This window comes from Malaclemys terrapin, chromosome 3 (assembly GCF_027887155.1).
Source record: "Malaclemys terrapin pileata isolate rMalTer1 chromosome 3, rMalTer1.hap1, whole genome shotgun sequence".
In the NCBI taxonomy this organism is placed as follows: domain Eukaryota; kingdom Metazoa; phylum Chordata; order Testudines; family Emydidae; genus Malaclemys; species Malaclemys terrapin.
Genome location: NC_071507.1, coordinates 16,040,258 through 16,184,436, shown reverse-complemented (window position 1 = coordinate 16,184,436; position 144,179 = coordinate 16,040,258). Strand labels below are relative to the sequence as shown.

Below are 144,179 nucleotides of genomic sequence, written 5' to 3'. Positions count from 1 at the left end.
CAGGAATATCTGCTACTGTGCAACACCTGAATTCAATGTGGTTCTGCCCACACCCCTTTTGCTTTCCACTAACCCCATAATGATCGAGCTGATTGGCAGGAACATTCACAGAAGCAACAAATTGTCAGCAAATGTTAGTGACTATTACTGGAAAGCTGCGTTGATCTCGCCAATATGACTCTTTGCACCAGGAACCTCATCCTAAGAGTTACATTCAACCCTTCAAAGACCAGAAACAATCCTCAGGGTAGAAGGGGCTGCAAGGGTCATCTAGTCTAACCCCCTGCCAAGATGCAGGATTTGTTGTGCCTAGCCTTCTTTTGAAAGCCTTCAGTGAAGAAGTCTCCACAACCTCCCGAGGCGTCTGTTCCATTGTCCTGCTGTTCTTACAGTTAGGAAGTTTTCCCTGAGATTTAATCTAAATCTGCTGTGCTGTAGTTTGAACCCATGGCCTCTTGTTCTGCCCTCTGTGGCAAGAGAGAACAACTTTTCCCCATCTTTTTTATGGCAGCCTTTCAAGTATCTGAAGACCGCTATCATATCCCCCACCCTTATTCTCCTCTTTTCCAAACTAAACATACCCAGTTCCTTCAGCCTTTGCTCAGATGACTTGCATTCCATCCCTCTGGTCATCTTTGTCGCTTGCCTCTGGATCCTTTCCAGTTTCTCCACATTCTTTCTATACATTGGTGACCAAAATTGGACACAGTACTCCAGCTGAGGCCTAACCAGCGCCGAACAGAGCGGTACTATTGCCTCCCGTAACTTGTGTGCTATGCCTCTGTTAATGCAACCTCACATTGCATTTGTCTTTTTTGCAACAGCACCCCATTACTGACTCATGTTGAGGGTGTGATCCATCACAACCCCCAGATTCTGTGCAGCAGTGCTGCTGCCAAGCCATTCCCCCTTCCCCCCCCCCAGTCTGTGTTTGTGCATTTGTTTTTTTTCCCCCTAAGTGTAGCACCTTACATTTGTCTTTGTTGCATTTCGTGTTGCGGGCTATAGCCCAGTTCTCCACTGCCATGGGACTGCTCCAAAGTAACCAGCAGCCCTCAAACTACGGCTACTGAATAGCCCCAAGTTACCAGCTTGTGGACACTGAAGAGGCCAAGAATTATTTGCAGAAATTAACATGATTATTCAAATGACTATTTGACTGAGTGGATGGTGCCTGGGCTTGTGGGTGCTACTGGGACGTAAACAATACCTAATGACAACTAACACCTTTATGAATATTGCAAACGGCTGCTGGACAGAGCAAGAGGGGAAATCTGTCTAGTGAACCATTTGCTATGAATTATTCAACCAGCTCCAATGGTACACCCCAGGGGCAGGCACACAGGGCCTCGCTACTTCCCAGATGGGTTAAGTGACCACTGGGCGGGAGGGCAGGGGCTGTGCTTAGCATTTGGAAGTGGGACCAAGGCTGGGCTCTAGGATGCAGCAAGCCCCACCTGGCTCACCTGCCAAAACTCCTATTCCTCCCCATTCCCCCTGCTGCCTCCCAGCCACCCCCTCAGGGCAGGAATTGGTGTCAGGGGACCAGCGGAAAAGAACCAGGATGGAACCCAGAGCCGCTCCATGCAGGATGGTGGCAACCTGGAGCCAATGGCCCCCTGGAGGGTGGGTGGAACTAATTGGTGCGTGCAGGGAAGAGAGAGGGGTGGGAACAGGAGCTGTGGAGGTGATGAACCTTTGGGTTGGGGTGATGAAATAGGCGCACAAAGGCGGAAGACAGGGTTACCACAGCACAGACTTAGGGCTGAGACTGGGAGATGCTGAGCGCTCTGCTCTCAATTGCTGGAAGTGGTGGATGCCTAGCAGGGCTGGCTTAAGGAAGTGCGGGCCCGATTTGAACAGTTTCGATGGGGCCCCGACAAGGATGACTAACAAAAACACATGGGACTTGTACTCACCGGGCCGTGCTCCTAGTCTTTGGCGGCTGGTCCTTCACTCGCTCCAGGTCTTCAGCAGCACTGAAGGACCCCCCGCCAAAGACCCAGAACGAGTGAAGGACCTGCTGCCAAAATGCTGCCAAAGACCCGGAGCGCCGTCGGGTGAGTAAAAATTAAAAAGGTGCCTCTAGCCAGGGAAGGGATTCTCTGCCACTTGCTCCCCACTCTGGGCGGCCCTGCCACTGGGCGCGGGGCCCTCTTGGGCACGGGGCCTGATTTGGGGGAATTGGTGGAATTGGCCTAAAGCCGGCCCTGATGCCTAGCCCCAGGCAGTAAGTACTGAGTCGCTCCCGCTCCCAGGATCAGGACGATGGAAAAGGTGCTGACAATCACCAGCCCACAGTGTAGTTAATCTTTAATCACCCCCAGGCCAGGCTGCAATACAAATGGGGTCAGAAGAGAGTAACCTTTCCATTGGGGTGCTGCATACACACAGCGCAGGCTTGAGTCCTACCCCTAGTTGTGTGACTCAGGCCCCTGCTCCTGAGGTAAATGACTGCAGTGCACACGGGCTTGTAGCACTCCCGCTGTGGCTGCGGCTTGCCTTGCCCCACCCATTAACTTCACAAATCCCAGCATGGAGCAGATGCACTTTGACTGGGTAGCAGCACAGCGCAGCCACCCCTCCACGCACCCTAACATGTGCGCTGAGACAAAGCCCGTCATTAAGTCTGTGCTCTAGCTGCGTGTTTCAGGGTAGAGTTCCACTCTGCCTGGCTGGTCATTTTCTAACAGGAGGGGGAAACAAGCCTGGTGAAGTCATTGTCTCAAACTTGCTGGGCTGCTTTCAGGGCTGAGTCTCTTCCTCTGGGTCGCATCGACAAGATTTCAACCCCCAGGAACCCGGCTCTTTGCTAGGTTTACTCTCACCCATGTACAACTTGCTGCCTGTACCAGGCAAGCAAAACACAACCAGGAATGCATCCGAAGAAGTGGGCTGTAGTCCACGAAAGCTTATGCTCTAATAAATGTTAGTCTCTAAGGTGCCACAAGTACTCCTGTTCTTTTTACAACCAGGAAAGACTGTGAACAGTTTTTGTCAATTTCGTCTTCTCAGTTAATACCAGCTTTACCCCAGGGTGACTATCAGCTGTAAGTGAAAAGAGAATTTGGCCCTTTGGTTTCAGAAATGTTCCCACATTGTTACGACCATTTCTATGCTAGAGACACGCGGGCTGTTGACAAATGTGTCAAACAACATATTATAATGAACATGCTTTTTAAACGTGCTTAAGCAGCCAGTGTAGGCAGGGACAAGTCATGCTGTAAAATGTGGTAGTTGGACGTGGTTAACTTTCTGGGTGGGACTGTCAACTAATAACCATGGAAAGCTAACACCTCGCCATGCCCAGCTAACAGGTGTTTAAACCCAACTAGCCTTGTCCACACTAAGGGGACGGATCAAGTTTAACATCATGTCAGTTAACACATTTTCTAACATGACGCCATTCCCGCCTGTGGACAAAGCCCAAGGCTTACCATGTACCCCCTCGCCATAATGCAGAAGTTGGATATCACCCAGCAAAATAGTTGGCACATAACTCCAGAAGAGGATGCCTGAAATGTATCTTCTACAGGAATGGATGTTGCCTCTGTGTTAACATAGGGGACAAATAACAGGCACCTATTGATATCATGAACGCTCTCACAGAACCCCAAGAGGCACCACATTAACAATGTACCACCATATAAATATGGCGGCAGGAGCAGCTGCAACATCTGCGTTGTCACTGGGCTGCTCTGAAGTTTGTATGTGAATATAGTGCTGGGTTTTTATACAGAGATAGACATATGTATATAATAAAATCACTTAAACAGAGGCACTGGCTAAGCCTGATGAAATACAGGCTTTTCTAGCACGATTGCCTTGGTCACTGCAAGAGTGTCTTGAACACACACAAAGAGAAAACAAGCTGAAAACCACTAAGCTCTTCTTGGCTTGGCAGGAGAGTCTTATTAAGCCTCTGCATTGTGTAGCCACAGATCTGGGACCTTGTAAAAATGAAATTAGCCTTACTTCTTATTAGCAAGGCGAGAAAGAACCAGGCGATTAAGATACAGTAACTTCTATTGTGAGTCAATTTTTCAGTAGGTTTCAGTTTTTTTCATGTAACCCAACAATTAGTGAGGAGTCTTACTACTCTCATAAGGAGAATATTATTTTTAATCTCCAGGATGCAGTTTTCTGAATTCCCGTGGACTCACTGCCATACCGCAGTGGGATTTCATCTCCGAGTCCGCTTTTAAATGATTGCTCAGCTGTCATTTACTTCACACTGCATAGCTGCAGTGCTGTATTTACCTATGGACCAGGTAGGTCAAGTCCCAGGACAGCTGTAAACAAGGAGAGACATACAGGGGGCAAAAGACACAGAGAAAGAAGAGAGACACAGGCACTTCCAGAAAGTTTTTCCCCTGTAGTGTTGATTTGACTCCATCATTTGTTTCAGTACAGACAGCTTGATGATTCTCTGATCTGTTGGAGCAACATACTGGGTTTTTACTTCCTGCTGCTAGATGGACTGGGCCAGAGGACAATATAGTCTTGGCTCAGGACAACAGCAAGGATCTAGCACTGTGGTTGCTCCATATCTCAGTCCAAGATATATTTGCTCCACAAACCAGAGGCAGAATGTATTTTTCAAAATGCTGTCTCTAATTTGATGGCACCACTACATTGAAAAGTGCACGCAACATAGTGAGACCTAGGGTTGCCAAGTGTCTGGTTTTGGACCGGAATACCCGGTTGAAAAGGGACCTTGGCGGCGCTGGTCAGTACCCCTGAGCGAGCCGTTAAAAGCCAGATTGGTGGTGCAGCGGGGCTGAGGCAGGCTCCCTGCCTGCCTTGGTTCTGCATGGCTCTGGGAAGCAGCATCATGTCTCCCCTCTGGCTCCTAGGTGTAGGGGCAAGCAGGAAGCTCCACGCGCTGCCCCCGCCCCAAGCGCCTGCTCCGCAGCTCCCATTGGCCGGGAACCGCAGCCAATGGGAGCTGTGGAGCCTGCGGATGGGGCAGTGTGCAGAGACGCCTGGCCGCACCTCTGCATAGGAGCCAGAGGGGGGACATGACACTGCTTCCAGGAGCTGTCTGAGGTAAGCGCTGTCTGGAACCTGCACCCCTAACCCCCTCCCACACCCCAACTCCCTGAGCCAGTTGGGTGAAAATGAGCAAGTGAGTGATGGTGAGGAAAGGGAGTGAGCGGGGGGTGGGCCTTAGAGGAGGGGTAAGGCAGGGGGCAGAGCAAGTGTGATCAGTTTTGTGTGAGTAGAAAGTTGGCAACCCAAGCAGGACTGCACAATCCAGGGCCTCCAGAGACCTTGCTAAGGTCCCCCAGGAAAATGGGAAGGCGGCAAGGACCAGATATTTAAGGACCCCACACCCCTCCCACCCTTAGTCTTTTAAAACAGTGACCAGCCAGCTTTGTACTGCACAAGAAAGGGAAGCGACAATTTATAGGGGGAGGAGAAGTTACTTTACAGTTCACCCTCAAATGACTTTTCAAAGATGGATTTATTTATTTATTGACTCTGCAGTCAAGGAGCATTAGTTCCATGTCCCTGAGCTGGCAGGTTGAGGGGGATGGCTCATGGCTCCCACAGATCGCAGGACTGCCCTTAGGGAGGGTAAAACAATCAGCTACTGAATAACAGCATGTGTGCCGACCGCTTTCTTAGGCTGGTACCCCATACAGACAATAGCACAGACCAGATGCAGAGGGAACCATATCAAATCTTCAGCCTGAGGCAGGTAATGTTTGAGTGGAAATAAAGTAGGAAGATAGAAGAAACAGGCCAGGGATTTCCTAAATCTCAATACACTGCTATGAAAGCTGAGTCTTCGGAGGCCAACCTCTGAAGCAACGTACAGTGGCCCCGGGGGATTTCCAGCCATTCACTTAACAACAGAGGATAGATTCATTTGAACACCACTAACGAATATTTATTTTACATGTATATAGCACCTTTAATCCCAAAGCACTTTACAAGCATCATCATGAAATGCAGCCACCCCTGGGGTGAAGGGCAGCAGGGAGGGGTATATTGGCACACACAGCAAGCTTTACAACAGTTAGGCAGAAGGGAATGTCGGCCAAGGACGTCAGGGCAAACCTTCCTTTCCTTTCTAATCAGAACAGACAGGACCTCGGTTTCTATGGTCTCGCCCACACAGTAAACAGCATGGCACTCAAACGCTCTACCTCTAAGGGAAGAAAGGATATGTCCAGATTTGGCTCCATGCTTCCAAGCAATCCAGCTTTTACCCATCCCTGTGCAGTGTGCCCAGCCCCAAATGCTCAGAAATGATGAGGCCCCCCAGAATCATCAGGTTGGCTGAAAATGCCCTGAGATTTTTACAAAATAATGATCGCTGGGTTCTTTTCCTGGTGCCTTCGGGGTGCTCTTGGGGCACTTTCTCTGCAACCGTGAGGGCTAGAAGCTTTTTTTTCAAAATGAAAGCTGAGATTCTTATGCAGTGGCAGGAGTCCAAGCTGCTGGGGTTTTAAGAAAAATCACAAGAGCTGGCACCACTAGGCCGTGCTTAGCCCACGAAGCCTTCCCTTCTGGCTAGGGGCTAGCGGCTGGAGACATTTTGCTGACACTTGGGGAGACTGTATCCCCTGCCGCGCAGGCAGTGAGGACACAGGCAATGGAGCGCAGCGCTGGCCCGCACAAGGGAGGCTCGGGACGTCCAAAGCTACTGTATGGAGAGCTCTGGGTTTTCATCCTTGGGACGCAGACTGAACACAGGGCTCTATTGTGAGAGATTGGAGCCAGGGAAACTCGGCTACCAGTTCTGTCCCCCAGCCAAATCCAATCTCTCCCCCTGCTCCTGCGTCTCTTCTAAGCCTCCCCTCACCTAGCCCTCCCTCTGAGAGAAACAGAAGACCCACCCCCAGCAGCTGGACAGCCTCACACTCCCTCCTCAGATCGCTTGTGCGGCAACCCTTGCTCCCTTCAAGTGGCTGGACCTGTGCCAGCTCTTCTCCACCCTTGGCCTCTACTGCTGCTAGCGTGCGCTGCCGCCCTCGCACTCTCTGCTTCCTGGCCTGAGGGAAGTGGGCAGGGCAGGACGCAGCAGGAGTGGGAGCAGGGCATGCCAAGAATGCAGGACAGACAGGCAGGCGAGCTAGGAAGGAGCCCAGCTGGCAGGGGTGGGTGGGGCTGGACCAGGCTCCTCCCAGAGATGCATGGCTTCTCTGCCCCAGCACCTCCCAGGGGTAATCCCAGGAACCCGGCTGTGGAGCTGCCAGTCAGGTCTTTAGAGATACAGTTTCAAAACCAAGTTCAGAGCACCAACCTCTCTCTGGGATGGGGGAAATCTGAGCACAGTGCACGTGGGGGAAGTTCAGAGGCAGGTATTAAACCCTTGGATTTGGAGAAGGTGTTTTATGCAGGAGTTCATATCACACTACCCAGCGCTGACAGCCCCATACTTTCAGGCTCCCCAAATAATGAGATTGCTGTAAAACACACTCGGTTTTAAAAAATGAATACAGTTTGGGATTCTTACTATCTGCATCTGACTTCTGAACCTTGAGGGATTCACATTTTCAAACTTTTTTCTGCAAACCACAGGGGCCAGAAATTTGCTTTTCTTAAAAAAATGAAAGCTGATATTCTCCTGTAATCACAGGACTCCTGGAGCTGGGGCTTCAAGCAAAACACCAGATCTGAGGAAAGTCACAGTAAAATGATGCATGCTGGCACCACTGCCATTACCATAGTGCCTGAAGATTTTTGAGGGGTTTGGTTAGGCCGATTACAGAGATACGAGATTCAAATCTAGGATTTCGGCCAGGCTTCCCTCTGATTCCTAATCCAGAAAGCGGAAATAATCAGGCCCCATGTATTCAGCCATTCCAGGCTGAAGGATGGGTGTGGGGTTGTATTTTCAATGTTAGAAAGCAATCCAGTTCTAGGGTGACCAGATGTCCTGATTTTATAGGGACAGTCCCGATTTTTGGGTGTTTTTCTTCTATAGGCTCCTATTACACCCCCACCCCGTCCCAATTTTTCACATTTGCTGTCTGGTCACCCTATCCAGCTCCCAGGACAGCTCAGCGCTCACAGTGGAGCATAACCTGGCCCAGTACTTAGTGTTCCTCTTGGAGTTGTGCCTGGCCCCTATACCAGGGCTATGAGCCTTTGCTGGCTGTGTTGCTTCAGCCGAGGAAAAGGGCAGCGGGTCCCTACCAAGGCAGCAGGGGAGAGTATTTATGTGAGCTCTCCACGCTGGAGCAGCTCCACAGCTCCTGTCAACTGAGCTTTGATGCTCCCTTCAGAGCCTTCAGCAAGCTAACCTCTCCCCCGGAAAGACCGAGCCACTACAGAGCCAGCATGTGCCGCCTTCCAGGACTGGCTGAGCCTAGAAGGCTGCGGATATTTTTGGATGGATCAGGCCATAGGTTTCCTATTCCTCCGGACATAACACCCGCTGCACACCAAAGGGTGAATCCTATAAGAAACTATGTAGGGCGGTGATGGTATTTGTTTTTGCTTCTCTGTAGAGGAATAAGAGTCTAGTTGGTTCACAGGTGCACAAAACCCTCTTTGCATCTCAAAGAGAGGCAAAGCCCATGCTGGCCAATCTCACACATGTTACTCAAGCCCTAAGGAGGACAATCAGATGACACTCTCGGCGGCTTTTTGTTAACTCTGGGAGCCGATACAAATGGGCTTCTTATACCCCCACCGCGCACTCTTGACTGGACAAAAATATTTATTGTTTTGACTATGACAATACAAGGCAGTTCTCAGGAGCAAATGCCCTAGATATGAAAAAGGGCAGTCTGGAATGCCTGTCAGAAGTGGAGATGATTAAATACGCAGCTATCCTGACACCAGGTTAGGTGTTTTACTACTGAAACCACTTGGGCACTTCTCAGCCACCTTTTGAGGTGTGGGGAGAGAATTAGGAGGAGCACCCCTCATCACGTGTGAAGAGTTCACTTGTTGGATTAGACCCTTTTATCTCCACTGTGAAGTTTGGTTCAACTCTCCTGGGGGGCGAGGGGGGGGGGGGGAGAATGGCTATGAATTGTGCTGCTGGTGTTACAATACCAGCAATTCTTCCCCCAGGAGCAGAGACTTTTTCTTCCTCTATGCTGGTTAGCGTGTGGTGTTTTTGTGCCTCCCTGCTTTCTAGGCACTTGCTGGTTTCATAGGAAAGGAATGATGCCAGCTTTTTATCAATTATGGTGAGTATCCAGCAGCACCAGGCCGCAGCTCCGCTTCTATCAGAAGAGGGAAGCAGAGCTAACTGAAAGCCTGAAACTAGAGCCCAGCTCCCCTCTGTTCCTAGCACCGCTCCCTTGTCTGCCTCAACCTGTTTTGCTTGCTGCAAAGAAACGGGAGTCTATTATCAGGCCTCTTTTTTTTTTGGTCAAGTGTTTCTTGGATGTAAATTCAACCATGATCCAATGCGCTGGTGGCAGCAAACAACAGAGGGGGAGCAAACACACAAACCACAGAGTGACCTGGAGAGATTAGAGCGGCAGGGGCTGCAGGCAAATAGCAGAGATTGGGTACAAATAAAAGTCAAGTCTTGCACTCAGAAGATATAAGCAGGCAGCACAGATAGAAAACAGCGGGACAGCCCAGCGACCAAGCAGCCACTCCCGCTGCATTAAATCAAGTTTAGTTTTGTCTGGATTCCTTTGCACTGCCCTAATATTACTATTACTATTTCAGGGGCACTAGACATACTCCTGGGCTGGGGCCAAGAGAATCTCTCTTAAGTGCACTCTACTGAACATTTTCACCATGTTTTACCAATGTCACACTGCAGAACTAACCCAGCCCTGGGGGAGCAGAATGGGTTATTGTCTAACTCTTGCAGAATTGTTAACAGGAGACCCCCCCACACAGATCCTTGCTACTGGAATAGCTCTGCAACCTCAGGGTCTGCAAATAATTTTTCTCTCAATTACAATTACCAGTGCATGAAAGCACTAGGGTTTCACAGCTGGAATGAAAGGCATTATTATTATTTATTTGTATTATGGTAGCACCTCGAGGCCTCATCAGTCAGGCTGCGGGGGGCCCATTACGCTAGGCGCTGTAGCCACAGAGTAAGAGAGAGTCACTGCCCGGAAGAGTAGTGACTGCACAGGAGCCAACTTTAAAACCGAACTGAGAATAGATGGCGTATGTTTTAATTAGGGAAACATTACATCGCTGACACCTTGGTATGGCGTTAGGCTAATGTATTTAGTAGTTCAATTATTTTTTCACCATTCTTAATGCTGTTTGTTACAGTAGTGCCGAGGGACAAATCTATTGTGCCAGGTGCTGTACAAACACAGAGAAGCAGATGGCCCCTGCCCCGAAGCGTTTACCATGTAAATGGGCAAGACAGACAGGGTGAGGGATGGGGTAAAACACGGACTGTCCTACCTGACGACAGCAATTCTCAGGTTAGTTCCATACTTTTTGGGGGGGTGGGGGGGAGGGGAAGAGGAAGGGGGCTGAAGCAAACGCCAATCGGCACAGGATAGAGGAAGGTCTCTGAATGTCCAGAGCTCCCTGCTCTGGCTGCTTCTGCCCCTACTGGCTGGAGTCTCTGCCATTACTTTCATTTCTATGTGCTGCTGCTGCTGCTGCTATCAGTAACGACGCCTAATCTTCAGGCAGGTTCCTCGGGTCCCAAAAGTCGGCACTGGTGTGGGAGGCCACTTCCCAATAGCAGCAGTCCAAGTCCAACAGATGGTAGAAGAGCATTCATCCCCTGAACCACTTAAAAAGAAATACAGCAGCTGAAAAGAAGCATCTTTTTCAGTAACCCACCTTTCTGCTGCTAAGTAGAAGGCTTGCTGCAAAGCAGGTAACATTCCTGTACTTCAGGTCTTCGTCATGGCTGTGGGCATTAGCTATATTGATTGAGGAGGAACATTTCCAACTGTTAGACCTCCAGTACTCAGGCTGAAATCCCCACTTCCCCCTGTAATGCAATCATCAGGCATTCTTCCTGTATCACCTGTACACCAACACAGACCTATTCACACTTAAAAGGCAAGAAACTATTCTGAGGCCTGCCAATCAAATCCTGCAGGGCAAGAGCTCAATGAAGGATGTGGAATTCTGTACACAAGACATGTTATTTACTAATGAGATTTCAACTGTAATACTCCCCACCCATAGCTTTCAAGATGCGTCTCTGCCACTTTAAACACAAATGTTTAGGGAAACAGACCTCTCCAACATAGCTCTGTGGGGCCATGCCTGGAGCAACAGTCCTGAACTAAGGCCTGGTCTATACTGGGGGGGAAGGGAGGGAATCAATCTAAGAATAGCGTAGCTATTCTAATAGCTAAGAGAATAGCGTAGCTGAAGTCGACGTATCCTAGATCGAATTAAAATCACTCACTTCACCTCCTCGTGGCGCTGGACCGATGGCCACGGCTCCCCCGTCGACTTTGCTTCCGCCTCTTGCCAAGCTGGAGTTCAGCAGTCAACCGGAGAGCGATCGGGGATCGATTTATCCGTCTACACTACACGTGATAAATCGATCCCCGATAGAGTGATCGCTACCCGCCAATCCGGCGGGTAATGTAGACGTACCCTAAGTATCAGAGGGGTAGCCGTGTTAGTCCTGAACTAAAGCCCAACTCCTGAGTTTAGACAGATGATGAAAATCCACTGCTCTCATGGACTTCCATTGGGGCTGTGGGTGCTCGGCCCTTCTGAAAAATCAGGCCCCTATTACCCTACTTCAGTATTGGAGGGAAGGGTGACGTTCTCCTTTATCCTTTTAGATTTGGGTATTGCTCTGTAAGTGGGATCATTACTCTGGTATGTCTGGTTTCAGAGTAGCAGCCGTGTTAGTCTGTATCCACAAAAAGAACAGGAGTACTTGTGGCACCTTAGAGACTAACAAATTTGTTAGTCTCTAAGGTGCCACAAGTACTCCTGTTCTTTTTTCTGGTATGTCTGTTCAGCTAACGTATTGCACTGTACTAGCATTTATAAATACCAATCATTCACACTATCTGGAGCCCACACGAGGAGCAGAGAAAACTGTAGGATTAAAATCTGACTATGCAAAGCCAGATTCTGCTCTTCGTTCCATCAGTGCAAATCTATTGGGCCCGATCCTCAGCTGGGGTAAATCAGCTGATGACGCCAGCTAAGGATCTGGCCCAGTTTGGCTTGAGTAGAACCACTCTATAGTTACACAGGCTTAAAAGAGCAGAATTTGGCCCTTCTAAGCTGGAGATCGAATCAAGATCTCAGACACATTCTCAGCAGAGTGGCTTTAATACACAAAGGGAATTTAACATGCAGACTGCAAAACTTCAGTAGTGTGCAGAGAAATAATAGCACCGGAGCTCTCCGTAAGTGTCAGCACAGTCCTTCACTGTACAGCTCAAGTCTGTATCATCCCATAATGGAAACATGAGAAGCCTGTGCCAGCCTGATGGTCCGTGTTGGAAGAGGCTGAACTCTCTACCCTGTCGGCCCTGGGCTGGGGAAGAACTGGGCTCTTGCAGTCTCCCTGCATGAAAGAACAGCCTTCCTAACTATGAACTCGCACTGCCAGCTCGCTAAGGAGCGTCATTGATTTGGAGCCTAAAGGAACAGCTGTTTGGTCCTCCCTCTCCACCCCTTTCCCTCCTCCCCAGCCAAGGGAGGAGGAAGGTTGCCAGAGCAGACTCCAGATGGGTGGAGACAGAGAAAACCAGGGAAAAGGAGGGAAAGCTGAACACTTAAGTGCAGGAAAGCGACTATGCAACTGCTCACTTTGCCACCGTCAGAGCCAGTCACAAGGAAAGTTTATTAACTTACAATATTTCTGACAGCTGCCTGATGCCACTGGCAGTTAGACCACCAGCTTTGTGAGGATTTTTGACTTACTTCAGGGTTAACTGAGCAACAGGAGAATTTAGTGCTCAATAAATTTCACATACTCAAATATTAGAGCCTCACAAACTATTTGGTAATAGAATTGTCTTGCACAAACAGAGACAAGTCATCTCAGTCCCTTGGATATGGACAAAAAGTCTGAAATAAGATTTTTCCGGGTGAGTTTCAAGAAAAGAAACTCTTGTGTTTGTCAGTTTCCATTCTGGTTCTAAACCAGCCACATGTTGGTGTTTGTACTTAGACTCAATGCTGCCTAAGAGCCAAACTGCGTCCAATGATTGCCTTGGAAATACACAGACCAACCCCCAACAGCTTCCCACCTCTAAACGCTTGTCAACCATGATCAGAGGGCTGGGCCGAGGGTGTGGGGAGTCTCTGGGAGAGGATTCTTTGTGGCTAACCACACCGACTCACTTTATATTAAAGAGAAAGGATGTGTTAGGAGTATAATCTCCTGGGTGTAAGGAGTATAACCTCCGTGCCGGCCCCAGCCTTCTCCTATGAAAGCAGCAGAGTTCAGCCGCTTGTGTCCATTACACAGTTGCCAGGATTTACAAGGGACGATTCCTGAACTAAGATTGGGCCATTACAGGGTGCAGGAACATTCTGGCGAATTTTAGAGCTTTACAAGCCTTCATCACAGCACCATGTCTCAGGGGGACACTCAGGCAGAAGGTTAAGGGGTTCAGCTGAAAGCCAGGGAGAGTCAGCGGCAGTGCTACAGTTATAATGCATGAGGCCCCTGGCTTTCAGTCCCGTTATTATTTGTATTACCGAAGTATCCAGGGCCGGCTCCAGGCACCAGCGGAGCAAGCTGGTGCTTGGGGCGGCCCATGGAAGGGGGCGGCACGTCCGGGAGTCTTTGGCGGTAAGTCCCTCAGTCCCTCTCAGAGGGAAGGACCGGCCGCCGAATTGCTGCCGAAGAATGAAGCGGCTCGGTAGAGCAGCCGCCGAAGTGCCGCCGATTGCGGCTTTTTTTTCTTCCTCTTTGCCGCTTGGGGCGCCAAAAAAGCTGGAGCCGGCCCTGGAAGTACCTAGGAGCCCCGGTCACGGACCAGGACAGTAGGCACTGTACAAACCCAGAACAAAGACAGCCCGCACCAGACTGCTACTTATTCCATTGAGCAAGCCACCCACTGCAGAGAAGTCAATTGGGTGGGAGCTTTGTGACAACCGTAGTGTTGTGAGCAGCCATGGCCAGAAATGAGTCTGCTGTCGCTAAGGCCAAGGGCCCTGTGGCCATGGTCTCCGTGGTGCTGAGGCCGGCCCTGGGCGGTAGTGGTGGGCACTGCGAATAACTCATGATCTTTAGGCGGGGAGAAAGAAAATGGAGGTCCCTAAAAGCAGGAAGTACTGACAAGTACAGGCTTCACCAGCCAGATAGGGGGCAAAGCAGTCTCCAGCCCTTTCGTGTTCCTGACCTCCTAGATCAGGACGGATTGTTTATTAGGCCAAGAGAACATTTGTTGGCTATGTCTTCTGCAGACAGCGGTGCCGGCAGTGGCACAGAAAAGGGGTTGCCTTGCTTAAGAAAAATCCAGCATTCATTGCAGACTCCGTTTCACTTGGGTTTGTGCCACAATGACGAGCGCTCAACATTATTGCACTAAAGCATTTGGGTGGCTGATGCATTGTGAAATTTTTGTCTACGTGTGGGACGTAAATACAACACTACTCTTCCCAGGTACCAGCCACCTGAGCAACTCGAGCTCAGTTATAAAGAGTCAGGTGCAATCAAATGAGCCTGCTTTTCACCAATTGTGTAATACCTTCCAATTACTAGTCTAAAGAGCTTAAGGCTCAGGGGAGTTTCAGCATTGGCTGCTTACATCCTGCCAGTTAGAAGATTAAAGCTGCCTTGAAAGCCACACCTGGCCTTGGTAGCAGGGCTGGCTGCAGCTCTCACTGTCTGAGAGAAGCAAACACCGAGCCAGCATTTTGTCCCTTAGCGATTTAAGAGTGAATTGGTCACATTTCACTGGACAAGCTGAGACAAAGGCACAAACAACAAGCCATTCAGCATAGCTGCTAAACTGCACTGAAATCATCCCTTCCACACCGTATTCCCACGCCTCCTCCAGGCTTTAAAAATCCTAGCACTTTGAGAACGTTCAGACTACAATTACAGCCATGGTAGAGAACCCACTTTCATCAAGGGTGCTATAATATGGTTTGGTTTTGCTTGCAAGGACCAGACCAAACCATGTTATAACCATAAGGGCGATAGCATGATTCCCTTAGCATGGTTAAAAGACACAGGCAAATCCAAACTATGTTATAGCATGGTTAGAACACATCCATGTCATAAATGTGTTCCTTACCATGGTTGTAACTGAGCAGACAAGGCTAATGTGGTTTGTACATCTATTCTCCTTATTCAATAATGCTGGTGATGAAGGTGCAGGGTTGTGGGAAGAATCAGAAGAGAGAGCTCCGGATCATATCAACTGTGAAAGCTAATTGACAGTGAAATTTTGATTCCTCGGTTTTGCTTTGTAAAGCGAGTTAGAATTCATTTGAAACCACAGGATCATATAAACTATATTACATGCCAAAAACTACACTGAAAAAAACAAAGGCAAGCACTCAAGTTAGGAAATGCCAGAAACAAGGTTGCCTGTACAACCTTAATTCAGCCCCCTTATGTGTATGCATGATGATACAGTTTAATTATATGATCACATAGTTATTCTGTATATTTTTAATCTTCCACATTCAATATGTGGCCCTAGACCTTATTTAATGCATGCCGTGCAAACCCTGCACTGCTTACAGAATTATTTCCTCCCACGCATTTCTAAGGTGATATCACCAGACTGTCTTAGAGCTTCATAAACATGAATTAACTCATCTTCACAATATCATCTTACCTCATACGGATGTTGGCCTCCATTTTGCAGCTGGAGAACCTAGGTGCGAGATTAAGGCCGAAAGCGGCCACTAATTTTGGGTGCCCAACTTCTGATTTTCAAGAGAACTTTGCAGTCCATAAACACAGCTCCCAACAAGTCCACAAGCGCTCAGCACTTCTACAAGTCTGTCCCAGGTGTTTCATGCTGGGCACTCAACAAAGGAACACACAGACAGCAGCCACCTGTTACAAATTTTGGTTGAAGTGACTGGCCCAGCATCACAAAGGATGTGGTAGAGGCAGGGATAGAAATCAATTTTCCAGGGCAGCATTCAACTGCCTTAACCAGGAGACCATCCTTTCTCTTCCTGCCAAATTCCCCCCCTCCCCCATTCACTACACACCTTCCAACACTTCTGCAAGTAACAGAGCAGGTGTGCTACAGTCTCCTTCGCAACACAACCCTGAATCATTCCCAAAGCACAGTCCATCCTGTGCACTGAATGAGACAGGAGACCTGTAGGAAAAAACAACAGTACATGATCATGTAATTAAAAACTGTATTAGACTGCATTTGCACACGGGGATCAAAGTAACATGGCACAGGCAATCTTAATTCTGGCATTTCCAACTTCGGATTGCTTGACTTCCAAACTTCACATTAAAAAACATTAAAAGAATGTTCTTTTCAAATTAAAGAAACAAGAATAAAAAGATTCTATCATGTGCAACCTTATTAACCCCCAGCTTGGATCATCAGTGAAGTTCTGTCCTTCTTAGATTCACAGCTCAGACAGCTGCTACTTCAGCCAGTGGAGTAACTGGTAGCCCTATTAAGCTCTATATGGTTATCATCTGTGTGGACTCCTTTGCCAGTGGGTTTTAGATCTCTTTACTGACAGGAGAGGAGGACTACTGGGCTCTGGAGGGGAATGTGCTTTAGTGGTTCTAGCCCTTCTGCCTGTGTCTCAAGCCTATCAGCATGCCCTTCTGCTCCCATCCTGTCCCCCACCCTCATTTCCCCCTTCTCTGCTCCTATGTGGACCCATCCCACCACCTGCCCCACATTTCCTGGCTCCCACCCACACTACTTATACTTCTCGTTTCCTCTGCTCCCCACCCCCCTTTAGCTCCCGCAGCCCTCAGTCCCTCCATTTGCCTCTTGTTCCTCCCTCCCATTTCACTCCTCTGTATTCAAAGCAGGCGGTTTTCTCCTCCTTGACCCTGCCTGAGCCCAGCAAGGGGGGCACAGAGCTCAGGAGAAAGTCTCTCTGCTCTCAGATCCTGCTGCCAGTATCAAAGCAGCCAGGAGCAGCAATTGCAGGGAAAGTCCTCCTCAGCCCCAGTCGGGCGCATGCTAAGACTCTTCAGAGAATTTAGCTGACAAACGCTAACGCGTCTACTGAGCATGAGCAGAGAGATGTTTCAAACACGTATAACTTGGGCAAATGTGGTGGCTTTCTATTGAGATGACAAAAAGGCACATCCCTGACTCCAGGGTGACCCCACCCAGACAAATGTCAAGTCATGCTTTGAAGCAGAGGAGGCACTAGAGCATCTCAGTGACATGCTCTCAGAACCCCCTCACACAACATCACTTTAAAGTTTGGAGTGTTTTAAAAACATGTTAAAGAGTCACATCACACAGGTCAGAGCTGTACATGGATTAAAACTGTTCTTCCTTCCTCTACTCCCCACTAGTGGGAAGGAGGTTCACTTATTTCTGAGGCACATCAAACTCCTGGGCAAGGGACTTTGCCGTTTGAGCATAGCTGTAAAGCACAGAAGGGTAATGAGAGTCTGCAGAGAAATCTTATTCTTTGAACAGGCTTGGTCTTGCCATTGATGTTTGTGAAAGAAAGCTCCAGTGTTTTTTTTTTTTTTGACACTATAGGTTGTTCCCTCCACCTCCCCAAGATGAAATGAAGCCTTTATGCATAGGAGGTCCATATTTTTGTCCTAAGATGTTTATAGCTGACGACAGGTGTTGGGAATCTTAGTTGAAGACTACTCATTTCTTACAGCAGGGGGTCTCAACTTTTTTCTTCCTGAGCCCACCTGCCCCCAACATGTTATACAAACTCCATGGTCCACCACTGCCACAACTGTTTTTCTGCATATGAAAGCCAGGGCCGGCGGAAGGGAGTAACAAGCAAGGTAGTTGCCGGGGCCCCACAAAGCTAAGTTGCTCAGGCTTTGGCTTCAGCGCCAGGTGACAGGGCTCAAGGCCCCAGACTTCAGCCCCATATTCTGGGGTTTTAGCTTTCTGCCCTGGGCCCCAGCAAGTCTAACCATGGCCCCCTGGTTGAGAACCACTGTCTTACAGAACATACATCCCCCCGGTCAGCAGGTGTCTGTTGAAATGATCCTATCACAACCCAGGACGATCTACGCTAGTGCTCCAACCACTAGAGTTGGACTGGTGGAAAATTTCAGGGGGAAAAGCCAAGACAAGTCCTTAGAATTTCACACAGAAGGACATAACAGTGTGTCTAATTTTGACTAAAAAAGGGGAGTAGGAAAAGACCATAATCTTACAGAAAAGATGTTAGATGGCTGAATGGAACAAGTGTATAGTTTTACTTATACTGGCAATTGTAAATGCAGAGGGGTTTATGGACAGTAGCGGTCAGTGAAGAGACCAGTACTCACATTTTAACTGTGTTGCAGAAGGAATAACTGCTGGTGCTCCATAGCTTTACTGACATCTGCCAGAGACGCAGCCAGCCCTAGCTGATAAAGAAATTTGTTTTTGGCTTTGTTTGTTCTGTAAACTTGAATATCGAGAATATTTGGCAGGCTTTACAGAATTTCCAAGTAAACAGACAAAACTCCCCTTGTGAAAGGTTTTAGATTGCTGATTATTAGTAACCAGGAATTAGACTTGCTGATCATTAGTAACCAGGAAAGCTAAGACACCAATATTAATAAACACACTGGGACAGATCTGCATTGAATTTATACCAATGTAAGCTGCAAGTAACTCCATTCGCTTCAGCAAGGGGCTGTGATAGAATTGAGATCAGAATCCGACACTGACAAAATCTGATATACTGGATTATCAAGCAGTTGAGAAGTATTTTCACATACAAGACCTGCAGCTCCTGAAAGGAAGAGGACAAATAAGCTACAAAATAGAACTTCAGCCCTTTAAAAAAAGGTAGTAGTCAGCTTTGCATAAAGGAAATGCTCCCCCAGCAATTAGTGAAACCAGAGAAACATCTCTGCTTCTCTAGGCGAGACACCCTCAGAGCTCCACCCAATTGTCACTGTGCAGTATGTATCTGGAAGTTGTGTGAGATTTACGTGAGGTGAATTGTTTTTTGCAATTATCTGGTACCTTGACAGTATTCTGCAATGTAAATAAAGAAGAACCTCCAAAGTCACGAAGGGACAGAATCGGGCAAAAGGGTTTCTGGTGAAGACAACTGAGCAAGTGGACCAACATCTGACATGTGGCTTGGCTTGATCTGCTTTACACTTGCCCGCCCACCCACCCCCAATAACATCCTTTGCACCACTTGAAACTCCCTAAAATCCTAAACATGAGTTGCTGCATAATTAAATAAGGTGTCCATAGAGTCACTTGGAGGTATTTGTGAACTTTTTTAGTGAACTCAAAGCTAATTGAGGTAAGTTATAATTGATTTTTCGATGAAACCTCAGGTGTTGTGGGAAGTCTGGTGTCAGGAATGCAGCAGGTGGCACTGTTCCCTATGAATCAGTACTGAACGACAATGTGCTACGGGGGCCTGTTGTCCTCTTGTGTCTTATCCAAATGGAAGTCCAGCTCTTTTGGTAGCATTGAAGAGCCTGGGGCACTCTTAGCAGTTGGTTTGTTAGATTCAGGTTCATGGCCGAACTCCAACTCAGACAATGGGTTTCCGACAAAAACATCCGTTGCCGTTTCAGTTGGGTATGCACACAAGCACTTCAACTATTAAAGCCAAGCAGGCTCTCGAGTAAACGTGGTCCACATTTACACGCCCCTGTAAAATGAGCTAACAATGTTTTTGAGAAGATATAAGTGGCCACCATCCAACTGAAATTACAGGCAAGATTTCAATTAGATAGAATATGCTGTTCATTTCAGTAGGCCCTATAGGGGTAAACAGCTGTTTGTGTGCAGGTCTTAATGAAAGTTGCTACATAAAACATAAGGCAATCTTCTGAGAAAAATCTATAGACCGCTAGAGGGAAGACTATCTGTCCACTCTACTAGCCAGAGGCAAAATAATTGCAAAGAAAGAAAGAAAGAAAGGATTAATATGAAGGGGAAATGTGGTTTTGTTTGTATTTTTTTTGGCTTGTTTTTAAAGCAAGCCACAAACATCTCAGATACTGAGCATTTAAATGGATACATTTAGACAGGCATTTTATACATTTCAGCAATGTAAACGTTTTGTGCAAAAACCAACTAGCAACCAGGTTTTACACGAAGTCCAGGATTAAAGCATCAGTTACAACAGACATTCCCCTCCCCCACGGTCTCCCTCCCCCTCTTTCTGCTGGGGCCACCAGTCCTGCACTTTGAGCTTGGAAGACAAAACGGGCAGCTGCCACTAGAGGCAATTGTGAGAAGACTGAAGATCAACTTGCAGCTGGCACTCCCACCCCCACCTCTAACAGTTTAGGCCACTAGCCCTCAGCCTGGGATCATGAGTCAGCTCCCAAACACATTCTCCTCAGACAATAGCTATAGCTCTCTACTCCAACTGTATATCACTAGTCTGGCTCTAATGGACACATCTGTAGTTATGAAAACAAAAACACTGATTTTAACTACAGCAGTCCAGTGTTAGAACTGAATGTTATATTAAGTTAATGCTGCAAAAACAACTTTAAAAAAACCCTCAGAATGACTCAAAAGCTAGTACTGAGATGAAGTGTATAGTAGAAAACAATGCTGCAATGAAGATTATCTGGAAGAAACAATTTGAAGAGGTTTTTCAGGCAATAAAGCAGATGGCTTTTACATCAATCCTTTCAGCTATGTGGGGATGTCACTTTACATGATGACATTGTGCACTGGAGCACTAGTCAGAGCAGAGGAGCCAGTTTAGGTTTTGCAAACTTACTTTATTGCAGCTGTGAGGCTAATAATTAAACCTTGAGTGGCCATCAAACTAACTGGAACTTCAACATTACAAGAGGTAGAACTCAGGTGAATTTCTTTGGAACACTTTACAAAATAGGAACATTTAGATCAGCGATTCTCAAACTTTATTGCACCATGACCCCTGTCTGACAACAAAAGTTACTACAGGACCCCAGGAGGGTCGCGGGGCGCCAAAGCCCGAGCCCCGGTGGGGCAAAGCCAAAGGGCTTCAGCCCTGGTCATGGGGCAGGCAAACTTTTTGGCCTGAGGGCCACATTGGGTTTCCGAAATTGTATGGAGGGCCGGTTAGGGGAAGCTGTGCCTCCCCAAACAGCCAGGCATGGCCCGACCCCCTATCCGACCCCCCCTACTTCTCACCCCCTGACGGCCCCATCCAACCCTCCCCATCCCCTGACAGCCCTCCTGGACCCCTGGCCCCGATTGCCCCCCGCCACCCCATCCAACCCCTCTCATTCCTGACTGCCCCCTGGGGACCCGTGCCCTTCTCCCTGACCGCCCCTGGAAACCCTGCCCCGACTGTCCCCCTCTCCTTCCTGACTGCCCCCTGGGGACCCAACCCCTATCCACACTCCCACCCCCGACCACCACCCCAAACTCCCCTGCCCTCTGTTCAACCCCCCTCCCCCCTTACCGCGCTGCCTGGAGCGGCGGTGGCTGGCGGCGCTACAGCTGTGCTGCCCGGCAGGAGCCAGCCATGCCACCACGCAGCACAGAGCACCGGGTCAGGCCGAGGCTCTGCTGCTGCGGTGCCTGGCTCGGCAAGAGCTCGCAGCCCCGCTGCCCAGAGCATTGCGCCGGCAGTGCAGTGAGCTGAGGCTGCGGGGGGGAGGGAAGGGGCAGGGGCTAGCCTCCCAGGCCAGGAGCTCAGGTGGCCAGGCAGGAAGGTCCCACGGGCCAGATGTGGCCCGCGGGCCGTAGTTTGCCCACCTCTGGCATGGGGGCATGTAACTTGAGTCCTGCCGCCCAAGGCTGAAGCCCTCAGGTGTCAGCTTAAGCCCTGGGCCCCAGGAAGTCTAACGCCAGCCGTGGCAGCCCCATTAAAACATGGTTGTGATCCACTTTGGGGTCCCTAACCACAGTTTGAGAACCACGGATTTAGAGTTAAAAGGCTGAATTTTGTGAAGATGTATTCCAGGACTTGGCTACTGGCCAATGACATCAGAATGAATTTACATGGTTATGACCAAAATTTTGGACAGTTGGACAACGAGGCCCAGGAAGAAGAGGCACGTTTGTTGGAGATTTCTCAGAACTGAATATTAGCTGATGAATTGGTGGTTAATACTGGTACTATAAATAGCTAAGTGAAGAACTGAGATTACATGTTAGATGTGGACAGTTTATATCCCTGGTGCATCTCTTAACTGAAGGATGCGCTAGCTCACTGAGCCCTATCCGACTCCATTGAAATCGGTGGGGGCTGGAACAACCTCCCTCCTCTCACCCCTCCACCAAAGATATTCTTCTTGAAAGAGCTACAACAGGACAATGATATTCAACATTTACACGTCAAAGAAATTAAGGAAATACGACACTAGCATTTTTAATTATTGTTCGGAAGTTGGCTGGTATAGTTGGCTTCCCCTACCTGTTCAGCATTGCCAATATACTGTGAAGACGTCATGTTGTAATCAGACTCACTAACTTGTTTCCTGCCACAGTGCCCTAACAGAGAGCAAGTCTGTCAGAAGAGAAAAGCTCACTCAATCCAGAGGCTGGACACAATTAAACCATGCTTCGCTTTTCCTTGTGTAGGTCCCAAGAAAGTGTGTTATGGGCCCGGTGCAGCCCCGAAGCCAAAGAGAAGTTTTATTGTATGCTCTCCTAGTACAGCATATCAAATTGTCCCTTAGCATTATAAAAAACGAGTAAGCATATGTGAAACCCTGCATAAAAAGATATCAGACTATACACATCTTTTAAATTATTTTATTTTGTGTAAGCTAAAAGGAAATTTACACACTTAAATTTCAAAAGACCTTGGGCATGCACATTAACCTTGTTAGAGGTTCTTCTACATAGCTTTATTTTTCCATAGGAATTTCCCCAAACATTTACAACCCATAGTTTTTACTGTATATACAGCCTAAACCATAGCAATCTATGATTATGTCATTTTACACTGTGCAAAATCAAACATAGGAATAGTGGTACAACAGAACAAAAACTGTAACAGGTAAATCTCATTGTAAGACATTCATAGTTTTGGTCCTTCTTTTCCAAATCAAATTGATTAAATGTAGACAGAGTGTTTAGACAGTGATCCAGAACTTAACACAAAAAGGTACTGACAATATACCTTTCAAAAGGCTATATAGTGTATAAGCCATATTGTTAAAGTTTGAAGAGATAAAAACAAATAAAAAAAATTTAGGTTGATCAAACAGAAGGAACTGCCTGTTTTAAAGAAACAGCTGAACCCCCCCCCCCCACAAAAAAAACCCCCAAAAATCCAAACTAAAACCCATGTGACCTTTTAGGCTTTTTCAGTTAAAATGAAATATTTTAATATATGCAGAAAAGAAATTAAGACACTTGATACAATCTGAAAACACTGAAAGGGGATTTCACAGCGAGTGAAGATTGGAATTTTTTTTAATTTTTTTTTTTTTAAGTTTTGTAAGAAGGACACCAGTGTATTTCACAAAGACAGAAATGTATACATCCCAGCACAACAAAAAGAATAAATCTTCAAAAAGATTCACCCCCAATTATTTACACTTTTTTCTAATATAAATTTAGATTCCGGTATGTAAATAAATATACATTACTATGTATACCTTTCTAGTGCTGCTTACCAACAAATCATCTGAACTTGAAGTTTTTAATTAAAGCAAGATTGCTTTTTATGACCCAGAGGGGAAAAAATAAAAATCAATAGAAAGTGTCCAATTCACATCACTTAGTCTACCTTTTCTTGGCAGCGTGTTGAAGGTGTTAATGTGGCTGGGAACATCAACACCTTGGCATGCATGAAAGTTAAGTCAGGAAGGCTAGAAATCACCTTGGCAGCCTCTTCACTAAGATGTTCTTCCTTTTTAGGCTTCCTGTTAAGAAGAGAAAGAGTGCATTAATCCATTACTTGACATTCCTGGAGAAAGAGCCACTGATTGAGGTAAGACCACTTCTGTAAAGTGATACAAATGATATCCTGCCTAATTGTAACGTTACCTCACATGCAAGTTTGGCACAGAGTTTCAAACGTTATTGCAATGAAGGAAATTGGTTTCCTACTCAAACGTTACATTTTTGCAAGTTCCGATGCACCATCATGGGATTGTTCACTTTATGTGAAAAATAATTGTAACTTTAGCCTTTGGGTAAGATAGCAGGAGTACTATCATTAACATACAGAGAAATCTTTTCATCCAAAAGAGGAACATCTGAAAGGAGGCTTGGAGGCCTGCTAGATGCAATCCAGCTACATAATTAGTGGCTGCCTCCAATAATAACCCATAATATTTTACCAAGTCCTTTTTCTGTAGGAGAGCAGGTACTATTAAGATGCTTCTACTGTTGAATATAATTTAAGCAATCACCTTTACATTTTGTATTATGTTCTCAACTCTCTTCCTCCTGCATTGTTCACAAGAGTTATTAAATACAAATTAATAAAGGCAACATGCCCCATGTCCCTTCACTCCTTTGTCACTGGCCATTTGGCATAACCCAGTGAGAGTTTTCCTTCAAACACCTAATTTACTCTTTAAATAGAATGAGACCTTGACTAATAGTTACAAAACATCCCTTACAGAGCCATATTTGATCTTATGGAATGCTGACCATTGATAGAAGAACTGAATGTTACTATGAGCACTATAGGAGATGTCCCCTGTCAAGACACTGGAACTGCTTTCTCAGTGAATATTTTACACGTCTACTACAAGCAAGTTCTACTTCAGGGGTGGCCAACCTGTGGCTCCGGAGCCACATGCGGCTCTTCAGAAGTTAATATGCGGCTCCTTGTATAGGCACCGACTCCAGGGCTGGAGCTACAGGCACTGACTTTCCAATGTGCCGGGGGGTGCTCACTGCTCAACCCCTGGCTCTGCCACAGGCCCTGCTCCCACTCCACTCCTTCCCGACCCCTCCCCTGAGCCTGCCGTGCCCTTGCTCCTTCCCCCCCACCCCGAGCCTCCTGCACACCACGAAACAGCTGATTGGGAGGAAGGGGGAGGCGCATATTGGCGGGACTGCCGGTAGGTGGAAGCCGCTGGGAGCGGGACGGGGGGAGCGGATGGGGGGCTGCTGATGTATTACTGTGGCTCTTTGGCAATGTACATTGGTAAATTCTGGCTCCTTCTCAGGCTCAGGTTGGCCACCCCTGGTTTACTTTCAAACTTCTCTGAGAACAGAAAAGGCAAAGGCCTGAAATCAGACAGATTAACTAGAACATATTAGAGATTTCCTTTAACTCGTTTGTCCTTTTCCAGGCTCAATTTTAGAGCCCATATCTACAGCGTTAATTCTTCCAATGAGATGGGCTAGATTTAGCTCTTTTCAGCACCTGTCAGTACCACTCCTTCAGAGGATCGTGAGAAAGCAAGGGTTTTAGTGTGTTGCCTCAGCAGTTTCCCCAGGGCTTCTTAAACAAGAGAGAGGCCCAAAACTCTGGATTCAAACTCATCCTCAACATACCTAGCCACTGTGTTGACGCTGAGCTGTCATTTTGGTTTGCCACCTGAAAGCACCATTTAAGATCTCTACATGAGGCAGCCTGGATGCTAACCTTGAGCTTCCTTCACTAGAATAGTGAGATTTCTGTTCTCTGCTGCAGTGGAATTTCATGAGCCACTGACTAGGCAGATTACCAAATTCTGGAGGATAAACAAAGCTGTGCACTAGATTTAGTGAAGAAAAGAGTAGAAAAACCAATATGTGCTTGCTTCCTTTCCTATTTTACACTCAGAGCTCTACTTGGCCTTGGAGGGCACCTTATCTCTGAGCTGTTGAAATGTGGTCATCAACCAGTATATTATCAGTATTTGGCAAATACAATAGGCTGCTAGACCACAATCTAGTGATGAATTACCACAGCCCTCTCAAGGTGCAAACTCCTGTGCTACAGTGGTGATAGCAGATTGGCAGTTGTATCCGACAGGGGACAGTTTGAAAGAGGAAGTAAGTGGGGAGAGGGTTGATTCAAAGATCACAATTACAGAAACTGCTATTGATGCTGGTCTGGCATACAGAGAGTTCCCAAACTTCTTGCTATTTATCCGCTTCATTCTCTGCTCAACAGATTCTACTATATAAGAAATTCATAGAAATATGATTGGTGTTGCATCTACAGGTGCTCAGTCTCTGACAAGTACAAACTATGCTAGGCAAAAGGGCATTGCCACCACCTAGAGCTTTAATGCCTAGTGCCTGCAACATCGGCCCCAAAATGCCAGAGTCTGAAGTACACACATTTACCTGAATGCAACAATCTGCTTTCCTTCCAATTTGCAAGCACTTACATACTTACGCTTTGTCTATACTAGCACCTTTGTCGGTTGGGGTGTGAAAGAACCACCCCTTTGACTGACATAAGTTTCACCCACACAAGCGCTGGTATGGACGGGAGACACTCTCCTGCCGACACAGCTACTGCCACTTGTTGAGGGTGGTTTAATTATGCCGGCAGGAAAGCTCTCTCCCACTGGCACAGAGCGGCTACACAGGAGATCTTACAGCAGCACAGCACAGGTGTGCTGATGTAAGGTCCGTAGTGTAGACACAGCCTTGGCGTGCTCTGCAACTTAGCCTGTCCTCCCAGTTAACCAATACAGTTCTACAGCAAAACTGCTTTAACCCAGTCCAGGTTACAGTTCTGGCTACAACCACCACCATCACCATTGTTTGAGCTTCAATGCTACTAAATTTTGTATGGCCTTGGTTTCTGAATGCAACAAGCACTGTAGGCAGATAAAACCACTGGAACTGCCCAGCAGGGTTTTATATTCCACAACTCCTAAACTTAAATATCTGAAGTAGTAATAATGCAAACTGTTTTTATCACTCTCAAGACACATTAAATTGCCTAACAGTTGTAGGGTTGACGAGGCCAGCACTGATGGAAGTCGTACAAAGAGCCATGACAGTTGCATTAATCCTAGCCAGTAACTTTTCTAATGATGCTGAATCCCACAATAGCATTTGTCAACTTTAATAAATTCCAAAGCCAGAAGCGACCACTGTGATCATGTAGTCTGACTTCTTGTATAACACAGGCAACAGAACCTCCCCAAAATAACTCCGAGAGCTTATCTTTTAGAGAAACATCCAATCTTGATTTAAGATACTGTCAGTGATGGAGAATCCACCACAAGTTTGGGTAAGTTGTTCCAATGGTTAATTATTCTTACTGTTAAAAATGTATGCTTTATTTTCTGTCTTAATTTGTCTAGCTTCAACTTCCAAGCATCATGCCTTTCTCTGCTACACTGACAAGCCCATTATTAAATATTTGTTCCCCATGTAAGTACTTAAAGACTAATCAAATCACTCCTTAACCTTCTCTTTGTTCAGCTAAAAAAGTTGACTCTCTTGAATCTATCACATAAGGCATGTTTTCTATTCCTTTAATAACTCTCATGGCTCTTCTCTGAACCCTCACCAATTTATCAACATCCTTCTTGAGCTGTTGACACCAAAACTGGACACACTATTTTCAGCAGTGGTCAAACAGCGGTAAAATAACGTATTCAAGATTCCCCTCTTTATGCATCCATTAGCTCTTTTGGCCACATTGCACTGGAAGCTCATGTTCAGTTAATTATCCACCATTACCCCCAAATCTTTGTCAGAGTCACTGCTTCCCAGGATAGAGTACCCCATTGTGTAAGTACAGCCTACACGCAAGTACAGGTCTGTCGCATCTTAGGTGCATTTAACATGTGCGATTTCAGCTTTACGCGGTCGACAAAAAAAAAGAAGAAAAATAAAAATAATTTAAATACTGTTTCTTTAAATACTGTTTCTGTAGTGCGGGCGATTCCGCCCGCCATTACACTCAATGTAATTTTGACTATACGTGATTTTCGCTCTAGGCGCTGACTGCGGAACATAACCCCAGCGTAAGATGAGACAGACCTGTACGGTCCTAGATCCATTACATTTACATTTAGTCATATTAAAATGCATACTGTTTGCCTGAGTCCAGCTTACCAGATCACTCTATTTCAGTGATCTATCCTCCGTTATTTATCACTCCACCAATTTTTAGGTCATCTGCAAACTTTATCAATGATGATTTTATGTTTTCTTCCAGGTCATTAATAAAAATGTTAAATAGCATAAGGCAAAGAACCAATCCCTTCAGGGATCCCACTAGAAACACACCCACTTGATAATGATTCCCCATTTACAATCACATTTTGGGATCTAGCAGTTAGCCAGACTTTAATCCATTTAATGTGCGCCATATTAATTTTATATCTTTCTAGTTTTTTTAATCACGATGTCATGTAGTACCAAAGGAAATGCCTTACAGAAGTCTAAATATATTACATCAATACTATTAGCTTTATCAACCGAACTTGTAATCTCATCAAAAAAGGTATCTAGTTAGACATGATCTATTTTTCCTAAACCCATGTTGATTGGTTTAATTATATTATCCTCCTTTAATTCTTCATTAATCAAATCTTATATCAGCCACTCCATTATCTTGTCCAGCATTGACATCAGAATGACAGGTCTATAGTTACCCAGGTTATCCTGTTTACCCTTTTTAAATATTGGCACAACATTAGCTTTCTTCTAGTCTTTTGGAACTTTCTCAGTGTTCCAAGACTTATTGAAAACCAACATTAATGGTCCAGTGAACTCCTCTGCCAGCTGTTTGAAAATTCTTAGATGTAAGTTACTCAGACCTGCTGATTTAAAAAATGTCTAACTTGAGTAGTTGCTGTTTTATATCACCTGAGATACTAGTGGAATGAAAAGTGTGTTACCATTTAATATGACTACATCTATTTTCCCCCAAAATATTTTATCAATAATAATGCAGAAAAGGCAGAAGTGTTAGTCTACCATTTCCATTTTCTAAAGAATCAATACCATTTTTGTTTGAATGTTTTTGTTTGAATTATTTTTGTTTCTAGTAAACTTCCTATAAATTCCTTCTTCTTGTCCTTAACTCTGTTGGCCATAGGATTTCTCCTTGTGTCCCTTTGCTTCCCTCATCAATTTTCTACAATTCCTAGCTTCTGATTTATATCATTACTATCAGTTTTCCCTTTCTTGTATGTGCTAATTTTAATTTTTTATAGGTGCTTTCACTTGCCCTCTAAATGAGGTTTTTTTTTTTTTTAAACTAAGACAGCCTTCTTCCTCGATTGTGGCTTTTGGGGCATCTAGTAAAAGTGTTCCAAATTATCAGTCACCTTTTCCTGATTAAATTCTCTCTCAGACTGATTTGGTTTATAATTGTTTTCAGCTTTGTGACAGGTTTCAGAGTGGTAGCCATGTTAGTCTGTATCAGCAGAAACAATGAGGAGTCCTTGTGGCACCTTAGGCCTTGGCTACACTGGCACTTTACAGCGCTGCAACTTTCTCGCTCAGGGGTGTGAAAAAACACCCCCCTGGGCACAGCAAGTTACAGCGCTGTAAAGCACCAGTGTAAACAGTGCCCCAGCGTTGGGAGCTGTGCTCCCAGTGCTGTAAGCTAATCCCTCGGGGAGGTGGAGTACCTGCAGCACTGGGAGAGCTCTCTCTCAGCGCTGGCGCCGCGACCACACTCTCACTTCAAAGCGCTGCCACGGGAGTGCTCCCGCAGCAGCGCATTGGAGTTTCAAGTGTAGCCAAGCCCTTAGAGACTAACAAATTTATTTGGACAACTGTTGAGAATAGGCCACTTACACCTTAATTGAATTGGCCTCGTTAGCACTGACCCCCCACTTGGTAAGGCAACTCCCATCTTTTCATGTGGTTTGTGTGTGTGCACACACACTGCTTTCTGTATTTTTTACTCCATGCATCTGATGATGTGGGTTTTAGCCCACGAAAGCTTATGCCCAAATAAATGTGTTAGTCTCTAAGGTGCCACAAGGACTCCTCGTTGTTTTTTCAGCTTTGTGTAACTGTCCCTTTTAAAGCACTATGTATATCTATAACCATACCCACCTCTCTCTCATTGGTCTGGACTTTATTCTGTTTGTTTTATTCTGTTCATTAAATGATAGTATTCCTGGGAATAGGAGAAGTGCTTCTGTACCTGCATTCTTCAGTTCTCCTTATGGGAAAAAATGCATGTCTTTCAGCTTGAGTCATAAGATTGACATGAGTGAATGGATCCTTGGTGGTGGTTGTACTTCTCAAGATATACCATCTCTGAAACCTGACACAGCTGAAGGCATGCTGACTTCTTGATAGAATTTCTTAAGATGCCATCTGCAGAATGTGTATGTCCCATTCTGTTTCTCTCACAATCTCTGTATTTTCTTCCATGCACCTCCTAAGGAACGAACAACCTTCCACAAGGAGATATGCTAGGCCACTACCCCTTCATTGTTAAAATGATCTTTAAGGATGCACTTGTGCGAGGCCCAACAAGAAATTAGCCTGCTAATAATTGCTAGGCAGGAAGGCAACTGGAGAGTGGTTTAACCGAACATGGACCTACCAGTACATGTTCCAGCCTACAACCTGACCTCTCTGCTTGTATGTTTCATCCCCCTTTTCCAACCTTTAGTATTTATTGACTTTGATATTGTCCAAGACACTGTCTTGTGTGTTTAGAATAAGCATTGTGGATATTATCACAATACCAGCACCAACTGCAACAATGGGCTGATATAGGACACCCTAATTTTAAAAAGCTAGTCTGCAGCATCCAGCAGTGCCCATCAGTAAATATTTTTTTAAGCCTGAATGAGATTTTCAGCCATTTCTTGGCAAGAGCGCCACCCTCCATTTTCTTTCATCAAGGCAGTAGATAAACTTTTGACTGACAATTCTATGGTGTTCTGCATGATTGCAGAGTCTCAGCAGTATGCTTTACAGGATCATAGATCCTCCATTTTAGCTTGTTTATCTTCAAGTTTAATATACCAATACGTAAGGAACTATTTTGTCAATTCCCTCCCACCCACCTTTTGAGGAAGTACCTGTATAATTGTGAGCACCCAGGCTGTGGAAGAAAATGGTGCTACTTCACACAAATGAGGGGGCTTTGTGGCTTGAGGAAGTCACTTGACATTTCCACAACAGGTTTCTAAACCTTCAGTTTACCCATCTCACTTGTTCCCCCCACAGATCTTGGGTTCAAAAAATTTCAGAAAAAATAAAGGCTATACAGAATGTTTCTTTTTCAGAGGGGATGGGATTAATTAAAAAACACTAGGAGCCGATCACTGTTAATTATTAAATTCAGATGTAATAGTTGAATTTTGGTTGCAAAATAAAATTAAGACTGGAAACTTCAGATCCCAGCTGCTCCAAACCAGTCCTCACCCATGCACCCAGGATTAACCGCACTCTAAGGTCCCTTTCTTTTCCCCCACAAGCTCCTGAAGCTTCCTCTCATAGCCACCAGCACCAGGGAACAGGATAAAGGGAAGGCCTGCCAACCCACACCTTACTCTCCACCACATACGCTAATCTGGGGCATCAAACTCCAGCAGCCCTTAGTTACTCGCAACATATGTTGGTTGGATCAGCATGTGCAGCTCTGTGGCAGGCCATAAAAGCCCCCAAACACCAGACCAGAAGTTATAGCCTCCTCGTGTCACCATAATCAATATTTGGATTTGATACCAACTTCCATTTCCATCACAACCTCTTACCTGTAGGCTGGCCTACCTCATTCCCCTCTGCCTCTTCATATACCTCTACTTTTCCTCGTCTTTATCCTCATCCTCTTCATATACATCCTACCATGTCCTTATCTTCACCTTCTTGCCTCCAAAATTACTTTCACCACCTTTGTTTCCTTGCTTTTACCACATCATCAATCCCCTCCCCTTCAAAAACTTGAAACAATCTAAAAAAAAATAATGCTAAGGCAATGTGGGTATTATTAAAACTACTGCATGGCCATGTTACTCCATTTTTTTGCACTCTGATGTCCCTTGTTAGTCTCTATGCTTAAACACCAGGAGGCTACTACTTCGGGTAACCTGCTGCTTGCGAAGTTCCTACCGTACTTTGGCTGCTGAACCAAAAAGCCCACAATCAAATGCAACAATGTAGTATGCCGACAGACATTCGTTTGAATAAGACTTTCTACCACTCTGTAAAAACTGAACTGACATTTTGAAAAGCCTGCCAGGTAAACAAGTGTAAATCTATAGAGAGACTTACTAGAGTAAACAGACATTTCCGAGCACTACATGCACCTTGGAGTTTGCAAGCTTTTCTGTGAGTTTTCAGCTGCTTTTATTAAAATATCTGGAAAACCACTCTACAGCTATTAGGAAGTGAGCATTGTTCTATTACACGGGAAGACTAAAAATTTTACTTTTCTATTCAGTACTTTCAGACCATTTTGAGGTAAACTTTCAAAAAAGAGTTACTGTATTTCCAAGAAGATGCTAGATTTTCAGCCCTGCTATATACAGTACTGTTCAACAGTGAAACTGAAATCAGCTAAACCAAGACAGCTCTGAGGTTTAGGGCTCCCCCTAATGGTTCGCAGTTGAAATTTCATCACTGTCACTGTAAGTCAGTGATGGGCAACCTGCGGCCCGTCAGGGTAATCCACTGGCGGGCCGTGAGACAATTTGTTTACATTTGCACGGCCGCCCGCAGCTCCCAGTGGCCACAGTTCGCCGTTCCTGGCCAATGGAAGCTGTGGGAAGTGGGGCCCAGCACTTCCTTGTGGCCTGAGCTACTTCCCACAGCTCCCATTGGCCGGGAATGGTGAACTGCGGCCACTGGGAGCTGCAGGCAGCCGTGCAAATGTAAACAAACTGTCTGGCAGCCCGCCAGCGGATTACCCTGATGGGCTGCATGCAGCCCGCGGGCCGCAGGTTGCCCACCACTGCTGTAAGTTCTTTTTAAACATCAGCTTCTGGTATTTTCACACTGTGGAGAAACAGTAAAAATATATTCCACAGACTCAGAAAACTCTATAAAGAGTGCTTTTAACATCTAGTGTTTGGTGTTTAAAAAACCCTAGTCTAAACACAATAATCAAAGTATTAAACTGCAATACCATACATATCACAGCATAATTCTACAATAAATGTCATTAAGTGGAAGCACAGAATAAGAGGTTTTTTTTTTGCAAAACATATAAATTAGAAAAAGTTATTCGAACGTTGCTTACTTAGTATGTGTTACTACCCTTTTAAACTTAATATGCTTAATACAGTGCTTCTCAAACTTACTTGATTGTGCCCCCCTTTGTGTCTGTGGTCATTTATGCTTCTCTCCCCCCCCCCCGTAATAGACCACTACCACCCAACTCTGAAGGCAGAGCGGAGCAGCAGCAGCAGCTGCTGGCTGGACGCCCAGTTCTGAAGGCAGCACACACCAGCAGCAGCAAGAAGTAAGGTGGCAATGTGAAAAGTGATATTTGCCATCACTTTTCACAGCAGACTTAGCCCCCTATTGCCACCCTTACTTCTGCACTGCTCCTGCCACCCTGGGGCTGACACCTGGAGCCCAGGCTGCACCTCTTGGTGAGGGATTGGGGTGGGGCGGGGAGGAGAGGCCAAGTCTGGGCTGCCTCCCAGTGAGGGATTGGGGAGAGGGGGTGTCCAAGCCTCCTCCCAGTGAGGGGATTGGGGTCAGAGAGGAGATCCTGAGCTGGGGTGACAGGGCATTGGCTGTCCCTTTATCCCCGCTCTTGAGTGTGCACGGCCCTCCTGCGCAAGCCCATCATCCGGGGCTGACAGCCAGAGCTCTTAAGAAAAAACAAAAAAAGTCAGCACACAGTTCACATGTCCCTTGACCATTCCTGTGCCTCCCTGGGGAGGGCCACCCCATGATTTGAGAACCTCTGGTTTACAGATATTTTATAAATACATAAGGCATACATTCCTACTCAGCAACTGGAAGATTTTAAAGGGTCACTCTGAAAGAAAATATTGTTTCAAGTGATGCTAGCAAATTCATGAATTTACACATTTGAATTTTAGATAGCAATGGGATCTCTCTGGACAGAGCTAAGATACACAATCATTGAATAAGCCATGAAAATGTGAACTAGTTCTTATGAATAAGGAGTGCTTGTTCTGCTCTAATGTGATACACAAGTCTTCAGGGATACATATGTAACCGAAAGGTTCTGATTTAGGTTGTACGTAAAGAAAAAGCAGTGTCCATGAAGTACATGCTTATTCCTAAATACACTGCGTTTGGCAGTTGCTGTGGAGTGATCCACAGATAAAGCTGGTTTTTAATGTGCAGTTTGTCCCCTTGTACTCACTTCTCTCGCTTGAAAGCAAGTACAACTCTCCATATTGTGGATTAAGTAGAGTAAGCATAACAAAAATGAGCTTCTCCCACAATGACCTGTTAGAGCTGACTCCTCTAAATCAACGTGAAACCGAACTGGTAAGTGCTATAGTTAAGTTTGTCAGGACTCACTTTATCCTCTCATTTTTAGCAGCCAATGATTTTCCTGAGAGATTCTCCTTTTCTGGTCCAGTCATGCTTGGTATCTTTACAAATAATTAAATTCTGATAGAGAAAATTAATATGCACACACTAGTTCATTTTAATTGTCTCCTGATTTGACTAAATCACAGATTTCCCCCTATTTTGATGATGATTTTGTGATGTGGACTAGTCTTCATTAATGTATTTACTAACATAAAATGTGTTTCATTCAAGGACTTGGAATCTAAAGGCACGGCCTTTCGTTTCTCAGCCACTGACCAATCCTTGTTTTTTAAAATTCTTAACTGGTCACCATGATTTACCTTGTAGATGTGCTTGCCTTCTCTACTGTGGACATGAGCCTTGCGAATGCATCGGTCACTTTGCTGCTTGCATTGGAGGTTTCCAGTTTTGAAGTTGTCAACTCATACAACTCTGGATCCACACCTTATAGTATAAAATAATAATCAGTGATGGTTGGATGCAAATACATCATAATTATCAATAGACCAAGATGCTAAAGGCTTCGTTTTCTGTAAACATCTGAGTGATTTAAAATTTCAACAAAATACTGCAAGAGAACATGACAGAACTTGTCAATGTTTCCAAACCTCTCCTCACCCCCTTTCAGTGGCTTACAATTGCACTAGAAAAATGCAGAAAAGTGGACTTACATTTGGCATACAAGGTCTCAGCCTATGGGCAACCAACATTAAGAGTTTGGTTTGCTCATTAGAGTGCATCTTGCACAGTTAACATTTTTGTAGGTGTAATATTTAACATTTATTCATTTTAACAACTACTTTTTATTTAAAAAATAATTTAACAAGTGATTGATTGGTACAAGTCAGCTTAGCTGCCATTTAGAAGTAGAAAAAATACAAAATCAAGTTTTAAAAATGAATGTTTCATAGTGACAATAAATCAGTGAGCTTCAAATAAGATTATGTAGTGTATTGCACAAACTCATTATTAAACCACATGATATCATATTAAGTAATAAGAGCTTGGCTTAAAATTGATGAAAGTGAGGAAGATCAATCATTCTTAACTCCACTTCACTGGATCTACAGTACATATTGTAAAGTAGCATAGATTTATAATTATATCTAAATCCTTGACCCATTCTATTTTCTCCTCTCTCACACATGTTTAGAGCATACCAATTATTGAAGTAGGTGGATTCTTAGTCTTAATTTTCCAGCTTTTACCATCTTAAGCCATACCTATTTTGGACATTGTATCTTGAATGATTTTTATATTCTAATAGCAAGTCATTAAATCCCAAAGAATAAAAATACAAACATGCCTTCTACAAAATGCTGTAACAAAAAACAAAAAACCCAGCATAGTTTTGGGCAAAATTCGGCTGATTGCCTCTTAAGTGGTGGCATACAACAGTCATCAAAAGTAATTGCTACAGGACTTTTACACATGACCTTTATTCTTTCTAAAAATCATTGGCAATCGAGACTTATTAAAATGCTTCAAGAGGGAGAAATAATGTAAAAAAAAAGTTTCTGCTCATATAATAATTAGTCTGAAGACTATTGCAAGTACAGATGGATGATTTTAATACATCTCCTGATACAATTGCTGAAGTCTACATATACTTTGTCCAGAACTATGAATGCTTATTTTTTTAAATTGTAGTATAGTGTGCATTTAGGGTAAAAATAATCACTTAATTTAGCAAAGTGCTCTTAATTTTATATCCATCACTTGTTTAACATATGGTCAGGTTTAGACAAAGGAAAAAGGTATTTCAAACTACAATGAAAATTAATGTCAAATAACTAAAGGTTGAGCTATACAGTGTACTGTGTAGCTAAACAATTAAGGCTGTCAAGTGATTAAAAAACGTAATCACGACAATAGAATACCATTTATTTTAAATTTTTGGATGTTTACTACATTTTCAAATATATTAATTTCAATTACAACACTGAATACAAGGTGTACAGTGCTCACTTTATATTTATTTTTGAATAATATTTGCACTTTAAAAACCAAAAAAAACCCCTGTATTTTTCAATTCACATTATACAAATACTGCAGTGCACTCTCTTTATCATGAAAGCTCAACTTACAAATTTAGAATTAAGTACAAAAAAACTGCAACCACCACTCCAGAGAACATGCTTCCATGCTGATGACAGGTTCTGCTTGATAATGATCCAAAGCAGTGCGGACTGACGCATGTTCATTTTCATCATTTAAGTCAGATGCCACCAGCAGAAGGTTGATTTTCTTTTTTGGTGGTTTGGGTTCTGTAGTTTCCGGATGAGAGTGTTGCTCTTTTAAGACTTCTAAAAGCATGCTCCACACCTCATCTCTCAGATTTTGGAAGGCACTTCAGATTTTTAAACCTTGGGTCGAGTGCTGTAGCTATTTTTAGAAATCTCACATCGGTACCTTCTTTGCGTTTTGTCAAATTTGCTGTGAAAGTGTTCTTAAAACAAGCATGTGCTAGGTTGTCATCCGAGATGGCTATAACATGAAATACGTGCAGAATGCGGGTAAAACAGAGCAGGAGACATACAATTCTCTGCCCCAAGGATTTTTTTAACAAGCATTATTTTTTTAAACAAGCATCATCAGCATGGAAGCATGTCCTCTGGAATGGTGGCCAAAGCATGAAGGGGCATACGAATGTTTAGCATATCTGGCATGTAAATACCATACAATGCTGGCTGCAAAAGTGCCAAGCGAACACCTGTTCTCACTTTCAGGTGACATTGTAAATAAGAAGCAGGCAGCAGTATCTCCCGTCAATGTAAACATTGTTTGTCTTAGCGATTGGCAGAAGAAGAAGTAGAACTGACTGGACTTGTAGGCTCTAAAGTTTTACACTGTTTTATTTTTGAGTGCAGTTATGTAACAAAAAAAAATCTGCATTTGTAAGTTACTCTTTCACGATAAAGAGATTGCATGTCAGTACTTGTATGAGGTGAACTGAAAAATACTATTTCTTTTGTTTATCATTTTTACAGTTCATATATTGTAATCAAAAATAATATAACGCGAGCACGGTACACTTTTTATTCTGTGTTGTAATTGAAATTAATATTGAAAATGTAGAAAAACATCCAAAATATTTAATACATGTCAATTGGTATTCTATTGTTATAAGTGCGATTAATGTTTTTTATCGCAATTAATGTTTTTGAGTTAATCGCGTGAATTAAGTGTGATTAATTTGACAACCCTATAAACAATCTAAAAATATTAACCGTTATAAATTGATTGCAATGTTAGATATTAGCTAATGTCTGGGCATTTTTTAGAAATGCTGTACACATACCAAACTTCAAAACCTCACCAGTTAAAAACCAGCTATGCCTGTTACTCCTCCAATTCCATTTTGTAACTAATAGCCATAACCTTGGTGCAAGTGGAGGAGATTAACAGCCCTCAATTGCATCTTGCATAAGCTCCTCACTGCTGGGTCATTAATGCCCAGGAAGTGGCCGGCATATCAATCACTGGCATAAACTAAACAGTCTTGAGATGTGCTTAATAAATTAAACTGATGACAAAATAATTGAAACTGATAATCCCTTGGTTAAGGCAAAAGGGGAGGTTGGGGGAGGAAGTGTTTGCCTTTGATACTTGTTCATTAGGGAAAAAACTAGTCAATATGTACTTGTTTTTCCAAATTCTCATAAAGTGAGGTCTTAGCCAGATTTACATACAACATGGGAAAATGTGCCAAGTTTGAGACCAGTATACCATGCATTTTAAACAGCATCAGATGTTTACAGAACTCAGAAATGATCAAAAACCACCCAGCTCCATTGAATGTCCACTTCTAGTAGGGGAAGCGACTTGCAAAAGCTTTTGAGATCCCATTAAGGTGTAAATAGTAAAGCTACAATTTTTTTTAAAAAATGTGATCAGAGTGAGCCCTGATATGCAGCTCTGTGACAAATATAACTTGTTAGCTGCAACCTTCTATATCATTTATCAACTAATAAACAAGTATTATTGCATTCACTTGCATCAGAGTACAATTTTTGAAGTTACTGCTCAATTTATTGTGTTACTTGGTAGCTCCTACTGAATTATGTGTTTGCATAGCGCAATGAAGAAAACTGCTGCATATATAGCATAACAGATGTATAAATTAGAGATGGTTGTCCCCTTAATTTATTGTTAACATTCATTTTATAGATAAAGTTATTTTGGATCCAGATATGACAAGACAGAGGAGTCTAGGCAATATTTAATCACCAAATAGTGCTGAAGTAATCTTCTACTGCTGACATCAATTTTGTTTTTTAAAAATAATTGGCTACTTGTCTCAAAAATAAGTCAAAATGGATTTTTTAAAATAAAAACGTGCATCTTCTATATTCCTTTTAAATGATCAGAGAATGGTTGTGGGCAGCACTACAAAACCTTAATGAGATTATTTGAGAAACGTTAGCCAACCAAATTCTACATAGAGCTCCTAAACAAAGTTAAACACAAAACACACACAGAGCTGTAAGCGAGGAAACAAATGACTTTCCCAGAAACAAGTCAGGAAAATACCGCAGGCAATGGCGATACGGCATACCAAGGAAGGTGGTAATACCTGCAGTTGGATGATACATTTGTAAACAAAAAAACAACCAAAACCCAAAAAGCAATAAAATGCCACGAAAGCATCACTGTAGTAATCACTTCAAGTGTCCACAACAGCAGGATAATGAGAATGTATATTACCATTCATCTTATAAAATATCTACTGGTAATATTTACCAGTAGAGTACTGGTGAACTCTACTGAAAGAGAAGTTAATTGATGGATTTAAATTTAGCTATTATAAAAAATCTCTGAAGAAATTATGCAAATGTCATAGCATGCTCTAAACTTCTCTATTTTGGCTCCCCGCACCTCTATGGCAAACCTGTTATCACATTATTCCAACACCTCTGCACAATGCTTACGTTATTTGGCTCCTGGAGTGAATTTGAGTGCAATTAAGAGTAAAGTTAAAAACCAAATAATTCAGAACTGAGGGAAGTTGTCCCTTAAAGTGAAATACAGCAATGGTCATAAAATGAAGAAATAAATGCATTTTGCAGGAATTTAAGTGCAACTTTCAAGCATAAAAACTTAAAATCCTAGACACAGGCTTTCACAAGCTCACAAAAATGTTTGAAGCATGTCAAAACCACATTAAAGAAAATGTAACCATGATCCAAATATGAATTCAACTGTTTTCCCATTTTATTCGAAGTAGAAAGTGACAGGTACTTGTGTCCCTTATCAAGAGAATGAACCATAAAGCATGGCTGAAATTGCTTTTCTTTTACAGTCAATGGTCTAATATTTGTTGAGCTTTCAGTGTCCTAGAAACATGGAACTGCTTGTTTTCAACTACGAATATTATTAAAAACACTTATCTTATCATTGCATTAGTACTAACTGTCAAAAAACAAAATTACAATTTTTAGATAGTTACATGTGGTAGCTATGCCCAATCTCTCATTACTTAAATATATAGTTCACACATTCAGCAAGTTACTATATATACACACACACACACAACTATATTAATTTCAATAATCAACTGTATTGTAATAGTCTGTTTGAAAAAGAGGGAAGGTTTCTCACCTTTTTATACTATATTTATATTTTGTTCTAATTGCTTTACATGAATTATTCTGAAAAGTAAGCTTTCAAAAGTTCTCATTTGAAACAGAGTGGGAAAGTTTTACATATCTGATGTTTAAGAATTTAAGAGCCATTCGCTCCTTAAATGTGCATCAGTACAGAACTGACAGTACCTTTTAAATACTTAGCACTTAATACAAATGTCAGAAAATAGCACACAGATTAAAAAATGTACTAGAAAGACATTTGAGAGAAATACAATATAGAAGATCCTTGTTTATAGGAAAGTCAAGTGATGTGTTCATGCTTTTAGTAAATTGTTTAAGACTATATTTGTGGTTATAACACTCTGCTGACCTGGCATTGTGGTCGTGCTGCTAGAGCTACTGTCATCCACGGGCCCAAAGAAATCAAGGTTCAGAAGAGTGGAACCTCCACTAGCTTGAAATTCAGTGACCATGTTGGTAGGCAGCCATATAGAAGGTAAGCCAAGGGAGGGGTTTATGTGTAAAAAGGGGTAAGACACACACTTGAACATGCAAGTTATACTTAGTACTCATTACACAATTTAAAAATTGACATGAAAACAAGGCTTACAATATTAGTTAGTAATTTCTAAAGAGGTTAACAACTTAATTCAATGTACATTTTCTCATGTACAATGCAGCAAATAATTCAACACTAGTAACTTTATAAGTAGAAAGAAAGATTTATTTCAGTCTAAAAATGGAGTAGAACCAGCAAGAGAGATCTGCCCAATTAAAGGGAAACAATTCTTAGGCCAATTTGTAGGAGTAGAATGGTTTTAAATGTCAAAGAAAACAAACCATTCTTCTAGCATGAAGATGTAACTGATCCTCCAATTAAAGCACAGAATTGAAAACTGGACAAGTTGTATTAGCTAGTTTTAGGTTATGGACTGTCAATATCAGCTTAAAACAATGTAAATACATCATAATGAATGCCATGATTACATCCAGCTTCTCAGTGGCAAGTTATACTGTTCCCCTTTAACACTGAAACAGAAATTGAACAGGATACATTTTGAAGAAGTTGCTTGTTAAAAGAAAGCAGGATGATTTGACTGAAGTAATAAGACACCGGACAACAGCAAAAGGGCCCATCCAGGCTTTCCTTCATCACCATGGTACTGATATCCAAGCTGTTACTTTCCACAGATCCTGGAAACAACACTGATGTAGTGACAGATGTAATTTATTTTAGCAACTCTTGCATTATGAAATAATTGTTGCTAGCAGAAACCTCACGTTCTTTACAGGTTTCTAACCTGCCACCCAACAAGTTTATTAAACTTGTTACTTTTCCTTCTCCTCCAGCTTACATTTAAGACACACAGTTAGTGTGACAAATCACTTACCCATTAAAAAAAACTATATAAAATTCTTTTACGTGAATTTTTAACTATGTAGACGACTATGTTTGTTGATGTATGTAGCTACCTCTTTAATAATTGAACACATTTAGATTCTGAGTTTAAGCAAAAGTGATTATGCATTAAATTATACATTTTCCATTTTAATATATAAAATACTTGTAAACTGAAAACTTCCAGGTCAAGAAATGTCTTTTGCAAACAGTTTTTGGTTAAACAATTGTGCTTTGAAGTAGCCACTATACACTTAATTTTGCCATTCATAAGGAAGTCTAAACAGGTAATTGTGCATGGGGAAAAATACATGTTTAAAAGTAAAACATGTAAACCCTAAACTATTCAGATCTTCATTATAATCTGAAAATATATAATGATGTATTAATATTGCCACTGTGTGTTCAGCATAAATGCAGGAAAATAAAATCTTAACTAGTTCTTAGTGTTTTAACCGTACAGATTGCTTTATTTGTGGCAGACCTAACCAGAAAGAAAGCCTGAATTTCCAAAGTTAAGAGTAAGAAATAATATATATTTAAAAAAAAAAAAAAAAAAAAAAAAAATCAGCAGAGAGATGTTTGTCTGAACTTTGTAGCTTTCTTAACTCTAGCTCTGGTGCTAGAGGCTCTACGGAGAGACGTACCATCTAAAGGGTTAGTAAGGCCACTGCTACTCCAGTCAAACTGGACAGGTGGTAGAGATTCCTAGAGTTGAAAAGTCAGAAATCAGATTTCAGTTCAGGTTATAACAATGTAAAATGTTTCACACAAATATTTTTTTGCACCTAAATATTAAGGGGACAATTGAACATAAGACAAATATTTTAACCTTCAGATGATGTGAGCTGTAAATTTTCTTAATACACTCATAAAAAACCCTGAAGTCTACCTCAAAGTCTGGTTCAATTATGAATCAAACGGCTCAGATACCCTCCCTAGCCCCAATAGGTTTTTGTTAATTTAATTAAATTATAGTGACAAAAACAAAAACATTAATACAGCGTTAAAATTTGAGAAATTGCTATTCCAACTGGACACAGTGCGGTCTTTGTGCACGAAAGGATGTGAACAGTTTAGCTTAGGTGGCTCTTTATTTTAAATACAAAGAGTATGTTCTCCACTTCTGTATGCTTTGGCACAATTATATCCAAAAATGAAAGTTACTCACCGTGAAGGAACCCAAGTTTCCTTTCTAGAGAGAGGCTCCCCCCAGCACACCTGGGGAGCATACTACACTCTGAAAAGAAGAGACTGCCTACAACGACCCTGTGATATGTTACCCTAACCAATAAAGGTTAAGCCAAGACCCAAATTTTCTGTCTGATGACAAAGAGATGGGATGCCAAAATTTACAAACACACACACACACACACACACACACACACACACACACACTCTCCAAGGGCAAGACTCAAAATGGAAACTGGGTCTCCTCCTGGGAGAGTATCCTTAGCTTTCCATTTCCTTTTGTTCAATCCTTCTGCACACCTAAGTTAGTTATGCAAGATGCAGAGATCACATAGTATGAACAAGTAATGGAGGTTGGGGGGAAGGAAGGATATATTTAGCTTCCTGATAACTAGTGGCAACCTGTACTGTAACTTGTACATGTATTTGTATTCTGAGGACATCCACAGAAGCAGCATTACAAATACGTGGTATAGATAGGCCTTGCTTGTTACATTTCTGCTCCCCGGTTAAATTAGCTTTCAGAAACAATGGGAAGGATCTGCCTTGAACTATGTAAGTTTGGTATATTGCATTTTGTTTGTTTCATTATACTTGAGTCAGCAGGAACAGTTGTAACTTTTGGTAATCAATATGGAATGTCTTACTGGAGTTAAACTTTATTAGCAGGTTCTTGGAAGTTAAGACACATTCTGACTATTTCAGTAAGAAGGGGGCTCTTGTTTTAATCCACTATTGCCTCCTTCTCTAAAAGTTGGAACAAAATGTTGAAAAGTCATGCAATTTCACATAGTAGAGGGTCAGAGGCTTCAGCCAGCTCCATACAATAAAAGGGAAATTTTAAGAAGCCTCTAGTTTCTTGAAAAATATTATTGGAAACCAAAAAATAAGTGGTGAATGGAAGTTCTGTATTTACTTGTGGTAAAAGCTTTACCTGGAGAAATCTTTTCTTCCTAATGCCTTTGCAGTGTTTCCAGTACTGATGAGTATGCTTTAAGCAGTCTCTCACAACCTGGTGTCCAAAGATTTAATCACACCTAATTTTTATTCACTCTTAGTGAAAATACTAGCATTTGAAAATACTCAAATTAGTGGCAAAGAAGAATAATGGTGCCAATGCAGAACCTGCAGCTGGTAGTTATGACAGCCATGCCCAGTATGTTATGAGTAAGGCTGCGATTTAATCATGAGTATTTTTAGTAAAAGTCATGGACAGGTAACTGGCAAAAAACAAAACAAAAAAATCACAGCTTAATGACCCGTCCAGGACTTTTACTAAAAATACTCATGACTGAATCTCATTTTTCCATTGAGAGAAATGAGCTCAAATCCAGGCTTTAATCACAAGTGAAAACATGGATTAATGGTTTCCTACCAGTCCCCATTTACTCACACAATCACCCTGGAAATAGTTTGGAAGTCTCTGTTAAAGGATTTAGATTCAGGACCAGCGTTCCCTCTAATTTTTCCCACCCATGTGCGGAATGAATTTTGTTATGTGCATCAATATGGAGGGGATACGTGACACATCACCTCCATATTGGTGCACATAACAAAATTCATATGGCGGATGTGGGGCCAAGGGGTTCGGAGTGTGTGGGGGGCTCTGGGCTGGGGCAGAGGGTTGGAGTGCGGGGGGTGAGGGCTCCGGCTGGGGGTGTGGGCTCTGGGATGGGGCTGGAGATGAGGAGTTTGGGGTGCAGGCTGCCCTTGGGCTACGGTGGGGAAAGAGAACTCCCCCCAGCTCTCTCTCCCTGCAGCAGCACCTGGGCTGGGGGGAGGGGCACCTCTCGCTGCCACGGCAGCTCCAGGGCTGGGGCCACAGGATAGGCGCCTCTCCCATGGCTGCGGCAGGTCCGTGCCGGGGCTGGGTTGGGGCCGGGATAGGTCCAGGTCAGGGCTGGGGGAGGGGCACATTTCCCCTCTCCCCGCCGCCGCCCTGAGCACCTGCACGACGCATAGTAGACTGCTGCACAGCCGTGCAGCTTAGAGGGAACTTATTTCAGGACTTGGGAGCACTGGCAGAGCTGTATAGGTAAGATTATACTAGTGCCTACCTTGACTGAGCCTCTTTCACTTTCATGAACACTGAATTTACTCTCAAATGTTAGCAAAAAAGCGAGAAAAAGTGTTAGATGGACCCTAGGTGCAAAAATTGGCTCCAACACAGACTGTCCTGCTTTTGGGGACAAGGAAGTTATTCTGCTGGTTCAGATGGTTTCTGAGCAGCAAGCTGCCAAAAATGTACATAACCTGTAGATAAATGTTGGCAACATCCACAAAGTGTCATGAAAGATGAATCGTCTCTGAGATAGTGGCTAAAATGAAAGGAAAGGGGCTGGAGACAAAAGATTCAGATGCAGTTAAATAGAAATAATTTCCTGGTGCTCTTGGCTTTGGCCCTCGGATGACTCTAGCAACGCTGATAATTCAAGGCTCCGTACAGGTATCCCAGATGATGAAAAACAATAGGAATGTGTATCAGATGTGGGAGTTTAATCTCTGCCAGCCTTACAAGCAGAAAATCCTTTGGAAGCCCTGGTGTTTACAGCCATTTTCCTAACAGTATGTTTTAACTCTAATAAGAAGTGCCCAACAAAAAGTATGAGAAATCTGATTATAGGGGTAGGCTTTTTTTTTTGCCTTAGATTAGGACTGTAGGTTGGGGTTTAAAGATACAATTGAGTCGGTGCAATTATCAGAGAATTATCCTTAGGTGTGCTAAGGAAGTGAGGAAGAGGAAATCGAAAAACCTAGTTTTATTGTGCAATATTTAGCTCTCTGGTTTAACATATGAACTGTTTTTCAATTACCTTCTAGAGCACTATAAATATAGTTTATTGCTGTTTCACTGTGTGGGAGCTTTTTTAATTCAAAAGAGACTGTTTAAGATTTAAACATTTGTCTCCACACAAATAGCCCATTTAAGAGATTAAGTCTGAACAAAAAGAATTTTTGCTATCTTAAAGTTGCAAAACAAGCTTGCAATACAAATATACTGGCAACTTTTAAATGTTGCCACAAATACAGCACTGTAAACAAGATTTTTGGAAAACTGGAAGAAAAGACTTGCTATACAACTGTATACAATTCATACATTAGATCATAAATAAATGTATTCACTGGAAAAAATTTTTACTATACAAGAGTTCTTGTTTTGTTTTTTCAAATCCTTCCTTCCTTTCTAGAAGACTACTTCAGAGCTACTTTATTGCACTTTATGGAATTTAATTTATTAAGTGCCCTGCCATCGCTTACTCAAAGAAATTTCTTACCTGTAATTCTTGTTCTTAGATCCCATTCTTGGATCATTCACATGTATGTTACGGAAGGGGGTTCCATAGCGGTCTTTGGCCAGTGGCCAATAGCAGGGCAGCGTGCATCTGTCATCACTAGCAGTTCTAGTGGCCCTTCGTGTAATTAACAGGACCTTTTAAGAGCTCATCTCATTGAGTTTAATCGAAGCAGAATGCCAGCTAATAGCTAAAGGCATAAAATATATTCTGTCATTACATTTTACCTCCAACACAGTGGGGAAGAGGTGTACGCGTGGATCTGCTATGATAAATACCTTCAGAAAAGAATACCTGGTAATTTTCTCTCTAAAGGTCTGGGTCACAGCAGGTCTCTACTCTTGAAAAATCAAACTTCTCCAGGTATCTCAATAAGCAACTAAGAAAGCACAAAGTTATCCTGAATGCTGAGATGAGGATAACAACTTCAGACGCCACCAAAGAAGTCAACAGATGTCCATAATACAAAGTAGAAGATACTCGAAAAGGAGAGGAATGTAGATAGATCCCTAGACAACTTTTTTTAAAAGGGGAGAAAAGAGTGGGGAACTGAGGTGCTGAGTCTTGCCATAGGACTTGGAAACAAAACTAGATGGGGGATGAATTGATCACTGAAACAAGAGTCAAATCTGGCCACTTTGAGACTATTGACACTGATGGTGCTGAATACAAAGACAGAGATAACTAGATATAAGCATAAACACAGATGCACTTGGGGCACCCAGGGTACTGTCTGTTCTGAATGGAGTCAACAGTGGAAAAACACTTTCACCACCAGCAGGACATGACAGCTCTATTATTCCTAAGTCAACATGGTAGAACAAGCTGCTAATGGAGATCAAAAAGTCCTGAAGTGCTTGATCCAGTGGCTTGACTAAACACCAGAACAACTGGAACTAGAAAAAACCTCTATGATTCAACCAGAAGTCATGGGCCTGATGCATAATCAAAGGAGCCGAGTGGTTTAATTTACTTGACCAGAACTGAGGGATGTTTGTACTGAATCTCATTCTCTGAATCTGTGCTGAGCATAACTGAGGTGACATGCTCATAATTTAGATACCTCAGTATGTCCCACTGACTCTCATGCCCCAGAATGTTCCACTGACAGATGCTGAAGACAGTCACACGTGCCAGTAATGGACATTTTATGACTACACCCAGGGTATTTCTCTAACTGGCCAGGCTGCTTCCTATGTATTACGTAAGATAAAATAAAGGGAAAGGGAGAAAGGAGAAACAGTGCAACAAGCACAAGTTTAAAACTATACTTTAGAAAGTTTAAGAAATTGTTGACAGACAGGTAAAAGTGGTGCCATACAGAAGATATAAAAACAAAAAGAAAAGGGCACTAAGGATAGGGAAGGTACAAGAAACCCAGAGAGAACTTTGAATGAAAAACATTAGCCAGAAGAGGGCCAGCTGCTATGGCACACTTCACACTCACAGCAGGAGCTCATTCACTGTCAGTTGTTAGAAAGCAGCTAACCATTAGCAGCATTAAAGGTCATCAGGGCTCTTAGCAGATGCAGGTCCCCCTGTTAGTGGCTGGCAGCCAGAGACAGCTTTGGGACTCCTTCCAGACACACAAGGGATGGATCCAAGGGTGGGATTTACTGTGATGCAGAGAAAACTCCTTTATATGTTCAGATTCCTTTGGCCCTGGAACCCTGAACTGTAATATTATAAAGCTAGATCAGGCACCCTGCTTTCCAGTTTTTTACCTGGAACCGATCAGATGTACACGTGCTCATCTCTGGTGATACAGGGGTAGTCTGTCCTATGGAAGCTATTTTTTCTGCAGCAGATATTGGTTTCAGAGGTTCCTTGGTAGGCTCTAACATACCCTAAAAAGATAAGAGTCATGTGTACATATACGCCAAGAACTACACAGACATTGAAAGACAGAAAATATGGTACTAAATAGTAATATTCTGAAGTAGGTGGTTCCCAAATATTATTTCTGGGAATATTTTCATATTCAATGTTTTAAGACCTCATCCAGCTCTATTTAGTGGATCATAGGGACCATTTTACAGTAAACAATGGAGACCCAAACCCTTTAACGGAGTCTTATTACGATCAGTAACATTACTGAAGTTAGACGATATTGTTCCATAATCAAATGACATTTTCTCTCCCTGCTGTAAGTGGACTATCACAAGGATCAAGTGGCACAGGAGAAAGTAATACATTAGTATTTACTCCATTTTACCACCCAAACAAATTGGTTATTTATAAGAATTGAGTCATTTTGTAGCATGATTTTGTCTCCAATACCTTATTTTCTGTGTGATTTGCTATTACTACTGCCAAGGATGTAAATCCATTTTAAAATCTCAGAGAGGTCAATGAGACAGCTTTTCATTCTAAGGCCTAGGATAACTATCTGAGTGGGCTTTGAACTCTCAAGCTCTTTTCACACAAGTGAGAAAAATTAGTGTAGTCACAGGCATAATTTGCATTTAGACATACAAAAGACTTCTGTTCACACAGAAGCATGTCCAAACCATGGGTTTGTTCCACATATAGTTGAAATTGTGTAAGTTAGCCACCAAAATTAGCTTGTCCAATGGTCAAGTGGTTCCACCACATGAGGAAATTAATGTTCAGGACCCAAACTCACTGGATCAGCAAAGAAACCAAATTTAGTTTCAGAATGGAGGGAACATCTGAAGCTGTGTGGTAAGAGGATGTAGCAAGTCATTTTGCATTAAAAGTCCATCTGCATACTGCTTATTTATATTTAACAATTAACTCATATGTGCACACATGTGCATGTATATTATATAAAAATAATTTAGGAGAGTGGCTTCTATGAGGATATTTTCAAGAAGAAAATTGTAAAGATTTCTATGAGGTGTGAGCTGCTGTGATGGGTGACTAATACCATGCATATTATTGGCCAAGTACATACCTTACTGGTACAATAGATGGTCCTGCTCCTAAATATACACAAGATAAGCCACTGCTTACTAATAAGAGATTTAAAACTCCCTCTTATATACAATAGGCATATCCTGATATTAAGCCCTATTTGTGCACTGCTTTGTAAGTCCAAGTCTGAAGGAACTGTTGTGAATCTTTATATTAAAATGTTTCCTGGTAAATAACAGTGCATAACGTGTACCAGACAGTTGGAATTTCTTCTATAAGGAGACTACCTATTAACATTTAAATTTTTTTTCCCCATAAACAGAAAAAGCTTTTAAAACTCTGATCAGAAAAATTATGATTCTTGGTCTGTCAATGTTTGTCTCATTACAGATATTGCCAGGTGTCTGAGATGCCAGACAGGACAACATGGAGAAATTACTGCAATTCTTAAATGAAAATGGATGAGATCACCACACAACATTACTTTAGATTTCAAAGACACTGAAGGGAAAAACCTCCTTTACATACTGTTGCTATTTTTTAAAAGCAACTTTCAGAGCAAAGGCAGTCTATGATGTCAGTGGAGCACATCCTATAAGGACGGATGGCCTGATGCCCACTTTATACAATGTGTTCCTTGAATGAGGCAGGAATTCATAGGAGCCCTTGACTCAATCACTGCAGATCTTGTACATACAGGACTTTCATTGACTGGCAGACATGGAATAGTGCATAGCAATACAAGACGATACACATGTATCTAAGAATGTTGAAAAATATTGTATTTGAGAAACAGCATGTGATAATGTATTCAGACTTATGTACTAGGGATCAGAGTAACGGTTGCATGAGCCAGAAGAGTAATGTTTGATGGGGATAGGGGAAGAAACTTTGCTTAATAAAATTGTCCACAATGGGTTTTCTTGAACTTACCTCAGCAGCATCTAGTACTAGTTAGTCAGAAACAGTATACTGGACTATATAGACCTATAATCTGATCCACTTTGGCAATTCCTATGTTCACATTGCCATTTCCTGATTGAGGATTTAACCCTGCCACTTTAAACTTCTTAACTGAGGTTTTTTCTTGAACATTTTAAAAGTTGTATTCTAATCTCATGGATTTTCACTAAATATTAAAATGGGATTAAGCTAAAAGTCATTATTCAGCCTATACACACCTTAACACATTGCATTATAATCTTTTCTTCTCACCAAAATGAGATTGGATCATTCAGCATAATTTACTAAACAAATAAAGTAAGTTATTTACATGTTTTGCAACTCTATTGATTCACAACAAGTATTTGAGCATACTACAAAAATCTCTTTCAGCTTGTGTGGTGCTTAATGGCACTTTATATATTTGATTATACTTTTATGGAATATACACGGTTTTTGTGGGAAGCATACTACTTACCAGTCCTGCTGCATACATGGGTACAATAACAGGCTGCTTCTTGTTGCCTGTAAAGAGCTGATAAAAAAAGATGGAGGACTTAAGAAGTTCTCCCATTCTGTCTTAATTATAAATAAAATTAATATATTTTAAAATATGGGTCAATGGACTAGGGTTATATTTATGAGATTCATATCAGAGCAAAGACTATATGAATTTATAACTAAACAAGGTTTTCATTTTCTTTTAAACAACTTTATACTGGAAATATAAATTCTCCTGAATTGTGAAGCTGTAGTACTAACGTATACTGACACAAAATCTCATTTTAATGTATGTCTATGAAGAAGTGTGATCATTCAGAAAGAAACAGGCATGCAGAACTCAATTTACTACAGCTCACCTAAAGAAACAGTTACAAGTTTTACAGATAAACTCACAATATTTCTTGTGTCGATTCCCAAGGAGCATAAAAGCTTTTTGTTGCTGTGGGAGCCACCCCACTGATATCTCAATCCATACGAATCATGGATATCCTGCAGCTCTGTCCACACTTCCATAAGTTCCCTACACAGCCCAGGATAAATCAAATCATCAACAGGAAGAATCATATGACTCCGCAGCTTTAGACACATTCTAATTATTAACGTGACTGATGTTATAAATTCCAATTAAACTTGTGCCCAAACACTAGTACTCAGGGGAGCTAAAATTGCTATAGTGTTCTCAGAACAATTACTATTCAGACTTATAATTGGAAAATGATGCCCACAGCAGACAGAACAGGGCCTACTTAGACTTCATCAATGCATGAATTAATACAGCAATTTGTAGCAAGTGTAAGTAATAAGCTACATCCTAATTAACTATCTCATTTAGACATCACTTAAAAGTAGAGGAAAAACCACCAATTAGATGAAATACGATCAGTACATGTGGTCACTGAAACAGACCTACTGAACTACAATGATTAACTTTTACCCTATAATTTCTAAAAACACTTACAGAAACATTAGAATTTGACATACATCACTACATGGTTTTTAAAGTTATCTGTGTAAAGACCTAGGTTTACTAAAAGCAGCTTTGTTTTTCTTTAAGTTTGCCATATTAGTGTTTCTTACCCACTGTTAGCCAAAGTCTCCCCTGTTCTCATCTGTTTGTTGCTGGTTTCCAGAAAAAGGTTCAAGGAAATTATCTCTTCTTCTATTTCAAGAACAGGTATGGAAGGAAAGCAAACTTCAAATATTCGCTCCAGACGGCTTAGCAACGTTGTCTAACAAACAAACACCAAAGAAACGTATTTCAAGTTTTCTTTAACTGCTTGTTCCGAAAATAAAGAAAAAAATCTGATGAGTGAGACAAATGAGAAACTATACATAATTCACATTCAAAGAAAATTATAATACACTTTTACATAATAACTTTTGTCAGAGGATCACAAAGCTCTTTGCAACTCTAAGAATCACAACAACTGAGGGGTAGGTAAGTGATATACCCAACCACTGACAGTACTGCTATACAAGTTTGACACAAGACGTTATTACAATATCTAGCTGAAACTGCAAGGTCAATATTGGTAGGAAAAATATGCAGCAAGTATTCAAAGTGATATTTAGTTAGGATGTGCGTTAATGTCCCTCATTCTTATGGTAAGTACAGTAAGAGCTTTACTGAACACAAGTGGTCAAGACCTTGGTTTTGAATGTCCTCTGAAATACAGAGCTGGCAACAGCAAATTTCCCCCTGATGACAGGGGACTGGTTCAATATCAATTCACAGGGAATTGATCTATTTCCTACATCATCTAGGTATTTATCAGGTCTCCATCAAAGTACGGTCCTGGCCCAACCATGCTTAGTTTATAATCTAACAGGCTAATAGTATAAATATGGGCACCTGCTATGCAACACTTATTCTTTCCATAATACTCCCAAATACTGTGTGCTTTGTAAAGAGTATTCATTATTAGAGATTTAAGTATCATCCAAACGTGCACTAGGCTTGTTACAAATGAGACCGATCCTTATTTAGCTGAAGAGCTTGAATCTAAATAGATAAATAAGGAGGGGAGAAGGGGATGCAACATGAGTTTTTACACATATAATCATTTCAAAATATGAACTTTGCTATATTATTCCCCGCGCTCCCCAGATTAGTGTATTTTTATATAATTGTTAGCCTAATTTTCTATTTTTAGCTCTTCTATAAAAAGTTAACCCATATCACTGTTCTATATCTTGGCCTTCCTCCCAGTAACTCCCTTCTCTTCCCATTAACAGTTGACCAAAAGGTTTTCTGGTGATTTCTGTGGGCTCATGAGGCAGTGGAGTGCTTCCTCTACCATATCTTTTGCCTTCCTACAGAAGCTAGGACATTTTTAAGCCATCCTTTAAAAGGTGCTGGAGTGAGTGAGCCTGACAGCTTTACCTTCAGTGAAACGCCTATTTAGGGGCAAAACACAAACCCCCAGGTTTCTCTGAATATTGACCTACCGCCATTATAAGGAATGCCTAAGATTATGGCAACTGAAAAAAATCAGAGAATACGCTTTCCAGTTTACTCTACATATTTGATGTATAGTCACTTTCAGTGTCTTCTTTTTGTATAGAAAAAATTGTTAAACCATGACAAATTTTTGTATTTTTAAAGGACTATCTCCTCAGGTTTTGTAATCCTTACTATCATTTCATTTACAGTTCCAACATGGCCCTTGCCATGTTGCAGTTGCTTTGCTGTTCCCTGTCTGTTCAACTGCTGCACTGCACAGCAGGGAAGAGACTAGCATTTGGCTGTTCCATTTCTGATTGTCTATTTGGCTGTGGGAGCCGCAGGGCAGAAGAGGAGCTTGAGTCACAGTCCAAGCTTCAGGGAGTGCCTAGTAAGGATGGCTCCCCTCCACCACATAGTTACCCAGGGCAGCGGAAGATGAGAACCAATTATTACTCCCTGATACTCTCCCCCAGGCCAGGTTAGAGCAGCTTGGAGGCAGCTCTAATGTGCACCATCAGGCTAAAGTCCACAAGGGACTATATGCCAGCTGAGGATAGCCAGAGCACAATGTGCTCCAGCTACTCTCCTGATTCTGACACACTCCTCTGCACCAAGGGCTGAGGCAGGGAGGTGCAAAAGCTGGGTTTTCTTTAAACTGGGGATTCTCCCATATTGAGTGAATCTGCAGCAGGGGACTTGCAAGTGACTTCCATTCCCTTTGAAGCACCTCAGTGGCACAAAGATTAGAACAAGGCAGACAACGTGTCTGTACATATATTTTTTACGCTTAACCTTTTTTGATATATGTCTGGGAGTCAGGATGGACAGGCTTAAAAATAATGTAATGCACTACTAATTATTTCCTTTTAGAATTTTTCTGTTAGATAGTGCTTTTACAAGAAACAATTTCAAATTTAAGTATTATACTCTGTGTGAAACTACATCAGTTCCGATGATCTTTTACAAACTACTGACGTTTACTTAACATCCCTCAGATACATGCTACAGTCCATCAGAAATGCACAGCAATGCTCACTATGAAGGCAGCAGAGGTGCCCTGCGTATTGGTAAAGTAGCACACCATCAAGTTTCCCTTGAAAGGGTCAAGATTTGGGAATATACTCAATCCCATGGTGTAATGACTAAGAATAGGTTTGCTTAAGTAACAAGCCATCTACAAGAGGAAAGTGCCTGCCACTGTGAATACCTACCGTCACTCAGAAAACCAGGTCAATGTCTAAGTTGGTGGTTTGATTTTAAGGCAGTGCAAATGACAGCAGGAAAAGGAATACAATAGAAAGAGCCCTTAATAGCAGAACTTCATCGCAGGCTATTGCCAGCACCCACATACAAATTCAGATACACGTTTGAGAGAGGAAGACATAGTTACTGCAGCCTTGGCACGATATTATTTCATCAAAACATCCTTGGCACACGCTTTTATCTATTCAAGTCTTACAAAAACATTTAGAAGGATCTCTATTTATTTATAGGTGATGTACTGTGGAAAGTAGGAAGGTTTCTATCGAAAATTGGGAGATCTGAACTGGGGAGAATTCCAGTTTCCTGGACTCATGCAACCCAAGTATATCAAGGGAACAATGGCAATAACTCTAAAGGGAGTAACTACATTTAATTGGAAATATGACACTGTTGGCATCTCCTGGGTGGAAAGGGAGTTACCAAAAAATAAACACTTTACAAAATTCTGCTGCTAATTTTAGAGCTACATCTTTTGTTTCATAAATCCCATCCAACTGCTTTACTGGAGAAAAAAAATAGTGGAAAATATATATACATTGTGTACAAGTACCAGGTCTTCCTGGATGATCTAGTTATACAATAACTTACTGTAAAGATAAAAAAATCAGTCTAATTATTCAATATGAAACATTACCTATAATGCTTTGACAGGGCAGCAAGTATGCTTCCTAAAATTTAATATGCATTGTTGTTGTAATCGTGTTGGTCCCAGGATATGAGAGACACAAGGTGGATGAGGTAATATATTTCATTGGACCAACTTCTGTTGGTGAGAGAGATAAGCTCGTCCTCACGAGCTCTGTGTAGCTTAAAAGCTTGACTCTCTCACCCACAGAAGCTATAAAAAAAGATATTATCTCACCCACCTTGTCTCTCTAAAATTTAATATGACATTTGTTGAATAGAACAAATTGTTTGCATTTTTTTGTGGCACTAGATGTATTTATGGTTCCTGAAAGTTCTGCACACATACACCATTACAATTTGAGGAGAAAAGAGGGGTTCTTAAATCAACAAGTAGAATTAAGAGAGTTAGACCATAACTTGTCATCCTGAAAGTTAACTATAATATTCCAGGCAATCAAAGAGAGTGAAAGATTAATTTGTTTAGTTTCCAGGATTAAGAAATGTTAATAAGTGCCCCCTCAAATGGGTCAAAGCAGTTATATATATTCTAAGGCTCATGGGCATTATAACGTAGGCCTTTTGTACCTATTAACTGCATATGGGATATATGCTGGCCAATTGTTTCAAGGTCCTCTTATTGAAGGCTATTTTGCTGCAAGAATGCAGGCACAACAAGGTAGAAGATTTTTTTTATTCTATTAAATTATACAGTATTTATATATTAGTTTAATATATTTCTATAACATTTCTTATTTGGAAAGTCTATTAAAGTGCTACCTACTGTTTGATTAGCATTAGTATCAATGTTTCTTGAGGGGGATTTTGGTTCATATTGTATAAGTGCTTCTGAAGGTGGCCACTCATTACAGTTTATTTTAAAATTAGAAGGCGAGACAACTGATAGTAGCCAAATTCCAAACACAGGACTCAATTGTATACCCTTATTCAAATGAGCAAGGAGCACAGGATTAGGCCCTTAACCATACCTTCTTGAAAAAATTAAGGGCCCGGTGTACACTTCATTTTCTCTCTTTTTACAATGCACCTTATCCATGGGCTATCAATAAAACATTTTATATAATAAATCTATACTGGCCCAATGAAAACAGAATACTAATTAATCCCAAAACCACAGTCTTGGAGTTTCAGTGATGATAAATTAAAAACTTTCCCACTCAACACCTCCCTTTCCCTTTAAAGCTTGGGTAATGGACAGACCTTACAACTTGCCCTGAAGGGAAACAAATTTGGTCTCCATTGGCAGATGTTACTTTGAAAGTAGAGCATGGGAGGGGGGGCCTCCACTGAGCACCTTGCCACAAGCTCAATGACGTATAAATATAGGAAGTGTAAGGCTGCCTCCCAGTTGCCATGGTATAACAGAAGGAAAGGCGGGGAAGAGAGTGTTCCTCCTATGTAAAAGATCCAAACAATAGAGGGATTTTTAAGATAAATAACTGCAATTCAAGGTTTTAGCTTTAACTGCACAAAAATCTTTTGAAAGACTTACCGTATATACTCGATCATAAGCCGGTTCGTTTATAAACCGACCGCCCCAAGATGGATAAGTAAAAATAGAAAAAATTTATAACCCGTTCATAAGCCGACCCTATAATTCAGGGGTCAGCAAACTTTGGCTCCCGGGCCATCACATCAGGATAAGCCACTGGTGGTCCGAGATGGTTTGTTTACCTCGAGCGTCTGCAGGCACAGAGGTAAACCTAAGTAAACAAAGTGTCCCGGCACGCCAGCTGCTTACCCTGACGGGCCAGGACAGCAACTGGTGGGGAAATTTTTTTTGGGGGGGGAGAGGGTGGAGAGAAGCTGAGAGTCAGGGGACTAACCCCCCACATGACTCCACCCCTAGCCTGGGACCCCCACACTCTCCCCATCCCATCCCTTCCCACCTTATCTGGGAAGGGCCAGGGAAGGATGTCTCTGACCTGGCTGGAGCTGCTCCGGCAGGCTGGGCAGTGCGGCTGCAGCCTGCTCCGGTGGGCAGACTGGGCGGCGCGGCCGCAGCATGTTCCAGCGGGCTGGGCCGGGCAGTGTGGCCGCAACACAGCCTGCTCTGGGGGGCGGGGGCGAGCGGCACGGCTGCAGCCTGCCAGGCCCGGAGCTGCAGCTGCTTTGGAGGCTGGGGGGGGAAGAGCAGCATGGCCAGAAGCGGAGAGACTCTGGCCCCGCCTCTTCCCTGCTCTCTCTCCTTGCTCCCTCTGTTGGGGGGAGGGGCTGTGTCCCACCTCTCCCTCTCTAGACCCATTCATAAGCCGACTCCCGTCTCTGGGGTTTCCCTTTTTTACTAAAAAATTCGGCTTATGAACGAGTATATACGGTACACATTCAGGTCTGACTACAGAGATTAAAACAAAATGATGCATAGGCAAAGGCATATGGAGAGAATAGGCATATGAAGAGAATAAAGCAGCTAAATGTCTAGTCTAGAAGAGAAAAGTTTGTGGGGACATGATCTGATAATAACTTCAAGTTCACAAGTTAAATGAAGGAAGAGAATGATTTGGTTTCAGAAGATGGAAGACCAAGGAGCAAGGGCCTGAAGGCAAGGAAGAGAAAATTTGGATTAAAGTAAAGAATGTTAAAGTATATCTCCTATGATAGTCATCTCTCCAGAGCAGTGGACCTAATTCACAAATATTTCTGTCCAAAAAGCAGAAGTTTTTTTCTTAAATAAAATTGGAAGCTCCTGGTGCTGGGATTTATGCTAAACTGACCATGCTGTCACCAGTATATTTGCCTCCAAAGAGGGGAGTAACTTTCCGAGACAGCCTTTTGCAAGGACTGACCTATACAGTTTTTGCACTGGCTTAACCAAATAGGTTTAGAAATGGATTTTAAAGTTGTTGCAACTCTCCTAATGTGGACACTCTTGCATCAATTTAACAGGGTCATAAAGTCGGCTTAATGCAATTGTTCAAACACAGAGCTACACAAGTTTAACTAATTTTTTTTTAAAACACCACCTTAGTTAAACTGGTGCAACTTGTTATTTCAACAAGGATTCTGTGCCCAAAGAAACAAACTTCCCTTTAAACACCTAACAATTTACCCCTTTCTCTTCAGTGTGGACTCCACTGGTTATGACAGAGCAACATATCCATACCAGGAGAAGCCAAACTTAACAAGCAAGAAAACTAGTTTTCCCTTTCTGGTCCCATATTTAAACATTTTAAAAGAAAAAACCTAAACGTAAGATGTCTTTGTGAATTCTTTAAAAGATTCAGCAAAGACAGTTATTTGGTTTTAAATATTCCAAGAGAGCATTTGCTGTTCAAAACATTGCAAACACTAAGATGGTACGTGCAAACCAGAAAGTGAAAACATTAGTCTGTTTTCACTGTGAAAGGTTGAAAGAGTAAACGGCTAGTATAAATCACAACAAATATAAGTTATACAATTTTTTCAATTATATAAGGGGTTATTAGAAAGAAGCATGGAATTTTTTTTTCTAAAAAGTGGTATTTTTACGCTGACACTAAAAAGTTTTTACAATGAATTGCTGAGCAAACTGAAAATTAAGTAAAAAGTTACCCACAAATGGGAACAGGATGGATGGATAGATAACCTTTTTTCCTGCTTTTTAAAAAAACACCTCAAATATTACAAATGTCAAGCCTTGTCTTCCTGGTTTGCATGTTTATTGTAAGCTCTTATTCCTTAATAGAAGAGGGTACTGAATCTTTAACAAACAAAACTTCTCTTCCATCTGTTAAAACTTATAAGTTACAGAAGTTTTAACTTATTTGAACAAAAAAATACTTTAAATAAAATTTTTTAAAAAATACATTGAGTAAAATTTACTTTCCCTCCCAATAAGTTATGTTACCATTTCAACTACGAGACAGAAAAAAACAAGATAAATAAGACTTAGATATTGTTACTTAGTTATAAGGTTTACCAACTTTCTGAATACTCTTTTCCAGGTCTTCTTCTATACAAGATACCATAAAGGTCACAAACTCTACTTTGTCTTCCTTTCCAGGTCCTTCCTAGTCAAACTGTGTGTCTTATAAACTAAATGACCTACTTGACTTTCATTTTGAAAAAATAGTTTCCTTCATTCAGAGAAGCCCTTTAATGGCTCATTTGGTGATATACTACTAGCAGACTTTAGAACTTTGTTGTCAGCAGGGGTTTCTCATTGAAGCAATAAGCAGTAGTAACATGCACAACTTGTTATGTATGGTTACAACTTACATAGTAAGTAGGGTGACCAGATGTCCCTATAAAAGCCCCAATATTTGGGCTTTTTTTTTTTTTTTTAAATATGGGCTCCTATTACCCACCATGCCCTGTCCCGATTTTTCACACTTGCTGTCTGGTCACCCTAATTGTAAATTTCACAAGTTATCTGAACTTAAATCTGTTAATTGAATTCATCCCCATCTATGTTGTGATACAGCCTTCAATTACATACTATTTTTCCATAGAACCCCCACTTCATTCAATGCAAGAACTGATGGTGCTCACTGAACGGACAGCTATTCAATATTTCTTTTTATCCTCAGAGATTCATTGATTCTAAGGCCAGAAAGGACCACTGTAATCATCTAGTCTGACCTCCTGTGTAACACAGGCTATAAAACGCCTCCAAAATAATTTGTTTGATATAGAGCATCTCTTAGGAAAAAAACATCATTTTGATTTTAAAATGGCCAGTGATGGAGAATCCACCTCACTGTTAAAAATGTACACCTTCTTTCCAGTCCCTTTTCTTTCATTGTATCCCCATGTTTTATTTACTGCACACCATTCAAATTCAGCACTCAGTTCAGATTTACTCATTTCCCGCGGACTATTTTTAGGAAACAAAGCACCTGAGAGCTTCACAAATATTAATGAATTTATCTTTATAAACCTCCTGTGAAATTAGGTGGTATTATCCTCATTTTACAGATGGAGAACTGAACCACAATGTCATATCCAAAATTGTTACAAGTGTCCACTAATTTTGGGTGCCCAACTTAATATGCCTATGGCCTGATTTTTACTGAGTACGTAGGAAATTTTATAGCACTTTATGTTACACAGCACCACTTGAATCAACTTTAGCTGCAATTCTGAGTGCTCAGTGACCCAAACTGGGACAATTAGGAATATTTTCTATCACATGGTTTCCCTGTTCAGTTTTCTATTGTATCCTGATTGAATGCACAGAGTTAAACCAAAGAAGGCTGTAAAGGGAGGCGGTTAAGGAACCCATGAAGGGCAAAACAATGACAGATGAGGCAGTCTCTCAGGTACCTGCTTTAAGAAAACTCAAACAATGGCTGGGCCTCAGTTGGGTGGAAGAAGCAACCTTGCTGGAACCATCCAGATAAAGATATTTTTCTCTTCCCAAAGCTAGGGCTGAGATGAAAAGACTCTCAAGGGTTAAAGAAAGTGCTCTGGCAGCAAGGGAGAAAGGAAGTAGTCAGCTGGGTGGGAAGCTGACAGACAGACAGTCAGCATGCAGCAAGGCTGAGACAGGAGAGCCAGAGTCTGCAGCAAGCAAGCTGTAACATACAGTACCGGGTTTACAATGGTGCCATGCCCACACTCAAGAGGGGCCCCAGCCTGGCCTGCTTCACTCGCACTGCATCCCGAGCCGCTAGCCTCTCTCCGCCTCTTGGCCCCGCCCACTGACTCCACGCAATCCCTGACCCCTCCTCCCCGCCCACTGCTTGCTCCTCTCAGCCGGTGGCCAGCCAGCCAAGGGCTCCTCTCTTCCCCCATCACTGGCAGCAGAGAGGAGCCCTCAGCCACTACTGCTCTAGGCCAGTGACCTACCGTCCGCTTCCAGTTCCCTGTGGCGCTTTGCAGAAGTGGCGGGCTGGGGAAGTCGGTGGCTGCCCCCAGACCTCCCACCAGGAAATGCCTCCTCCGCCGCAGACACCAGCGCCAGGTAGGCAAGGCTGGGTGGGGCCCCAGGGCCGCTCTGTGCTCCCGAGCTTCAGCTGTCTTGCCCTGTAGCACTGTACTGGAAGAGGGGCTCCCTGCTCTGTGCTGGCTCAGCAGGGCCAGTGAGTGCAGCCAGAGGGCAGGGCTTGGGGAGTGGGTCTCTGAGGAGTCTGTGTTTTGGAGTGCTGGGCTGTGAGGGGTATGTTGGAGAGCGCTGGACAGTGGGCAAGGTCTGTTTTGGGGTGGTAGGTAATGGGGGTACGTTGGTGAGCACTGGGTGGTGGGGGAGGTCTGCGTGTGTTGAGGCACTAGGGTGTGGGGGTTGTGTGAGGGGTGCTGGGCAGTTGTGGTGGGGCTGTGGGCAGGGAGGCACTGAGTAGAGGTGGCGGTGTGCAGGGCACTGTGCATTTGGGGGGGGGGGCTTATGGGGTGGAGTGCTGGGCAGTGCTGCATGGCCCTGCGCCTGAGTGGAAGGGGCATGCTGGTAGCACAGGGCCGGGCAGGCCAGTGTGCGTCTGGCAACTGCTGATTTGTAAGCAGTGCCCTTGCACTGCACTGGGTGGAGCAGGGCCGCCCCTGCCATGCCATGCCCCATTGCCCCTGGCCAGACCGTCACTGTGGGGACCAGCCTCCCCACGCCATGCTCTATTGCCCCCATGGGGGCCCACAAAAGGTTAATCCGGCCCTGGTAACTTGGTGCCCGCAGAACAGGTGACAACAAGGCTAAGTCTAGGGGGAGGGGGGGGGGGGGGGATACCAAGTGTAGGTAAGACAATAGGTATTTGTCTCTCTGATTTTTAAATCTACATCTCTACATTCTGTGTACTGTTTGGGCAAATAAATCCTACTTTGTTTTGTACAAGCGGCTTCTGCATAGACTCCTGAAAGGCAATTTTGGCAGGGTCCAAGCCCAGTTGGATCTGCTAGGCAACAAAGTTGGCACCCAGGGAGGGGCCCAAAGACCCAATCAGAGAACGTTTAGATTGTGGCATCTCAGCCCAAAGGGATATGGAGGCATGGACCTGCCACTTGCAAGAGGTGCACTCAGGAGAACTGGAAGAGGATCTAAAAGTGCAGCCTACCTAGGGACAATGACACTCAAAACTTCTTCAAATCAGGCACCAGGTGTCTCAGGCTGGGGATCCAGAAAATGAACACACAATTAGCAACCACCTGTGAAAAGTTTAAGTTAAATTTAAGTTTGAAGTTAAAGGGACTTGCTCAGATCACATGGGAACTCAAAGGAGGGGACAGAATCTAGTTTTCCAAAATGGCATCCAATGGTATTAACCACGAGACAGTCTCTCCCTTCCTGCAGTCCCTTGCCTTCCAACCCCTGCAATAAATGAGGCGGGGCCCTACAGACCCCTTTTTCACTACACAACCCTAATTCATTCCACAAGCACTGCCAATCCTGTACACTGCATGAGGCAGGGGTCCTGTGTGGGGGTGGGAGGTGGGAAGGGAGCATTATATGCACAACAAGGCAGAATTAATGGTGTGCAGGCAACCTGCTTTCTGGCATTGCCTAGTTTTAAGTGCTTGACTTTGTATCCTTAAGATCTTTTCTATGTCGTTTCCTAAATTTTTAAAAAGCAAACTGTAAAACAGAAATTCCATCCTGTGAAACTACAGTGACCCTCCCATGGGATATCAGTGGGATTGGCATCTTTAGATCCACAGCACAGACCTCTCCTACTTCAGCTAGTGGAGGAACAAGTAGCAGTATTCAGAGTAACAGCCGTGTTAGTCTGTATCCGCAAAAAGAAGAACAGGAGTACTTGTGGCACCTTAGAGACTAACAAATTTATTAGAGCATAAGCTTTCGTGGACTACAGCCCACTTCTTCGGATGCATATAGAATGGAACATATAATGAGGAGATATATATACACACATACAGAGAGCATAAACAGGTGGGAGTTGTCTTACCAACTCTGAGAGGCCAATTAAGTAAGAGAAAAAAAACTTTTGAAGTGATAATCAAGCTAGCCCAGTACAGACAGTTTGATTTATCCCCCTCCAATTTATAATCTATATTTTACTGGCAAAACTGGGTTACTTATAATTCCTCTCCATATACAATGCTCACTCAAGCCAACTTCTGTAGTTAAGCCAACATCAAAATTGACCCCAGAATCATTAAAGCAGTTAGCATAGATCAGCGCTACATCCCTTGATTCATGCACCTTATGGCTCTAAGACTACATTCAGAAGACAGAGCAAGCTTGCTGCCTGTTCCCTGTCCAGAATACATGCACCTCAGAGAGAAACAGGAGTGAAGGACGATTGGTGAAGTCAACATTTGGAAAACTCCAGCTACTGGTAAATAACTCAGTTTTCCCCTTCATAAAAGAATCTTCACCATGTCACTATACAGTACTGGCATAGTTTCTGCATTTAAACAGTAATTCCATTGAGTGAACACACAAATACAGAATGCTATCAATTAGATAAGGAAATACTTAGCAGCACAGCTAAATGCAAGGTGGAACAAATTCTTTAGCATAGGCAGTCTGCTCCACCTTGCAATTAGCTGTGATGCTCAGAGTACCTTTCCCCAGACCTGAAGAACAGTGTCTCACAAAAACTTGTCTTTCTCACCAACAGAAGTTGGTCCAATAAAAAAAAATTACCTCGCCCACCTTGTCTCTCTAATATCCTGGGACCAACACACATATAACTACACTGCACACGATCAGCTAAGGGAGATTTAAACTCAGTACAGTTGTTCCAAAGTCAAGAATGTACAACTACAGTCAAACATCAACCCTGGTGCAAGAGAACCAGATGACTGAAGAAAAAGCCCAGCTAGTAAGTTAGAAATTAGTATTTAGTTACACAATTAGCAATACGGCAAAAATGCAATGAATGTTACCAGCATCTTTTGAACAGTCATCTATCCCCATATTCTTGCTTAGGTCTAGCAGTGATCAAAAGAAATCACTCTTGAATATTAATACCTTTGCCAAAATGTTTAGCCTCCCCCCAAAATTAGTGTCTTACATAGGAGTTTTCATAACAATTGACTCTAATTTTCTAATTAGTGTGACCTTAAGATTTAAAGCATTAGGGAAAGAATTTCATATTTTACTACTAGACCAGGAACAATGTTGTAACAGACTGACTGTGCATGAGTCAGAGTGGACAGCATGAACAGGAACTAAGTGACAAGTAAAAGTTTTAGGAAAACACTTTACATTTTTATCAGATTTTTTAAAAAAGATTAAGATTGGTGATCAGTTTATCGGTCACTTATGTTAGACTACATTTCAGGGAGTGGGAGACCTATCAGCTTTCAATTACTCTTTTTAAAAAGTATTTATTTAGAAAGAACACCATTGTATTATTTTGCATCTGGGCATCAAATGATAATGAAAACCACTGAAGCTGTTTCTAAACCCCAAAATAGTAAGTAAATCTATGAAACAGCTGAAAGATGACACGGTGGAGAGTCTGTAAGAGCATCTCATAATGGAAACTTCAAAGGAGTTCTACTTCTGTCAGAGGAATATATCTGTGGAAGGAATACATTTTCCAAGAACCATATACAAATTCTTGTAACAAGTATTCTTTGTGAAATACACAAAAGCTACTGCTTCACACATATTCAAAAATGTGCACTGGGAAAGAATTGCATGCACAATGGATTAGAAGATAAAAAGTACTCTTTTGAGTGATGTTAAGGCTTATAAAGCAATTTTTAAAAATCCCCAAAAGGGACAAAATATAGAAAGTTACCTGAATTGAAGGTGCTGATTCTCGCCTACTGGCAGCTCCCTGGAAAGATGCCAAAGCAACACCCTCAGTCTGATGGGTCACCGGGCTGTCAATACCAAGAGATGGATCTGTCCTATGTGACTGCCATGTCTCTTTTCTATAATGAGATTCAGCAGCTTGTTCATCTCCAAAAGCAGCCCAGTAACAGCTTTCTTTCTGTTCATCTTCAAAAGCATTCCACTCTGCAGCTTCGTCACAACCAGCTGAACTGAAGTCTGCAAAGTCATCAGAGTCCTGAAAAGTACTGCACTCATCTTGAGGTTTTGGCACTGAATCAAACTCTCCAAATTCACTATTCTCTCCATTTTCCAACTCAGCAAGAGGTGGGACTTCCAAGTCAGAAAGCGTATTGGTAGCTCTATATTCTAACGTCTGATTTAGTTCCGACGGATCTAATTTTTGTTTGTCAACAGTTAACACAATATTTATATCCCTAAACTCACCAAATTTACCACTTGGCTCACTGAAGTGTGCAGATGGTTCAGAAGATTCTTCTAAGCTTGAATCATTCACTGACTCTTGAGTATCGCTAATAAAAGCAGGAGATGCACCACTGACTGTGCCAAAATCACCAAATTCATCTTCATTTGTATCACTACAAGACAGAAATTCAGTGCTACTTTCACCATTCTTTACATCTTCAAAATCACCCAAATCAGTTTCTTCTTCAGGATTACTGGTGGGGTTTTGAATTTTAGTAAAGTTGATACTTTCTGAAGAATCATCAGCCCTAGAAAAATCAAGTTCTTTGCTGTTTCCACTGTCACAATATTTTCGCCTTCCAGTGTTTTCTGCATTTTCAGTAGTGCCTATTGAAATCTCAGTTGTTTGGGGTGTGCTACAAATGATGAAGTCATTATGGTCCAGTGCTGTAGAGTCTTGCTCACAATTACTACCGACTTCATTATCGACTAAACTGGTTTCTGAAATGCAAGCTGGCTCATCTTCAGTGCAAGTCTCTCCTTCATATTCATAGCTTCTATCTGAAGACTCTTCCTTCATAATACTTTGTTCAGCCACTCTATTTATTATATGGTTTTCCTGTACATTCAGTGCTTCTCTTTCATTAAAAACTTTGCATATTTTATGTTCTGGTTCTTCTAAATGGATTGTTTCATTGTTTGAGAATGCAGCAAAATCTGCAAAATCCTCAGCTGGGGTAGGCACAGAGTCTAAACTTAACTCGGTGCTTTGAGTGCTAGTAGTTTTTAGTCCCTTTGAGTCACTGACGCTGTCCAGATCTTCTATTCCCTGAGGATTTACAGAATCCAATGCTGCAAAACCATTTGTTAGAATCTCTAGACATGGGAGTTTCTCACCATTACAAGTGTCTATTTGCTGGTCCTGACCTGTAACTTTCATATCAGTTCTAAGGCCTTCAGAGGAGAAACCCTCTGCTTTTCCAATGTTCTCTTTTTGTTCCCCTAGTCTCTTTACATCTTCCAGATTAACATCAAAGGAAGTACCTGAAGTTCTAGATTTACATTTTTCTTTGCTGGTTTTAGTTGATAGATCAGAGAGTTCTTTAGCGGGTTTAGGAAGTTCTGCAATGCAGTCTTTATCTTTACCATTTTTAACAGAGTTAAAGGTTGCAAGGCTATCTCCATTGTCAGAGTAATCATGAATTGGCATAAAATGGTTTGTTGGTATAAATTCCTCCTTTGAATTACTGTAGTCTGGTGCATCAAAATCAGCAAAACCTACGCCAGAAGTGCCAACACCAGAGAATCCACCAAATTCCCCAAATTCATCATCGTCATCCTCATCAGCACCATTGTCTAGTGGAGGAGGGGAAGAGGAGTACATCCGAATTATGTCTGGTTCCATTGTTTAATTCCTTTTAGAAGGTTAATTTATACCTACAAAGGGAAAAAGGACATTATTACTTTTCTGACAAAAAACTGACATTTATTATGCAGTTTTACAATTATACTGTAAAAAAGTGAGATTCTTAGTGTGTGTGTAATATTTTATTCTGTTTCACATTTCATGTAAAGAAAAAATGATATAAGCAGTGCATGGGCAACATTAGAAAAGGGAAACAGTTGTATCCTGTCATCAGATAAAGTATTCACAAAATGTGCTACAGATTGCACCACATTTATCTCGGTGCTTTAGACAGGATGTGTCTGATGTAGCTTTAACAAACCAATTATTGAGAGGAATGGTCAAAATGTAGACCTTTGATGACTGTGAAGGACTTTATAAAGGGGGCAAAAATAGCATGAGTGAAACTTTCTAGTGCCCCCCCCCCTTTTTTTTTTTAAATATATCGTCACAAAAATCACCACACAGTTAAGACTTCCTGTTAACTGCTGGAAGATTACATCAAGATTCAACATCAAAAAGAATCCCAAAGACATGAAACACATTTGTCTTGACAAGCTAAGGAACTCTCTACAGAGGTGGTCAAAATGGGCTTCAGTGGTTCTTAATGTCTCTTGGCCTGTGACGCACAAGATGTCGAAAAATACACTTGACACATTACACGTCACAATCTTTTGGGTGTGTAGAGGATTATAGGAAAATATTAAGCCATTTTATGGTTTGTACATCAAAAAAATGGGGAATTCTCCCCTCTTGCATGGCACTCTCCTCACAAAGATAGCTCCACAGAATCCTAGCTTTGGAATGGTAGGGGAAAGGGGGAGAGGAGCTGACTGGATAGTGAGTGGGAGGCCTGGAGTTCCATCTCCTCAAACCCAGGCTTCTGTTGGATTTTACAGACCATAGGATTTTATAGTTCTCAGCCAGCGTGCACCATTTACTAAGCAACTGCTCCAACTCATTTTCAGGTCACAATCCATCAGCTGAGAACGGCTACTATAGGTACCATCAAAGCCTAATGCAAAAGTAACCTTTTCATTAAAGTTTATCCACAAAAGCAGAAGCTAGGATTATCTTTAAAATATTCAACTGAAAGCCACTAAACCACAGAAAGGTCCAATTTTTTAGAAGTCTTATACTCCACGTTTTAGTGTTTTCAGTGCCTAGGTACTATGGTGATTGGGTGCTTTATAAATACCTTAGAAATAAATAGACTTATTTAATCTTAAACTGTAAGCTACTTTAGTAACAGTTATTTTGAAAGAAAATCTCAATCTTTTATTTTAAATGGTTTAAAAAATTTCAATATTGCATAAGCTGCAAGTTCCCACTACGTTTATTGTTATTTACACATGGTTAGGTGTTTATGCCATTTAATTTGGTGGGAGACAGGGCTCTTCCTTTAGAATGCAAGTTTCAAAGCAGTCTTTACACTTTACAAAATAGGAGTACTCATGAAGTGTAACATTTACTGTTCACAAATCATGACCATTGTTCAACGTAGGTATTGGAGCTGTACATACACCATAATATTTATTTCCTGTACAAAAATGGCTATATTGAAATGTGCCAGACAAGAATGGACTTTTGGGCCAACATGTGTTAAATGGATTTCCTGGGGAACGGGTAATGCCATGACTTTGGTTATGAAAAAAAAAAAAAAACAGCTTTCTGAAGCTACATCATGAGGAGAAGGCCATCAACTGGTGATTACACATTTCTGGAGACTGGAGACCAAAGGCCCAAACTATATAATCAAATGGTAGATCTGCCCAGCCTCGTGTCTGGTTCCTGATCTTAAGACTGATGTGAACTTGGTAACCACAGGAAAAACCCAGTTGTGGGGTCTGAAGGACTGAGGCCTATTAGAACCCTATGTTGGAGCTGGGGGTGACTTCTCATGAGCTGTGTGTAGGTTATTTTATTTTTTTATGCTTTCTCTGTAATGTTTTACCTTAAGAATAAATGTGCATGGCAACTTGTAACTGCCAGCAATACACTGGCCATAGCCCTCTGAGAGAAAGCAAATGGCCTTTTAGGGAGACTGGTTTGCTGGAGATATCAGAGTATAGGTCAGGGAGCTGTGCAGCCTTAAAACCCTCAGTTAAAAGGGAGTGAGATGCAGGCCTCCACGCAGTAGAGGTGATGGCTGGGAGTCAGAAGTCTTTAAGTGGGTCCCCTCAAGGGGAACACACAGGAGCCATTACCCTGAAAATGTAACAACACTGCAAACCTCAATAGTAATTTTCCATCACATTATTACAGGGTTTAATATTTGTTACAAAAGTTACTGGAGCAACAGCAAACTAAACCCAATGCTTCCCATGTGTACTGTACGTTCTCCTTCCCCCTCCACTCCAAGCCATCCATAGATAGATCTGTAATGCCACGCTTTCTTTAAAAAACACCCAAAATGACTACCAAAATGGCATAACTGCAACAAATAACATTTACAACATCAGTTTCAAGGGTCCAAGGATTTACTGAAGTAAAAATACTCTTAAAATATTTACGTTAAGCTTTAAAAATACCACCCCAACAGTTCTGCAAAACATTTTTTTTAAATTAGATATTGTAATGTAGATTGGCATAAACTGTGCTGACATTCTATCTTTCCGTTATCTTGAAACTGAAGTTCCCTAGCCCCAGGAGATCCAAGTAATCTTTGGTTTTCAGTACAGTAAACAACTATTTTTAAAAAGTCAGTTTACTAGCTATTTCTCCACTTCTTTGAATCTATTCTGGCTAATCAGATTGTACTAAAATTGTTCTAAAAAGGAATAATCATCAGGTCAAGAAAGCGTATTATGAAAGTCATTGAAACAAGTTTTATGAAACAGTCCAACTGCAATTCTGGCACAGTTTTATCACTTCATCCTTTCTGCTCACTGAATTTTCAGTTAGCAGCTAAATCCCTTGACAGTACAATACAGCAAAGTCAGTCCATCAAGCTAGAACATCTGTAACTGGAAAGAGTTAGATGTGTACGTACAATTGAGCTTTTCATACATTTTTATCCCAACTAGCAAAACAGGAATAAAAGTACTAGAGCATGGAAGATAGTTGAAGTATTGATGTTTATATTTTGTAGGAAAATCAAATCCATACTGTGGATTTATCTGGTCCCAATATGGGGTGGCTCTTTCTTAAAAGGAAGAAACTTACATCATCTCACTCAGCAGGACATATTTCAGTCTATTGGTGCATGTGGGGGGAAAATGCCATTATTATACAGAAATTGGCGGTGTGGGTTTTTTTTTTTTTTTTTTTTAGAAAGTCAGTATGCTGTGGGAAACTTAGATTTTTCAAACTTTCCTCTCTAAATAGGTAGAAACTGGAAGTTAGAGTCTGCAGAAGCAGCATGCTCAGCATAGGGGATGGATGGGAGAGGGTTACAGTCTCTCATCAATATAACCTCCGCTGATCAGTTAAAGAAGCATTGAACATACTGGCTGAAGGGACACCTATAGGATGCTTTCCCCTAATACCCTCAGAGACAAAGGACTTATCTACACTTCAAAATTAGGTTTACATTATTTAGGTCAACCTACAGCCACTGCAATCATTCAATCAGCTGTTGGTGTCCCCTCTCCTCACCAAGAGCGCTTGCACCAACTGAAGTGGAGCATTGTGGGGTGCTGACAGTCGCATGGGGCTCACAGCTTGAGCCCCTCACCCGCCCCAGGGCGACAGCCTGAGCTGTGAGCCCGGCGCCAGCTCAATTTCACAGCATGGAGCCTACCAGCAGGCTTCTCAATTTCAGAACTGTCCCTGCTCCCAGCAACCTGGCACTCACAGCTGGAGCCGTGAAACTGACAATTTCACTGCTGGTAGTTATGTTGCTATAGCAGGCCACTTACGTCAGCCACTTACAAAGGTTTGGCCTGCACTACAGTTAGGTCGACTTAAAGCAGCTTACGTCGACCTAATTACCTCAGTGTCTACACTAGAATGCTGCTTCTGCCAAAGTAAGTTGCCTGCTACACCAACATAAGTGCTGTCTCTCTCATGGAGGTGGAGTTAATGTCAGTGGAGTTAGGGAGATGCATTGTCCTGCAGACACTGTTACTTACATTGGCTGTTGGCTGTCATTCTTACCAGTTTCACAGCTGTCACTGCCTCCCCTCTACAGCCCCTCACACTCAGCTGGAGCCGTGAAATTGACAAGAATGTTAACTTCCACTGCTGGTAGGCTTCCTGATGAGAACCCCACCTGGGGTTCAATTTCACAGCTCAGGCTGTCACACCAGGGCAGGTGGAGGGCTCCAGCTGTGAGCCCCACACACCTGGCTGTCAGTATCCCACAATGTTCCACTTCAGTCGGTACAAGTGCTCCTGGTGAGGACATACGCCACCAGCAGAAGGAGGGTAGTGTGGACACCAACAGCCAATTGAATTACTGCAGTGGCTGTAGGTCGACCTAATTCTGTAGTATAGACAAGCCCTTGGTTTTAAGTAAGATTTAAAATACATAGGAGAACAACTGCTGAGGGCATGTCTACACTACAAACTTAAGTCCTATATAGGTCGACTTACAGCCACCGCAATAATTACTGGTTCGTGTCCACACTGCCCTCTTTCTGTCAGTGGTGCACGTGCTCACCAGGAGCACTTCCATTGACGTAAGAGGGGCAGTGTGGGAGCCTGAGAGCCAGGGCTGGCAGTTCCACCCGCAGCTCCCTGCTGGGAGCCTGGCAACTGTCTGGATTCTCAGCTCCCCACTGCACCCCCCAAATTTAATAAAATACATTAGAATAGATATTGATAGACCTAACAAACATGTGGTGTATTGTGAAGTGTATGTAGCTATGTTAGTTCAGTAATAAAACAAAAGTCTGGTTTGCTCTTCTCATTCAAGAGGCCATCAAGTTTTTAAAGAGCTGTAAAGGTAGTACTATTAGCTCCCAGAAAAACAGTACCTTATACAATTCAGTGGTCCATCTGGTTGGCAGAGAAGCAGCAAAGGGCTGAGAAGTGGGTTCCATCTGCATCATCAGGGTACATGGATATGAACAAAGGGAGGGAAAATAAATGACTGGGGGAGAAAGGTAATTAGAGAAACCTTCTAGTTTATGCAAGATATGGGCCAATGTCTTGCTAACATTTTTCCTGCAAACTTTTTAAAACGTCACCAAATTGACTAAAAAGTCCAGAGATTCCACAAAACATTGACTGTACACGATCTGAGTCAGAGACAGCTACATTTTCAGTAGCAAAAGAAGGTTAAAACCCTTGTGCTGCTATTTCAAATTTTCTATGTTAATTGAAAGATGCACCAAAATTAATCCTCAAAAGATTAGAGTCAGAAGCCTTGCTTAAACTTGAAAGCTTTTTGTTTAGAAAACATTCTGCCTACAGTATATCTATTTTGCACTATCACCACATGTGGAGAATTTGCCTTTTTTAAATTCACGGATTTGCATGAAATCAGATTCACTGTTCCTGCTTCTTATACATCACATGAATTCAATCCTTTCAAAAACCACATTTATCTCCACAGCTAGTAAAACTGTGATGTCAAACACCAAGGATTAGGATTTCAGGTGAGAAATGAACAGCAAAAACCAATGAATTTAAAAGAAACAGTTCTTATTTCTAGACAATGTCCCTACCAAAGATGAGTTTACATGTATATATAGTATTTATCTCAAAGCTTTTTAAAAACGAAACAGGGATCACTTAACCCACCACTAAAATGGAATAAAATAGATCAACTGTTTAGTAATTAGTACACAGCAACACAATGGAACTGTTTAAAGCACAGATCCTTCAACAGGATCTGCAAATGATTTTACATGGTCAAGACTTGAGAAATGTCAAGTTATGGTGACCTTCAGCAATCATAACTTTGCCAATTTGCATCTTGTCTTAGTGTTTGTACGTTTAACTTTATAATCTAGCCCCATGTAAAATAAATGTCTTTTTAAAAATAATCTAACTGCATATTCAACTACATACATGTATATCATATGACTTATTTGGAAGCTCTGATGTTTGAGATCATACATATGTGTTTCAATTGTAACGAATAGAGAAGAGCTAGGGTTACCGTATGTCCGTTTTTCCCCCAGATATTGCCTCTTTATTGAGCCTCTATCCGGGTGGATTTTTCAAATAACAGGCAATGTCCAAGATTTTTTCAGAGAAGACGTTGGAGCTCAGAAAGAGCCCTGATTGGTCCACTTTCTGATTGGTCCCTTCCCTGCATTGGCAGCTCATTGGTCCATTCCTTGCAGCCACAGCTGCCGGATCCCACCTACCCAGGTCCCAGCTCCCACCCCTTGGGAGGGGGTCTTGCATGGAGGCACTGAGGGACGGCTGTCACTGCGTCATGGGCTTATGCCAGCCACCCTGCAACTGTGACAGGGAGTGAAACTACCCCCCACCCTCCAGTAAGTACCCTTGATGCAGGTACCTCCTTCAGCTCCTCCAACTGTTCTCTTCTCCCCCTCCCTCCAACTCCTCCCCACCCCCTGGCAGTGTACTCTTATTGGGAATGTGAAATATGGTAACCCTAAGTAGAGCTCCATACATACATACATAGTATTTACTAATGCACAGGGGCATAAGAAAGATGCATCACAGTACATAAAAGGATAAATCAGTTTTTTTCAAGAATTTGAAGACGAAGTTAAAAATTCAGTGGAAAAATCATGCCTTTTTTTCTAAGGTTGGCTAACTCAAATGGCAAAAATTGAATGCAATTACACTTTTCAATTTAAGAGATGGCAATACTATCAACTCTCACTATGAAATGGAAACGAGCGTTAGAATTTTCAGCCCATAGGCTAAATTTCTTTAAAAATTCAGAATCTAAAAAAGAGGAGGATTTACAGTGACAGCTTTCCCCTCCCAAGCCATAAACTATTGAAGTGAATCCACTGTCATTCACTCAGACATTAACATTCTGTAAAATCTGTGGCTTTTCAGCATGACAGCTTTCTTCATTAATTCCTTTAGTTGTCAATCCCTGCTTTTGTCTGACATCTCAAATGAAGTCTAAGAGCTAGAATTGTGGGTTTATCTTTTGTGATAGAGAATTCTATTCTCAGTTTAAACATCTTCTGAGTCACACTCTAGGCCAGTGGCTCTCAACCTTTCCAGACTATTGTACCCCTTTCAGGAGTCTGATTTGTGTTGTGTACTCCCAAGTTTCACCTCACTTGAAAAACTACTTGCTTACAAAATCAGACATACAAATACAAAAGTGTCACAGCACACTATTACTGAAAAATTGCTCACTTTCTTTTTTTCCATATAATTATAAAGTAAATCAACTGGAACAAATATTTTATTTACATTTCCAAGTTTAATATATAAAGCAGTATAAACAAATCACTGTCTGTCCCATTCTGGCTTGTATTGACTTCTCTAGTGCTTTTTATGTAGCCTGTTGTAAAACTAGGCAAATATCTAGATGAGCTGATGTACTGATGTACTCTGCGCACCCCTGGTTGAAAACCACTGCCTATACAAACTGGCAAAACAGGTATTCCATCTATCTTTCTGTGGGGTTTGTGTCCGCCCAATTAGAGCCATTTAGACACACATGAGCCTTGGTTAACTCCTTGAGGGAAATATATAAAATTATCCAACCCTACCCTTAGAGAAGACGGCTCTGAAATAGAAGTTTAGAAGAGCTTTTTCCAAGATCCAATCATTTGAAATTCTGGAAACATGAATTTATGAACAGAGCTTTATCTGCAATTGTTTTAAAATAAGGATGGATTATTTTTTGTAGAAAGTGCCACTGTGTGTGAGAGAATGTAAGGGAGGCAATTATTTCCATGGGTTGAAGCTTGTACTAACCTGGATTTCTGGCAGTAGAGTTAAAAAAAAAAAAAAAAAATTAACGTGAGGTAATGGAACGTGTCCTTGACTGTTCACCTCTAAACTGTTTGCTTGGACACTTTCACAAACTCACTTTTAGAATGATACTTAGATATATCAGAGAGATCAGTTTCTTCTCAATACAAAATGTATCTTCAACAATAGTTATCCTCCTTCTGAGCAGCTCCAATTCTCTTTTTATACTCAAAGTCAGGAAAATTGAAAGATCATGCCCAAAATTGCTACAGTAAGTGAACTGATTGAAGAGTCACACTCCTATCCTCCCCTATAGAGTGTGAATTTTAACTCCAATGCCTATTCAGACATATGCTGAAGAAAAGCATTAACTGTCATTAGTGATCTTTCCATATCTGTATGATTATAAAAAGCAGTGGTTATATCACAAGCATCATGTGATGTTCTAAGTCTTTTTTGTTCTAAGTCTTCTCAGTCTCCAACACGAAGAGGCAACTGTCTTCCCTATGTACACACTATAGCTTATGTTGGTATAAGTTATGTTGCTCAGGAGTGTGAATAAGGCAACCCCCTGAGCAACGTAAGTTACCTATGCGTCGGCGTAGACAGAGCTTCTCTCAGGGACATAGCTACTGCTGCTAGCAGGGGCTGGAGGAATTAAGTCGACAGGAGAGCTCTCTTCCTTCTGCTGACAGCATCCGCACTAACAGCGCTACAGTGGCACAGCTGTGCCGCTGTAAGCTCTGTAGTGTAGCCATAGCCTTAGAGGAGCAGACTGTTTGTACTATGATGAGGAGTCCTAGTTCTCCCATCTCAACCACCACAGCTTCTGTGTTAAAAGAAGACTGTATTTCCATTTGAATTACATGAAGCTTATTTTGATCCACAGAGGTCAGTGTTGAGTGATGCAAATCACATAGCTTCTCCCAGAGCTGACCACACACCCAAGCTAAGTTTTAAAAATAAAACTGGTTTGGGCCATATTCAGTATAGTCTATAATGTTTTGCTTCCTTTATCTTTCTATATATATGTTATACAGATACATGTTCTCCACTATTGCTGCATGAAGTGCAAGAATATATGTTTGGAGAACCTGCACAAAGAGCTTGTTTTCCACGAGGACCATTAAAACCTGCAAACTTATCTCTTAGGCAGGTCCATTACAGTCTTTCACTTACCATTCAAAAGAATTGTTATGCCAAGCTTACTTTCTTGTTACATGACTAGTTGCAAACTGGTTTCAAGTTTTCAACTTGTAACTTTATATTTCAATGTCTATCAATTATAAAGGCCTTTATAACTGACAAACTTACTGCTATTGAAAGGATTCACTGACAACACCATGCAAATGAACATTTGTATTTTATTTTAAAGGCAAACAAGAGCAATAATTCTGAATATTTAATTTTGATCAAGGTGAGTTATGTTTTACCTGCTCTTAGTTTCATCAGTTTCTAAATAAAAAATACGGAAGTATATACATCTCAAGAAATTTAATCTGAAATACAAATATTCAATGGGAGAGTGAAAACTGGAAAGCAATAATGCTGAAAGAGGCCAAAGAGTGACAGATGACAGGTGGTCCAATGGACTAAGGGGTTGTCTTAGGGGTAAAATCAACCTAAATTACACTATTCCAGCTACGTGAATAACGTAGCTAGTGTCGACATAGCTTAGGTTGACTTACTCTAGTGTCTTCACTGCACTGTGTTGACAGGAGATGCTCTCCGATCGACTTCCCTTACTCTTCTCAGAGAGTATCAGGGTCGACCGGAGAGTGCTCTGCCATCAATTTAGTGGGTCTTCACTAGACCTGCTAAATCAATCCCTGCTGCATCGATTGCAGCAGTGTCAGTCTCCCCATAGTGGGGACCAGCCCTAAGCATGGGTTTGGGAAGTCCCATTTCCAAATTCAGTTCTGCCAGCCACTCTGTCTCTTGGGGGGTAGAATATTCACACCCCTGAGTGACACAATTTTGCCGACATAGACTGTAGTGCAGACATAACCTCAGATAAATCTCAAACTCTACGAGCCAAATTTAGAGGTGATTTTTAAGATGGTATAAGTCAGACATCCTTAGATACCTCCAACCATTCTAGAAGCACTTAACACTGTGTGAGCATAAAGGGAGTGGGAGTTTGTGTAATTTACATGTTCTACCAACTACGTGGAAATGAAGAAAGTGTAAATTAAAGTAGACTATCCCTTGCTTTAAATTTACACATTCATTTACTGTTCCCTTAGTTATTTCTCGTTCCATGGTTTGAGAGTTACACCAATTTAGACTCCTTTATATTTAAACTGTGGGCCAAATTCATAGGCAATGTGTAGGAGGCAGGTGAGTGCAGGCTGGAAAACAAAGTTACATCAACTTCAATTTCCACAGACCTCCTTCTAAGGGCATGTCTATACTAGAAACTAAGTTGACCTATGTTAGGTCGACTTACAACCAACACAGTAATTACTGTGGTGGTTCAGGTCCACTCTACCTAAGTTCCCTCTAAGCTACATGGCCGTGCAGCTGCCTATTAAACCCCCCGCAGGGGCTCAGGACTGCAGTGGGGAGAGATGCCTCTCCCCTAGCACGGACCTGTCGCAGTGGGGAAAGGCATTTCTCCCCACTGCAGCCCTGAGCCCCGGCACAGACCTGCTGTGTACTTGCTGCGGCTGGGGGAGAGGAGCCCCTCCCTCGGCCCGGCCCAGGCCCGCCAGAGCTGCCGGAGAGAGGAGCCCCTCCCTCAGCCTGGTGCAGCCCTGCTGGAGCTGCCGCAGAAAGGCACCTCTCCCCCAGCCCCGAGCTGCTGTGGTGAGAGAGGGCTGGGGGGTGTCCTCTCTCCCCACTGCAGCCCAAGAGCAACCTGCACCCCAAACCCCTGATCCCCAGCCCCACCCCAGAGCCTATACCCCAAACTTCTGCCCCAGCCCCCTCCCACACCCCAAGCCCCTCATCCCCAGCCACACCCAAGCCCCCACACACCCTGCACCCCAATCCTCTGCCCCAGCCCTGAGCCCTCTCCCACACTCTGAACCCATTGCCCCCCCAACCACATGAATTTTGTTATGTGCACCAATATGAAGGGGATATGTCACACACCACCTCCATATTGGTGCACATAACAAAATTCATTCCGCACATAGACATAAAAAATTAAAGGGAACAGTGCACTTTACCCTCCTTTTGTTGGTGGTGCGTGTCTCACCAGGAGTTCTTCCACCAACTTAAGAGAGGCAGCCTGGGCTCTCAGCGCCCCATGCTGCTTCCCCACCGCCGGAAACCCAGCTGCCTCCTGGGGCTCTCGGCTCCCTGCCACAGTTGGGCTCCCAGCTGTGAGCTCCGTGCCTGGAGTCCGGGTGGCTTCTGGGAGCCTCTGTGAAGCCACTGGCCTCCCTGTGGGGAGCCGGCAGCCTCCAGGCAGCCGGTGGGGAGCTCAGCGACTACTCTACAGCTCCTGGCTCCCTGCAGAGAGCCTAGCTGTGGTGGGGAGCAGGAGCTTCCGGACAGCACCAGGACTCCCCACGGTGCAGGTGCAGCCCAGCTCGGAGCAGGGAGCCCAGGCAGCAGACAGACTGAGTGGGGCGGACACAGCATGGCTGGGAATGGGGAGCCCAGAGGGGCAACAGGCTCTAGCTGGAGCCCCACACCTGCCCTGTGACAGCCCGGCTTTGTCAACTACACAGCTACAGCTAGTTTGTAATGTGACATGGCAGGAAAAAAAAGACCAATGTAATGTTGGGAAATGTACACAGAGGCATCAAGGGTTTACCTCCTTTTCTATGTAGCTCTTGAGACAATACTCAAAATAGTGTGCTCAGTTCTGAGCATCCAATTTCAGAGGCAGGCTGTAGAAGAGCTACAAAATTAGGAGGCCAGGAATTGACAAAGAAGGAAAGAAAAGAGCTAAAGGGGAGAAATATTGAAAGGTGTAAACATCAAGGAGGGAGATAACTATTTAAGATGGTAAAAAAGTATAATTAAAAGTAGTTGGAAGAAGTTAAGTGAAAAATTGAAGCTGATTAGCAAGACATTCCAACAATAAAATGTTGTAACATTTGATTCTCCCTGGGGGAAGTGAAGAAAGCCTATCACTTGAGACACCTGAAAGCAGATTAAAGAAAAAAAAAAAAAAAAGGATCAAAAAATGTGCTGTTAGAGATTTCTTTAGCACCAATCACTAAAATATTTAAGTGCTTTGGGTGAAAAAAATCTGCCAGTGGCAGGGAAATTAACTCAATCACTAACTTCTGTTATCTTCCCTTCCTCAACAGCATTTTATTCCTGCCTTTGCAGGGTGTTTTGTTTGTTTGTTTTGTTTTTTTTTTAATGGGAACAAAAACCACCTCAACAAAAAATGAGATTTATGATCCTCAGGGCATCCACGTGTTTTCTACTGAAAGACATCTTCCTCTCTTATAACTCTACTCATTACTGGCTTATCAAGCTAAATCCTCATTTTTTCCCCATGACCCTGAAGATATGGTGGAAGCCTTGAACCAGCACTAATTTCAAGTTATTCAATTATCAACTGCACCTGGGTCAACAGCAGAGCAAACATTACCAAAGTGATGCATTTGAGAATAGGAATAGAGAGGAGAGCCATGGCCTTGAATATTTACTTCTAATCCTCTAAATAATAACTTCAGAACATTAGACAATGCACTGGTGATGTGCTAATAATGGAAGAAAAAATTATTAAAAAAATCAGAGATGCAGTATATAAACCCACTCCTCGTTCTAGAATGATTGGAGTGGACAGTGAGGAGAAAAAAAAAATCTTCTGATTCCCAACACTCCGAGTCCTACTTACCAAAAAACCAATCCTAGGAAGAGAGTTACTGATCAAACTGGAATAAATTAATATTTGTTTCTAAATTTAATTACTAAGCCTACTTTTCTTTTCAGTGTTACAATTTAACAGTAAAATCCACAAGAAGATTTTACCTTTGATTTATTTTTCAGGGCTGTCAATGTTTTCGATTCTATCTCTGTCACAACAGTAAGATTTTCTGCAGCAGGAGTTCCAGAACATCATTAGTGCTTGGACACACTGAACAGTTGAGGAGAATAGCTGGTCATTTTGTCTAAAAATATGAACTGTATTAATCTCTGCTTGTATTTACAAAACATAATGTACACAACATTTTTAAATAATCAATACCATTTTCTCTTGAATCCCTTTATAAACTTTTTACATCAATTGTCTGTGGTCTCAGTAAGCTGCAAAGCCTTCCGTTAGCAAGTGCTAGGTTATTTAAAAAAAAAAAAAAAAAAAAAAAACACTTGAGAGAGACAGTTGTTTAAACTTTAGAAAAAAAATCCTTTCCTGGGTTACTAATAATATCTTAGATTAGATTTTAAATTGTTTCATGGTTAATAAATTTAATTTTTGCTGTTTTACTTTTTGTATTTCATTCAAATTGGGCAATGAAATAGGACTAAAATTTTACTTTATAGTTTTCAGGAACTAGCATTATGTTGGGCTGAGGAATTTTTTAAAACAGCTAAATAATTTCACTTAAATTAATGTTTCTAGTCCTAGCAGATTTTGGAAACTTAAATATACAATGTAAATTTTTAGCCCAATGCGAATTGACAGTGTCCCCTTAACAAAATCAGATTCAATACTTTTCCCTAATAATCTATAACGGAGTTTCAATTGCTATATCTTCTAAAACTTCACTATCAGAGAATGAGTATTCCTATAATTCATATAGCTATCTACAGCCAGTGACTGTGAATCAATTTAAGGTCTAGATTTGCAGTAATACACATTGTATTGTTGCATACAGAGTAAACTACTAATCCATAATATACATAAATATTACAAGATGAGTCACAAATTTTAGCATTAACTGCTTCTGAAGTTTCACTTTAGAACCGTTTTCAATTAAGTCAGCAATATTTTTCGGCATGAAACTCAGTATTTAAGTATAAATTTTAGGTACTGGATTACACCCCTTTAGAATTATGTTCTCCTGGGTCAACTGTTCTTACAGATATTTTTCAGAACAATATGCTCTGAGCTACATATAACAAACCCTTCAAACTTAATATGCACTAAAGCAAGAAGCAGATGACGACAGTCCCAGAGGTGAATTCTCATTTTTAAGGTTCACTCAAAGTTTGGTACGTGGAGTACTGTTGCAATAGGCAGAAGAGTCACTGCTGCCTCCGCTTTATTGTTGCTACAGCTCACCAGTTTTAAAGCAAATAAACAAACATACAAAAACATGCATTCAACCGATAATAAGAAAAAACACCATGAGGCTGTATTGTGTTATACTAGCTTAGCAAGAGTAGACTTGCATCATTCATCATTTATCAGATGATGTTATCTATATAGCTGATATATTAAGAACAACGTAGTACTTGCATAAGTCCAGGACTTGAAACAACAGACTCTGTTTTCCATTGACTTCTAATGAAAACATGAACTTCAGGTTTCACATTTCCTTCCCCAGCTACCTGCCTTCATAACACACTAATGTGAATGGAGTCAATTTCCTTCCTTCTGTTCATTCAGAAAAGGATTCTGAGGTTTTAAACAAATTATTCAAATCATTTAATAAATATTAGAATCATAGAAATGGAAAGACCTATCAGGTCACCTTGCAGATATCCTTGCCAATACATAATTGTTCCCTGTAGCACCAACCCAAACCTTTAAATTTAGAAAAAAGTATTTATAGAAGAAACTACTATAACAAAGAAGTTCACTTAAAAACAAGACACTGTTCAAGCACCTCATCATTTACAGGAGCAGCTGAGCACTGTAGTTTGCCTGGGTTGAACATAAAGAGAAAAACTGATTTTTTTTTTTAATGTGAGTCAAAGAAAACAAATTTACGTGTATTGTTTTGGGCGTATCCTTGCTTAGTTACTTAAGTTCAAAGTTTTTCTGCGGATGAAAGTTAATGTGGTTTAAATTTGCTTAAAGTTCTTAGCTGCATTTTATTTACTTTCAACCACACATGAGGAAGAGATCTACTTAAAACAAAAAGCAAAGTGACTTCCCCATTTCCCACCCAAAAATTATTAATACTGTGTTCTTTAAGTTACATCTCTGGTTTCCGGTATAGGAGTTGTTATACTGAGGAATTAAAACAAAAGACTTTTTAAAACAATCCATCCTAAATGCAAGTTTGTGTGCATATACACACACTCATATAGCATATAACCCAGCATTTTTTCCTATGCTTAAGTAGGCTGAGTTTTCCAAAAGTCTACTTCATAATAGTATGGCTACTGAATAAACGAAAAGGAAATAATTAAGTTTAACATCTCAGAAGAAGTCCAATAGCATTTTTTAATCAGAACTCAATAAGATCACTTTACAATGAGCTCAACTTCTAAAAAGTAGCTCAAATGAAATGCAGTTCTTTATTTAAACCATGGGAGAAACAAATTACTTAGTAATACAGTGGGACCCTCTTTTAATGATTTATTTTCTACAGAACAACTTATGAGCAGAAGTTCACTGTAACAGGAACTGCATATTGCAGTACACTGAAATTAAATTGAAACTGTCAAGAGTGAAACATTCAGGCAGGGCCACTATTAACAAGCAGCCAACCAACCACTTGTCTTCAGTGACCACTTTGAAATAACTACAGCATTACTGTGTTTACTCTTTAACAAAAGTTGTTTTCTTATTAGAGATGGTGTCTAGGGTGTTAAATAGCCACGTATGATACTGAAAACAGGTATATGCTGAAATGTAATAATAAGCAGAATCATTCTAACATTTTGACAATTTTGTTTTGGCCCACTTCAGATTTCCTCTGCTTGAAAAACAACAGCATAACATGACTTTTAGTACTACTTAATTTGTTTGTGGAATATTATTAAAACATTGTGTCTGGCACTCCTTGTCATACAAAGGTAAAAAGAAAAGTTTGGTTGGTTAACAACACAGCACAATTTAAATTTCCAATAGCATATCATATACAACTCTACCCAATCCTCCAATCATAGCACTTAATGGAATTAAATAGAAGCAAAACACGCACTAAAAATCCCATTTCTAACAGGAAACCCCTATCTTAAGCAAACACTTTGGAATATCTTCTAAGATAGGTAGAAGAGTTTTGTCTGACCTTTAGTTAGAGACATGCGTCCAACAAGCAATTGAGTTTTGTTGATGTATGGCTTCACTAGAGTACAGTGAGAACTAAACAGAAAGCGGGCATCTACGTGACAGTTGCCTCTAATAAGGGCGATCTATTGACCCAAAGGACAGCCAGCAAGGGAGGCAATCTGTTTCATTTAAGATTTTCTACAGCACTTACCAAACAGCCCTTCAAACCGCCTTCCCCATCTTCACCACTAACAGCCAGGCACAGGAGTGGGGAAAGAAACGATTGAGGAACCTACAGGCCCTGGTCAGACTCACTCACACACCAGCCGCTGGGTCAGAAGATAAGAGCCTGGCACCGGTCCTAGAGAGAAACCGGACCCACACCTAGCACAGGACCAGAGGAGCAGGCTCTGGGCCCTCCAAGGGCGGAGGGGGGGGGGGGGGGCTCCTGTGATCTCAGATGGGGGGTTTCTTGCCCCCCCCAGGATGTCGCCTCACAGCAGTGCCTGTGCCCCCCAGTCTGTGTGGTGGGGAGAGGGGGCTAAGGCACCGTGGGGAAGTGGGGGCGGGTGTCTCCTGTCCTGAGTCAACGCCTGCTCTCGGGAGAAGGCAGCGGGACGCTCTCCCCAGGGGCGGGGGCGGGCTGGGTCTCACCTTTCCGCCCTGACCCGGCCGCCTCCCGGCTGTCACCCGAGCGCAGCGGCCCGGCCCCGGCTGTCTCTTACCTCCGGCCTCCTGCAGGGGCGGCTGGGCCTGGCATGGCCAGGCAGAGGGTGGCTCCGCGCAGGGACCAGGCCGGTGTTATCTGGGGCCTCCCGGGGCGGCCGCCATCAGGGGGAATCCATGTCAAAGCCCGCAGCAACAGGACCCGCCTCGGTCCAACCCAGCCCCCTCCCCCCACCGCCCACTTAGTCCATTTCTCCCAGCAAGCAACGCGACTCACAACCGCGGACACGCCACTTCCGGCAGCTGCTGGAGCCGCGCGGAAGCCCCAGCCTGTAACTTGGCCCTAGCGGCTTCCATGGACGCGCACGACGCCCCGCGGCCATCTTGGACCCGGGCAAATCGCACGTCGCCTTATGATAAGAATAGGGGATTCAGCGGCCATCTTGGACCCGGGCAAACTGGCCTTTTTCCTTACGGTAGCGGTAGGAGCCATCTTAGATTAGGGCAGAGCGGTCCGTTTGCCTGTGACGTGGCTTTATGAAGCGATACGGAAGGCCGAGCGGCCATGCTGAAGTTGGGCACGTTGCCCTTTCGCTAAGAGGGCAACGGTGAATTCGCGGGTCAGGCTGGGCCCTAGAGAAGGAGAGCCCCACGCCAGGGGAGTCTGGCTGCGCCTGCAGCTGGGAGGGACTGAAGCTGGGGTGTGGGGTGATGGCCCCTCAGTCAGCCCCATCCCTGCACAGCCTTGGGACCTGGCCCTGGCCCAGCCGCGGACTGCCCCCACACAGGGCCGGCTCCAAGCCCCAGCTAAAGAAGCAGGTGTTTGGGGCGGCCAATACCAAGGGGCGGCACTCCGGCCGCTATTGGGGCGGCACGTCTGGGTCTTCGGTGGTGGGTCCCTTAGTCCCTCTCGGAGCAAAGGACCTGCCACCGAAGAGTGGAGTGGAGCGGAGCGATTGCGGTGCCATGTTTGTTTTTTTCCCCGCTTGGGGCGGCAGAAAACCTGGAGCCGGCCCTGCCCTCACACTCCCAGCCCATTGCCCTGCCCTTAGTCCCATCGCAGAGCAGGAGACCGAAGCCCCTGTTGGCAGCCCCGTGCATTCAAAAGTCACCAGTCAGGCTTCAAGGAATCAGGAGATCAGCTTAAAAAATCACCAGGCTTTTACAAATACTAATTTGGGGGGTATTTTTATTTGCCTTTGGGTAGCTGAGCATTTGTGTCCCCCCTTTTCAAATTTTTCTCGACTCCAGCCGCAAGGATGGGAGATTGTATCTTTTAAAAAAATAAAATCTGAGATTCCCACGTGACTCTAAGAGCTGATGCTGTAATGCCCCCACTGGCGCAGGAGTGAGGTGCAGAGAGTAGGTGGCTCACCCAAGCTCATGCAGAGACAGAGCAAATCTCAGCCCCTTGTTCAGCCTTTCTAGGCACTTATCAGCCTCTGCCACAGAAATAGGACAGTGTGGTCTCCCAAGGAATTAAAAATGAAGGAAAATTAACACCTTGTGGCTATGGGCTTACTATCATGAAATTTAAGACCAAATGTGTTATGGGGGAGAAGAATTTGTACTATGTTTCTCTTTCCCCAGATCCATGCTGCTGCCTGCAGAAAAAGTGATATGTAGTTGTAATGTAGAGGGTTCAGAGATGGGACCAACAAGATTGAGTAGGGACATGGAAAGACTCTTATAAAGAGAGTCTGAAAAGATGGAGATTGCTTACCTTAGAGAGTAGGTGAAAAGAGGAGACATGATAAAAGTATACAATTTTTTATTTTGTATGGAGAAGGTAGATTGGAATCTTCTGTTCTACTTGTCTCATAACGCAAGGACAAGGGGAGACATTCAATGAAATTGGAAGGTGGCAAATTCAAAACCGATAAAAAAAGACACAGTGCTTGTTTACACAATTCATGATTAGCCTGTGGAACTCACTGCCCCATTGAGGTCAAAAGCTTATCATGAGTCACAAAGGACTAGATGTGGATACAAGTAACAAGAACATACAGAGTTATAAACCCTCATTTCATGGTATAACCCAGCCTCTAACTTCTGGGAGTTAGGCTGAAATTTCCTGGTAGGTAAGTTATTCCATGGTTGTTTTCTGTCAGGTTTTTTGCACTTTCCTCTGGAACATCAGGTTATGACCAATATCCTATTTGTGGGTACTGGGACAAGGGGTTCTAGGCCTCCCTCTACTAAAGGCTCACCCCCTCATCTAAGGGAGAGGAACCACTCAGCCCAGCCCACAAGTGACTACATGAGACAATGAAGTAGAAAACAGGAAAGGGGATGAGGTTAAAGGTTAAAAATCAGGGAACCAGAATGGGACACTGAGCAAAGAACACTGGATAGAGCCCACTGCTCCTCAAAGGCATCTAACGAGTCAGTGGATACTGCTCAGAAGGAACTCTGCCCAGAGAACTGATCACATAAGGGACCAAAATAGGCCCCACACTCAGAAAAGTAATCCCGTCACACTGTCTGCAGTGGCTCACGACCATGACAGGACAGACTGTCGAAAGCAGGGCAGACACCCCAAACTGGTGGTATGTTCTATAGTTAGATTTCACCAACTCAGGACCAAATGTGAACTCCCAAAGTACTACAATAGTCTTATAAAGGAGTCACAGACAGTCCCCTTAGACATGCCAGTCTATCTTGCCACCCAGGCAAGCTGGATGAACTATGTAATGAATGGGCACTTACACTGAAAAAAATCACAATATTCACATTGCACCCAGTCCCAAGAGACCAGTCACTTATCAGGTTGATCTCCATCTTAGGTCTCACACCAAAGACAATGCTGGTAGCCAATTCTATAGTTTAGCCAACTAACTAAAGGCTCATTACCTAAGAAAAAGGAATGAGTTATTGAAAGGTCAAAGCAGATAAAAATATATGTACAGGTGAGTCACAGATATATGTTCAAAAGGTACTAGAGATTAATCTGCCGGTTTCCCAAAAGTCTTTTAGGGCTACCCAGAGTAACTTGAGGGATCTCCGTCTTGTTTGGTTATTCTACCCTGTTAGAACCCAAACAGTCCAGAGATAAAGAATTTTCCTTGTGTCTGTATTTATAGCTTCTTCTCACAGAACCCAAGCGAACAGCAACAGTTCCCATTCAGGTCCTTTCTTCATGGAGCGGCTGCGGGGGAGGAGGAATGCACTTAAAGTCTGATCCTGGATATCGAGGATGGCTCATTTGTGTTTAATGAACAGGATTTAACATCTTCTTGTAAGAGACCATCATTTGCATTACACATGGCTTTTTTCTTGTTTGATGGGTTGTAGTGATAGGGGTATATACAATGCAAATGTCTGCTGTTACATTATAATATGGTGTATAGTTGAGTGAGAAAAATATACAGTATGCAGCATCCTACAAGCATTTTATAAAACACTAAACACATTCTTATCAACTTAACATCTAATATTGATTTTGATAGGGCTAACACACAGGTAAACAAGACTGGTTTGCAGTTATATATTTGTAAGTGTTCAATGCAGGAGCACCGCCAGCTTTTTTGCCTCCCTAGGCGGCAGAAGATCCCACCCCCGAAATACCGCCTCTGACAGAGGCGGCAGAAGGTCCCGCCCCCGAAATACCGACGACGACCGGGGCAGCTGAAGATCCGGCTGCCGCAGTCACCGCCCAAATGTTAGTACCCTAGGCAACCGCCTAGGTCGCCTAATAGGTTGCGCCGGCCTGGTTCAGCGAGGTCTGGAGCCTTGATATGAGCTGGCACCTGGTCTACCAGAGCCACTCCCCCTGTCTAGCTTCCTCTGGGAGTGATGCATGGCCATCTTGGCCAGCACCAAGAGGAGGTTGACGAGGAGATTCCCGTGAATTTGTGAGACCACAGATGGGGTGTGCAAGAATTAGGAGGTGCAGGGGAAAGTGTTCTGGCCAATGTCAGAGACAGGTTACTGGATTAGATGAACTACTGGTCTGGTCCAGTATGTCAATTCTTATATTCCCGTGTTTCTAAATCTATTCAAGGAAAGGATCCAGGAGTCAGGACTCCACTTTCCACCTGGATCCTTTGTGACGTTAGGGCACAATACTTAGGCTCCAGTACTGCAAAGAGCTCAGCCCAGGTGGCTCCCCAGAGGCCTAAGCATACAGAGCGCACACCAGGATTTAGGAACATACATTTCACAAGCAGCAGAATCTGCTGGAGCTGCCAGTGTCAAAGAATAAATGGGTGCAATTGTGCTATTTGGATGAGGAGGAGAGAAGATTAGAAGTGTGAAATTATAAAAAATGCACAAGAGTTTTCAGGATATGTCCAGAGGTTAAGGAGAAGAAGAGGAAGGGTACAAACACCCAGCTGGGAGTACAAGAGTGACTATAGTAATCAGGCTGTAGTTTAGTTGAGTAATCCACGCTTGTTCAGAGTTTCAGTTTTACAATGTTATTTATTTGTTGTTCAGAAGGAATACTGAAACCTCTGTGGAGAAGTGTGTTTTGTGGAGGGTAAAGAGTCAGGGAGAGAGGATTCTAGGCTGTTTTATTTTAAAATCTTCTATTTTCTCTTTCAGATTTAGAGCGAGAGGGAGAGAGAACAACCCTTGGAAAATGAGTGAAAGGTTATACACGAAAGAATACTGATGAAAAAACAGTAAGTATTCACACTATGTAAATTGCAATAAAATTAATATATTCAGATTTTTTAAAATTGCAAATCTGTACATAGTATTAGTAAATATTCTCCTAGTTTAATGTACTTAAAGTTATTTGAACTGCATAGCCTGAATCTAAGTAACATATAATGGGAGACCAGTTCTTCCCTGCTGTGACTCTTTTGACTTCAGTGAACTATATATTGTACAGCACCTACCACAGTTTCCCTGCTATACAAACTCATAATCATAAAAAAAGATTAATTTGGACTATTACGGCCCTGACCTTGGAAAGACCTAAGCATGTGGCTAACTTCAAGTATGAAAGTAATCCCATTGAATTCACATGCTTAAAAATAAGCATATGCATAAGTTTTTGCAGGTTTGGGGCCCATATGTGGAATAAAAAAAGATCAAATGAATTTAAAAGTCATCCTAATTAATCTACTAAATATAATAAATAATATAAAATCATTGTAAAAATATGATAAATTATATTCTCAGGTTAGGAATGTTGTTATTGCAGCTGGAGTCAATAATGTGATTCATTTGCTGTTTTATTGCTATTATATTTTGCCCCCTGGTGGTTATTCTAGTTTTTTCAGATAGCTGTCTAAAATCATGTATAAAGTGTCTGTTGATCTGAAAGGAAGTAAAAAATGAAATTGGAGGAGGAGAACAGGAAGCAGGATAATTTAACACTCTACAAAAGGTCAGGGTAAAACATCTTAGGTTATTCTGTTTGGAAGCAAGGAAGGAAAAAATCTTTTAAGAACAGGAAAATACAAACGGTTGTAAGCAAACATACAGGCAGCCCATCTCTTCCCATATCTGACAATGGCTATTAAAGTCTTAAAGGCCCCATAATGTACCTAATTGCACAGCAGTGTACCATGATGGGTTCAGTTATGACTCCAGCTGTGATCAGTTTATGGCCTCAGCCATAAGTGTTGATAGCTCTTATAATAATTTCATTCTAGCTAGTATAACTACAGGTGCTAATCTAAAAAAAATCCAATCATCTTTTAAACTTACTGTAGGAACTATATGTATTGATAATATGCCATGGCCATGACTTCCATAGATATGGGCCTGAGCCTATGAGGTGCTGAGGGCCTCCAAGTCAATGGGAGTTGGTAGTGTTTCACGGCTCACACGATCAGAACCATGAATCAGCATTGATTTGTGATGTTGTACAGAAATTCACTTTACAACAATCAAAATGGAGTGCAGGATCAGACATGAGAGTGTTCATCCTAGAAAGTGAAGATGAAGCTCACTACTTATGTACAATATGTATGGGTAGTTGGAAATGGGTGGCGAGATGTGTATTTTTATATTTTCTATGTAAGCTTCTGTGACTGAAAGAGGTCAAATTTTTTCACTATGAAGAGATTCACTCTATGACAGTGATAACTATTATAGATTTGTTCTGTGAGAGGCCAGATTTCCAGAGTCTGAACCCACACGTTACAGCATTAATTTCAATAAAAAACACCTTTTAACCATCTGAATGTTTCTTTTATAAAAAATGTATTACTGGTGTGCACTATAAATTATAAGAGGGTCACTAGAACATTGTTCCATAAATCCTGATTTAAGGATCTTTTTCTTAAAAGCTGTTTTTTTTACTTATACTTTCAAGACATTTAATCTCTCAGCAGCTGGGTAGAGAAACTGGTTCTCTCAAGTTAGCTATCTTGATGTAAATCCTAGTGGAGAAAAAACACTGTAAATTTTACCTTGAGGTAACTAGTCCTGGCAAACATCCAAGCAGGGGTATCCAAATGGAGGGTATAAGGTTGACCTCAACTACCTACATCAAGGTAAAGACAATCTGTGCCTTGTCTTCACTAGGAGCTTACATCATGATAATTATCTTGATATAACACACACCTTTTTTGTGGCAAAGACACAGTCTGAATTTCACACATTAAGCCTTCTCTGAACTAGAGAACTGAACTGTTGCAGCTTGAAGCTGGTGGATGGCTGTGACATACTGGGATAACATTCAGAAAAGTGTGGGGAGGGGGCTGTGTAACCCCTGCCCTGCAATGCCCTGCTGCTGTAGGCTCCAACGTGGACTGCTCACAAACAGCCTTTCAGCGTACAAGCCACACTCTGAGTATGTGTGTGTGTGTGTAACTGCAGCCTACTATTTAGACCCTGGCTATCACCAGCCTTGGTTATACTGCAGGGTGACACCAACCCACCTTGGTCCTGGATTTCCCCCCCAGAAATTTATGTCCTGTATTGCCCTCTCTGGACAGTACAAATATATTACGTCCATTATTCCTTTAAGGGAATAATATACCAGCTAATTATCTTAAATAGAGTTACCCAGACACTTTAACTTAAACATACTGGATTAGGTAAAACAGTAAAACAAGTTTATTGACTATAAAGAGAGATTTTAAGTGAGTACAAGTAATTAGGCATAAAAGTCTGAAATGGTTACAAAAAAAAAAAAGATAAAATGCTTTCTAGTACTTAACTTAACTATATTTGATTCAAGCAAAATTTCTCACCATATGCTTTCAGCAAGGTTACTGACCAAACTCTTCATGTCAGGACCCCTCCGGCAAACTCCAACAGCTGTTTTCCTTTGTCTTCTTAGGTGTGTTTACAGCTTAAATGCAAGTTAAGGGAAATATGCATTCATTTGTTCAAGACAGGCCTGTTTGGCGCTACGTGAGTTTTGAACATGCACTCTTAACATCATACAGGGAAATCTTGTAACTCCACAAAAATGTGTTTCCTCTGACCAGCAAATTATGAGTTTTCAAATGATCCCTTATAAGGCAGACCTTGTACAAAGATCCTTACAATACTGAGTAGGAATGTATTCTGTCACAGTGGCAAAGGTGTAAATTGTAATGAAGAAGTGTATTCACACTAGCCATCCTATTTGGGGTGCACTACTACCCTGAATCCACACACAGGACTCCCTGATCTGCAGTTCCCCAACACAGTTGCTATCCCACTGTTCTAAGTAGAACAAACTGCAAAAAACACCATTCCATGTATAAGTGGCAGCACTATAATGATTATCTTCATTCATTATAACTAACTAGTCTTAGGATATATTCCATATGAGATATTTAAAACTAATTTGAAGTATTATAGCTCATTCGTTATTACAATATAACATGCAACTTACTAGAATTATATTGTAACAATTACTACAAATAAGGTTGCTTTGGATTTTGGGGGTTTGGCTGCTAGTCCCACTGGTTTAGTCCAATGATTGTTCACAGCCGGTTCTGTCCTGGTTGAGGAAATGTGCATGCATCCCAGGGTCTACACCACTCTTCATGGTGAGATTGTGGATAGCTGCCCAGGCTGTTCCCACTCCCACTGGTGTCCACAAATGTATTCTGAAGAGCACTGCTGCATGTGGTGCTCAACCAAGCAAGGAAATAGTTCCTTACTTTTCCACATAGCTAATGGTTGTGGTGTGAAAGCTTTGTTGTTTTCATACTATCATGGCTTCTTTCTCTCGTGTGAACTCCTTAGAATCTAGAGCCAAGAGTCCCAAAGGGGAGCATGGAGGCTGGGCAAGTCCTTCTGGGAGACTCCTTTATCCAGAACTCAGCTGCCCCAATTCCCCTGCCACATCTGTGACAGTGCTCTCATTGGGGGGCTATACTGTGCAGCAGGAAGTGGGGGACAGAGGAAATGGATGGTCAATAGAGAGCCACCTGCTATTAAAGAAATCTTGAGGGTGGGTTGGGAAGTTCCACTAGTGATTCTGTGCCTCTGATATTAATTTTAAACCAGTTTAACTCCAGCAAGATCACAACCAGCAATCCCCATATATTTATTGTTGGTTTCCTAATTGTTCCTTTTGTATTGTCTGTCTCGGGTCTCCAGTATCCAGGAGATGCTTGTGCATCAGCTGCCTGATTAAGCCCATAGCAAGGGACAGACATTTCACATGTGCTTCACTTTCAAACTCAGGCCTACAGTGTTGTACTGTTTTCTAACCTTTTATTTTCCTCGCTTCTTTTTAAATATACCAAGGTCAAGAGAAATACTGTTAAAAGTATTTTAAAAAATGCAAAGTCTGTTGTATAAAGCAGTTATGAATATATTTGTTTCACATTCCTCTGACTGCAATACCTGGACTACTTATCAGTACCACATAAAACACTTGATCCAATTCCACCTATAGTGTCTACAGTGAATAATGGAAATTAAATGGCAAAATTTGGTTCCAAACATCGAGGTCCTTGAGTGCTGCAATATCACAGGTATTGAAGGTTTTATAGTGAGACCACAGCTGAGATGGTGTGGTCATGAGATCTGTTTGTCTGACAGTAGAATACCCAAGGTTGTCTTTTATGGAGAATTGCAACCTGAAGCTTGTTAAGGCACAGACCAAGAAAACATTACAAAGACACTCTCCAGCCCAACCTCTGATCTTGCACTGTTGACCTCAAAAAACTGGGAGCTCTTATCCCATGACAAGATCTGATGGAGGCAGCTCTGCCACCTTGGACAGAGATTTTGAGAGCTCTCATATTGCTGCAATCAAGGATAGATATGTAAGGCATAAAGCTAAAAGCAGTACACATTCACCTACGATGGTCTTCACCTGTAGCACTCACGGATGGGGCTGCAGGTATGAAATTGGTCTTTGGTCTCAGCTCAGGATGCAAAAGAAGTGACTGTAGCTCATCCTTCAAACTCAGTGAGAGACTCCATCAATAAAGATTTTTTTTTTTAAAGAAAATAATGGGAACACTGTTTTTCCATTTGAAAATAAAAATCTAAATTGGCTGCTTAGATGTGCCCTGCAGGGTCGGAGAGGGCAGAATCAGGATCAGCCAAAGACCACCGCAGGTCTTCTTAGGGCTGCATGTAGCGGCGAGGGGGGAATCTTCACAGGTAATGAAACTAGTACTCTGTGCTCTCCTAACTGTCACTGAAGGCTGGACAGGAGCATTGTGGGATTGTATTAGGAGGACTAATTGCACCATTGCAGCTGCTGCACTAGCACATGCTGTCTGCACTCTCATTGTAACAGTTAAGAGTGACATGATGATGGATACAACATTGCTTAGCCTGGCTCAGAGCATGTACAGTCACAACAGTTGGTTGATATATTGTATGCTGTTTTAGGTAGGGTGACCAGACAGCAAGTGTGAAAAATCGGGACAGAGGGTGGGGGGTAATAGGAGCCTATATAAGAAAAAGACCCAAAAATCGGGATAGTCCCTATAAAATCAGGACATCTGGTCACCCTAGTTTTAGGCACTGTTGTGAGTGGACTCAAAGTATGTTAGAGATTTGCTAGGGGGTTGCCACAGCTCTGGCAATATGAAAATACTATGGCACAGACAGAACCTCTGTGCCTCCCAGAATTATAAAGTATGCATATAAAGATATATTGCTCTGTCTTTCTTCTCTCTGACCAGCAGGGACTGGACTTTGTTTGTTGAGTGGTCCTTGTGTTAGAAGGATACCTAGACAAAGTGTGCAGTTTGCTCTAAAGTCTCAGAACTTCGTGGTCATCCTGATATCTTCTGGGGTGGAGTTCCAGATTTTGTGGACTGATTGCTGAGAAAGTTCTGATTCCTGTATCTGAGTTTTGTTCTTGAGAATAATAATTCAGTTGTTCCAGTAGACTATAGCTATTGTAGAAGCACATGAGCATGGAGTGTGAGATGGTTCCACATGTAATTTAGCCTAATCCCATGAAAGCTTTGAAGATGAGGATTGGAAGCTTGATTTTTGACATGATAGGTCATGGAGAGCCAGCCAAGACAGCGGAGGACTAAGGTAACATGCAGCCAGTGACCTAAGTGCATGTACTGCTGTGTTGTTAAAGGTTCATAGCTTTTTTAAGGTATGTGTTTTCATACCTAGGTGCAGAGAAACACAACAATGAAGCCTGGAGGTCTTGAATTCATGGATCATTGTATTTAAATCCTAACCTAACAGGAGAGAGCTTAGTTTCCTTACCAGCCATAGTCAAATGTATCTTTTGCAGCTGTTGCTATTTGTATATCTGGAGGCCTAGAAAGTTTGTCCCCAGTAACTCTGAAACTGTAAAATCTGCCTGTCAGGCACTGCCTGTGAGAGTGGAATTGGGAATAGCAAGGACAAACCATTATGATTCACCTGCCTAGCTGTCATGAAACCCCAAACCATCATGATTCACCTGCCTAGCTGTCATAAAACCCAACCATTTGTCTGGTTTAAGAAAAATGGCAATTTTATATAAAAATCCTGCAGTTTAATTGATGCCCACTTTTGAGCCTGTAACATTCTGATGTGAATTTAGTGTTCATGAAAGATGTTGGCTTGACAGCCCTGGATACTGCAATCCTCTCTTTCATTATTATAGAACAGATGCGGCACAACAGCTTCCCCTCACTTCCCCACCTATTTGTCCCAACCCTGACTTGAAGAAACCACCTCTAATTGAAGGATAGATCACTCTTTATCGCCCTTCATTGGCCTCTCTACAAAGGCTGCAAATAGGGCTGGTCAAAAACCAAAATTTTTGTTCTGCAGGAAATTTTGTCTGAATTGGAACAAAAAGCTGAAACTTTCCTCAGAATGAAAGTTCCAAAAAAAATCAATTCAGAATCATCTAATTGTTTTGCTTCGGTAATGTTGAATTGTTTCATTTCACCAACGTCAAAATGTTTTATTCTGCAACTCCGCAGCCTCCAATCAGACGACCTGATCTTCGGGCCTGCAGAGCCACCATGCATTGTTCTCCTTCTTTTGGGGTCCTTTAAAAATGTCACAGCTAATTTCGGTTGCCACTTAGAAAGCAAGTAAATCCAGTAGTTTTAATTGCAAAGATAACCTTCAAAATGTAAACCAGCTGCTCGAGTTGAAAGTCTGTCATCACTTCCCATAAATATCCAGTGATCTTTATGTTCCTGCCATTATTTTATATGGATCCCAGAAGTTATTGAGGGCTGCAAGGCCTGTGGCTTCCTTGATTTTGGCTCAGATTGATTTTGCCAGAATGGGGGAAAGTTAACTGAAGCTGGTTGCGTTAATGTTTGTGAGCTTCTTTCTGAATACCAATCATCTGTCAGAGCCTGTACTGAACCGTCAGTTCAAACTGACCACCAGGGGGCAGCCCAGTGGAATAACCATTTTGGAGCCAGCACAAAAGGATCAAAAAAGTAAGAGATTCATTCTCCCTTTCCACATACACAAAGTGGTAGTAATTGTTGATTTTAGAGGAGTTACACTACAGATGAATTTGGCCCCAGTCCATACTTAATCTATTAAGCATCACATGCAAAATGCAGGTTACTGAATGTTCAGTTTATCGAGAAACGTTCTAGCTAAACCTGCCGCAATGTTGCTAACTTTTGCTATTTTATCCTGAGTCTCACCATAATTTGCTGTTTTTCTTAAAGCCCCAACTCCTAGAGAGATGGGATTGTGAGAATCTCAGCTTTCATTAAGAAAACAGCACGTTTCTAGGCTGCAGGGTTGGAGAGAAAAGCTTTAAGGTGTAACTGAGTGTACTCTAAAGGCTCAAAATCGACAAAACAAATAAAAAGAGAACTCAACATTTATTATTTTTAAGCCAATCTCATAATTTATGAGGCTTGGCTGATGATTTTTGAACACTTGGGGTTGGCAATACTGAAAATGTGGGAAGACAATTGTTCTATTTTACTTATTAAACAAAACACAACAAATTTCAACCATCATTCTCCTTCTTTATACCTTGGTTTCTTTATCTGTAAATTGGGGATAATACCTAAATACCTCACAATTAAGGTTTGTATAGAACTCTAAAGATGTAAAGTACTAAACGTGTGTAAGTGATAAGTATTATAATGGTTTCCTTCAAATTGAGCTGCTTTGAATAGTAATATAAACCCTATTAATCTTCATTAACATTTATTTTAATAGTCTAATTTCTAGGATGTGAAGAAGCCTTTCTGCATAGGTGCAGCAACCATTTAATATTGAGTTTTTGAACTGGTTTATTTTTCTTTTAAACATTAAAAAAGAAAAATTAGTCAGCAGCCATATCACATTGTGTTGTGATCCCAGCAGGTCTCCCAATATAAACGTGGTCAATAGGGTCAAGATGCCTCCTTGCTGAACAGACAGATCAGCAGACAGTGAGGAAGCAACATGACATGATACAGCATCCGAATGCAGAGAAGAAAGATCATTGCTAAAAAGCCTATTGGAAGCAATCTATCCTGACACTAGGGTTTATAGAAATGTAGGCATGTAGGACAGAGCAACTAAACGTGGAGGAATTATAGGAGCTGTATTACCCCTTACATCCCTCAATGAATATCCATCCACAGTCTCAGACTGACAAGGGACACCTATTCCTTTTCTGATTGGGCACCACATGAACCTATCCAGACACCTGATTCATGGCACAGAGGCCAATGTGCAGCAATAACTTGTAATAAGTTTCTAACCATTACACCCACAGATACTGAGTTATATGTATTAACAGAGGGTTGGCTCCAGTTCTAATCACGCATCCTCTTCTGCTGTCAGGAGAACTCCCAATGACAGCAAGATGCTTAGACAAAACTCCCTGCCTTGTACAGTGGGATGCCTACCTATTGGTGGAGTAATTTACTTCAAATTGCTGCTCTCCACACTGAAAAATGGAGGGGAGTGTATACATCTGGGCTTTGTAGTGATAGTTTTAGTTTATCTGTGTCAGGCAATCAGATAAATGCATCAGCATGCACAGAACTAGGTGACCAACCATTACATTGTACATTTTCTAGACATTCATTTTCCTTAGGTCAGGAGTATTCTCTTGTCACTGAAGGAGATTTCTGTGGCTGCAACAATCAGTTCTGCCTGAGTTTTGGGGCAATGGAGAAAAGTGTCAGCAGTCTTCACAGCTGACCTTTATGGAATGATGTCAAAATTGCATGTGCTATGAGCATTCTGAAGACATGGAAGAGCTGAAATTGCTAAAAGTGAATGTGTAAGCCACAGATATTTCAACTATTTAGAAGCTTATTTGAATTTCAACAATACACAGTAATGCTGGCACCATCATCCATTCATTTTCTGAACTTTAAGGGTGTATACATTTTCAAAGCATAATCTGCCTTTGGAGACTAAAATGCTCTGCTTTGATGTTGATTCACAAGAATATTAATATTGATGTAGGAGCTTCTGGACACTTCCCCCCACATCAGTTAGCATTGTGTAACTTAGCCTTGTAAATATCAATAAAAAACATCCGGGAATACGCCATCTACTCCAGTCACATCCCTAGCAAAGACCACTGCCCTGACTTAGAAACCTGAACACATTTCCTCAACCTGAAGAAGAGCTCTGCGTAAGCTCCAAAGCTTCTCTCTCTCTCACCAACAGGAGTTGGTCCAAGAAAAGTTATTGCCTCACTCCCCTTGTCTCTCTAATATCCTGGGACCAACACGGCTACAACAACACTGCATACTAACCTAGAAATGGCAGTAAAGGTAACATATTATTGAGTTAGGTCAAGTAAATGGGAGCAAGATCAGACCCTGAAGAAGCATGTTACAAATTGGGCTTGAACAGCCCAATTTGTAGAGGAAGGACTTGGGAAGAAATGAGGAGAATGGAGCAGCAGTGGGAGGAGGAGAGGATTAACAGAGGATGGAGCAAGGAACAAGCCGGACAATCAAAGCGACCCTGGAACAGAGGTTCTGGGGCTGAGAATGATGAAGCAGTGCGGGAAGTCCTGAGCTGAAAGCTTCCCTCACACTTAATGTACAGGATCAATCAAAGATTCCCATGGCGTGGCAGAATCAGTTGCTGCTGCGGCAACTAGAAAAGACTAGAGGCAGCTGAACCAAGCAGTCCAAACATTTGCAAATTCTGTTTTAACTAATCAGTATGTGAACATAAAAAAACCATTGCCCTAAGTTGTAGGACTCCATCTGGGTACTAGAGGGAAGAGAAAGCACATGCTGCTGCATCAGGCTTGGCTGCTCGTGCCAAGGAACAAGGGTCAGCCAGTGCTTATGGCAGTGTTCCAGGCCCTAGAGAGAACATTTTAGGGTATGATCACAACCCTAGCTCTCCTTACACACTCACTCGCAGCTGCAGAGCAGCACTGAAGGCCAGCACAGGCTATATCTGTAGAACTGATGTAGCAGCTACCACTCCTAAGCATGCTCACCTCAGCACCCCTGCAACATTACACCTGCTCTCTTCTCTGGGCAGGCACAATGGGCCAGATCCTCAACTATTGTAATTGGGAGCCTGTGACGGGGGCATTCAACTCATCACCACGGCACCTCCTGCTGGCCATCCTGGGAATTAGCTCAGAGTTGCCAGTGCACCCTCCTCAGGTGGTGTCTCACCAGTCATCACTCCTGTCTCCACATCCACGACCCATGTTGCTCCCTGGACCACGTCGTACTCTTATGGACACAGTCCTCCAGCTGTGCCCCATTCGGTTCTTTCCCCCTTTCCAGGGGATCAACAGTCCTCCATCCAACCACTTGCCTCAGTGGCAGTCTGCAGTCCAGGTTCTAGCCCCTTGTCTCAGTGGCAGATTGCAGTCCATGCACTGGCCACTTCCCTCAGTGGCAAGTGGAGGCTAAGGGGACAGGGAAGGACCCAGACCCACCTGCTACCCTGGGTCCCAACCCACGCACCCTATAGCCAGCAACCACATACTGTCCCTGCTCCAACTCCGCTGTCTCCTTCCCTGGGCCACTTCCCCGCAGCCCCAGCACCTCCTCAGTCCTTGAATCAGAGCCTGAGTTTGGCAGTCATCAGCCTGGAGCTTCCTCGTACTCTGCTGACCCTGCCCAGCACTGCTCTGTCCATGATCCTCCTCCCTCAAACTCCAGGGAGTGCCTGCCTCTGCTTTGCTCAGCAGCCCCTTCTTATATGGGCCATCCTGGCCCTGATTGGCTCCTCCAATAAACCTTCCCCTAATTAGCTGCCACTACAAACCTTTTCCTTATTGGCTGCCTCCCGCGCAGCCTCTCCAGGGTTGCTTTAACTCCTTATATACCAGTGAGTGGCAGCCGCCCCATCACAGAGCCATTCTTTGGACTTAGATGAAGCTGTTCATTTGGCCCCCAGTCTCTAGGGACCCCCACTCAGGCCGTGCTGAACACTCCCAGCAAAGCTCTGGATCCATAACAGAGCCAAAATAGAGCCTATACGATTTAAAGAGGGACTACTTTTTTTAGATGCGTATGCATCACAAAAACAATGAGCCAAATCCAGTTGTCACAGGGTGACTGACCCCTTTAATGGGAAATAGAGTTAGCTGCACTCATGCCATAATTAATTAGCTGCTTCCCATTCTGAGGCAGGTAGGAGCCCAAGGAGGGCCAGACGATAGCTTAACGGACGGGTGGGCCTTATGAAAGGGCTGAGAGAGATCAGTTTCCCCACTGGAACCACAGGGAGTGGACAGGCGCCTGTGGAAGGCCCTGAGCTTGGGGACTGTGTGCTCTATACTGAAGCAGGGAAGGACGCAAGTAACAGAGCCCAGCAAAGGCTGAGAACAGTACTCCAGGAGAACTAGTCTGGAGGCTGAGTACTCTATCCCAGAAATATAGACTTTTAAAGTTAGCACAGAAAAGGCCTGGGAATAGGGCCCAGAGGTACAGCTGAAGAGAAGCCCTCGAAGAGAAGAAGAACCTTTTTGTTTGTTGGGACTTTTAGCTGGACTTTTACTACCCCAGAAGAAGCTAAGTTTTGCTTGTGACTTGGTCAGAGGGCTAAGCCACATCTGCAGCACAGACTGGCATGTGTGGAGAACTGAAGAGACCCACGCCGGGGAAGGAAACTCAGACAGGGAATACCTGTAATGCCTCATTTGACCAGTAGGGGTTGCTACGGAGCTGTAGCCCTGCTCCATGATACCATCCCTGGTGTAATTCTATTGAAGTCAATGGATTTACATTAGACCAGGTTTTTTATTTATATTCACCATTTAATTTTAAAAAATTAATAATTATTTGATAATACAATAACACATTATTGGTTCATCAGTCAATATGCACATTTCTTATATGTGATGAAGGGACAGGCATGGTGACAAAAGTCCTGAAGAACATACGCTTCTGTATTGCATATTGTGTTACACATACATTTTTCAAGGAGTAGCTTTGTATTTATTTCTCCATATGTGTTTAAGGAATTATTTACAACTACTATATATTTTGGCAATATGGTCTTTACTGTTTGCTTGGTCAATGCCCAAATCAGCAGTTCTGTGCATTTAATGATGTACTAATTGCTGCTGATGAGCAATTTATATGTAAATTGTATTGGTGCTATTTGCATAATTGTGCAATTTGGAATTTTATATTAGAAGTGTTGGAATGATTGTATCCACAAAACCATTTAAATGCGAAGGACCATATTGTCTCTTCCCATAGAAAGTCCCATGGAGGAGGGAATGTACTCGTGAAAATTTGTGAAGTTCACTGTGCTTCATCCTCTCAAATGGAGTTTGTTCCCCTGCAGAAGAATCAAGATGCTTGGCCCTCCACCCACACAGTTATCCCCAAGATCCACAGGTAAAACTCATCCTGACAGCACAGCTCACTTAGGAACCATGTTGTTATTTGTGGGTTACCTGTAAGAATTAATGCTTCTCTGAATAACACTGATGAGAAATCAGATGGAAATGGCATGGATTTTCCAGGGAATGATGACCTCTCCAACCTGACATTCCCCCTAAACTAAAAGGAACTGCTACTGAGAGCTGTTCAGTGGTGTGGGTGGGTGTTTCTGGAGGCTTGAGGACTAGGGAGATAATGCCTCATTGGCTGTCCTTTTGGGGTATGTCTGGTAGAAATTACACACATTTGATTCCATGTGCATTGCCCAGCAGAGGAGATGATGGGGCCTGAATTAGAACTGAAATAAAATTATTTTTTTGTTATCAGTACTTTAGAGATCCCTGTATTTTACCACTTCAGGAAAAAGTACCACAAACCTGTTCTAACCCATTCAGGGCCGGTGCAAGGAAGTTTCGCGCCCTAGATGAAACTTCCACCTTGTGCCCCCCCCCCCGCCCTGCGGCAACTCCCTGCCTCCCCCATCCTGAGCGCCCCCTCCCCCCGCGGCAGCTCCCCCCCCCCACCGGGGAGCCGTGCAGCAGCTCCCCACCCCAGCTCACCTCTGCTCCGCCTCCTCCCCGAGCACACCGCCCCCACTCTAATTCTCCTCCCCTCCCAGGCTTGCGGCGCCAAACAGCTGATTGGCGCTGCAAACCTGGGAGGCGGGAGAAGTGGAGCGGCGAGCGCGCGCTTGGGGAGAGGGAGTCTGAGTCGCAGGTGTCAGCGTGCCGCCGGCAGCCCAGCAACTGTAAAAAAAAAATTGGGGGCACCGCTTTTTGGCACCCCCAAATCTTGGCGCCCTAAGCAACCACCTAGTTTGCCTTAATGATAGTACTGGCCCTGAACCCATTGCCCCTACACTCAGGCAACTTGGAATATACTTGTATCCTCTCCATGGCTGAAAGAGGGGTGAACTCTTTTTGTCTTTTTCCATATCAGCATCTTCAGATGCAGCACGGCATAAAGGCATGTTGAAGAGATTTTTTCTATTCTGTGGTTATTTCACCATTAAGATGTGGATAAAATCCCTTATAAAACTTCAGAGACACCTGCGTCATTTACACATCTCCTGACTTGGCTGAATGTTCATACTGCAGTGCTTGCTTACAGCACGGCAATCCCCTTGGGAGCTCATCCTCTCAGACTAATACATATTAAGGCAGACAAAGCTGCAGTTTTGCTGTAACTAGAAATCAGAGTGTCACCTACCAACAATGTGTAGCCAATTAGTTCATTTTATCATTTAATTGTGCTATCTATTGTTGTGGTTAACTCATATGTTATTTCATATGTAATTAATGTGTGATGCATAGAGTTAAGTTGTAGATAAAAGTATGATAGGATCAGAGGAGTATAAGGTTGACAAGAATTTAGAAGTGCTGAGTGTGTATTAGGTATATAAGTAAAGTAAGGCTGTAATACAAGGCCTACAACTAAGGCCTGTAAAATTTCAGCTTAGCCATACTAGGTCTCAGGCCTAAGGAGGCTTGACATACGTAGGTGACCCAGGAGTAACCCCCTGCCAGCAAAGTTACAAGATTACTGTAAAGAATGTGCCAATAGGTGATGTTTGGGAAAATATGCCGCAGTGTACCCGTAGAGACCGCAAGACCCCTGATTGTAACATCGTGGACATTTCTGCTTTCACTGCAGGTTATCATGGGAACATATTTACGTAAATACTAATAAGATGCTAATGAGAATAAGGGGAATTAAGAGAACAACCTATAAGAAGCAAGGCCCACCTGAAAGTTTATGGGGTTGTGGAAATACCGATAAGGAAAGGGAGATTGGAACCCTCGTGCAGATGATAGGGTCATGACACAGGTAAAAAGGGTTCCCTGGGATGGATAGGGTGGGAAGACTCCAGCAGGAATCACCCCTCTATCGATGACCACCTGTTGAGAGTTCCAGCAGACTCTATGCCAGAGTATCTCTGGGTTTGTGAGTGCAACTACAGCGTTGGCTATTGCATGGGCTCTCTCAGGTTTTGTGGACTTGTTTGTGATCGTAGCCTTAATCATCTGCTTAGCCTTAGTGAAACTTATAATACAGACAAGAGTCCTTACTTCTGACTATGTTTGTGGTCACTCTTACTTTGTTCTTCATGTGTTCCTAACAGCCTTCTAACCTAAGAGAATTGATAAGGGTATCTTTCATCTTGTTGATCTTAAACATAAAATAAAATAAAAAAACAAACGCTTTTCCCCAGAGGCGGCAGAAGCTCGCCTTGAATGGGGGGGCTGAGGTTTGGGCGCTGAGGGAGTTCAGGCAGCACCCAGGGCAATGGCGGAGGGTGGCAGGGCAGGCACTCATGTTGGTCTCGGAGACAAGCAGCAGGCTGAGGAAGTGGCCTGGTCAGGGTGGCAGCAGCAGCATAGTGTCCCCGCTTCCGCACCCACAGCAACTGCCCGCCCAGCTCCCCGCCTCCACTGCTGCTTTTGCACGACTGGCAGCTTCTCCCGCCCTGGAGTGGGAACAACTTTCCATCCATCCCCAAAATGATGCAGCTCCACCCAGCTGCTGCTTCCCTGCCCACCCCTTCCCTTCAGGCTCTCAGTCTGGAGGAGGAGCAGAACGTAGGCTCTCTCACCTCACATCTCTCATCTCACACAGAGGAAATATTGCAGGGTGGAGACATAGATCAGCCCCCCAGAATATTTCCATTGCTGAGGTGCTAGCCCCTGTGGCCTCCCAGTTCCACAAAACCTGCTGCCCTCGGCAGCTGCCTAGTTTGCTTATAGCTGGTGTGGTCCCTGCCTGGTCTTCCATCTAACTCCTCATATCAATCCTAAGAAAAGAGCAGAAGGTTCCACCTGAGTTAGATCCAGAGCTCACTCCTAGCACAGATGAGGCTCTACAAAGTGCTATGGAAAACTGTAGCAGGTTGTTGGGGAAGCTCCTTCTAGTGATGCTGATGGAGAGTGAGGTTGTAATCTGGAAAGGAGCAGATAGTCTCTGTAGTCCTGACAGCCTAGCACTACCCACAGAAAATGCATTGTATTTGTCTGAGCTTTTGAATCCTGTTTTATTCCTGCACTTCTGTTTATTTGGGCTGATAAATTATTCTTGAATTTGACCATTTCAGTTCCTATGAAGTGACCATCACCACCAGTACACAAAGGTGCTGTTTGCATTTATCACTGCCTGTTATCATTTGACTACCAGAAAAGAAGGTGAGTCTTTACCAGAAGATGACTGCTAGAAGAGAGGCCTCCAAGGAGACCATTACCAAAATATTGTTCCAGGGTCAAAGAACTCAGCAACTCATCATGCCTATGCTACAACATCCAACTCACCTCATATATACTCTTGTCATATTGTATTAATTAAAAGTCAAAACATTTCAAATGTCAGAGATGTGTGGGTGTGTACACATAAACACACACACACAAAACATGCAGATATATGTATATAGATTTAGCCAAATATGGAGTGCGTAGCATACTCTTTGTGACTAATTTTGTTTGGCTGTATGAAAATTCTATCTCCAAGCTGTGTTCAGATTGTTGTGTGTCAGGGGTTAAAATTAACTGGCTGTTTTTATATAAAATGTCTTTATAACTTTACTCCAGAGGGGACCATGTACCTCTCCAACTCAGAAGGGCAACATCAAGCCCTTCCCTGACCCATCCTAAACGTGGGGGCTTTTTCTTTAAAATGCACTCCTAATATGAATAAAACTGTCTGTCTGTCAAAACAATTATCTTCACTTTTGTGCCTTTGGAGGGTGTAATCCAAACCTAATCTAACCAGGAATTTGAGAGCTTGATTTTTTCCCCCTCACAGATACTAGTATAAATCAAAAATAGTTCCACTGGCAGTGATGGAGTTACAGTGGTATGAAATGGGTCAAAGTGGGAATCAGGCACTGAATTTCTAAGCTCTGTCCTGCCCCTCCACCATCACCTTGGCAGCATATGCCCAGGAAAGAATAGAACCAGGAAGTAGTGTCTATCTGAAGTTCCTCAATTTAACAAGTCCTATTAGTTGATCATTACACCTGTATTCACTGGTGTTTGTGACTCTCACAGCCTCTATCCTGAAGTCTTTGCTCAGTCTTTACTTGAGCAAAGCTCTCATTGAAGTCAGTGAGAGATTTGCTTGAGTAAGAACACAGCAGGACTTCTGGATTTGGCTTAACGTGTCTATATAAAGAACACAGCTGTAAGAAAATGAAAAGCCTGCATTCCCGATCTGCTGAGTAATGGAGTTCGTGCCCATGTTTTTCCCTGGGTGGTGGCAAATGCACTCAATGTAATGCATTCAGACTAAAGGCTGAGTAAGCAATTGGAGTAGCTGTTACTCGTCACTGAAACAGTGGTCCTTTCCCCTCTATTTTTCAGAGGCACTGTAGGTTTTTTGCTTTTTGTTTTTAGTAGAGAGGCTGTTGTGAGTAACTTGCCAATACTTTGCAGTATTATGTAAGAAGGGAATCATGGCAGAGCCAGTCTGGGTTGATGCTGGTTGATTATTATGAGAATGTGACCTGCACGTTGCTTCTGTGACATACATTCACCCATGAGGTGTCCATCTAATAACTGATATTTATACTTTTTAGCCAAACATTCCCAAGAGTTAGACAAACAGATTTATATACAGTGATCACTTCACCCATCACTGATGTTAAGCCATTTCTGAGTGAAAAGGTGGCAGGCTTTTAACAGCACCCACGAATGCTGCACCCAAAACAGTTCAGGACAAAAAAGAAAGAGTGTGGGCAAAATTCATCCCCAGTGTAAACCCACCAGCATCAATGGAGTTACGCAAGGGATGTATTTGACTTTGTCTTATTACATTTAAACTGCCGGGGAATTTAGCATAGGGGATTGTAATTCAGTTACCCGATTGGTATTTAGCTGGGACATCCAGGAGATAAAACTACTTTCACCACTTTCCAGCATATATATCTAGCATTCTGAGATCTGTTTTTCTTTTCCTCCTTTCAGAGACGGAGAAAGACAGTGGTCAGTTAGAAATGGGTATGGTTAAAAAATTCTCCAGTCTGAGCTCAATCTGAAGTGAGCTATCCGGCAGGCTCTGTAGATACAATTCTGCTTTATCTTTCTTTACAAAGATGAGCCAGACCTTTGGGGTTGAAAGTTTCCCCTTGCCTCTTCTGAGGTCTACCTCTTTTTAATAATGTAGGGCCTGATTCAACCCCCATTGAAGTCAATGGAAAGATTCCCATTAACCTCAGTGGGTGTTGGATCAGGTTCTTAGAGGCCTCTGCTCCAAAAAGCAATGAAACAGAAGTTCTTAAATAAACCCTACATGCTTTAAGTTCTTTCCACATCATATGGAGATTCTAGTTAATAGAGTTGGTTGCATTCTTTATGTGTAAAAGGAAGGATTACCATCCATCTGGGGTTTCCCCGACATGACCTTTTTTTAGGTTCTCTCTCCGTCCGAGCAGATTTTTGAAATAAGAGGAAATGTCCGCGAGTTTTCGTTGCCGAGCAGACATTGCAGCACAGAAAGAGCAATCTCCACACCCTGATTGGCCCCTCCCCTGCATCCGCAGCTGCTGGATCCGGCCCACCAGGTAAGTGGAGCTGCTAAGTGCCTCTAGGCCAGGTCACCTGCCCTGCCGTGGGGCCTCAGAGCCCAGTCGGGAGGGGTGATAGGGCCAGGCCCTAGGTCCCCATCTTGGGAAGGGGGAGAGGATCACAGGGAGGTGCTGACTGATGGGCTGGTGCTGCGTCCCTGGCCTGCAACAGCCTCCCTGCCACCGTGACAGGGAGCACAACACTGCCCCCCACCGCGAGTGTGACTGGAGGCCTCATGTACCCCCTCCACCACTCCTCAAATATCCCCTCCAGCACTGCCAAATACTCCCCTCCCAGTACACCACCTCCCAGTACACACACATCCCTCCAGCACCCCCAAATACCCACTCCCAGTTCACACAAATCCCTCCAGCACCCCCAATGTCCCCTCCCAGTACACCTCTCCAGCACCCCCCAAAACATCCCCGTCCAGCACCCCTAAAACTCCCTCCCTGTACACACACACACACTAGCACCTCCAAATACCTCCTCCCAGTACCCCCAGACCCCTCCAGCATCCCCAGTACCCCCCAGTGTCCCCCAAATACCCCCTCCCAATACACCCCCAGCACTCCCCAAATACCCCCTCCCAGTACCCACACACCCCTCAAGCACCCCCAATACCCTCTCCCAGTACACACACACACCCCAGCACCTCCAAATACCTCCTCCCAGTACCCACACACCCCTCCAGCATCCCGAATACCTCCTCCCAGTACCCCCCAGTGTCCCCCAAATCACCCTCCCAATACACCTCCGGCACTCCCCAAATACTCACTCCCAGTTCACACACATCCCTTCAGCGCCCCCCAATACCCTCTCCCAGTACACACACACCCGTCCAGCACCCCTCAAATGCCCCCTCCAGCACGTTCCAACTGTACCCCCCTCTCAATTACCCCTCCCGCTGCCCCTGGCAGTGTCTTCTCTTTGGGAACTTGAAGTATGGTAACCTTAGTAAAAGGTCTTTGCATCTCTTTGTCAGATTGAAAAGGAGGTACTTTCTGTATATATTGTCACAGGTAGGCTGTCCGTCCATTAATTCCAGGGCTTGTTTCCATTCAGAGCCACCATATTGTCAGAACAGGTTGTCCCCTGTGGAAGCAAAATAATGAGTGTCTATTTATTATGTGACCGATGTATTCGCATTTGCCTTTGGCAGCCAAAAGCTGATTCTATTGCTTACACTCATGTGGTGTATTTTTTGTTTTAGGAGATGTGTGTCAAAGTCATACATCCCCCACTAGTTACGGCATGCTTGGTTTTATTCTTTTGTGAATCTTGGACACCAAGTTTTGGCTAGTAGGAGTCACTCAAACAAGATTCTCAACTTTGCTCACTAATTTAGGCAGCCACTTGGTATAATCTGAAATGGAGAATTTGTGGATTAAGCCTCAGACTTTACTGCACTAAATAGTCAGAGTTGCTCTTTGAAGCCCTCGCGTGGGAAGCTGTTGACACATGTTCAAGTCACGGTGCTATCTTTTCCATATAAATGCACATATACTTTTGTTTATATGCATTAGTTACATGTTGCTGCTCATTGAAGGAAGTGTTGGCACATTGTTTATATCTGTTTGCCAAACATCACAGCCAGTTGCTCCGTGACCATAAATGGAAACTCACCTGTGAAGGTATCCAGAGTTTCCCTTTGGACATGCTTGAGGAATAGGATGAATAGCTCAGGTAAAGGTAAACACACCTGGTGTGTGTTCAACATCTGTTGCAATCTCTAGGTGAGGAGTTGTCAGCTCTCACTTTGCTCTGCCTCACATTCTCATGAAAGTCATGAATTATATGTCTTAGTTTCAAACTCTCCCAGGAATGGAATGGACTTTTTTGTGCTATGCTCTGTCAGTCAAACACTTAAAAAATAGCAGTAGAACCATTGGCCAAATCTTGCCACACCACTCCAGCATTGTGGGCTAAAAATCTGGCCTCAGTACAGAGGAAGTAACAATGGTTTACTGTACATGGGGGAGCAGGCTTTGGAGAGTTCACACAGTAGGAGTGGGGGAATGGTTGGAGGCAGGTCAAAGAGAGCTGAGGAGACGCAGGACAGTAAGGTCCAGTACCATGACTACAAGGATCCACCGTTTAAAATCCCTCATGTACGTAAAAGGCAAGGACAGGAGCCACTAGTAAAATCCATTGGCTGCAGTAGTAACTGTGGGGATTCCATTCCCTGTTTTCCCACAAAGGCCCCTGATTCAGAAAAGCTCTTAAGCACATGCCTACTGTTGTTTAAATTGTCCTAAATTGGGGCCAGACACTTCCTGGGCCAAATTAGTTTCCTTGGGCTTTACACAGGTGATCAGGATTTGCCTCAATAGGTGGGTCTTCATCTTACATTTGTATATCTCAGATGGGTGTTAGACAATGTTTAATCTCTTGAAATGTACCTTTCTTGGTCTGAGAGACACTTTGTTCTTCTGCCAGTTAGCTCTAATTGTGTGGTTTGTATCGACACAATTTAACTTTTAAAAAAAAAAGTTTGCTGTCATGGATACGCGTCTCATGTCACACCCATCCTTCCATAGATTCTCAAATAACTCCGGTGATAACATGATAGTCAATATCTATGTATAGGTCATCAGGAATAGAACAAAATGGAACAGGAGTCTATGTTCAGAGTTTCCATACTCAATGTGTCTCAGATTTACAAAGGATCTCAGGCTATCGCTAGCTCTCAGTAAAGAATGGGAGACCCACTGCAAATGATTGAATTTTTCAAATTAGGAAGGGAACATAGGCATAAAAACTCAATGTATTTTGTTCACTTATTTTACTGAATGTAGCTTAAGTTATTTATGAGAATATCCCCTGGTAAATTGGCTTTAAGATATTACGTACAAGTAATGAGTCCTAGTAATATGACTTTGCTGGGACATGAGATCAAACTGATTTTTGCGGGGAGCGTTGTGGTTTGTGGATTAGTAAAGTGTGGTTCCCTTGCAAGGAGTTGAATTGTGATTGTGGCAGAAGGCGACTATATAAAAATGGCAATGTCTGACTCCACATACATGCTTCCCGTGTGTGTTTGAGTCACAGCTGCTTGCTTATCTGACAAAACTGTTAGCAGAGCAGAGCCAGTCCAGGTGTGGAAGACAGAGCTGGAATCTGTTCTGCCTCACTCAACTAGAATTGTCAGCCAAGTTCTGACTGCAGAACCTTAATGACTGAGGAAGACGTAAGCGGCAGAAAGAACCAGTGAAGCCACCACGTTAAAGGAAAAAAAGTGAAAATGCAACAGGAGTGAGATTGTATTCAGGTCCTGATTAAAATCCACTGACGTTTTCGATTGGAAGCGTTTTTCGGCAGGACCATCTTTTTGTTCTGTGTTTGTACAATGCGTAGCACAGTGGGGGGCTTGTCCATGACTGGGGCTCCTTGTGACTATGGTAGTAATGCAAATAATAATAAAGTCAGTAAGAGTGTTTGAGGGGGACATCAACAGGATAGTGTCCAGCAGAGTGTCTCAGCGGTGATCTGGAAGGACTGCTGACTAGGGTAGCAGACAGTCATTCAGTATCCATGGCCATCCCGTCCTTTGCTGAGACTGCTGAAAAGGGTGCTGCTGGGGGGTATGGAAAATCTCAGATGAAGAGAGATCAAAAAGATTGGGATGGTTTACCTCAGAGAGGAGAGGAATAAGAGGGCGCATGATAAATGTATGCAAAATGTAGAACGGTATAAAGAAAGTAGATTGGGATCTTCTATTTACCCCGTCCTCTAATAAAGTATAAAGGAGCATTCAGTGAAACTGAAAGGTGGCAAATTCAAAACTGAGAAAATAAAATACTTTTTCACACAGTGCAGATTAGTTTCATTGCCTCAAGATGTCATTGTGCCAGAAGTGCAGCAGGATTCCAAAGTGAATTGGACTTTTATATGAAACAAGAATATCCAGAGTTATAATAGTAAATATATGAAACTCAGGTGTTCTGAATAGGATATAAACCCGCATGCTTCAGGGCAAAAACTAACCTCTAATTAATGGGGCTTAGGAGAAAACCCACCCCCAGGGAAAGTTATCCCATAACTGTCTACTCCCTGCCTACCCCATCCTCTGAAGCAGCTGGTAGTGGCCACTGCCAGAAATGATATTGGATTAGTAGGACAAATGGCTGGATCCAACATAGCAACTCCTAGGTTCCTAAGATGGACTGAGATCGTCATCTCCTTTACTTCAGAGAGTAATAGCTTTCTGCTGAGTCTACTGACCCGTGGCCAGACCATGCAGCGGCTGAAGGAGATGCCAGGATGTAGAAATGGAAGATACAAAAGTGACAGTCTGACTCCTCACTCTAACGACTGCGGTTGCCTCAAGCATGTATCTCTTGTTACTCCTGCAAGTGTACCCAAGTATCTATGATTGCCCCTAATAGCTATTACCTTCCAGAGTTTGATGGCCAGCTGTGTAAGGAGGCTAACACATGGCCACCATTATTCCACCAACACCATGATGTACTTTTTAACGTGTTACAGTGCAAAACTGAGGAATGCTGGGAGCAGATTGGCAAGACTGTATATGGGTCATCTCTTTGCTGTGGCAAGTAAGGGCCATTGGCACTTCTCTTCCATACTGGCCAGTGCAGGATCAGTGCAGTTTCAAACTGGAGACCTAGAGGTAACAGCTCTGTCCTCACCAATTGTCAAGTTTCTGAGCTATCCAGCGCCCCTCCGAATAGAACTATTGGTGGTGTTGCCCATGAATTCTTCCACTGGTGTTTTAATATGCGAGTACATGATCATCCAGTTGCTACAATTACATTGTGGGAATCTGTTTCTAAAAATATTCCAGTCTCTGCTACCCTCCAACAATAGCAAAAAAGAATGTGTCATGTTTCTTAGTTACCAGTGACATACAGGATGAAACTAATCAATACAGCTGTTAACATAAAAAGCAATAGTAATTGTAGCTGATTTTCCTTTTGCTTCAGCCTTAAAGAAACCCATCGTCATTTATCCTGCAGTATAACACCCTCACTCACACAATGAATTAAGATTCTCACATGCTTCCCTTTGCATATGCTGATTAGAATCCTGTTAGTCTTTTTGCCTGAGAGCATTTCTGAACAGCATAAAGTAATTAGTTTTATTGTGAGTCCCTAAACAAACTCATATTAGATCAGATTATCAACTGGTATGAATCGGTGTCCCTCCATTGAAATCAATGGATCTATGCCAGTTTGTACCAGCTGAGGATCTAGCCAATCATTTTGTCTATGGGAATGTGTGTCTATGTTGGCCACAGCATCTTCTGAAAGACAGGTGCAGCAAATTACTGCTTGTTCTTGGGCCTGATTTTCCATGCTCTATCTTTAATTCTGTATTCTTTATATTGTATTTTAAAACGTGCTTCAGTAGTGGTATGCAAACACTTTTAACATAATGTCAAAACCTCTGTTTGCAAGGTTTTATCATTGTGTATTTATTTTTTCTAATTTTGCGTGGAGGGAGAAAAGTGCCTTTGAAATTTTGTGGGTTTTTTTCATTGTGGACTATTTTTGAATGAAAAAGAAGGTTCTGGTTGGCTCTATTTAGGTATGACATACACAAATATTTCATAATTTTGAATTGACATTTTCTTTTGAACAAAATTCAATTAGAATAAAAATATGTGGAATGTTAAATGTGTTTGATGTGAGAAAAGGCCATTTCATGACAAGAAACAAAAATGTGGGGTCACAAAATGGCCCAGAATTAAAGGTCAAAATGTTTGCACCCAATGCCAGCATTTGCACAATTCTAATAATAAAATATGCATTTCAATACTATGGAACTTTGAGACTGAGTCTGTAGAGACCACACTGGCTGAGGGACAACTTCTGCCACTTCTGTTCTTATTGTGAGCAGTGCTTTACTCCGCAAATGGTCTCCTTCATTTTAACGGAAGTACTTGCAGAGTATATTACTACTCAGTAGGAATAAGGGTGGAAGAATCTGGCCCTAAATATTTATCATCATAATGAACAGTGTTGTCTGGTGATTGGAGCCTGCATTCAGAGGTTCACTCAGTGATGGGTGTGCTAAAATATAGCTAGATAAATAGATCTATTCCCAGCTCTGTCATTGATGGCTGTGAAAGCCACATAGAACCTAATTCCTACGTTTTCCTGACTGTAAAATGACACAATACGAATTAAATGATATTTTGTGACTCTTATTAAGGATTCGCAAAGTGTTTTGAGATTCTTCTGTGAGAGGTGCTATGTAAGTGAACACCATATTCAGGTCTGAATGAAGTAGTAAGTGCCTCAGATGCTGTGTGTAGAAAAGAGACGGGTCTGTGTCTCCAAGTTGGGATCCAGATCCAGATCTGAACTCCTTTGGAGCCAGGATTTTTCATCCAGGTGTCTCTCTGGTGCAGATTATCTGTCACCATTCAGAAAAGTATGTGAAGGTGAGTGGTGATGAATGAAGAAAAGTCTCACATTTCTATTGATCCTTTCAGTACACTAATACATAGTCACTCCTGAGTTGGCTTTCTCTGACTGTGCATTTGTGTACACTGCTAAAAAACAAAACAAAACCCCACATAGCAATGAGTCTCAGAGCCTAGGTCTACGGCCTCAGGCTCGCAGGGCTTGCACTCTGGTGCTAATGATAGTGTAGACATTCCCACTCTGGCTCTGAAATCTGGCGAAGGGGGTAGATCTCAAGGCCCAAACTCCAGTGCAAATGGAAATATCTGCATTGCTACCACCGGAGCACGAGCCCCGCAAACCCAAAATCTGTATAGCTGGGCTATTGGTTACTCTGTGCAGCTCCTTGTGACTTTTTCGCCGTGCGTAGGGAGGTAAAAGGAGGCCCGTCTGCATCATCATCTATGCTACCTTTGTGTTTCTTTAATTCAAATACCTTATTTTCATCTCTAGTAAGAAATGAACCTGTTGGCTTTTTTAAAAATTCCTTTTTTACTATGGGTGAAATACCCTAATGGGCTCCAGTCTGTGGACTTTGAATATGGTTCATGATGCATAAAGGCTGAGTAAATGGGAAGTTTCTCGGGGGGAGAGAGAATCCTCTATCCCAGGCTATGAATCAACCATGCAGCAGCTTTGTAGCTGCTACTAAACTCGTCATGGATTATAATACCGTGGGCACTGGTTGCGCCCCATACATAGTGACTTTTGGCCAATGGATCCATGTAGTCACAGAGCTGCTGGGCATGTCTCTGAAATCCCCTGTACAATAACTCTGACCAGGTCCCTGCAAAACATTGTTTCCCTGGTACACAGGGGGTGTGGATCACCCAACAGGGGCTAATCTTGGCCCACACACCCACTTTCAGTACAGCAGAACCACTTCTGTTGTACTGCCTTTTGGATACTGTGCGCAAGAGGAGGGAACCAAGCAGGGTATGGCCCTATGTCATTGATACATTATCCTCTAGTACTGAAGACCTCTCTGTTCCACTTGAATTGCTGCAACCAAAAGGCGATACTATTTAGCCTCACGGAAAGTTTCCTTTAATTAACCCAGCCTTCATTCTACTGGGGCAAGCCAATTCCTTCATGCCATATTCAAAATCCTGAGACGTCCCAAACCTTTACTGCTGCTCTATTTCAAAATCACCATTGCTCAGCCCAGGGAACAGGCTGGAGATTCTTTTTGTCACCTCAACACAGGGTCTTTAATTGGCCAGAAGGATTGTTGCTGCAACACACCTCCTCCTCAGGGTCTTTAGTTGGCTGCAGGGGCATTGGTTGAGGTACCCCCTCCTACTCAGAGCCTGGGGTGGCTGCCTCCATAGCATTCCCTGCCTGTGCTGACAAGCCCTGTCTGGGAATTGAACCCCTGCCTCCTACCTAAATCCCTGCATAAGAGAAAAATGTCTAACCCTTCTGAGGATGTGTACGTGAAATTTCAGAGCCAGATTTAGATGAGCAGTGAACAGATTTCATACTTTAAAAAATACCTGCCGCTGTACTTGCAGTAAGTAGCTGAATGAATGGTATTTCTGCATGTAAATCCCTCCACATGAATGGGCTTCAGATGCACTCCACCAAAGCGTGGAATAACACAATCAATTCTCTAGATCAGTGGTTCTCAACCAGGGGTACATGTATCCCTGGGGGGACGCCATAGATCTTCCAGTAGGTACATCAACCCATCTACATATTTGCCTAGTTTTACAACAGGTGACATGAAAAGCACTAGTGAAGTCAGTACAAACTCAAATTTCATATCAAGACTTGTTTATATTGCTCTATATATCGGTGGTTCTCAAACTGTGGGTGAGTTTGTTTTCATGGGGTTCACCAGGGCCAGCGTTAGACTTGTTGGGGCCCAGGACAGAAAGCCGAAGTCTGAGCCCTGCCACGCGTGACTAAAGCCGAAGCCCGAATTTTTAAGTGAAGTGAAACTTGGGGTATGCAACACAAATCAGATTCCTGAAAGGGGTACAGTAGTCTGGAAAGGTTGAGAACCACTGCTCTAGATCGAGACAGGAGACTTTCCAAGACTGAAGTGGGAGTTAGACACCCAACTATCATCGAGAATCATCGGAAGTTAGACATCTAATTCCCATTCCTACTTTTTGAAAATCTCCCCCTCCGGGCACTTATATCACACTCACTGCTGTGGTATCAGTTGGGGGCTGACGGCAGTCTTTGTATAATGTTTTTGCTGTGCCAAGATATTGGCATTCTCCAAATAGTGTGCTAAGACAGATACACATCTGTAAAATGTCTGTGCCTGAAGTGGGAGGTTTAGCGTCTATACTCCACCTATTTGTATAATACAAACTGATCAGGAACAAATTTCTTAAGTGTAATTTATTCTGTACTTTTGCTGGAATAATCAATGCACAGGAACTGGTTGGCTACATATAATTTGATATACCTTTCAATTAAATCAGAGAGCTAAATGCAAAATCCAGCTCTCAGGGGCAGCATTTAAAACATATGCTAAAGAGCACTGTGGTTTACAGTCATACAAGATGGATATAATATGGCCAGTTTTCATCTAGTGAAATTCTTGCTCCCCTCTCTTCAAGTGCTGAGGGCCCTTAATACACCAGAGCTACTATAGTTCCACTGTACTGGTGTGAGGACGGTGGCTATATAGAGATGGCTCAGGAGGTTTGTACCGCCTATGAACTAGCAATCTGCAGGGGCTCTCTGTGTCCTGACAGGGCTGGGGAAAGGAAAGGTGAACCCACACCTATGCAGATCTACCAGCCAACTTTGCCACCCCCTCCCTGTCTTACAAATATGGGTGCAGCAGCCCCAGGGGCTAATGAAACCCTAAGTCTACAGTCTGCTACTGCTCTGCACTCTGAAAGGGCTACTTTCCCTCCCCTGCCAGCACACAGCTAATTTACTCAGGAAGTGCACTTGATCCACATCGTGAGCCTTAGCATTTAAGGCCAGATCCAAAGCCCATCAGTCAAGGGAGAGATTCCCATTAGCTTCGGGCCCCAGCGGTAGAATAATTCAGCGCAGTACGAAATGTCAGGCCACCATATGTGAGAGAAACTTATTTATTTTTAACAAAAGCTAATTTGCGCACCAAGACTATTTGCCAGTGCCCCTTTCACATGGCTTGCTGGGATTTCTTACTATACACATTCAGTTTAGAACAGTGGGGAAAAGATAGGGCCAGCGTCAAAGTGGGTGCAAGCCGGTAACCCCTTTGATGGCAATGACTTATGCCAGGTGTGAAATTGGTCCACAGCTCCAAAAAGGTCAGGAGAAGCAAATCATCCCCCAGTTCCAAAACCTCCTTTCCATGCCAAAATGTAACGTTTTATTGGAAAAGGGTTACAATGGCTACGTTTGAATGCAACTTCCCCAGCTATTCAATGCTGTTTGGATTTGGGGTTTTGACTTGGACCCATTTCTACCTTTTACAACACACAGTTTGCTATAGGGCCCAATCCTTCTCCCCTTGAAGTCAACTGGAGTTTTGACAATAACTTTAATAGTAACAGTATGAGACCTTCGGGCAGTGGTGAGCTGGTTCGCATGAACTGGTTGTTACATTTAGAAGCCGGTTTAGAACCGGTTGTTAAAGGGTGGGCAAACTCCGGCCCACCTGAGCTCCCAGCTGGGGAGGCTCCCCCGGCCCCTCCTCCGCCTTACCCCCCTCGCAGAGCCCAGCGCCAGCGCTCTGGACCGCTCCTGGGCAGCTCTGCAGCTCCTGCCGCTTTGAGCAGCATGGTAAGGAGGTGGGGCTACGAGCTCCAGCGGGCCGCGCGGCATCCATAACCACTGCCCAGAGTAGCATGGTAAGGGGGCTGGGCCGGGGCAAGGAGTTGGATAAGGGGCAGGGAGTGGTTGGAGGGGGCGGAAGTTCGGGGGGGGCGGTCAGGGGACAGAGAATGGGGGGGGTGGGTAGGCATGGGAGTTCTGTGGGTCTGTCGGGGTGGTGGTGGATGGGGTAGGGGCAGTCTGGGGACAGGGAGCAGGGCGAGTTGGGTAGGGGGTGGGGCGGTGGGGGGCAGTTAGGGTGGGGGGTCTCAGGCTTATACTCACCGGGCGGCGCTTAATACCCAGTTCCCTACCGGGTCGTCGGTAGGGAACCGGTTATTAACATTTTGGCAGTTCATCACTGCCTTCAGGCCTGAACTGGGCCCATTTAGGTCAATATGAAGATGCCTAATGGAGTTCAATGGGCACTGAAACAAGCTTTTAATCAGCATCATTCATGTCAAAAGCTGCAATAGTGTAGTGTTACTTTTCTGGCATAGACCCAGGGCTCGATCCTGCAGGCTTCACTCACAACAGTAATCCTTATGCATGAATGTATTCCCACTGAAGTCCACAGGACTACATGCGTGAGTAAGGACTGCTCATTTGGGTGATGCTTTACAGACTCAGGTCCCTAAATCTTACAGCCAAACATCCATATAGAAAACCTGCTGTCCTGGCATTAAGAGCTGAGTCGTGCTCATCTTACATTGCTCGATGTCAATGGGAATTTTGCATGAGTAAGGCAAATGGGATTCACCCTTAAGAATGTTACCTGACTGTCCAGGATGGTGCATTTGAACCGAAAAGTCTTTTCACCCAAGCAGCTATCAAAGCTGCATCTGCAGCAAGTCTCATTTCAAAAACCCACACTGCTGTTTTATTAGGGGAAGAATCTAGAAAATGTTTAGAGGATGACATTTGAAAGAAATAAAGAGGCTGTGTACTTCGAATAAACCATCCACGTAAATGACACCACTAATTAACAGTTTCATGTTTTATTCTTATTAAAAGTTCATTATCAAATTGGCACAACACATAAAAATAGATTTGTGGTGAACAATACATATTATTATTGCCAGATCATCTCATGCAAACCTCTTTTTAAAATCAGAATGTAACTTACGTGAAGCTTTCCACTGCGCTCACCTCCAAACCAGTATTACTGCAGAACGGAAAGGCTGTGCTTTCTAATGGTTCTGTTCGAATACATACTGCAGGCAAGAAATATTCCCCTACTCATATTTCAAAGTAAATTTAGAAGAATAAAATATACTTATAAACTGATGCTCAAACTTTGTACGTTTCAGGTCAGAATAATAGGACTGTGGTGTAGAAGATAGAAATATCCTCATTCCTATAGACCTACTCCCACTGAAGTCAAAGAGAATTTTGTCATTGACTTCAAAAGGAGGGTGATACAGCTCTGTGCTAACAGACAGATCCAATAGGTCTAGCAACAGAAACTAGGGAAGATGTGTAGTAACGTGGGCGTCTTTATTTTGATGTTGCACACAGTTCTGATTATCATACAGCAGGCAATCCCTAGTTATACTAATTGTATTTTTCATACAAATCACACTGGTTGCTGGGAGGAGCTGAGAGGGTGTATCAAAGCAAGACAAAGTGTCTACAGCTAATTTTTTTTTTCCATTTGGGTTGGCCCCAGTTATGAACGCAGATACAACTTTTCTAATTAATTGTGTAGCTGAGATCAGAAGCTGGACCTTTTCCTTTAACACATTACACAAGCTACACCGCTCAATTTTCAAACACATCCCTGAAAAACAGTTTAACCAAACAGAAAAATATGCACCTCTCACCAAGGAGTAATCTTTACTTTTTCTGCAAAAAGCAGGGAATCCATTGCTAGAGTTCAGTTTAGCTTAAGAAATTAGAGTTTGAAATATTTGTTTGCACTCTTCAAAAAGCGGCGGGGGAGGGGATACCTAGATTCTGCCTTGGGACGTGTGTATGCAAATTGACCTATAGGGTCAAATCGACCTATAGGGTCAAATCCTCAGCTGGTATAATTGGTGAAGCTCCATTGAAGTCATGCTTACATATACCAGCTGAGGATCTAGTTCATATATTTTAAGGAGCTGAGCACAGGTATCCAAGGTCAGAATTTGGCCTGTAGTCACCATCAGCCTGATTCTGATGTCACTTACACTGGTGAAATACCATTGATTTCAGGAAAGTTCCTCTTGATTTCCACATAGATGAGAGCAGACTCAGGCCCCATGGTGCTGCAGTTCTCTATATAGAAAAGTCAGTGTCACTGACCTAAGTGATCAAGGTACGGTGCACTATGGGTCTGCTCCTGGATCCATTTGGCATGTGGCGTTTCCATGGATTTTAATGGAAGGCCCATGCAGGGAGCAGCTACAGGTCCATGTCAGATGTACCATATGATTGTCAGCATTACAGACTACTGCAATAGAATAGCTACCATGTTTTTTTCCCCTAAGTTATCTTCTTATTTACTCTCAGTCCCCGTTTCAAACAAGGAAACTAGGAATTTAAGTAAGGTCAGGTCTTCCAAACTTAAATTCCAAAACTAGTCTCAGGGACATTTGGACATGGGGGAGATGTAGGACTTACAGCATGTGGCAAACATACCTTCACTCACTCTTGTATGCTTTGGTGGGCTGTGGGACAGAACTTGAACTCTGCCTTTGAGCTCACACTCAATTAGCATTTCAACAGTGTGCTACCACTGTGCCATTAGAAAGCCAGTATCATGGCTCCATGGTTCTCATTTCCTCCTTGCGCACAATTTTAAATAATGGAAGATGAAATCTCAACCCCGCTCCTACATACGAAGGGTAATCACCAAAATCTCTGGGCCTGCCTCTCCATTCGGTTGCACCAGCTTCGCTGATCTCAGTGGCGTTACAATAGCCTCAAACTTGCATAGCGGAATGGTGAATCAGGCGCTCACTCATGTCACACGCCGTATGTTCAAAACGGCCCTCAAGTAAGATGTTTGCTTCAAGCAGACTTTACACTGAATTGGTTTAGTAACACGGCATATTTTTTACAAGCGGATCATGGAAACGAGAGGCAATTCAACATCTCACACATAATTTGGAGGTTCACCTACACAACGTGAGACTATTTAGTACAAAATGTTCTTCTAGTTTAGTGCAAATATCTTTAACTGTGACATAGAAACACAAGAAGACATACTATAACATTTTACCCGGCTTAGCCAAGAAAAAGCATTTCCGTGAAGTATTTTCAGAGAAACACTATCTCTACATAATGCTGAAGTATTTCAAGGCTGTTTCTGAGTAGGCAACATTCTTGGATTTAAAAAACAGTAATGAAATCAGGTTGTGTTTTATCACTGCCAATTCCAAACATAACAGTGTGGATTTTAAAGCTATACTAGTTAAGAGGATAGCATCTACTCCTATTGGTATTTAATCACATGGGGCTTTATTCATTCAACATTAGGTACCTCTCATCATAACTGATGGCACTAGGCGGAAATTTACAAAATATCTTACAGCAAAATGTTTCTCTAGTAGATTATTAACCTGCTCACCCCAAGTGGGTCAGCTCAGCACCCAAGAGCTCCTATTGAGAACAATACAAGCTGCTGGCAGTGGAACTCTTTGGAAAACTTCCCATTAGGAGGTGCTGAGTCTTTTTGAGGGTCAGACCCACAGAGGCTGCATGCGAGATCATCCAGCACATCAATGGACTAATACTAAAGGTAGGGTTAAACAAAACTCCCAGAGCTGAATACTCCCCAAATTCCAGGGAAACTTGAATCCAGACCCAAGCTTTGCAGCATAATCCTATCTCTGATTAATACTCTGCATTTTCCTATCCAATCACATAAGGGCCTGGTGATGGGTTGGGTTCTAAAGCTTACTGAATAGAAACATGGAGGGCCTGATTCTTGTCGGACTTATACCACACATCAATTAGTTAAGAGTTGCTCCTCAACGGAGTTAGCTGGTATAAAGCCAGTGTCCAGGAAATCAGAATCTGGCCCTTACTTACATGCTATCTTGATTCTTTATAGCCTGGAACTGCTCAATGGCAAAAAATGAAAAGGCTTCCAAGAATCTACTGAAGAGATGAATGGGCATGGAAGCTGTAACCAGGACTTTCTGCAGGTTTCCTCTGCATCCAAGGCTGCAGATCTTTATGTTAAGCTAAGTCCAAACATACTATAAATGTGTTTATGATCTTCCCTCTCTCTGGGCCTGCTTCTAAACTCATACCAGGGTAAATCAGGAGGCTAGCCATTGAAGTCAATGGAATTATACTAGGCAAGACTGGAATCAGGCCCTATAAGCCTTTTCGTGGGACAGACAAGTATTATGTGTTGTAAAGAGCGACTTGAATGCAGTGGAGAGCCATAAAACAGTAGCTTATAAGGACTGGTATAGGATTAAGAGCCATATAAGGGTGGGAGAATTGGATGGGCCACATCATGGGGTCTGCTGATCCACACAGAGCACCTGTCAGGGACATGTGCTTAAAGTTCACCTTTGCACACTCTGGTCCTGCTGCTGGTCTGTACAGGGCTAGTGCTGGGTTGCAGCAATCTGGGGACTGCTATAAAACTTATACCAGCGGCAAACAGTCCCAAGGGGCAGAAAATGCAGTCAGAGATCAGCTTAGCAGAGTGATAGCCCAGCCAAGCCTCTTGCCCCCAGCTATACAAACAGGGGGGACAGGAAGTGGCATAAGAGCACCTACACTGGCTCTGTGCTCTCAGAGGATTGTTCTTTCTTTGGCGATAGCCTTCTTGGGCCAGTTACATGAGCATTATGACTGGATTCTGCTGGTGATATGGCACAAAGAAGTAGCACCACACCCAAGAGCCTGCCCCTAAATGTTCAAGATTGAGAAAATGCTGGACCAGTTGGCTACTAATGTATCTTCCTAAACATAATTCATCTTCTACCTGCATCTGCCTGGCAACTGTAAACTGTTTCAAAGCTGGAGAATAACCCAGAGGTTTCATGTAAAAGCTTCTTTTCCTAAGATTTTATTTTTAAGAATATATTTTTGTATTGAAACACGGCCAGCATTCTTAACACATTTGAAAATGACACAGTCATTTCATTACTTATGTATCATGTAAAATTGATAAAAACAAAGCAAGACAGGAACATTTCATATCAAGAATCAACCTGCGGTACAAACAGAGTCCAATTTACATATAAAGTCACACACCAGAAAAATCACCTGAAAATAACATTTAGGCTCTGGTTTAAATGGGGGACGGGGGGGATGGGGAGGGGAGAAATCACAGAAATTCAAAGATAAGGCTAAAACTTCATCTTTAATTTGCACTGTATGGCTAGGGGCCCAATCCTGATCTCACTTGCATCAGCAAAACTCCACAGACTTTAATCGAGTTACACTAATGTAAATTAAAAGTAAGTGAGATACGAATCAGGCCTCTACGTTTTTAGCTCATCTGGAGCCTCATCCAAAGGCCACTGAAGTCAACAGAAGGACTCCCACTGATTTTAATAAGCTTTGGATCAGGGCCATAGCTGGAATTTTAGCTCACTGTCTAAGGCTTCCTGATTCAGGGCCAGATTAGCTCAAAGTGAGGGCAAAATGACTGACAATTGGTGTTCTATCCTTAACTCTGGATGTTTCAGTTTTGGTTGGCTTAAACCACATCTTTTTCATACATTTAACATAGTTCAGAGATTATTCTTCCTTTTTTTTTTTTTTTTTTTTTGTTGTGCTACAAAAAAAGGCTTCAAAATACAGGTCTTAAAAAGTCCCTATAATACATTTTTATAAATTGTCTAAATAAATGTTTATTTCACGGACTAGAATATCTCAAAAAGACTTGTTGTAGTCCATTGTGTACATCCAAGGAAGAGTGTATGAAGTCCTAAAGAAACTATGAAAAGTTACTGTGTTCATTCATAGTGTAGAGCAGTTACAGTGTTTAGAGAGCTATACCTATTATTTAAAAAGCTTTGGAAAAGTTATTCATGTGCAGTGGCTGATTTTCAAGTGCTAATAACTTGGCTGTCCACACACTATTTTAAATTTTAATACCAAAGACCAAATTCTGCCCTTCTATGAGAGCAGAGAATTTCCCACTTACCCCCAAAAGGCTAGTGCCCATAATGAACTGACGAGAACAGAATTAAATTCTGCAGGCTAAGTTTCAAAAAGCACAACTAAACCTACAAACCTTCTCTATAAGATTTTTTTTTAAAATCGCTTTAGCTCAGACTTAACATTTACAGCAAAGTTATAAAGTCCTGAAAAACAGTCTATAGTGAATACACGGTCAGACCCCCTACCTTTCTGGGTCTAGAACGTAACCGATCGTTCAGCAAGACACCTGTAGTGCTTCAATAATGATATGTCAAGTTTACCCAAAGAATCTAAGACATTTGTACATTCAAAATACTTATACTTTGTTGGTCTTAATTGTCAGTAAAATCGTTCAGTTTTACTAAGAATACATACAGAGATGAGTATAAATAAATAAACTACAGGTAAGCGTCAAAAACTGTATTAATGTTCCATTGTGCAAAAACTTGTAACAATCTACATTCTATACAAATACCCTGACTAAAATATACAAGCCAAATCCTGAAGCCCTTACTCAGTTTTTGCACAGTTCGTGGGCCAAATCTTCCGCTGGCATAAATCAGCCTAATTCCACTGAAGTTAATGGAACTATGCTGATTAACATCAGCTGAGGCTCTCCCCTTTCTTCAGCAAAACTCATAGAAATCAATGAGAATTGTGCTCAACTGAAGGACAAAGTGTTTGATCATGAGTCATGACCCACTGAAGTCAATGGGAGTTTTGCCATTGATTAAAATGGAGACAGGATCAGGCCCTGGATAAGGATGTCAGCATTTGGCCCTGTGCTGTGCTACACTAATCCACTTCAGTGCAGAAACTATTGGCAAATAAATGTTTTTGTTTAATCGCTGATCAATAGCTGGCTTTAGCACTTGTTTCAGAAATTGCCTTTCTCTGAGAAGGTTAATAGCTGCTGCAACTTATGACAAGACTGTAAATCTTTCTGAATCCATTCTAATTTGATTATCCTGCATGGAGGGGCTAGTCTGTTTGAAGAAAAATGGCTCAGTGTCTATAAATCAACAACTTTCTTCAGTAGGATAAATATCAGTTCAATTTATCAACATATTCTTTACTGCACACAGGAAAGAAACAGTGAAGCTTGCCTATGATAGTTGTGTCCAAACGCAGCGGTCACTGATCTTCCAGATAGAAGATGGCACCTGAGCCAGTTTGGAATCTACAGTTTTCACTAGGTCAGCCGAGTTTAGTAAGACGAAGATCTCCATTTATCTTTATTGTGTCAATTGCTGACAGTGTTTCAATACGATGGTAAAAATCAAAAAGCTGATGTCCATCCACAAATACTCTAAAACGTGGGTGCTCACAAAGTATTTCAACCTGTAAAAAAGAAAAATGATGAGCCAGGTTCACAGTGTAACTGGAATGCTTCATTTCCCAGGGCACAAATGTCACTCAATTATTCTTTACATGATAACTGTTGGCCATTTTATTATTGAAGTACCATGTACCAGTGAGGGCATCGTGGCCAAATTCTGCCTTCCATTACTCTCATAGATCTGGAGTTACTTCACAGAGATCCTTGAGGTTACTCTAGATGTACACTTGTAGAGTCAGAAGCATATTGGATCCCTGTCCTATCGTTCTGCACACAAAAGTTCCACTGAGGTCAATGGGAGTTCCCAGTTTGGAATAATGGCAAAAACAGGCCCATATGCTAAGTAACATGTAATTACAGAGGGATAGATCATGCCTCCAAGGTCACGTGTGGATTTCTACTCCCTCCTGTGCAGAATAAGAAGGGTAGTTGCTTCCACAGCACTGCCCCTCCCTTCAAAGGACTCTCTGGGTGTTGAAATTCATGACAGGGGAAGAAATTAGGGACTGGTTAAGCTGGAGCAGGTAGAGGAGGATGGTATAGGGTGACCAGATTATTAGTATAAAATATCGGGATGGGGGCGGAGCAAAAAAAAGTTTTAAAGGGGCCTTGGGCATTAGCAGGCCCCATGCGCTGCCCTTCCCGCGGAGCCTCCCGCCCCCTGGCCCGCCACGGGCATATGTGGGGCGCAGTGGGTCCGGGCGGGGGCAGCGCAGAGCGGGCAGGAGCCGGGTGGGCGGCAGGGGCCGAATCCCCGCTGCTGCCAGGGAGCCCCGCGCCTCTCCCTCCCGCTCGCGGCTGTGGCTCCTTCCCGGCGGGACATGCCTCCCGCTGCCCCGTGCACATGCGGCGCGTGTCCCCCGCGCCTAGTCTCCCTCCCCCAGGAAGGAGCAGCTGGACGCGCGCCGCATGTGCGCGGGGCAGGCCGGGGGGCGCGTCCCACTGGGAAGGAGCTGCAGCCGCGAGCAGGAGGAAGAGGCGTGGGGCTCCCCAGCAGCAGCAGGGATTCGGCCCACGCCCCCACACCGCCCACCCAGCCCCTACCCGCTCCGCGCTGCCCCCGACCGGACGCACTGTGCTGCCCTGCAGGCTGCAGCAGCCTCCAGGCTGCGCTCCCGGCCCCGGGTGCAGCAGCCCGGGCAGAAGCCCTCTGGTGCGGCGGGGGTGCTCACAGCTGAGCCCCCCGTCTCCCTCCCTTGTCAGCCCCCCTTTGCCTGCCCAGTGCCCGGGTGCTGGAGCTGACTCACCAGCTCCAGGATCCAGGCACCGTCGCCACCCCCTCCCTCCAGGCTTGTGCAGCCATGCTGCAAGCCTGGGAGGGAGGAGGAATGCGTGGTTGGGGAAGAGGCGGGGCCAGGGCGGGGATTTGGGGAGGGAGCCAATGGAGGAAGGAGAGGGAAGAGCTGGGGAGGGGGGGGCGCGAGTGCCAGAGCGGAGGGCAAAATTTCTTTTTTGTCCAGTGTCCCGACTAATGTCCCGACGCGGGACAAAGAAGCAAATATCGGGACCGTCCCGATAAAATTGGGACGTCTGGTCACCCTAGGATGGTACCACACTGGGTATGCCTGGGGTCAGGGAAGGATGCACATCATCTCCCCCTACTGCCCTATGGAGACACCTTGAAAATGTGATGTAGCCTAGTGCTGTATCATCTGTTCTGCACAGCATTGTCCATGGTGACTACTCACATTTAAGGGAATCCCTAATCTAGCTGCAGTCAGAGGGAGTCACTGGTAACGAAGCTCCCTCAGAGCCGTATTGCCAGGAAGCAGGGATGTGAGGTTGCTGGGGGCACAGAGTGGGTCCATGTGATCCTGGCCATCACAGATCCCTGGAGATCCTCGAGATATGGTCTAATCATGATTTTTAAAGGTTAACAGGAGTAAACAACACACCCTCAGGCTTTCTGGGGCCTTGTGCAAAATCAGACAGGCAGTGCCTGAAGCATGCTTCCACAGCCTACCCTGTGTGGAAGACTGTTAGCTTTTGGGATTGGAGGAGGATTATCTTGGGGCAGGATGGTTTAGAAGGATTTGTTATGGGGGTCAGATAGGCTTTATTACTAGGGAGAGGGGGAGGCTTTTTCTGGGTTAGCTGCATGGAGAAAGCAGCCTGCCTGCCTTTCTCCTCCGTGCACTTTGAGGTTGCTGAGAGCAAGGCCCTGTGCAGAGGCACCCTTTGTTGGCTATGATTAGCGAAGATGTCTTCATATAATCATAAAAATTAGAGATGGGAAAGTATGAGGTCAATCCAGTCCATCTCCTTGCCAGTGCAAGATTGTTCCTTAGATATCAGTTTCAAACTGCTACATCTTTACATTGTATAAGATTTGTTTAACTCCAGGGTACAGAATTACTAATGAGATTATATATATATATATATATATATATATATATATATATATATTTTAAATCTATTAACACAATGGGCCAAAATCAACCCTGGAGTAACTCCACTGGGAACAAACAAACAGTTACACCAAGGCTGAATAAAGCCCTCTTTAACTATAAAAATTACAAACAGTATGTCCACTATGATTTTATAGCCTATATGGGAAAATATTCTAGAGCTGCAAATATGAGCATATGCATGAATACACACAACTGCTGATCAATACTTTAATGCCTTTAGGTCTCTTAGTTGTTACCGCAACAGAAGAAATTCTTGTACCTTAATGTGATTTCTGAACATGCACACAAAAATGTGTTGCACTATCACATCAAGTAACACCTTGTCAAATATGATGTATATTCTTCTGCTGGTGGTACTCACCCTAAATGGCTGGTCTGGAATAAATGGAAAGTAAGGAATTGATGATTGTTCTTCGCCCCATTCGCCAGATACACAAGCGTTTCTGAGGAACTGTTTGTCTGTAAATACAGCTTTCAGTTCAATGGCTACATCCGCAGGAGGATCTTCTGATTCCCCACATGTTAGACTGATGTCAAAGCTGAAATAGGAATAAAACTGCTCTCACTTGGCAAGAAAGAAGCAAACAAATCCAAAATGCAGCACGCCTGATTTCTAAGCTTATTCAACAAGCAAATCTGAACTGGTAAGGGAAACTGCTAGTCCCCAAAGTTGAGAAAGGGACCAAGACACAATATACACTCTGCTCTTATATTAAATTGTGTCCTCCTTTAAAATGTTGGGAAACAACGATCCTTTTAAGAAATGCCCCCTCTATGGGTCAAAGGAGAAATCAGCACTCTATAATCTCTGATAAAAATAGCTGTCTTCAGAAATGATGCATGTTTTCGGGCAAATTCTTGTCATGGGAACGTAGTACTTTCTTGGAGCGCTTCATTGGGAAAATGCAGACAGGACTGGAGCAGCCCTGCCAACCAGAAGCAAGCTCTGCCTCTGTGTTATTACCTCTCGGGATTGAGATCCACCATGCCCATAACTAAGATCTTCTTTCCTGGCCTCATTCCTCCTTTGATGTGTCCACAAAATGGGACAATCTGGAAAAGAACAGCAGGGAATCAGAGGGAGGAACCCTCAAGCTGGAACCAGACTGGGCCAAATCCAGACCACAAGCACAATTATAGGAAAGGGAGGGGTAGCAAGTCAAAAATCATTTACCAGCCGTGGAAAATACACATCTGCTTGCACTGGGGATCCCAAGGAGTTGTTTAAATGCCCGTCCTCTATTTTCTAAAGACAAAACGAACACACGCTGAGACAGAGAAACCACCGCTCCTTCTGTGCATTTATTACCGAGCCTGCCTGCGATTAGGACGGTCTGCAGCAAATAACAGCTTGGGGACGTCTCTCTGCAGCTTGCCAATTTAATTTCAAGTCACCTCCTCGAGATGGTCCATAATCCGAACTCCTTTGCAAAACAAAGGGTGTTTCCTGCTCTCCGAGGGGGCTTCTCTTAACTTCCCAGGAAGCGCTCGGGCTCCAATTCAAAAGCCAGACGTCGAGCCCAGGCAATATTTAGCTATGCACATAGTCTGTCCCCCGACCCCACCAACCTCCAGCTGCATGTAGGAGCATTCACAGACACACCAATCTCTTCCACCTGGCGGGGGAGGGGGGGAGCCACAGCAGGGGATGGGTTGCCTCCCCCCATTCAGCACTCCAGCCCAGCCACCGCATCCTCCCTGACCATAGCCCCCCCATAAGCCGCAGACAGCCGGGCCGATTCACGGGAGGGGGGGTTGCGGCACCAGCCCTGGCTCTGGTGCCGCTAACAGGTATGCTGGAGACGCGGCGGCCGGTGCCCGGAGCGGCGCTAGACGCCCAGCGGCTCAGTCCCAGGGGTGGGCGCGCTGCATGGCCCCCGGAGCAGGGCCGTGCCCCCCCCGGCAACAGGCAGGAAACGGGCCACTTACCAGCGCGTCCCTCTTCGCCACGGATCCCGCCATCTTGTTGAATCGGTGCAGTTGTGAAGGCGCAGGCGGCCGGTGCGGGGCTGGATCAGCTGGAGCGGGAAGGGGGAGGGAGCGGGACGCGCTGGGCTGGGCGCAGCCGGAGCTGACCCGGCCGGGCGAGGGGGCGGGGGCTCGGCGCTGGACCCGGAGCCAGGCGCTCCTGCAAAGCCCGCCGGCTCGCGTGCACCCAGACAGGCTGGTGCCGCCGCGGTGGCAGCAGCAGGGGAGGTGGCAGCAGCGAAGGCTGCGCCGCCTCGCCAGGCAGGCGGCATATAAAGCCCTGCCCCGGCCGTGGGGCAGCCCGGGGCAGGGGCCGGGTGGGGACTCGGCGAGGTTGTTGCAGCGTGTTCCACTTGCAGCTCTTTGGACGCGGCGAGGAGGGGGCCGGGCGGCAGCGCCGCTAGTTGGGAAGGGGAGGCGAGCAGCTGAGAGCCAACGCCAGGCTCCGGGGGTCGGCGATTCACAGGCCTCCTGCCTAGAAGGAGGGTCCCATGGAGAAGGGGCGCTTGGTTCAGCGCCTTGGGAAGAGAGGGGCCTGGATTTCACACGCTCCAGCGGTCAGGGATGGGGGCATTATGTTGGGCCCCGCCCCCAAACATCTCCTTTGTCCCCTGAGCTTCTCCCAAACCAAGACCCCGAATCTAAACCCCCTCCACCTCTCAGCCTGGGGTTGGACCAGACGTTTGCAAATAGCCCCTGTGTTTATAAGGGGCCACATCAAAAGCCCAGACCCAAATGCCCCTCAAGCTTTGGGATCTTGGCAGCTGGGATTCAGATGTTGTGGCTTCTGTCCTCGCCCCTAAGATCTTTGCTCCTTCCTGCTGGAGCCACAGCTCTGCTTCCATCATATTCCCCGCTGCCAAGAGTTCTCTGCTCCAGAGGGACTCCAAGAGCCGGCTTTACATTTGCTAGACCCCAAGCTTGCAGAGAAGGGTGAACCGAGTCATGAGTTGGCCCCTTTCTGGTTCCCCTAGCACAGGGGTGGGCAAACTTTTTGGCCCGAGGGCCACATCTGGATATAGAAATTGTATGGCGGGCCATGAATGCTCATGATATTGGGGTGCGGGAGTGTAGACTCTGGGGTGGGGATGAGGGGTTTGGGGTGTAGGAGCGTGCTCCAGGCTGAGACTGAGGGGTTTGGAAGTCAGGAGGGGGCTCAGGGCTGGGGGAGGGGGTTGGGATGCAGGACGGGGTGAGGGCTCTGGCTGGGGGTGCAGGCTCTGGGGTGGGGCTGGGGATGAGGGGTTTGGGGTGCAGGAGGATGCTCCGGGCTGGGATCAAGGGGTTTGGAGGCTGGGAGGGGGATTAGGGCTTGGGTAAGGGATTGGGCTGCGGGGGGAAGCTCAGGGGTGCAGACTCCAGGCGGCGCTTACCTCAAGCGGCTCCCGGAAGCAGTGGCATCTCCTATGCAGAGGCGCAACTAGGTGGCTCTGCTGCGCGCTGCCCATCCGCAGGTGCTGCCCTTGCAGCTCCCATTGGCTGCGGTTCCCGGCCAATGGGAGCTGCAGGGGCAGCGCATGGGGCAGGGGCAATGTGCGGAGCAGCGCCTCCTGGCTGCCCCCCTACACGTAGGAGCCAGAAGGGGGACATGCCGTTGCTTCTGGGAGCCGCGCGGAGCGGCCCACAACCCTGCTGCCCGGCTTGAACGCTGGAGCGGGGCAAACCCCAGACCCTGCTCCCCAGTAGGAGCTTGAGGGCTGGATTAAAATGGCCAGTGGGCCGGATCCGGCCCGCGGGCCGTAGTTTTCCCACCCCTGCCCTAGCAGAAGAGGTTCTGGTGTGTGACCAGCTGTTCTGTCTCTGTCTGCTCATGCTGCCGAAGGAGGAGATAGGCTCTGTGCCTGGTTGTAGAGCTTTGAAGACAGCAAGACCCCAAGTGCTTGTACTTAGAGCTGGGCCCTGAATCAGCTCCCAAGGTGTCAGGGCAGGGGGATTTGAAGATGAGGTTTCTGAAAATCAGGAGCAGTTGAGCTGTTCATTTTGTTTGAACAGTTTGATTCATTTTATTTTTAAATTGTTGCCTTCACAATTGAGTGCTTGGGGAGGGGAAAGAAAGGAGGTCATGGAGTCATCAGACACTGCTAATGGTCCCACTCCCTGTCCAGGGGCAGAACCCTGGACCTCTAGATATCTGTTTCTGCAGAGAGGGATATTGTAATGGAGGTGACAGACACCTCCCTGCCTTTTTTACTGTCCCACATTTTTGGCACCAATCTTGCTTCCATGGAAGTCAGAGTTTAAGCCATTGACTTTAGTGGGAGCAGGAACTGGTTTTGACACTGCTACAGGTAAGTACATTAGGCCTTTTCCTGATACAGATTTATGTTTATTTTGTTTACTTTTATTTTCTTTTATACTGATTTTTTGGGAGTGGTATTTTTCTACTTGATTCAGAATTATTCTGAGATCCACTGTGCCTATGTAAAGGTACATCCCTGAAAAACAAATGTCTATTGCTACATTTATTTACATTTTACAGTTCATGGCTTTAAGTAATTTCATATATTAAGGGCCTGATCTTTCAGATCTTACTGAGGCAAAACTCTTATTGAATGGTAATGAGATCTGCAGCATCAGGCTCTCAGTATGTATTTGATGCTACAAGGTATTAGGTAATATACGAGGCTCTTGCCCATGTCATATATCAAGTGTTTTGAATTCTTCCCTACAAACATTCTAATGACATAGCTAAGTGAGTGAATCAATAGGGTGTTTATTGCTCATTACAGAGGCTCAAAACCTGGCTAACACCTACTCACATGGAGAGTTCTTGCTTACAGAAGGTGGTGCAATAGGGAATTCTAGCTCCACAAAATAAAATCTCTTGAACCCATTCTGCTCTCAGTTACACTAGTACAAATCTGCTGAAGTCAAGGAGACCTTAATGATGCTGCACCCGTGTGAATGAGAGAATTACAAAGCCACCTCTGACTAAGGAAATCACAGCTCTTAGTGCCTTCTGACTATTACAATTCACTATATTTATCATAGAATGATTGATTTTCTATTTGTGACAATGTGGTAACTGAATTATTCATGAGCTCAGTGTTCTACTGGGATTTAAAGAGCCCCCCGCCCCCGCTGCTAGGATTTGGTGACATGAATGTGGACAGATGAATGTGATTTCTGCAGGGACCATAATGAGCAGCGTGGTATAGCGGACTGAGCATGGGACTTTTTCCTGTTCTATTCAGGTTCTTATGCCACTCCCATTATCATGGTCTCAGAGTGCCTGACTTGGGGTCAGGAGACCTGACTTCTGATTCTAGCTGTGCTGTGTGGCCTTGGGCAAATCACTTCACTTCTCTATGCTTCAGCTTTCCAATCTGTAAAACTGGGTTGATAGCACTTACCTCCCTCTCCTCACAAAGGTGTTATTAAAATTAATTAGTTGCAGTTTGCAAAGTGCTGAGTGAGCGCGTAGTTGTACTATTATCTGGGTTTTAGATACCATAATGATAGGCACCTAGGAAATAAAGTGGCTGGATAATAATATTCACTCTGTCTAAATCTTCATTCACATCAGGATATCAAGAGTCTATTGGGAACAAGCGAATGTTGTGAAAATATTAAAGTAGTGGACCAAAATTTTCAATCATGGCTGATGATTTGGGGGTGCTTTCCTTTCTGAATGCCCAGTTTCAGGCATCTTGGGCTTGATTTTCAGACATCCTTAGCGCCTGCAGTCAACAGCAGGCACTCAGCACTGCTGAACTTCATACTCACGGTTTCCCGAGTGGGCACAAATTGGGGTAAAGAATCAGGAAGTCATAATGGGCTAAATCTCAGTGCGGGAGCAAATCTGGGCCGGTTCGTTCAGCTATGGGCATTCACCGCTTGGAAAAACACTTTCCCCAAATCATGTTAGGAAATTGAACTCGTAAACAGTTCAGTAACATGGTGCCATCATATATTTAAAATTATTGGCTTTGTGGTAAGTTTAGTGCATTTGAATAATCACAAGATAATCACAAAGAGGATTTTCTAAGTGGGAGGTAGTTTTATGGTTTTGTCAGTCCATCTATGACGCCAGTCTGTGCTTTCAGTTATGCTGATGCAGCCACACTGACTCCATTAGGGTTTGTACCAGTCTAACTAAGAGCAGAATTTGCTCTGAGGGTTTTAATTTTGTTTAACGGATCACGGACTCGTATTCAGCAATACACTGTGCATGAGAAGCTCTTCTGTGAAATATTTCACCCCCTTCCATCTTGCTCCCGGTGTAGAGGAAGCCCCGCCCCCTGTAGAGGGAGACCCTTTAAAAAAAGATTTGAAGTAGCTGACTTAAAATCATATAGGCAAATCCTTCAGGCCAAATGTTGAAAGGGGTCAGCTCTAGCAGGAACGTGGTCATTATTACAACTTTAAAAAAAATTAAACTAAATCTTTCATTGCTGTATAATTAAATAATAAAAACATGGCCCTTCTAGCTTCTTTGCGCTACATTTGTTTTGGCTTGTTTACAGAAGCTAGTATAAATGTCGCATTTGTTCTCTTGGGCCTGGAAGGATTTGGTTTAAACAACGTGCACTGTGAGGTGGTAATGAAGGAGCAAATTCCTTACGTTTTTAGGTGGAAGGAAAGGACACGACAGTCTGTGCCTTTTGCTTTCTGTTCTCCTCCCCTACACAGTGGCCCATGCGAACTTTGAAAGGCATGCTTCATGCTACAACAGGGCCAGCGTGGGACTGTGCCAGATGAGGGAGCCACACAAAAACCTCACCCCCTTCCGCTGCTGGGGGAAGGTTCACCCCTGTTCCTCCCTCTGGGGAGCAAGACACCAGAGGGAGCAGGGAGGAGGCAGGATTCTGGCTTAGCCTTATCCTCTACACCAGTCCTTGTAGCTGGCACAGCAGAGGAGCTATATGCTCCAGGCTTGTGATCTCTTTTCCACGCAAAGAAGTCCTACAGTCGAGCGTGGTTGCTTGAGAAATAACCTCCCTGCCGCTCATTCTGGAATCGTAGCTCCCCCTCTACACAGGGCTGTGGTGTAGACGTTGCAATCGAGCTCCCGATGTTCTTCAGTAAAGAGAACTCTGAGCCAAGGCTGCTCCCCTTACATGAGCAGTTCCATTAACTCCTCTATGGAAAAGGACCCTGGCAGATATGTGTGGACAGACCCTTGTGCCTATGTGCAGCCCCACTAGAGTCAGTGAAGCTCTGCGCAGACACAAGGATCTGACCTTGCAGACCTGATTGCAACACCGGGGGCTAGGTGAGCGGTATGTGGCCCCAAACTAGCTACTGCACGGAGAAGTGAGTATTGAATCCTCCTTCACCAGTAGGCATGAAAGCCAGGCAGGAAGTGGGAACAAAACTCAGGAACATTTAGCATCCCTTCACCCAGGCAACAAGGCCATTGCCGGGAGCCTGTAAACCCGGCACATCTCAAGTGCTACTCCCCTTGGGGATTTCAACAGGTGTATCTCATTTTTAGTTGTCCTTCACTGAAAAGGAATGCAGCATGATTACAATTTTGGTGTGGCATAATTACCCTGCATTTCTCACCTCATTACATCTGACATGGCTGTGTTCATTTACAGGTTTATAGACTGACTGGTCTTGCCACCGTGGTTTTATGAAATTGCTGTCAAGATGTGAGGTGTTTGTCGGTTTCATGGAAGCTTCGCCTGGTTTCAGGGTGGAAAGGAACTAGGGTCCATATTTAGTAACAACCTGGAACGCCTGAGCAATGAGTAAGCAGATACAGGAGAAAGTATAAGCAAACTGTGGCTGGAGCCAAACCTTATTATACTGTTTCGCATGTGAACGAGTTCAGAAGAATGACAGTTAGGCTCTCACGGTATCATTATACATCTGTCAGGGTCCCTGGCTTTTCATCCCCAGCTTTGTAACTTAGCCATTGTAAATCCTAGGGGGCTGGAACCTGCTACCTGATGGAGGTTTGCCAGACCGTCTATAATTCTGTGTAAATATAGGTTGTCTGTGCTGGTGTGCCAATTGGGGGAAGGGTAAAAGGTACTTTCCTTTCTCTTTGTGCACAGATTGGGAAGAGTCCCAGCTCTTGTGCGCAGGATGTGCAAGGAGTCCATAGCTCTAGCATTGCAACAGTGCTAGACTTCCAAAAGTGAGAGGGGTTTGGTAGGGGTGAGTCTTTGGTCTTGCCTTCGAATAATGCAGGATGTCATGCCAAGACTGGCTTTTCCTAGAGGATATGGGTCCCAACTTTTCCATCTATGTGGTGGCCATTGCTGGGGAAAATAATAATCCTGGCTGCACCATAAGAATGGCCATACTGGGTCAGACCAATGGTCCATTTAGCCCAGTATCCTGTCTTCCGACAGTGGCCAATGCCAGTTATCCCATAGGAAATGAACAGAACAGGTAATCAAGTAATCCATCCCCTGTTACCCATTCCCAGCTTCTGGCAAACAGAGGCTAGGGACATCATCCCTGCTCATCCTGGCTAATAGCCATTGATGGACCTATCCTCCATGAATTTATCTAGTTCCTTTTTGAACCCTGTTATAGTCTTGGCCTTCACAATACCTTCTGGCAAAGAGTTCCACAAACCAACTGTGCATAATACGAAAAAATACTTCCTTTTGTTTGTTTTAAACCTGCTGCCTATTAATTTCATTTGGTGACTCCTAGTTCTTGTGTTATGAGAGAGTAAATAACACTTCCTTATTTACTTTCTCCACACCAGTCATGATTTTATAGACCTCAGTCATATTCCCCCTTAGTCGTCTCTTTTCCAAGATGAAAAGTCCCAGTTTTATTACTCTCTCCTCATATGGAAGCCGTTCCATATCCCTAATGATTTTTGTTGGCCTTTTCTGAACCTTTTCCAATTCCAATATATCTTTTTTGAGATGGGGTGACCACATCTGCATGCAGTATTCAAGATGTGGGTGCATCATGGATTTATATAGATATTTTCTGTCTTATTATCTATCCTTTCTTAATGATTCCCAACATTCTGTTCACATTTTTGACTGCCTCTGCACATTGAGTGGATGTTTTCAGAGAACTATCCACAATGATTCCAAGATCTCTTTCTTGAGTGGTAACAGCTAATTTAGACCCCATCGTTTTATATGTATAGTTGGGATTATGTTTTCCAATGTGCATCACATTGCATTTATCAACATTGAATTTCATCTGCCATTTTGTTGCCCAGTCACCCAGTTTTGTGAGATCCTTCTGTAGCTCCTCACAGTCTGCCTGGGACTTAACTATCTTGAGTAGTTTTGTACCATCTGCAAATTTTGCCACCTCGCTGTTTACCCCTTTTTCCAGATCATTTATAAGTATGTTGAATAGGACTGGTCCCAGTACAAAACTGACCATTTATTCCTACTCTTTGTTTCCTATCTTTTAACCAGTTACCGATCCATGAGAGGCCTCTTATCCCATGACAGCTTACTTTTCTTAAGAGCCTTTGGTGAGGGACCTTGTCGAAGGCTTTCTAAAAATCTAAGTACAATATATTCGCTGGATCCCGCTTGTCCACATGCTTCTTGACCCCCTCAAAGAATTCTAGTAGATTGGTGAGGCATGATTTCCCTTTACAAAAACCATGTTGACTCTTCCCCAACAAATTATGTTCATCTATGTGTCTGACAGTTTTGTTTTTTACTATAGTTTCAACCAATTTGCCTGGTACTGAAGTCAGGCTCACCGGCCTGTAATTTTTCTGGAGCCCTTTTTAAAAAATGGCGTCACAGTAGCTATCCTCCAGTCATTTGGTACAGAAGCTGATTTAAATTATAGTAGTAGTTCTACAATTTCACATTTGAGTTCCTTCAGAACTCTTGGGTGAATACCATCTGGTCCTGGTGACTTATTACTGTTTAGTTTATCAATTTGTTCCAAAACCTCGTCTAATGATGCCTCAGTCTGGGACAGTTCCTCAGATTTGTCACCTAAAAGGAATGGCTCAGGTGTGGGAATCTCCCTCACATCCTCAGCCGTGAAGATGAATGCGAAGAATTCATTTTGTTTCTCCACAGTGGCCTTATCGTCCTTGAGTGCTCCTTTAGCATCTCGATCATCCAGTGGCCCTACTGGTTGTTTAGCAGGCTTCCTGCTTCTGATATACTTAATAAATTTTTTGCTATTACTTTTTGAGTGTTTGGCTAGCTGTTCTTCAAATTCTTTTTTGGCCTTTCTAATTATATTTTTACACTTCATTTGCCAGAGTTTATGCTCCTTTCTATTTTCCTCACTAGGATTTAACGTCTACTTTTTAAAGGACGCCTTTTTGCCTCTCACTGCTGCTTTTACTTTGTTGTTTAGCCACAGTAGCACTTTTTTGGTTCTCTTACAATGTTTTTTAATTTGGAGTATACATTTAAGTTCAGCCTCTATTATGTTATGGTGTCTTTAAAAACTTTCCATGCAGCTTGCAGGGATTTCACTTTTGGCACCGTACCTTTTAATTTCTGTTTAACTAACCTCCTCCTTTTTGTGTAGTCCCCCTTTCTGAAATGAAATGCTACAGTGTTGGTCTGCTGTGGTATTTTCCCCACCACAGGGATGTTAAATGTAATTATATTATGGTTACTGTTACCAAGTGGTGCAGCTATATTCACCTCTTGGACCAGATCCTGTGCTTCACTTAGGACTAAATCAAGAATTGCTTTTCCTCTTTTGGGTTCTGGGACCAGCTGCTCCAAGGAGGAGTCATTTAAGGTGTCAAGAAACTTTATCTCTGCATCCCGTCCTGAGGTGACTTGTACCCAGTCAATATGGGGATAGTTGAAATCTCCCATTATTATAAAGTTTTTTATTTTGATAGCCTCTCTAAACTCCCTGAACATTTCACAGTCACTATCACCATCCAGGTCAGGTAGTCAGTAATATATCCCTACTGCTATATTCTTATGATTAGAGAATGGAATTACTATCCATAGAGTTTCTATGGTACAGTTTGGTTCATTTAAGATTTTACTTCATTTGATTCTACGCTTTCTTTCACATATAGTGCCACTTCCCCACCACCACGATCTGTTCCATCCTTCCCAGTATATTTTGTACCCTGGTATTACTGTGTCCCATTGATTATCCTCATTCCGCCAAGTTTCTGTGAAGCCTATTATATCAATATTCTCATTTAATACGAGACATTCTAGCTCACCCATCTTATTATTTAGACTTCTAGCATTTGTATATAAGCACTTTAAAAACTTGTCACTTTTTAGCTGTCTGCCATTACATGATGTAATTGAATGGGACTCTTTTTCATTTGACTGTTTCTCACCAGATCCTACCTGTATTTTATCATCTTCCATCTTCTCCTCCTTACTAGGACATAGAGAATCTCCTTTAATAGATTCTCCCCTAAGGGATGTCTCTGTCTGAACTACGTGCTCCTCCGCACCTGTTGGCTTTCCCCCAGCCCTTAGTTTAAAAACTGCTCTCTGACCATTTTAGTTTTAAGTGCCAGCAATCTGGTTCCATTTTGGTTTAGGTGAAGCCCATCTTTCCTGTATAGGCTCCCCCTTTCCCAAAAGTTTCCCCAGTTCCTAATAAATCTAACCCCCTTCTCCCTACAACATCGTCTCATCCATGCATTGAGACCCTGCAGTTCTGCCTGTCTAACTGGCCCTGCGCATGGAACTGGAAGCATTTCAGAGAATGCTACCATGGAGGTCTGGACTTCAATCTCTTACCTAGCAGCCTAAATTTGGCTTCCAGGCCCTCTCTCATATCCTTCACTATGTCATTGGCACCTACATGTACCATGGCCACCGGCTCCTCCCCAGCACTACACATAAGGCTATTGAGATGTCTCGAGAGATCCACAACCACAGGAAAATGCCTATCACACCTGTATGTAGAAGGTCATCACAGTCCCTATAGGACACAACTCTCTCTAGGCCCTACCATGGCAGTGCAAACCCTCACCGGTTCACATGCACCCGTCAAAGTGCTGCTCCAATACTGAAGCTGTCCTCTTGCACAGGACTGATTGAGGAAGCTGCTCCCATCTGTCATGCCTTTGGATCTCATGGGAGGTCCTTATTGCCAGCTGAAGCTAACTCCTGTCATTACTCATTCATCTACCTACATACACTCCAAAACAGTGGGGTAATTAAGGAAGGGCAGCAACTGGCTGTGAGAGAAGAGTGGAAGATATTGCATCTCCCTCAGGTGCTCGGGCTGTAATAGACTTTCATGTATTAGGATGAACAGGAGAGCACCTGGGTACGCAATGTGGCATGGGTAAGTAAGAGATTTATGTCTAATGAGCTACTGAGTCAGCATCCATTGGTGATGCATTTGCTGTGTTCACAATGGTCAATGAAAACTTCTTGCCTGGATCTTCACACAATGCACAGTCAACCTGTGGAACTCCTTGCCAAAGGATGTTATGAAGGTCAAGACTATAACAGGGTTCAAAAAAGAACTAGATAAGTTCATGGAGGGTAGGTCCATCAATGGCTAATAGCCAGGATGGGGAGGGATGTTTATGTTTGCCAGAAGCTGGGAATGGGCGACAGGGGATGGATCACTTGATGATTACCTGTTCTGTTCTCTGGGGCACCTGGCATTGGCCACTGTCGGAAGACAGAATATTGGGCTAGATGGTCCTTTGGTCTGACCCAGTATGGCCGTTCTTATGATTACAAAAAGTCCAAAGTCTTTTTGGTAGGGTTTCTGGTATGTTGTAGCTAGCGTAGATTATAGGTGAGTTTGATGACCATTCGATCATCTAGTCTGACTTGCTGTATAACACAGGCCATATCATTTCATTCACTTACTCCTGTACAGAGCCCAACAACGTGTGTTTGACTAAAGCATATCTTTCAGAAAGGCATCCAGTCTTGATTTGAAGACTTCAGGAGCTGGAGAATCCACTGTGTACTGGTATGATAGGTATGGAAGACATCAAAACTGTATGCATTTATATCATTATTGAGCAGAAAATTTGCCTTCAGTTCTTATTCACATGTATTCACGACACAGGAGGTGATGGAGGGATGGTAGTGTCTGTGGGGGACTGTACATTGTTGTAAAGTGGCCTTAACATTTCTGTTTTCCACTGGAGCGGAATAGCATCAAGATGTTGCTACAGAAGGAGAATGTGTGCTGCTGAAGGGGCCTGGAACCTAGCTCATTTCCTTGGGTCTTTCCTGTTGTACTGGTACCTCAGTGGAGTGTACTGGAATGAGCCATCCTGTTCTAGTGTTATACTGGGCCTGATTCTCCTTTCCCTTCACAGCTGTTGCTGTTATATTAGATTCAGAGTTATATTAGAGTTTGTTTACAGGGGATACTCAGGAAAATTAATCTGAATTAACTAAAGGTGTGAATTTACAGTGGATTAGTTAAACTGCATTAAATCCCTGTGTGGATACTGTCATTCAGAATTAAAGTGGCCTTAATTCGGTTTAGTTTAATTTACTTCCAAGGTGTAAAGTTGGATGATAATGAGGCGCACCCAATATGAATTGCAGTACCGGGTCAGGCCCATGGTCCATCCTGTCTCCTACAGTGTCCAGCACCAGCAGCTTCAGAGAAAGTGCTGTTTGCGTTGATAACGTTGTGTATAAATGTAGGCAGCATTGTAAGAGCTTGGATGTGAGCGTAACTACTCGTCCTCAGGACAGTGCTGGGTTCCCTAGCCTCTCCCTTCTGCGTGTCATGGTTGAGGTGAATTGGGTAAGTGACCTCTCCACACATCACATACCATTTGGTGTGTTCATAGACACACCCTCCCACACTCACCCCTACGCAATGCAATTGATGGAGCAGCAGAACAAACAGAACAGCACGGGTATTTAACATGACTGTGCATTGTCATGCGTTACTTGTGTTCCTTTCTGACAGACTGATAAAGGAGTCCAGGATCCACCCCAACACCAGCTGTTTGTTTTTCATCATTGGCTGACATATTATTTATACAGAGTGTTTTATAATTTCAGATTAAAAGGATCATTTATTTCACGCTATGAACCTTTTCTTGTTGCTCACTGAAATGTTTTGGTATGAGTATCGCCTCGTGGATTCACATTTTCCTCATGTGTGTGGTGGAGAAATCAGCCCTCCGAAGCTGTCACTGACTGGGACCAAACAAACTCCTGTTTGAAGAGATGGGTTAGATGAATGAGTCATTTAACCACACATACTGTTAATCCCCAGTTAGGATACGCTTTGGTGTCCATTTGTATTGCAGAATATTTACAGATCCTGCAGCGTGTTTGATAAATAGAAGAAGGCACCTTGAACCGAGAACATGTGCATAAATGTAAGTCAGATATGGGATTAGCTATTGGTTGAATAGCAATCAGCGGCAGGAGGCTTTTGGATCTTCAAAGTCCTCCCGCAGCCACATCCATAACTTCCAAATACGTAGGGTGGGCAGAAGTGATAGTTGCAAGGATCTGATAGGAATCAGGAGATCCATAGGTTGTGGACCATGTCTTTGTGACCTCAAGGCAGATTTATTGTACTGTGTATTATTTGGGATTTACTTTGAAAAACACTGGCCTGGTCCCCACTAACCCCCCACTTCGGACTAAGGTACGCAAATTCAGCTACGTTAATAACGTAGCTGAATTCAAAGTACCTTAGTCCGAACTTACCGCGGGTCCAGACGCGACAGGGAGGCTCCCCCATCGATGCCGCGTACTCCTCTCGCCGAGCTGGAGTACCGGCGTCGACGGCGAGCACTTCCGGGATCGATCTGGGATCGATTTATCGCGTCTTAACCAGACGCGATAAATCGATCCCAGAACATCGATTGCCTGCCGCCGGACCCTCCGGTAAGTGAAGACGTACCCTGTGTTGCCATCTCTCATGATTTTAGCATTAGTCTCATGGTATTTGATCTCTTTTCTTAAGTCTCATCTCCTGGAGTCATGTTATTTCACGAGACTCTCAGCTTTTATTTTTTAATGTAAGTTTTTGGCCATCATGGGTGTGGAGAAAAGCTTGAAAATGTGACTCCCTAATGGCACAGAAACCAGGAGGCAAATAAAAATAACTCCATTTTTTTTTTAATTTCATGATTTTTTAAGCCAATCTCATGAATTTTTGTGGCCTGACTCATGAATTTTGAATGCCTGGGCTTGGCAGTAGCATTGCAGCTACTGTAGCACTTGGAAGCCTGCCTGCTAACGAACTTTTGCCCATGAGGGTCAGTGAAGCCCGTGCTCCACAGCACTTATTGGCTGCGTTTTGTCCAATGAGCGTGCACAAAAAGGTCCTTGTACTTCTCGATATGCACATCGTAAATTACTAGAGGACCACTCTGCCTGAGAGAGACAACCTGTTGCTTTCTGTGTTCCTTTACAATAATTGGAAATGGCAGGACTGAAGCTCTTGGCAGTCCCCCAACATAAGCTCAAGGGTATTGTAGCCGCTTCTCCATTGAAGACCCATGTGTGTAGAATCTTCTCCTCACCAATAAATAGTGCATATTTATGGCATCTGGAGCTGGGCTCCAGCTCTGAGGTTTGGAGTTGCATCTGGCTGTGAATTTCCCCACCGTTCAGGGCTTTTCAGGTCCATGTCTAATGACATCTGGCTCAACAAGCCTCAGTACATTTTTGTTACCATTGAGCTTTATCTGGGTAGTTGGTTATTTTATTAATAGATACTGGAAGCTGGGTTATTTGTTGTTTTGCTAGGTTCGGACAATGAGGCCTTTTAAAAATGTTGGTCAGGTTTTTAGTTACATTTTGTGGGATGCCCAGTGGCTTTTGTGCATGATACAAAAATATGGAGCTCTAAGAATTCCTCATTTTAATGCCTCTTCACCCTTAACACCTTTAAATGGCTCCGGAGGTTGCAACTGAAAAATGTGCGATGCTTCACAGCTAGGGGGGCTTTGTCTAGAGTGGATGGAGACTCAGCCGGAGTCTGAGGCTGGGCCTTGCTCTCCTGACTCACTTTGATGCATCTGATTATTCCCCCCAACTCTTAACCTCCTCCTCAGTTTTACAGGCCACCACCACGGCCTCTGTTGACCACCGTTCCTGTTGACAATGCAGCATAGTGCTACCTCAGCTACAAGCCTAAAGTGTGGTTCTGCTCTGAAAAATGAGCACAGAAATAACATCCTGGGATTCCATGTTTATTGTCTCAGAGACTCCAGTGCCAATGTGCTTTTTCCCCTGTGCCAGCCAGCCCTACAAATTCAACCTGGAATCTGGGAGTCAAGCTGGGTCTTTATGTCTTGCACATCATCAGTAGTAAAGGTTCTGTAGGGCAAATTCTACCCTCAGTTGCAGCTGTGCAACCCCACTGCTTCTCTTATCTTCCTAGGCTCTGCAAGGCTAGCAGGAGTGAAGGAACAGTAACAATTTCACCGAGTCATGGAAGATGGCAGCTGTGGCTCTGCCGGCACACGGGGAGTGTATATGTTGGGTACGAAAGTGCTACGTTTTCACAAGGAACCTGAGGATTCATAGGATATTAGGGTTGGGAGGGACCTCAGGAGGGTCATCTAGTCCAACCCCCTGCTCAAAGCAGGACCAATCACCAGACAGATTTTTACCCCAGTTCCCTAAATGGCCCCCTCAAGGATTGAACTCACAACCCTGGGTTTAGTAGGCCAATGCTCAAACCACTGAGCTATCCCCCCCCCATGAAGCCAGGGGATTCCATGGCCTGATGGAAAGCCCACTGAAGACAATGGGAGTCTTTCTACTGATTTCAGTGGGCTTTGGATCAGGCTCATAAAGCATCTGGAGCAGGGCTGAGGAGCTGGGCCCACATCTGGTAAGAAACTGAGTATTGCTGGATTTACCAGTGTCTGTGTAAAACCGGTTTCTCTATATTTTAACATAGGTTTTTGGTATTGAATTCTTTTCTGTTCCTTCAATAATGTAGTGTTAAAGCCTTATCTCGCCTTAGGATTAAAATATTTTTTTTGGTTTTCGTTTTTTATGATAAAAGTGAGTAAACAAAGAAGAAAAGGCAGCAACACCGAAAACATATTATCCACTTATAACAATACTACCTAGCTATTATACAGCACTTTCCATCAGTAGATCTCAAAGTGCTTTACAAAGGGGGTCAGTAGCATTATCCCCATTTTGCAGATGGGGATACAGAGGCTGTGAGAGGTAAAGTGACTTGCTCAAGGTCACCCAACAGGCCAAGTTGATCACTGTGGGTGCTTCACTGATACCAGTGGTGAAGTAGAGTGGGAACAGCCTGGAATGCCACTCCAGTACTATTTCACTGCACAGAGGATGCCATTTTGCAGAGGACAGTGCTCCACCCTCGCCATTCTGGTAGGCTTGAGATGTAGGACTATCCCACTGCTAATATCCAGGTGCGCTGGGTGGGGATGATGCATGACCATGCATGTCTTTAAGAACTCAGGACTTTTCCAAAAGCTGCAAGCGGGGACGTTCTTCCGTGAGCGACACTTTACCGTTGGCGATGTTGAAATGTCAGTAGCGATTCTGGGGGACCCAGCCTGCCCCTTGCTCCCCTGGCTTATGAAGCCGTATGCTGGCCACCTCAGCCACACCAGAGACAGATTGAATTACTGGGTCTGCAGGGACAGGATGACGGATCACTGACAGTGTTTACTGACTAAATTAGATCTCAGTGAGAGGCATTTATTTCGCCAGTGGGTGAGAGATCCCTAGATATATGGGTTATAAAATGCCTTTGGGAATCCCTCATGGAGTGGTTTAAAAAAAAAAAAGAGGGTAAACTAACTAAAACTAAACTCCATATTCCCCAAATGAGAAGTGGGTAAACTCTGTTTACCCTTGACTACACTACGGCTTGGGATAAAAGACATTATTAGAGTGTTTAGGAATCTTCTGTTGAACGTATTGGTTCAGTTGTGTGTTGCTTAGATTTGAGGGTCACTCCCACCCAGAAGACTAATGGAGTTGAAACACAGATGGCAGCTTTGGGGTTTCATTCTCAGTGGGCTAACGGGGTTCTCCTGGCACTACACCCACAAAGCCAATTTATCCAAATATTCCTAAAAGAACAGCCAAGCACCCAGTCCTGCAATTGATAGGCACATTTTCAGCAGTCAGTCCATGCTTATCAGTTGCAACAGTGGAGCCCATGTCATTAGGCCACAGGGAACGTGTTTGTCCATACATGTTTGTGAGCAGTATTGAGTGTTCCTGGTAATTGCTTTGAAATGTATTGCAGCATAATTTTTTCATGAACTTCAAAATGAATCACCTGTTGCTTTCACCCGTCTGTTTCGCTTATCTCCTCAAACAAGTGTATCACGAGCTGGATAGCAGGGCAGGGGCATGTATGCTTATTAACCCTGAAATGTATCTTAAAGGAATGATGCACCACAAGATAATCAGAATATTTTACCTAGCCACAAGCCTGAGAATACTCTTGGATTTGGAAGTATTTGCAATATGGATGAAGATGATAGTAATAAGAATAATATAACAGTTCAAGCATATTCTCTTCTTCCTTGCTATTCAGGGAGTGTAGTCTAATGGTTAGAGCGGGGGGACTGTGAGTCAAATAAATGTTGATCCTAGGTTTGTTTGTGTGTGTGTGGGGGGAAGAGGGGTTGTTTTTATTTTGCCAGGCCTAGGCAAGGAGGACAATTTATATTCGTCCTCTCAGTCCACGCTCACTCACACAAGAAACATTCACTAACCATCTTGTTGGACCTGATATTTTTTGTGCTGTAGGCAGTGTGATAGACTAGGCTTTGGCTTTATATGTGAACAAAGCTGTACATGAATACCTCATTTGCTGACATTCTCTGGTGCAACGAGTGGGTTGACGCAAAGTAATCAGTGCATTGTATTGTCCTGCATCTAGCTTTGCCCCGGACTCGCTATGACCTTGAGCACCCTTGCGGTAGCTCAGCTTAACAATCAATGAAATGGGGACGGCATTCTTACTTGGCTCATGTAGGTGCTGTGAGGATTAAATAAATTAACGCCCATGAAGCTTTTTTAGATCCTCAGATGAAAGGCACTATAGCAATGTAAATTAGTATTACTG

The 144,179-nt window shown here is 43.4% G+C and overlaps 2 protein-coding genes across 5 annotated transcripts; both read right to left on the bottom strand.

Annotated features, from left to right (window-relative positions):
- Nucleotides 1-22,704: 22,704 nt before the first annotated feature.
- AFTPH (aftiphilin) lies at nucleotides 22,705-82,728 on the bottom strand. Of its 4 annotated transcripts, XM_054021913.1 has the most exons (12): nucleotides 82,568-82,728; nucleotides 78,707-78,846; nucleotides 70,879-70,944; nucleotides 64,094-65,991; nucleotides 51,197-51,348; nucleotides 50,513-50,639; nucleotides 50,094-50,150; nucleotides 47,521-47,643; nucleotides 41,960-42,020; nucleotides 40,284-40,367; nucleotides 34,646-34,769; nucleotides 22,705-23,836 (listed from the first exon to the last, which is right to left on the bottom strand). In XM_054021913.1, the coding sequence occupies exons 4-12, from the start codon at nucleotides 65,957-65,959 to the stop codon at nucleotides 23,692-23,694; spliced, it is 2,739 nt and encodes a 912-aa protein (XP_053877888.1). In that variant the 5' UTR covers nucleotides 65,960-65,991; nucleotides 70,879-70,944; nucleotides 78,707-78,846; nucleotides 82,568-82,728; the 3' UTR covers nucleotides 22,705-23,691. The 4 variants fall into 4 exon arrangements, with proteins under 4 accessions (XP_053877888.1, XP_053877887.1, XP_053877890.1 ...); XM_054021912.1 differs by lacking the exon at nucleotides 78,707-78,846; XM_054021915.1 differs by lacking the exons at nucleotides 40,284-40,367; nucleotides 78,707-78,846.
- Nucleotides 82,729-116,406: 33,678 nt separating this feature from the next.
- On the bottom strand, nucleotides 116,407-127,405 carry LGALSL (galectin like). Its single transcript, XM_054023479.1, has 5 exons — nucleotides 127,212-127,405; nucleotides 126,457-126,528; nucleotides 126,247-126,335; nucleotides 125,644-125,821; nucleotides 116,407-122,873 (listed from the first exon to the last, which is right to left on the bottom strand). The coding sequence occupies exons 1-5, from the start codon at nucleotides 127,242-127,244 to the stop codon at nucleotides 122,730-122,732; spliced, it is 516 nt and encodes a 171-aa protein (XP_053879454.1). The 5' UTR covers nucleotides 127,245-127,405; the 3' UTR covers nucleotides 116,407-122,729.
- Nucleotides 127,406-144,179: the final 16,774 nt, after the last annotated feature.

What these genes read in the sequence shown, in the direction of transcription:
- LGALSL (XM_054023479.1), bottom strand. Translation starts at nt 127,244, where the DNA reads ATGGCGGGATCCGTGGCGAAGAGGGACGCGCTG. An exon ending in TGGCGAAGAGGGACGCGCTG is followed by an intron (nt 126,529 to 127,211) that starts GTAAGTGGCCCG and finishes TTTTGTCTTTAG; the next exon opens with AAAATAGAGGACGGGCATTT. An exon ending in ATGTGTATTTTCCACGGCTG is followed by an intron (nt 126,336 to 126,456) that starts GTAAATGATTTT and finishes GTTCTTTTCCAG; the next exon opens with ATTGTCCCATTTTGTGGACA.
- AFTPH (XM_054021913.1), bottom strand. Translation starts at nt 65,959, where the DNA reads ATGGAACCAGACATAATTCGGATGTACTCCTCTTCCCCTCCTCCACTA. An exon ending in CCATGTATGCAGCAGGACTG is followed by an intron (nt 47,644 to 50,093) that starts GTAAGTAGTATG and finishes TTATCTTTTTAG; the next exon opens with GGTATGTTAGAGCCTACCAA. An exon ending in CCTTACTAACCCTTTAGATG is followed by an intron (nt 40,368 to 41,959) that starts GTACGTCTCTCC and finishes CTGAATTTCAAG; the next exon opens with CTAGTGGAGGTTCCACTCTT.